Below are 144,179 nucleotides of genomic sequence, written 5' to 3' on the forward strand. Positions count from 1 at the left end.
CTTTCCTTCTTTCCTCCACGGCACCGGCATCTCAACTGTGGGCACCAGGCTGTGACAGCTTGGTGCCCACTGCGCATGCGTGAGTCACACTGCGCTTCATAATTGGTCCGGCAGTCTTCTGGGACCTGTGAAAGTCCCCAGGAGACTGCAAGAAGGAGGAGGGGGCCGAACCTCAAAACCAGGTACCCGCTCCCCCCCAAAAGGTGCCAAATATGGCAGTGGAGGGGGTTGGGGAGGCAAATAAGCAGAGCTTCCACTTTTGAGTGGAACTCCCCTTTAGGTGTAACAGGTGACTTCTTTCCCATGCAGTGCTCATGTAGATGAACGGTGTAATAGGTTGCCATCTTCTGGTGGAATAGGGACACTACAAAGTAGTGATGAAGCAAGTACTCGGCAGTAAATATAATATTAATTCCCTGCCTAGATGAATTCACTAACATATATTAAATGCCCCAATAACAAAAAGAGTTGTCACACCAATAGTGAGAGATCTGCTCATGCATATATTACACATAAATCTGACATGATATTTCTCAAACACAAATCACCTATAGATATATTATAGTACACATCTTGTAACAGAATGACTCTTAAAGTCACAAATAAAAAAGTAAAATCCTTAAGGCTAGGTTCACACCTATGCAGTTTGCATCCGTTTCTGCATTGTGTTTTGCGTTTTTGATGCATTACTGATGCGTTTTGCCCTTTTTTTTTTCAATTTTTTTTTCTTGTTGCTAGGCATATTTAAAACAAAAATGCAGCAAAAACACAATACATGCTTTTCTGCAGCGTTCTCATTGAAGTCTATAGAACCAAAAATGCAATGTTTCGCGTTAAAAAAAGTCCCTGACCCTTTCCAAAAAAACGCACTGGGTGAAAACATGGAGATGGGAACCTGTTCCATAGGAAATCATGTTAAATGAACTGTACTGCGTTTCTGTAAAACACTGCAGAAATTGCTTAGGTGTGAACCTGGGGTAAAGCAGAATTTTAGTTTAAAAAAAAGAAAAAAAAAGAAATGCTAGTGGATACATTGTTTTTTTTAGCAAACAAAACTTTGCATGTCTCTTCTGCTAAAAAAAATCCTTTCTCTTCTCTCCTAGCAAATTTTTTATTTTTTTTTTTTTAAATCAGATAATTTTTATTTGAAAACCAGTTTCCAGCTTCATAAAAAAATTTTACACATTCCATCACACTTCAAAAAAAAACAAAACGGTTTTTTAATGTACGCTACATGTGGCCGTGAACAGAGCAGTGTGCACCCTGGCTTATTTTAGGAATGCAGCTCGGTGTCAGGGACAAGAGTTACATTGGAAGTAGCCTACCAATGGTAGACGAGGAGAGCTGGGAACCCGGGAGAAGCACCAGAGAAGATCCTGGAAGACCAAGAAGCAAAGGCTAGCTTTCATCTGTCAACGCCAGAGGAGGGCAAACAGGCAGATGAGTCTACCATAATATGTCATGGAGTCATTTAGGCCTTCTAGGCATGTTAGGCTTGCTTCACAAAACTACATATCCCATGATTCTTTGGGACTGCGGCCACATCAGTGGTTGGTTGACAGATGCTGGAAGGCTGCTTGGATTTAATTTTGTGAAGGTCGGCAATAAACTGCTTAAGGTGGGCACAAGTAGGGAAGGACTGGGGGGATGATCAGACAAAACTGCCATAAGGACATCAGCATTACCCTCCAACTAAAGACTGGTAGTCAGTAGACCAGCTGATGGAGAGAACTTAGAGGCCTTCAAAAAGCAGAACTCAACCCTGATTTTTAAAATTTGTGATCGGGAAAGGTTTTAATTGCAGAAAAGCCACTGCAGAGTCTTTTATGTGATCAAGCTTTCTTACTTATCCCCTCCAAGATGTTTTAGAATATACACTGAACTGTTCATGAATGGGAGTTATATCATCCCAACCCGTTCAATCAAGATGGCTGAAGACACTAAAGCCAGGGAGAGGATTTTGGTGCCAGTGAGGAAGCTCGCCGACTTCACATCGGAGATGAGTTTTACAAAATGTAGTTCTGCTGTAAGACTTGTGAAGCTCAACTTTTATGGGAAATTAGTCAAAGCTGCTATAGTTAAAAATAATTCAGAGGGAAAGAAAAGCCAAATGCCACACACCTACAAAGCCCAAGTGTCAGATTAATAAGACCATGACTAAGCCCTGTGGGCAGGATGAAACGTGTCAAAGGCACGGCCTGGATGGAGGTGGACCGAAGCCTCTTTCATTAGTTGGACTTGGGCTTTGTTGGTTTGCGGGGATTTGGCTTTTCTTTCCTTGAGTGTGTGCATTGAGAGGACTCTCTCCATGCCAGAACACTTTTGTGTGAGCCACCGGAGTTAGGGATGGGGACCTGGAGTGTCACCCGAAGCTTTCCCAGCCTGTAGTTAAGAACAACTGTTGCAGATTCAGCTAAGGGATGCCTCGGCTCTCCGGGGACTCTCCCTCCTCATTGGGTGAGACAGCAGCAGGAGCCATTGTCAATCACAGCAAGTGAGCCAATAAGGAGAGAGCAGGGGGTGGGGCTGAGCTGCGGCTCTGTGTGTGAATGGACACATAGAGCATTAGCTCAGAGGCGAGCCTGCTCGGGTGCCCCCATAGCAAGCTAGGTAGGTGGGATGGGCCAGGAGCACCAGTGGGGGACCCGAGAAGAGGAGGATTGGGACTGACTAAGCCCTGTGGGCAGGATGATACGTGTCAGAGACACGGCCTGGATGGAGGTGGACTGAAGCCTCTTTCATTAGTTGGACTTGGGCTTTGTTGGTTTGGCTTTTCTTTCCCTCTGAGTGTGTGCATTGGGAGGACTCTCTCCATGCCAGCACACTTTTGTGTGAGCCACCGGAGTTAGGGCTGGGGACCTGGAGTGTTACCCGAAGCTTTCCCAGCCTGTAGTTAAGAACAACTGTTGCAGATTCAGCTAAGGTGAGATTACTTTTACAAATCTGAGACTGATCTGCCTAGAGATCAGCTGTAGCTGCGGATTTTAAATGACTGAAAACAACTTAGAACTGCATTTCATTATTCTCTTGCAAATGAGGCTGAAATTGGTTATGACTTAAAAATGTAGAATTGTTTACTACTCACCTCTTGCTCTCTACGGAGAGGCAGATCTTGCTAGGCGACAGACGGTAAAAAAAATCGAACTATTTCCACTGCAGTTATGGAAACACCAATGTTTAAATTGTGTCTGACACATCAACGTCCAAGATTGATACATTTTCTATAGAGATAGTGAGAGATGACTCCTGGTGGAAAATAAGTGATAATGGACATTTCCAACAGGCATCCCTAGACTACATAACTAAAGAAGTGATGTTCAGACATGTCTTATTACTTGTAAAAATCAGGCTGTGTCTGATTAGTGTGTTCTATAAATATCAATGGATTTAATGGATGAGCAAGAGCTTGGGGAGATGATATTTTACCATAGGTCAGCATTAAAGTAGAATATCTGAAAAGTTTCTTTCTAAGTTTGGACAAAGCTGGGAATGGTTGGATCTTCTATTTAATGTGGTTGTAAAGGCTTAAGGTTTTTTACCTTCATGCGTTCTATGCATGAGCGTAAAAAACCTTCTGTATGGAGCTCCCCCCAATACTTCTCTGAGCTTCATCGCATCCCAGCGGTGTACGCAAAGGCCTCGGCTCTCTGGGGACTCTCTCACCTCATTGGGTAAGACAGCAGTGGCAGCTATTGTCAATCGCAGAAAGTGAGCCAATAAGGAGAGAGTAGGGGGTGGGGCTGAGCTGTGGCTCTGTGCGTGAATGGACACATAGAGCAGCAGCTCGGAGGCGGCCCCTATAGCAAGCTAGGTAGGTGGGATGGGCCAGGAGCACCGGTGGGGAATCCGAGAAGAGGAGGATTGGGGCTGCTCTGTGCAAAACTACTGCACAGAGCAGGTAAGTATAACATGTTTATTATTTTTTTTAAATTGCCTTTGATATCAATTTAATTATTTTTTACTGACTAGCTGGATTGTGTGCTGGACAATTTGTAAGTTGTTTTGTGTATTGTCCTGCATACGTGCACTTTTCCAATCCTGTTGTAAAGTGATCTGTGCATCTGCCATATTGTTGGGTTTGATGTAGGCACACATATTGAATGGTTTTCAGCTGCCTTGAATGATGTAGGGCTTTTAATGTGTTGGTGTATCTTTAAGGAGGATGGGGCTACCTCCAAAGCATACCGGCTCTCATTGTATTCATTGCTATACTTTATATATGTCTTAAGTTCGGAGCTCAGATAAGTTGGGGAAAACACTTAGCAGGGATCTTTTGACATGGCACCAACGCTTTACAAGTATTTGCAAATAAATTCAACATGATCCTAACTTAGTTGGATCGATTGCTGGGGAAATTTTTTGTGCTGTTAAGTATACTGCCCTGTCTATATGCACTGTTGGGTAGGTGAAGCGTAGTGCAGCGGCAGAAGGTATATAGAGTCCCGATCTGCCGAATAATGATGTGTTGCAGAACTTGTCAAACAGTACAAACAGGCCGGCGGTGAAGCTCACCCAACCTGGACACTTACAACAATTCAGAGCAGAGTCGGTGGTCTATGGACCCATGCTGCAGGCAGTGACTGTCACAAGGAGCAGAGCGCGGTCTGGCTGGTCCAACCCAAAGGGGAGCTTCCTGAAGAGATAGACATAGGCCCTATTCTTTCTCTACTCCACCGGAACCTCTCCATATTGCTAGTGCTGTCCCTGACAGATGGGTATCCTGTTCCTACACTAGCCACTCCCAGCGCATCAAAACCTGGGAGCAAGAATTTAAAAGACTTTGCATGACCCAAGATGGTTACCAGGGTGACCTTAATCCAGCTCATTCAACCGGATCACTGCTCCAGGGGACTGAGGAAGCCATAGAGAAACCCAGTTTCTCCCAACTTCCTCCTCCAGTTACACTGCTGCTACGGACGAGTGACACCTTCAGTGGAGATTGTAGACTGCACCTGCCTACATGTGCCTTGGTTGTTTTAGTTATAAGCTCATCTGAACCACTGCCATTATAACACCTGGGCAATGGTCACACTGCTTGCCAGGGCTCTGTCCACAGCAGAGGTACTCGGAGACCTGGCATTCCTGCCAGTACCTTGCATGGCCGCAGAAATGCATGCTGGAAAAAATCTATGTGCATTGGCACACAGACGTGAGCCAGAATACACATGCGCACTGGTGCATAGTTACACACGCATTACCCCAGTTTGGCGCCAGATGGCCTTTATAAGGAAGCCCATCACTCCCTCAAATTGCTGGTTAATCTCTGGCTCCCCAGTACCTTTTGTCCGTGTTCCCTTGCTACTGTGATCTGCTGTTACCAATTAGGCTTGTTCCTGGACCTGTGTTCTCTGCCTGACTCCTGATCTGACCCAGGCTTGGCTAACTGATATTCTCACCTGCTCTCCTAATCTGACCCTGGCTTGGCTAATAGATATTTGCACCTGCTCTCCTGATCTGACCCCGGCTTGGCTAATATATATTCTCACCTGCTCTCCACATCTGACCCAGCTTGGCTAATAGATATTCACACTTGATCTCCTGTGTATGACCTCGGCTATCCTATTGACTACGTCTGCTCCAATCTCTACCTGGCATCTGACCTTGGCTTTGAACTGACTACTCTGTGGTCCTCTGCTACCTTGAAGGACTGTATACCTCTCACGGGCACCACCTGTCTGCAGACACCATTCCAGTGCATCAGCTGTGGTCCTGGGTGTACCTCTGACAAGCAGTCCTACAGGGGACCCGTGCTACTTTGGGCCTGACTCCTTCTGTCCCATATCCAGGAGAGTCTGGAAATTAGCTGCAAGGAAAGCCCTCTCTCCGTTGGCCTCTAACACCAGGTACGTGATACTGCTCCAATCAGATTTTGATCCCAAATTTGGCTAATTGTAATGTTTCAGTACCAAATGATATACTCTCATTTTCTATGACTTATTTTTTTTTCTACTTCTTTGTGTATTACCTTTTTTACCTTTTATTTAACTTTGAAAAATCTAATAAAAAACCTTTGTAAAACAGATTTTGATTCGACTTTCAGTGTGAATATGTAGTGCAACCTGGATGCTATTTGGATGTGGTTTGCATCTTCTACGGAGCCAAAATTGTGCTAGAATCGCACCAAATTAGTACAGAAACCTTTTCCAAAATCGCACTGTGCTGAGTTGCATTGATGTGAACCGGCACCATTGAAAACAATGTGGCTTCCGTTGTCATGTAATTCTGTGCAACTTAAGTTGCATCTGAAATCGAACTGCTCTAAGCTTTGGCAGATGATTGACCAAGAATTACAAGCAATGAAAAATCTGCCCTTCATTAAACGGTAAATAACTTTTCAGGAAAGTTTGCTCTTTTACCTCAACCCTCTAAACAGGTCTAGCCCAACTCTACCCCCAAAACTCCACAAAATTGCTATAACTCAACCTTGATCTTACTCTGTGCATGCAGAGTTCGACCCCATAGGTCTCCTTGGGGCTGGTAGATGGAGAGGTGCTGATTCATCTATCTGCCCAGTAAAAAGTCTGTAACACTGAACTGCGTAGGCATGGATGTTAGACCAAGAAGCCAGCGGAGGGATGTAAGCAATGCCATGAGATCTAGGTAAGCACAGCAATCCCTTTAAAGTATTTCTGAAGATCATACATTTTCATTTTTAACTTTGTATGGGTTAGGGAAGGGTTAGAATCTCTATAACATCCATCAGGTTTTATTGCTGTCTGTTGCTATTAGCGAGATTGGCCCTCTCTGTTTGTCCTGGTACCCACTGTCAATGAAACAGGAAGTGATGTGAAATTTCAAAATTCTACATTTTCAGCATTGGGTCACTATTCCTCCCCCTGATACAAGGCACTATTTTTCCCTTTGACACCAATGATGGGGTGCTATTTCTTACACGGACACCAACAATGGGGCACTATTCCTCCCACTAACACCAACAATAGGGCACTATTCCTCCCACTGACACCAACAATAGGGCACTATTCCTCCCACTGACACCAACAATATGGAGCTATTCAAAATAGATAGGTCCAAAAGAGAATCTACCCTCTTAAAACAAATAGTCTACCTATATGTGCAACAACAAAATTTTTCCCATATAGTTATATACATAAACTATCACCAAATCATGAAGTCCAGTGTCTCAGTGATCTAAACCAAATCATAAAAGTCCAGTGTCTCAATAAAAAAACAAAAGGTAGAACTAAAAGAGATGTATTTCTTGCAGTGTTGATTGTTGTGAAAAAACCTCAAAAATAAAGAAACTCACAATAGTGCATTACCATAACATAATCAGAGAAAAAAAAAAAATTATATATATATAAATATATACACCTATATATACGCATGCATGCACACACAGATGTGTATCATAAAATTGTGCAACATTAGGTGATATAAAATAGTGAAACACTTGTGAAAACCTTCCAAAAACGGTAGTAAAGCACTCGTGCTCAAAAGTTATAAAATCCTGAAGTGATCCACTCAGTGAGATTCCTACCCACACGTGACACTTCTAGTGAGTAAGGCCAATATACCCTTACCAACAGTAGAAAGAACCCACGCCTTAATCATATAATATGTAGAAATCCTCCAAAGGAACTTTATCCTCCTCTCCTCCTTCACTTTTTGTTAGGGTAATGTTATAATGCCATCCACATTCACAGGTCTATGAAGCATGACGTATCTCCATATATATTCAGAATAGTATCATTTTAATGAATCTGCTTGCATTTAAAATTAAAAGTTAGCGATTTGGACAAACCCCACTATGTGGGGATTACCAGGCAGTTCCCACAGTTTCCCAGGCAGTCCACACACGAGTATCCAGCGATTCCCCAACAAAGATGGCCGCTGTAACACTTCCGGTTCCTGCTCCTTGCGTATGACGTCACTTCCTCTTGACGCGTTTCGTCACATCCGGGACTTAATCATAAGAGAGAGACTCCTTTGGAGGATTTCTACATATTATATGATTAAGGCGTGGGTTCTTTCTACTGTTGGTAAGGGTATATTGGCCTTACTCACTAGAAGTGTCACGTGTGGGTAGGAATCTCACTGAGTGGATCACTTCAGGACTTTATAACTTTTGAGCACGAGTGCTTTACTACCGTTTTTGGAAGGTTTTCACAAGTGTTTCACTATTTTATATCACCTAATGTTGCACAATTTTATGATACACATCTGTGTGTGCATGCATGCGTATATATAGGTGTATATATTTATATATATATAAAAATTTTTTTTTTTTTTTTCTCTGATTATGTTATGGTAATGCACTATTGTGAGTTTCTTTATTTTTGAGGTTTTTTCACAACAATCAACACTGCAAGAAATACATCTCTTTTAGTTCTACCTTTTGTTTTTTTATCGAGACACTGGACTTTTATGATTTGGTTTAGATCACTGAGACACTGGACTTTATGATTTGGTGATAGTTTATGTATATAACTATATGGGAAAAATTTTGTTGTTGCACATATAGGTAGACTATTTGTTTTAAGAGGGTAGATTCTCTTTTGGACCTATCTATTTTGAGTTTAAGCTTTCAGGGGTTGAAAGCTTTTTTCCAATTTGGAATTAGTGTAGGTGTAAGGGTGTTTTTGGATATCATCTTCACATTGTATTTATAAATATGGAGCTATTGCTCCCAATGACACAGATGGGGCACCATTCTTCCCAATGACAACAATGATGGGGCACCATTCTTCCCAATGACGGGGCACCATTTCTCCCACTAATGACATGTTTGGGGCACTATTCTACTTCTACTGACTGCAGGCGCTATGTAATTTTTTTTCTCCCACTGACCACCAAGCCATAGGAATTGTTTAATGGACACAGTCTGGCCCCCCTAAATTCTGAAGGACAACAAACTGGCCCTTTGTTTGGAGACCCCTGGGATAGGGGGGAAATCTTCTAATGGGGACATTTGTTTTGGTGACGACTGTTGTGTCTTTTGGACAGGAAGTAAAGAGAAATCTTCCAAAAAGTGACATGTTTTAACCCTTCTTTACTCTATCCAAAACCAAAAACAACAAGTCAGATATTCTCATAATCATACTCCACAAATATTTCCATCAAACATAAACGGTATTTATTTGTACATCTCACTAAACTGTATGTCCTTTTATAATAGAGACATTCATTATAGCCGGGTAAGGGGATCAAAGGGATTTTGACAGCATCGTAAAACCATAATCTTTTCGATCCGGTGGTAAGGTTCAGTCTGTGGAGTCCTCTGTGTTCTTAAACATGAGGATGGAATTGTAAATTTTCACAGCTGGCCCTAGTTTAATGCACAAAATCTTTACAATATCCGTCTGCGTGAGCAACAAGAGGGCTTGTCCGTCTATCATCTGTAGAGTAAAAGAGAAGTTGGGGATTAGCAGGCTACTGGGACCTGTCCATGAGCAAGAAAGATTGTTCGGTAAGAATAATTCTGATCAATATCTGTGTATGTGTCTGCCAAGTTTAGATTCAATTATTATAATCGGCGTCAAGTGGTCACTCTACAGTATATTGGTATATCACTTAAAACAAAAGTCATATAATCAATGCTTAACTCATGCCATAAGTGGTTGGTCTACTGGTGAGCTGTAGGGTTTAGTCTATCACAGTGGATATTTAGCTTTTATCGGGTATGTAAACCATAGCAATGAACTTCTCATTTTTGCCTCATTTTGTCTGATAAATATACCATTGAATGTGTTTTGTTATATCCCGGGCTTTTTTTCAGCAGGAATAAGGGAGAATGCACCTCCAGTACTGAATGTATAAATGGCAAGGGGTGCTGGAGGGTCCATTGATGCTGGCTGTTGGGGATCTATTGTTTCTGGGGGGAACTCTTGTTGACAGAGGGATGTATTGTTGCTGGGGTGGTTTTATATTGCTGGGGGTCAATTGTTGTTGGGGTGGATCTACTGTTGTGGGAGGGTGTCTTTTGTTCCTGGCTGCTGGAGGATCTCTTAATGCTGGGAGATCTATTGTTTCTGGTAGGGGGTCTATTGTTACTGGTGTGCATCTGTTGTTGCTGGGGTATTTCATGTTGCTAAGGGGTTTATTGTTGTTAGGGGATCTATTGTAGTTGGGGAGGGCTGTTATTGTTGGCTGCAGGGGATCTGTTTTGCTGCTTTTCTTGTTATCTTTAGCAAATTCTATACAAAATGCTTAGCACCACAAAATGATTCCTGGTTCCATTCTCTCTAAAAAAGGCGGTACTGTGAGGTGGGTAGGGATTGGAACCAAGGAACGGTGCTTGGAGGTGGGTAGAGGTTGGAGTCAAGGGGTGACTCAGAAGAAGGGAGTACCTGCACCTATTCTCTGTGAAAAAAGCCCTGATTATATCTATTTGATAAATTAAATACCCGTTTAACAACTTATCCACGCATTGGTGATATCCTGCCTTGATTACTGCAACTCCCTTCTCACTGGTCTACCGTTGCACAGGTTATCCCCCCTTCAGTCTATTATGAATGCTGCTACTAGACTCATACACCTTACCAACCGATCAGCGACTGCTGCCTCTCTCTACCAATCCCTTCATTCAATAAAAAAGTGCAGCGCTGAATAAATAGTTATCACCAAAAAATAAATAGTATCGCTAATACAGTAGAAAATTATTATAAAGTGAATAATGCGCATCAACAGGCGAAAAGTAGGAATGTGATAAGATCAAAAAGTCTGAGATTCAAATAAGTGTTCAAAATAGTGCAGGCTTGACATGATCAGGTCAGCAGATAGGTGTTTCCTTCACATATAATCAATAGTAACTTTCGGTGAAAATCCGTGCAATCCAATCTGTGTGATATTTATATAAAATGCGCACTCACCAGATTTACATTAAGTATGCACATTAAGCAGAATATGACTCTGTAGGGAGCCCCTTTAGGTAGATCTGTCAGCCAGCCTGGAACAAACCCTTCATTGGCTTCCACTAACCCAACGTATAAAATTTCAAATACTAACCACAGCTTACAAAGCCATCCACAACACTGCCCCTGTCTACATCGCCAGCCTCATCCGCAGATAAAAATCGCCCTCTCTGCTCCTCCCAAGATATCTTCCTCTCTAGCTCCGTCATCACCTCCTCCCACGCTCACCTCCAGGACTTCTCCAGAGCTTCACCCATCCTCTGGAACTCCCTACCACTGTATGTCTGGTCAGCCCCCACCCTGTCTGCCTTTGGGCAATCTTTGAAAACTCACTTATTCAGGGAAGCCTACCCCACCTCCACACCTAAGAAGTGTACTTGAATCACCTCCACCAGATCATCCCGGCAGCTATCACCTTTTGTATCACCTCCCCCTTCCTTGTAAGCTTGTAAGCTCCATGAGCCGGGCCCTCCTATTCCTTCTGTACTGAAATGTATTGTAATTGTACTGTCTCCCTTACATTGTAAAGCACTGCGCAAACTGTTGGCGCTATATACATCTTGTATAATCCTGTATTTCAGCTTGGCAGAGTACTTAAAGAAGACAACTCAATAAAAAAAAAAATGCGGATAGCTGGACAATTTTTTTATTTTGTTTATAAACTGCACTCCAGAATACACCCACAGGCAGCCAGTGCACCTATGAATGGCTGTGATCTGGATAGCTCTGATCACAGGCACAATCTACAGAGTCAATCAGAGTGGCTCTGTACCTTCAGATTGCTGTGAACCAATCATAGTCAAATGTAAACCCTGCCATTGTTTACAAATGTTTAGCCTATTCAGGGAGGATGGGTGAGCCTTAAAATGAACCTTTAACACCTTATTCACCCTAATGCTAAACCTTTAATTTAACCCTAAAAATGTTCCACCTAACAATTATCCTTTAATGGTTATCTTAATTATAACACTTAAGCTTGTCCCTTCCCTTACCCTCAAATGTAAGTCAATATCCCTAAAACTGATTATAACTTAACCTTAACCACTTTATTATGGCATGCCTAACCTTACTGCTGCAAAAGTACTTGCACCAATGCTAACAGTTCATGGCCAATAAATACCTGAGCCAAAACAGGGGTGATGATAAAGAGTAATCCTTCAGGGCAGAGAGGTTATCTATTTGACATGCCTGACTGCAGAAAAAAAATTAGGTCACCAGCCTGGCTCTACTGTTTGGCAAGTTTGTATAAACCTCAGGAATGGATGGACAGAAATGCAAACTATTTGGTAAAAAAAAGCAGATCCCATATATACTTATGTACTGCAGGAGTTTCCCTAGGGTTGGTGTCACCTGGTGCGATAACACTTGGTGACACCCCCTCCGACGATCCCCACAGAATGGATCGGATCTGTGGATTGAGCATAATGGATCAGACTCCGATCCATTATGCTTCCCAACCCGCAGATCCGATCAATTCTGCGGGGATCGTCGGCTTTCTTTACAACTTACCTTTTCGTAGAGCGGGTCCGGTGTCACCCCGTATAGGTTGCATGCCAACGATCCCCGCAGAATGGATCGGATCTGTGGATTGAGCATAATGAATCGGAGTCCGATCCATTATGCTCCCTAATCCACAGATCGGATCCATCCTGCGGGGATCGTCGGCTTGCTTTACAACTTACCTTTTCGTGGAGTGGGTCCGGTGTCACCCCGTGTGGTAGGTGTCACCTGGTGCGGCGCACACCCCCCACACCTGCCTCGCGACGCCACTGATGTACTGTATATATACAGTGCAACATGTAATCTACCCAGGGGCCCGGGGTCAGTAGGGGGCCCCGTGAGATGCTCCTGGTACCTTTTTCATAGGCTTTTTTGAGTTTGGGCAAGGACACAGGGGCCCCATGATCCCCTATTGCCCGGGGGCCCCATGAGTTGTCAGTCTGCCCCTGAATCTACCCACAATTGTGTTGGAGCTGATTTACCTCTACAATGATCCACAGTGACTGTGTGCCCAAAAAAGTGTTAAATTGGTACTGAAATTTGTGTAGAAACTGGAATTCTTATTTAGTAATATTATTCCCCTGGGTAGACCTCCTGAACCCAGAAGAAGGCCATGAGGTGCTGCAGTTTTTTTATGCAAGCCATATACATGGCCCTGCATCCAGCACTGGTGTAAAAAGTAGTGATGGTGTACTAAAACGTATACTCTGATTGGTTACTATGGGTTATTGCACCTTGTAACCCATTATGTTGTGTGTCATTTAGCCTTGTGCAACTTACCTCATCTTTGAACAGCCTGGCCTGGTCTTCACACCCTGTCAGCGTCTGCACAAAGTTAGATACCTAAATAAAAAAAAAAGGGCACAGTTTTTGACACATTATCTCTTTTATTGAAAAGTATTGGGCTAGATTTACACCTTTGCAAGTTTTGGTTGATGCTGTTTCTATTTAAATCAATGACAACTCTTCCAAATGTATGGCAACACAAGCATTGCAATGCATGTTGATGCACGTGAATGCACCATTGATATTTATAGCAAAGTGTATTTCAACGCTTCTTTAAAACGTGTGACAAGGTACCTTCATACGTGTTGATTTGCATTTTAATGTGTTTCCATTGAATTCAGTAGAAAACACCTTAGTCAATAAGAAGACATAGTTTTAAATCCAGCCTCAAAAATAGAACTGTAACATTTCTCTATCACAGTATTTTATACTAATTATTATATTAAGACTGTAAATGTAACACGGATAATTGATGCCTCTCTTCTTTCACACATTATTTTTGTTACTGAACCAACATCTGCAATGACAGAACTGTGTGATCAAAACTAGTAATAGCACATATGGTGTTAATAGTAACATATTAAGGTGGACATCGACATTAGAGGGTGACCTGATTTGCAAAAAGGATCAAACTGCCTGAAGACTTTTTCCTCATGAATGAACATCCATGATCATATGAGTCATTGTATTTATGCCTGTGGAGGTGACTCCTCCATTTACCTTAAGGACAAACAATAGCAACCCATTAAGAATTTTTAACATGGAGTTTTTATCTAGATTTGACAGTTCCATGGATCCCTAGGGTTCCTCCAGAGGTTGCTAGGGGTTCCTTGAGCAATGTGTAATTTATACCTCTCAGATAAGTTCCAACTTCCACCACTGATGGACAACCAGATGGATGGGCATGGGGGTCTACAGAGATTTTACTTAGAGGGGACCAAGTGCTCCTCACAAAGATTGTGCTATTGATCTATCAAGAGACTGTGCCACTCTGGCTGGAGTAGAAAGTCCACGATCTTACCTTTTTGTACAGAATTAGAAAGTTTGTCCTCAGAGTTATTACTACAAGTTAAGTTGGGCATCCCATATACCCCTAAACCTTATCCAAGTTGTTTATCCCCTAATAAAACAACAAAAATAAGCTCATGGACTGGTTACTGACTCTGCGTGGGAGATGGAAAAATGCAAGTTGCCTGGCTGTACAGGGAAAAGGAGACCCAATACTCAGAGGCTCCTTTGGGGGGGTAAGCACCACAATCGTTATGGCCACCTTTAGCATAGTACTATGCTATCCTGTCTAGATATACAGTAAATCAGGAGAAGCATAGGCTCCAAGGCCCAGCAGGTCAAAGACAATATGGAGCAATCAGGTACGAGGGTTGAATCTGACCAGGCTAAGGCATCTCTACTGGCGAGCTCATGTGACCATTTATGTTTAGGCTTGTGGAGTAGGATGGGCTAGGCACACTTCAAAATCTACCAGATCAGGAAACAAATTAACCTCTTAATGACAGACCCATTAGGAATTAAGTCTACATGTAGAAAATGGGCCTAGCATGTTAAGGTATTTCTAGCAAATACTAAGTCTAAAGAATATCTAGTAGACTTGAATAGAGAAGGGAAGGCTTAAGGACTGTCAGTTTTTTTCATTCTGTCTTTGTTCCAGTAAGGAGATTTCCCTTTATTTCCCGTCCTGTAAATACAACTGGAAATAAATCTCTCCAAAGTCAGGGATATCCATTCTTAGACAGCAGTCACCGCAACAACTGTCCTCACTGGAAGACTTCCATCTATTCTTTTCCTGATGCAGTTCCAAAAGTTGGATTTTCTCTAACTTTCAGTCCTCATTTCCCTACTCTAATATGTTGTAAAAAAGCTTTATTTAAAAGTTTAGTTGCAATCTGAAATAAACCTAATCAAGACCTAGGTGGCTTTATGTATGGCACTAGCCTCACACATGATGTTGAGTCTTAATGGACATGTGTTACCTCTTCTGTGCTCCACTTAGACACAGTGCTGGCACTGATACCAGCAACACCTGGCAGTAAACGACAGTGCTGCTCCCAGCAGTGAGCGAGGGCTCGATCAGGATGTACAGACAGAGCTGACATGAAAAGTGACTGCTGAACTGTATCTGGGGACAGAAAATTGAAAGTCAAAGCATAGTGAATTCAGTCTACTGGTTATGTTATAAGCCATAGCAGTCGTACACATACCCTTGGTGCAAGAAGATTCTACCTACCTTGAAAGCTGTCTTGTTGCACTCGACGATATTTTGGAGGACGACCGATCCTGAAATTTATTTATTTATTAGTTACATGTTAGTTACATGTTTACTTCATTGCTTTTTTCTATGGGTTCTTATTTAAAGTGATGACCTATCCAAACCTTTTTTTTTTAGTTTTGTGTGGTTTGAGTTTGCCAGACCTTTATTGCCTTCATACCAAGCAAGACTAAGGCATCCAGTGTCCTGCTGTGAGCTGAACCTTCTGTTTCCACCCTTTAAAGTGCATTTTCTTTCATTTCTATGGAGAAGCCAATAGGGTAGCCATAAAAGGTAGATAATGAGGTTAGCACCCTCATCCATCAAGGAGCCCAAAGCCCATGGAGAAGACCAGAGATGGTACCCTCCCGTGTTCTTGTACATTGTAGGCTTCGCTTGCAATGACACCAGTGGATACAGATAAGATATTCAATGGGTCAGTCAAGTTTTATGTGGCATAAAAGAAAAGGTTTAATGCAAGACACTTTTTGAACTATATGAACTTTACTATAAAACTTTCCCTGGATGTACAAATTTATTTTGAGTGCCACTTTGAACTAAAACCAAGGTCTCTTCATCTTACTTAAGAAGTAAGTAAAAAAAGTAACAACTGGAAAACCAATACTTAGTTACCTTCCATGGTGTCTGGATTTCCTCCGGGGTGGAAGTGGAATAGGGTTTCTGTTTCTTGCCAGTTGCTGGTTCCGATCAGCCAAAGGACAACCAGAGAGACAGTGATGAGCAGTGAACCTTCCAGTCACATGACCAGAACCATCACATCCTGGAGTGGGGCACTTCCTTTGGGAAGGGAAGAAATAAAAGCCAAGTATGGTAAGTAAATACAGTACCTAGAAAAAATCAGATGTAATGAGTTGCTTAGTTATTAGGAATGTGATTATGAGCAAAGCCATTTTACAGTCCAGTGGTAGTGCCTGCTTCAGCCAAATGTCTGACCTGTGGTGGAAACTGTACTTGCTGCTTCTAGAGTGAGTAATCCCCTTACAGCTGAGCGACACACAAGAACCTGGTGATACATTGGATGCATCTCTGTGCCCTGTAAAAACATTGATGAGTAATGAACAGGAGCAGACTATTTCATACTATTTCATATTAATAGTTATTGTCCTTTTACCATTTTTTTTGTTAGTGAATTCACATCTGCTTTAAAGTGGTTGTAAACCCTTACATATACCCACTGAAGTATCTGGCCTCAGGTGATACAAGGAGATTACACAGAGATTTACGCAAATCCTCCTACATACGTTGTACCTGTTTATCTGCAGTATTGTCTTCTCTACATCCGTTCAAAGTCCAGAATTTATCAAGCTTACCTGAGATTTCAGAAAAAGGGGATGGGGAGCTGAAATTACATTCTGCAGAACTCAGTAGGATTGTTGATCTTTTGGAGGTCCCTCCCTTGTCACCATTTTTCTCTTGGTGTCAGGAAAACGTGTCAAAAGTGATTCATGCTGATAGCAGAGGAATGAGCCAGCAGAGAGAAATGACACTTAGCGCTCTTAATTGAGACAAGTACACACCAGGGGCGGACTGATCATTTGGAAACTCGGGCACTGCCTGAGGGCCCAGGGTCAGTAGGGGGCCCCATGAGATGCCCCTGGTACCTTTTTCATAGGCTTTTTTGAGTTTGGGCAAGGACACAGGGGCCCCATGATCCCCTATTGCCCGGGGGCCCCATGAGTTGTCAGTCCGCCCCTGGTACACATTATAGAGGGATACGCTTTGTTCATATTTCTTGTCTGAGGTTTATATCCACTTTAAATACTAATCATGTAGTGTCCTTTGATTCTGGAGCCTTTTAAAAAATGTCATTAGAATAGGGCAGCTTTATTAACCATGAGAGTGGGTTTTAAACATATCATCCTCTACCATTGCATTTGCCTGCTCTTTTGCCAGAGAGATAAGCACTCCTGCCACCACTTCAGCCCAAAATAGATCCCATTTCCAACAGTGCCTTCTAGTGGCATTCAGAAGTGGCTTCCTTACTAGCAAAATTGCCTTTATCTTCTGTAAAGGTACCCAATCCTACTGACTTTTTCTGAGAGACTGAACATATGATAATTCAGGATTATTCAGGGTGTCCAAAAGTTACCATACATAGGGGAAATTGTAGCTAAATGTTCCTTTAATACATATCTGAAATTATAAAAAAAAAAAAAATATTAAAAGAATAAAATAGAATATAATAGAAAATAGAATATGAGTTAATTTTTCCTATGTATGGACACTTTTGGGACACCCTGTATGTACAAAACACTGTGCATTCCTTTAAAAAACAATAATATTTCATTAACTGTTTATCATAGTACTCACTTAGAGGAGTCTGCAAAGGATGTCCAGTTCTGTGGCACCAACCCACAGGGTGCAAATCTGGGTGGTCAGCGTCCAGCCAAAAGTCATACATATGGCTCCAGCCGTCAAAGTGGACCTTGAGGGTTGGATGGCTCGTGAACAACCCACTTTATTAATAACCTTTCCCAAGTCCCTCCACCCATGATAGATGCACACCAACACCCACTGTGAGGATGGTTCATAACAATACACAAAGAGGTATGTGATGGATGTGGGGGGGGGGGAACATATTAAGGCATTTTTTACCTTTATCCTACACTCTTCCACATCTACCACTGATGCCACACGGATAAGAGAGGGACTTCTTCTGTCCACGGCTTCCAGCTTCATGTTTAATTTGAATCCATGCGGAGGCCGCTTAAAGAGTTACAGGCAACTTGTCACTTATAAAATATGGCTGGATATGCAGCAGTTTACTATTAGACAATGTAACATAATCTCTCAGAGTCAGGAATACAACAACAGAGAGTGCTCTGGAACAGGGGCGGACTGACAACTCATGGGGTCCCCGGGCAATAGGAAATAATGGGGCTCCTGTGTCCTCTCCCACACTCAAACCACACCCAAAAAAGCCTATGAAAGGTACCAGGGGTATCTCATGGGGCCCCCTACTGACCCTCGGGCAGTGTCCGAGAGACTAAACGGTCAGCCCGCCCCTGCTCTGGAATATGCAGAAAATCACTTTTATATAGGCAATAATAAAAGATGAACTGCACTAACAACATAGGAAGCAGTGGTGTCATTAGGGTTGGTCTCACCTGGTGCAGTAAAACATGGTGTCACCCCACACCATGTTTTAACTGTGACTCTCTCCCCCCCCAGGGCCAGATCTAGCCTGTCTGATGTGAGGGTGCAGTAAAAATGTCAGGGGGGCGGAGCATGCAAGGTCAGCAGTACAATGTATGAGATTTGGTAGGACAGTGTACAAGGGGTCAGCAGGGCAGAGGAAAGGGTCGGCAGTTTGTAGGGCAGTGTACAGGGGCCATTAGTTTGTAGGGCAGTGTACACGGGCCATTAGTTTGTAGGGAAGTATACAGAGGCCATTAGTTTGTAGGGCAGTGTACAGGGGCCATTAGTTTGTAGGGCAGTGTACAGGGGCCATTAGTTTTTAGGGCAATGTACAGAGGTCATTAGTTTGTAGGGCAGTGTACAGAGGTCATTAGTTTGTAGGGCAGTGTACAGAGGTCATTAGTTTGTAGGGCAGTGTACAGAGGTCATTAGTTTGTAGGGCAGTGTACAGGGGCCATTAGTTTGTATGGCAATGTACAGGGGCCATTAGTTTGTAGGACAGTGTACAGGGGCCATTAGTTTGTAGGGCAGTGTACATGGGCCATTAGTTTGTAGGGCAGTGTACATGGGCCATTAGTCTGTTGGGCAGTGTACAGGGGCCATTAGTCTGTCGGGCAGTGTACAGGGGCCATTAGTGTGTAGGGCAGTGTATAGGGGCCATTAGTTTGTATGGCAGTGTACAGGGGCCATTAGCTTGTAGGACAGTATACAGAGGTCATTAGTTTATAGGGCAGTGTACAGGGGCCATTCGTTTGTAGGGCAGTGTACAGGGGCCATTCGTTTGTAGGGCAGTGTACAGGGGCCATTCGTTTGTAGGGCAGTGTACAGGGGCCATTCGTTTGTAGGGCAGTGTACAGGGGCCATTCGTTTGTAGGGCAGTGTACAGAGGCCATTCGTTTGTAGGGCAGTGTACAGGGGCCATTCGTTTGTAGTGCAGTGTACAGAGGCCATTAGTGTGTAGGCAATGTACAGAAGCCATTAGTTTGTACAGCAGTGTACAGGGGCCATTCGTTTGTAGGGCAGTGTACAGAGGTTAATCAAGGCAGCTGACAGGGGTCAGCAGGGCAGTGGACAGAAGTCAACAGGGTAGCGGACATAAGGTCAACAGGACAGCAGACAAAGGTCAGCAGGGCAGTGTACAGGGGGTCAGCAGAGCAGCAGAATTCAGTAGAGCAATGTACAGTACAGTGGTCAGCAGAGAAGAGGACAGGGTCAGAGCTGACATGGCATTTAACAAATGCCTTCCTAGTACAAAGTACTAGTACTTCCTACCGCCCCCCCCCCTCTAAGCACAACCCCCGCCCCCTCAATTTCTGCCTCCTAACACATACCCTTCCCCAATTTCGTCCTTTCAACACAACCCCTTCACATACTTCTCAAAGTACAAATTATTGTGCACCCCTCAATCCCCCCCCCCCCCCAATGTATTCCCAACCCCACTTGCCCTGAATCTCACAGGTTTCCTGCATGTACAGAAGTGGCAGTGGTTCAGGCTGAGCTGTGTTCTCTCTCTCCTGTCATAACAGTGATCCTTCATCATAGAGCAGATAACACTGGATCGCTCTAACATCGGTCTGTGCACTGTATGATTACCTATCCACTTTTCCTGCTGCCAGGTGAACAACAGTCCTTGAAGGAGATGGGGGCGGACAGTCATACAGTGCACAGTCTGATGTTAGAGTGATCTAGTGTTATCTGCTCTATGATGAAGGATCACTGTTATGACAGGAGAGAGAGAACACAGCTCAGCCTGAACCACTGCCACTTCTCATGTTTGGAGTTTACTGTTTACGGCCACTCTCCCTGTCAGCAGTTGTGGGCACAATGTCCTATAGGATGGCCGGCTTGAGAAGCACGACTGAAATGTGGGGGGGTGCAACCTATCCCACCCCAGCACCCTCCTAGATCCAGCAATGCTTTCCCCCTAGCCTGCCACAGTGCTCTGTCAGTGCTGCGTTGTCACGGATAGGATGGTGTCACCCCTGCTCTAGGACAAGAACCCTTCTGTTCCAAGCTGCAGGCTATATATGCTCCCTCCCAGCCACCATCTGGGCACCTTTCCCCAAGGATTTGCCAGGGCTGCATAAATATTCAGCTGCTGATTTGATGCACCTATCCAGGAGGGTGCTACATACAGAATCCACAATTTAATCACTAATCAGGTAAATGGCTGTAGTACATGTGGGTTCTTTGTCATCGGTCATTTCAAGTCACCTCCAGTTTTGTACAGCTCCTCTCCATGCTAGTACTAAAAGGGTAGAATAAGCTGAAGGGCTTGAGAAGAAAATATGGCAAACTCTTCATAAGCTTTCTACATACTGTATGTTTGTAAGTGCAATGCATTATCATCATTGTACATATGCGTGAACGGGCATTCATTTCAAAAACAGCCTTTTCCAATCGAATGCATCTCTACTCAAATGAATGAATTGGAATGCAAAATGCAGCTTTGGCAGCAAAAGACTACATTTAACCCACTTTGCCTCCAGTTCAAACCAGGGGCGGACTGACAACTCATGGGGCCCCCGGGCAATAGGGGATCATGGGGCCCCTGTGTCCTTGCCCAAACTCAAAAAAGCCTATGAAAAAGGTACCAGGGGCATCTCATGGGGCGCCCTACTGACCACGGGCCCTCGGGCAGTGCCCGAGTTTCCAAATGGTCAGTCCGCCCCTGGTTCAAACAAACCTCAGTAGGACTTGCTGTGTCCAAAGATCAGCAATAGACAATAGAATAAACATAGCGTCTAAATCAGTGGTTCTCAACCTTTCTAATGCCGCGACCCCTTAATACAGTTCCTCATGTTGTGGTGACCCCCAACCATAAAATTATTTTCGTTGCTACTTCATAACTGTAATTTTGCAGTGGGAGGACTAGCGCCCCATCACTGATGTCAGTGGGATGAATAGTGTCCCATCGTTGGTATCAGTGGGAGGAATAGTGCCCCATCATTGGTGTCAGTGGGAGGAATAGTGTCCCATCATTGGTGTCAGTGGGAGGAATAGTGTCCCATCATTGGTGTCAGTGGGAGGAATAGTGTCCCATCATTGGTGTCAGTGGGAGGAATAGTGCCCCATCATTGGTGTCAGTGGGAGGAATAGTGTCCCATCATTGGTGTCAGTGGGAGGAATAGTGTCCCATCATTGGTGTCAGTGGGAGGAATAGTGTCCCATCATTGGTGTCAGTGGGAGGAATAGTGCCCCATCATTGGTGTCAGTGGGAGGAATAGCGCCCCATCATTGGTGTCAGTGGGAGGAATAGTGCTCCATCATTGGCGTCAGTGGGAGGAATAGTGCCCAATCATTGGCGTCAGTGGGAGGAATAGTGCCCCATCATTGGCGTCAGTGGGAGGAATAGTGCCCCATCATTGGCGTCAGTGGGAGGAATAGTGTCCCATCATTGGCGTCAGTGGGAGGAATAGTGTCCCATCATTGGTGTCAGTGGGGGGAATAGTGCCCCATCATTGGTATCAGTGGGGGGAATAGTGCCCCATCATTGGTATCAGTGAGAGGAATAGTGCCCCATCATTGGTATGAGTGGGAGGAATAGTACCCCATCATTGGTATCAGTGGGAGGAATAGTGCCCCATCATTGGTGTCAGTGGGAGGAATAGTGCCCCATCATTAGTATCAGTGGGAGGAATAGTGCCCCATCATTGGTGTCAGTGGAAGGAATAGTGCCCCATCATTGGTATGAGTGGGAGGAATAGTGCCCCATCATTGGTATCAGTGGGAGGAATAGTGCCCTATCATTGGTGTCAGTGGGAGGAATAGTGCCCCATCATTGGTGTCAGTGGGAGGAATAGTGTCCCATCATTGGCGTCAGTGGGAGGAATAGTGCCCCATCATTGGTGTCAGTGGGAGGAATAGTGCTCCATCATTGGCGTCAGTGGGAGGAATAGTGCCCAATCATTGGCGTCAGTGGGAGGAATAGTGCCTCATCATTGGCGTCAGTGGGAGGAATAGTGCCTCATCATTGGCGTCAGTGGGAGGAATAGTGCCCAATCATTGGCGTCAGTGGGAGGAATAGTGTCCCATCATTGGCGTCAGTGGGAGGAATAGTGCCCCATCATTGGCGTCAGTGGGAGGAATAGTGCTCCATCATTGGCGTCAGTGGGAGGAATAGTGCCCAATCATTGGCGTCAGTGGGAGGAATAGTGCCCAATCATTGGCGTCAGTGGGAGGAATAGTGCCTCATCATTGGCGTCAGTGGGAGGAATAGTGTCCCATCATTGGCGTCAGTGGGAGGAATAGTGCCCCATCATTGACGTCAGTGGGAGGAATAGTGCCCCATCATTGGCGTCAGTGGGAGGAATAGTGTCCCATCATTGGCGTCAGTGGGAGGAATAGTGCCCCATCATTGGCGTCAGTGGGAGGAATAGTGCCTCATCATTGGCGTCAGTGGGAGGAATAGTGCCCCATCATTGGCGTCAGTGGGAGGAATAGTGTCCCATCATTGGCGTCAGTGGGAGGAATAGTGCCCCATCATTGGCGTCAGTGGGAGGAATAGTGCCCCATCATTGGCGTCAGTGGGAGGAATAGTGCTCCATCATTGGCGTCAGTGGGAGGAATAGTGCTCCATCATTGGCGTCAGTGGGAGGAATAGTGCTCCATCATTGGCGTCAGTGGGAGGAATAGTGTCCCATCATTGGCGTCAGTGGGAGGAATAGTGTCCCATCATTGGCGTCAGTGGGAGGAATAGTGTCCCATCATTGGCGTCAGTGGGAGGAATAGTGTCCCATCATTGGCGTCAGTAGGGGGAATAGTGCCCCATCATTGGTATCAGTGGGGGGAATAGTGCCCCATCATTGGTATCAGTGGGAGGAATAGTGCCCCATCATTGGTATGAGTGGGAGGAATAGTACCCCATCATTGGTATCAGTGGGAGGAATAGTGCCCCATCATTGGTGTCAGTGGGAGGAATAGTGCCCCATCATTAGTATCAGTGGGAGGAATAGTGCCCCATCATTGGTGTCAGTGGAAGGAATAGTGCCCCATCATTGGTATGAGTGGGAGGAATAGTGCCCCATCATTGGTATCAGTGGGAGGAATAGTGCCCCATCATTGGTATGAGTGGGAGGAATAGTGCCCCATCATTGGTGTCAGTGGGAGGAATAGTGCCCCATCATTGGTGTCAGTGGGAGGAATAGTGCCCCATCATTGGTGTCAGTGGGAGGAATAGTGCACCATCATTGGTGTCAGTGGGAGGAATAGTGCCCCATCATTAGTATCAGTTGGAGGAATAGCGCCCCATCATTGGTGTCAGTGGAAGGAATAGTGCCCCATCATTGGTATGAGTGGGAGGAATAGTGCCCCATCATTGGTGTCAGTGGAAGGAATAGTGCCCCATCATTGGTATGAGTGGGAGGAATAGTGCCCCATCATTGGTATGAGTGGGAGGAATAGTGCCCCATCATTGGTGTCAGTGGGAGGAATAGTGCCCCATCGTTGGTGTCAGTGGGAGGAATAGTGCCCCATCGTTGGTATAAGTGGGAGGAATAGTGCCCCATCGTTGGCATTAGTGGGAGGAATAGTGCCCCATCGTTGGTGTCAGTGGGGGGAGGAATAGTGCCCCATCGTTGGTGTCAGTGGCGGGAGGAATAGTGCCCCATCGTTGGTGTCAGTGGGGGGAGGAATAGTGCCCCATCATTGGTGTCAGTGGGGGGAGGAATAGTGCCCCATCGTTGGTATTAGTGACACAAATGATGTGGCACTATTCCTCCCACTGACACCAATGATACTTACCTTGCTGACTCCTGCTCCAGCCTGGGCTCGCTCTCTCCCTCTCCCATCTACAGCCTGCATACCTGGCTGCAGCAGCAAAATTTGCACTTACCTGTCAGCTGTCTTCCTTCTCTGGCCTCTCTCTTCACTCGTTCCTGCAGCTCCCTCGATCTTCTTCGATCTCCGCGCGCTGCCGCTCGGCTCCTCCTCTCCAAGCTCCACCTTCTCGCCGGTGATTGGCCGCCTGTGTGCCTCTCCTGAGCTACAGTTCCGGTGGCCAATCAGCGGCAAGGAGGCGGTGACAGGGGCAGCATATCATCCCGCCCACACATCGCCGGAGACAGCAGCGGTGTCTCGGTTCCTAAGACCATCGGAAATATGTGTTTTTCGATGGTCTTAGGCGACCCCTGGGAAATGGTCGTTCGACCCCCAAAGGGGTCGCGACCCCCAGGTTGAGAACCGCTGGTCTAAATTGTCAATTACACTTCTTTATTAAAGTCATGTGGAAATGTTACATCATGTTACAAATGCTTAGTTGTTTGTTTGCCTTTAAATCATTTTGTCCTTTCCTCACGCCTTAGCTAGGGGATGCTCTATGTAGTTAGTCCCACTCTTCTTTTTCATGCATAGCCTTCATTCACCACATATGCTGTATTCTGCTGGAGCTAGACACACTATGATTTTTTATTTTTTTTTTGTAATTAACTTTTTATTGATTTTCAAACATTTACAACAAACAGGGTTATATAGAAACACGGAATGGCAAACACAAAGCAGTAGCAGACAAAAAACAGAAAAACAGGCTCATCGATGAGAGGTACATAGGTACATACAATGTCAATACAGAACAGTGAAATGACAATCAATTTCAGACAATTTGAGCAGACAGGTCAGAAGTAGAAGTATCCCATGGGCGCCAAACTACTTCAAATACGGGAAAAGAATTAGCATGTAAAGCAGTTAGGTACTCCATTTTTATAATCTCTGCTATAACCTTCATCAATTCCAATAGTGTAGGGGACGTAGTAGAAAGCCAATGCATGGGAATGGTTCTCCTGGCCGCCATTAAAACGTGAGAGGAAAGTTTCCTTGCAAATTTGGAGAGGCCTGAAAAAGGTAGGCCCAACAGAAAGTGAATGGGCTCAAATGGGATAGAAGCCCACAAATGTAGCCGTAGTAGGGCAAGGACCTCTCTCCAAAAAGGTGCAATGTACTGGCAGGCCCAGAAAATGTGGAAAAGAGTGCCAGTTTCCTCGCCCCAATGCCAGCAGACAGGAGAAACGTTCGGATTACGAGCATGGAGAACCTTAGGAGTCCTATATCAAAACATAAGGCTTTTAGAAGTATTTTCTAAATATACTACACATATAGAAGATCTGGAAGTTGCCTCCCAAATCCTGCTTCATTGATCTAAGGCAATGTCACATTGGAGGAATTTACGCATATAAAGGCAGGTATCAATAGAAAGGGGGAAGGCGTCTAAAAGCAGTTTATATGTGGAGGAAATTATGCCCCAATTTTTTTTACCTACCCCATGTTCATCTGTTATGATCTGCACATGATTTTTGAATGAGAAAGCTTTCAACGATCTGCAGGATGTCATTTGTATCAAGTCACTGTGTGCCAAGCTACTGAGACTGGTAAACTATCTCACCACAACTGGATCAGTTATAGAGATTACACTTTTAGTGCTTAGATTGCTGAAGCAGAGGGGAATTTGCTGACCTGTGTTTGAAGTGTATTTCATTTGCACATCAAACAACACCTAGGCAATTGGCAGGATTAATTTATGTTTTGCAGATCCTCTGATGTTCTCCCAGTGAGATCATTATGCTATTGGTGTGCTTTTCTTATACCTGGAATAATGCTCAGTGAGGTCACACTGAGAGTTTCCATTAGTGATAAACAAAAAAAAAAAATCTGGAACTTGCATGGGTAAAGTAAGTATCAGCAGGGGGGAAACTGGGCAGGTGTCTATCAAGTATACCTGTAACTTTGCCCATTCATGAATTCTAATGGGCTGACTTTCCAATTCAATAATGCACTGAGACTAGAATTCTGTGGAAACAGGATTTTCAGAACCCTTAATTCAGCAATGGATGGCACAAAGGTATGTGCCAACTAAACTTAAGTATAGTTTACATTTTTTTCTTTAATCTAAGCCAAGTTTATATCCCAAACTGCAAAGATAGCACACAGTTAGTTAGTGGCCAGTTGAGCATCACAGGTCAAAGTGGCAATAAGCTGTGCCACTGAAACTGTCCTTTTACTGCTTGGAACATTTAAAGGAAATGTGGATTATTTTTAATTATTTCAGTTTTTTTTTAATATCTTTTTAAAAATTCACATGATGTGAATATTGTACATGGAGGCAGCCAAAGTTGCTCATTACACATGCAGGATTTGCTTCCTACCTTGCAGTGCTACAAAATGGTAGTGCTTTACTGCTGCTTCTCACCCAGCACATCTAGGAGTTCCAAACCCCCTGAAACAATGCACTCCCTTTATGGTTATATCTTACCTCAATTGCTGGTAAACAAATAGGTTGACTGAGTCAAGTACAGAGCCTCCCCTAATTGTTAATATACACATTTTTATATTTAAAGTGTATCTAAACCCCCAAGATCAAAAATATAATATAATGCAGCTCACAAGACCTTGGATATGTCTTAAGACTTAAAAAAAACTTTGACTTTTATTAGGAAACAATTAATAATGTTTTTGTCAGGTGATGGACATACCGTGTGGAAGGCTCGGGCAGGCACTGCTGTAGTTCCGGTTTCAGCCAGGTACGATTCCCATGTGAAGTTATCTGGATCTGGAAAATCTGCAACAAGACAGTTGCTCGATGTAGAACAATGTTCTAAGAATTCTAATTTATAGATATTAACTTGTAAGGTGATTTGATCATCATCTCCCTAGACAGGATACATTTGGAATAAAAAAAAACCTGTGTGAGATCCTTTAGTGCTCAGTACAGCTATGACATGATTAAAGTTGAACTTCACCCTAAAGGGACGACTAGTACCTAGCTTTGGCAGGTACCCACTCCCACTGTCTAGGCGATTCCACGGGAAAGCAAACCCCCCACCCACCACATCCTGGGACACGTCACAGATCTCAGGAGGCTGAGAACCATTCACACAGCCAGGGGCGGACTGACCATTTGGAAAGTCGGGCACTGCCCAAGGGCCCTGGGTCAGTAGGGGGCCCCATGAGATGCACCTGGTATCTTTTTCATAGGTTTTTTTGAGTTTGGGCAAGGACACAGGGGCCCCATGATCCCCTATTGCCCGGGGGCCCCATGAGTTGTCAGTCCGCCCCTGCACACAGCACGGCTTGCGCATCCGCATTGGGAAGCTAGCTGTGAGTTACAGATGGCTTCACACAGTAAATATACCAGGGGGGACCCGAAGACTGGAGAAGAACCTGATTGTCTTTCTATTAAAAGTCAGCAGCTACAGTACTTATCATTTTTACAAACCAACTGAAGATCCTCTCTGACTTGGCTTTTCGCTCAACCTACTGTAGTCACCTCTCCAATTAATTTTTCATATATTCTCACAGCACAGGAGTGATGTGCATTAATCACATAGCTATTTGAAAATCTCAGAGGTTGTTGCCCATGCATGGGTCAAAATTCGGGTGGTCCCTGTTGAACCAGTGAATTTTGATCCATGTATGGCTGGTTTGACAAAGGTAGTTCATCTGTATAGCCAAGATTATCCATGAGTGTCAGAGTGTGGGAAAGATCTATTTATCTGGATCTAAGATAACAGTGAAGACCTAAAGATGAATCTAATCCATTCCAACCCACCTAAAATATGAAAAGGAGGTGCAGGATAGGCACTGCTGAAGGCCTAATGGTAAGTCAACATCAGTTTTTTTGTATTGAGGTTAATCTTGGAGTACAGAAAATAAATGACTATTCCAACTTTGTTAGCACATATTTGTATCACAAAAAGAATGTAAGTAAATATAGCAGTTTATCTTACCCTGAGGAGGCGTAAGAGGCTTGTCGTGCTCCTGACACCAGCCAACGGGGTGCACATAGGGACTGCTGGGGTCACACCTAGGAGGAAAGGTATATGTCTGCACAATGTGCTTATATTGTAACACTATTATAGGATATGCAAGAGAATGATGTATTCATAACATGACTATAGTGGTGCTCAACCACACAATGAACACAAATATTACCAGTAAAAATGTTTTTGAATTTCAAGATGGAAACATTAATCACAATGATGTGTGTTACAAAACTATAAAATATAAATTGGTTCATTTAATTTGAACAAAATGTTGTTGCACTGTATACTATCTTGCTGAATTCAGTTCCATAAAACAACCAATCAGATTTCACACTTTAGAGAAGGGCAAAGAAATATCATTGGTTGGTATTCAATACTGTACTTATTATGCCCTTCTTCTTAAAGTAATCTGTCACTCTGAGTTTCAGGGTTACCCTCAAATTTGATAGTTTTGCTGAGCTTCCCTGCAGTTTTGTCCACTTTCTGGAGCTCCTGGAAGTACAGGCACTTCCAATTATGGGGGAACATGTGAGCTTCTTACCTTCCTCCCACAAATCAGTGCCAATTGCCTTGGCAGCCAATCACCATGCCAGATCACTGTCATGTGAGGGCAGTGGGAAGGTCAACAGCCCTGTGTATTCTTTAACAGGCTATAGAGCTTACACAGGGCTTACTACTCATGGCTCCAGATGGACAAAAAGGTAGTGGGGGAGAAGATGAGGTTAACATCTGACAGAGGGGAGGCCTCACTTTGTCATGAATGAGTATATCAGGACCTGGGTCTGAACCTGCAACCTCTGCTGGGTCTGGCGATGTCTCTTGTTGCTGAGCCACCTGGGATGTTGGGCAGCTCCCTGGACATTTTCTTGAATGATTTTGCCTTGAACCTTATTTCTCTTGAACTTTGAACCCTTTGCTCCTTCCAGGAACTTCCTAATTTAAGTCATGTCTCTGCACTTCCTGTTGGCCAGATTATTGTGCTCTCTCCAGCCAATATCTTGCTCCTGTCACTCCTGCTGCTGTTTGTATATCCACTACCACTCGTTACTGACCTTGGGCTTGTTCCTTGACTATGCTTCTGCTTGATCCCAACCTGCAGGCACTTCTTACCAACGTTTGGCTTATTTCTCGACTGCACTTCTGCTTGATCCCTACCTGCTATATCTGCTACTGAACCCCAGATTGCTCACCTCCTGGTGGAGCGATCCTGAGGAGCGTGATCTGGTACTAACATGCAGCAAAACCCATCTCCACCATCAGGAGCTCTGGTGAAGACTGGTTAGTGCTTAAACCCCGCACCTCGGGTGAGTGCTAGTCATCTGCCAGGGTGACCTGCTTGTATACCTATCCTGCTGGTCAGTGGGAGCCTCTCTACTACTATAGCTACTGGTCTCCGAGCTTGACCCCTAACCATGACAGATTATCTTTTTAATGAACCTTTATACAAATAATAATAAAGCAAGTAAAATGGATATTACTGTTATTTACCATTGTGACCAAAAGTCATATTTGTTATAGCCACTTCCATAACAGATACATGCCCTTCCTACCAGTAGTCATAGGTGTCACCCCAGTTGTCAAAGTGCACAAGGAATCTCTCTTCTACCACATCAGTAACGCTGGCCACACAGATAAGGGAAGGGTTCATCTTGTCCACAGCCTCCAGCTTCATTCCCACCCGGAACGGTGATGGGGGAGCACCCTGTTATTTAAGAAACTAATGAGAATTGTATAATAATGAATTGAATAATGAGTATTAATTACTAATGAGAATTGTCAATAGCCCAAGACTGCTGAAATCTGCATGTCGCAAAGTTAGGTACAAGGAGGAATGACTGATGCCATCAGCCTTTGTATTGGGATCTGGGAAAGGAAATGGCTATGGTATGTATTTAGAGGGGAGATTCAGTTATATAGATTATATAACCAATAGATAGAATCAAAAAAAAAAAAAAGAGACAACTGTTACAAATAGTAAAACGTAAACTCACAATTTTGGGGGTTACAAATAAATGTTTCGGAGCCACATGGGCTTTCGTCATTCTCAGATAATGTGTCCAACTGAAGTCTTCATCTTTGTATCCTGATCGCAGAAAGCAGAGAGTAAGTGTCCCAGCAATGCATTTATATGTAAAGAACAGAATAATCTAGGAATGTGGAAACAGTTATTATTATTTATTTTACAATTTTACACAAATGTCAAATACTTTTCTTAGTTTGCTGCAAATAAAATATTGATTTCAGTTTGTTTACCAACATTAAAGGGTAACTCCACTTTTGGTACAAAATTTCCAAACCAGTATTCTTTGTATGAAAGCATCTTGTAAATTATTGGCGCACAGAAAGTTCCCATTAAAGTAATTCCCTGCTCATTTGACTGACTCCCTGCCATTGCGACAATCACAAGTTAGGGCTGGTCATGTGACTTTAGCAAAAAGCCCCTCCCATAGTGCTTTACTACTATATTAAACCTTCCTGGCAGAATGCTACAGACCTGGACTGCTAATCTCCCACAGAGTGCAGTTGTCCAGCAGTGGTCCTCCCACATGGAAGAAAAATATATTTTAAATATATTTTAAAAATATTCTTCCCAAATATATTGACATATATTTGAAATACTACAATTCTGGCTGTATTCAATATATTAAAAAAAAAAAAATATATATATATATATATATATATATACTGCATGTTGAAATGCGTTTTTTATATATTACAAAATATATGAAAAATATTTTTTTCAATATTTTGTTTTAAATGTATTCTTCAGATTTTTTTTAACATATAAAAAAAAGTCATTTTAACATATATTTTTACATATATATGTAAATGCATTCCAAAAATGTAGAATGAATGTATTTTTACAGACATACAGTATATCTGAAAATTTATTTTTAAAAATATTTTTTATATTTTGTAATAAAAATGCATTTCAACATACAGTATATTATTTCTTTATTTCTTTCTTTATTTTAAATATATTGAATACGGCCAAAATTTTAGTATTTCAAATACTGTATATGTCAATATATTTGGGAAGAATATTTTTAAAATACATTCAAAATATATTTTTCTTCCATCTCAGGCACCCAGAGCAGAACACTCAGCACAATTAACAACACCCATACTTCCTGAGTACTGTTGTTGAATGGTGCACAGTGCAGGGGGTGTGTTGGACCACTGAAGACCCAAACCACTGCACACTGTATGAGAGCAATGGTCCAAGTTACTATTTATCCACTTGAGTGAATACCCCTTTTAAAATATAAAGGATCAGTTAGACTTCAACTCATCCTTATTTTTGTGTAGGGTTGGACATGAAGCAAAAGGACTCTATTAAATATCTGCGCTGCTATCCCTTTTGGACATTTGACCCTTCTAAGTAATAGAAAACGTTCTGAAAATGAAATTTTTCAAACTAAATTCTGTTAGAGCATGGCTAGCTTTCTACTCTTCTGACAAAAAAAAACAGACGGAAAAAAGGATTTGGAGTTAGCAGACTGAATCTTGCTAAACAGCTTTAGCATTTGCTGTAATGTTGAATCAAATCCTTCTGTAATAACTGCTCAGAGAAAGTAAGCTGAAAGCCGGTGGAAGAAACCGTTTTATTTTTTTATTCTTCAGAAAATCTAAAAAAATGAAAGCCTGTTTCATGACCTTTCGGAGGTTGCAGCTTGTGTCCCGTCCTTTCACACCAGCCCGCAGGATGAATATCAGGAGAGTCAGCATTCACCCAGAAGTCATGGCAGTCAGAATACCCATCGAAGTGGAGCTTTATCCGAAATCCGCACACCTTATAAAAGAAATGATCACGTTTACCAGGTTAGTCCACCCAAAACTGATCAATTAAAGTACAACTAAAGTCTAAACTTTTCATTCTGGATGGAGTAGAAAATACTCAAGGGAATACTCAATTAAGGACAGGAGTGAAGAGATTTGGAAGGTGTGAGTATTGTAAATACATCAGAGAGGGTGATTTTGCACAATTATCCACTTGTAGAACCCTGAAATTCGGAGAAGGTGATTTTTCACAATTATCCACTTGCAGAACGCTGAAAAAACCTTTATCTCGATTAACATGGTGTGTAGGATATATCTTGACATGTGAATGTGGGTGCTTCTATGTGGCAACCTAATCAGGACTGTGAAAAAAAGGTTATACAGTCATTTTTGTGATATGAACAACAATACTAATAATATGATTCCTCATTGATAGAGACATTCAATTCAAGCATGAGGGACACCTTGTTTTTTTTTTTTCGATAAAAAAGTTATTGCAAAGAGAAACAAAATGGATATGAGAACTAGAATATGCAGTACAGGTCTTAAAGTTATATTATAGTTAATTAAAAAAAACAGTAACAAGAAGCATGTTATACTTACCTGCTCTGTGCAGTGGTTTTGCACACAGCAACCCCGATCCTCCTCTTCTGGGGTCCCCGGCCTGTGTTCCTGGCCCCAACCTCCTGCCGAGTGCCTCCAGAGCAAACAGTTTGCTATGGGGGCACCAAAACAGGCTTGCTCCACAGCCACTCCGCTGTGTGTCCATTCGCACACAGAGCCATGGTTCGGCCTCACCCCCCCCCCCCCTCCTCATTGGCTCACTGGCTGTGATTGTGGTGAGCAGGGAGCAGAGGGCCTGAGCCAGCCAGTGGTGGTATAAAGTTCCACCAAATTCCAGCTGAAAAAACCCTGACCATATAAGAAAGTGTCTATAACATTGTATGTTCAAAACTATTTTAAAGAGGATCCAGGGATCCAGGGCTGCCCTCACCTGGGCTGGTTCTTCGCCAGTCTCTGGGTTCTCAGCGCAAACTCCTTGTGGTTTCACAACTACCTTCCCACTGCACAGGTGTGAGCACTTTTCGAATGGCCCCACAGCCTTCTGAGACTTGTGGCATGTCCTAGAAGGCTGCAGTCAAAGAGTGGGGCCAAACTTCTGTTCAGATCACCTAAGTGGGAGCAGGTACCTATCAAAACTAGGTACTCGATCCCCCAAAAAATGTATTGTGCCAAATATGGTAGAGGAGGGGGGAGGAGTACATGAAGAGGAACTTCCCCTTTAGGGCGAAGTTGAGATTTAAGTTTTTGTTTGTTTTTGTTATCTAAAGAGTTGTGTACAATTTTTGATCTTGGGGTCTGTTCCCCTTAGTAGATATCTGTTATCAGAATTAGAATAGTAGGTGGCTCTACAATAAAAATGCTATTGTAAAAAGATGTAGTTATTACCACCAAAGGGGCCGTTGGAAATAAACCAGATCTCCCTTACCTGATCAGAGTCTGCCAGACCTAGATACCAGTTCCAGAACACACTGACACACACAGGCTTAGTCTAGGGTTGTCTTTTTGACTATTTATTGTAGTACTTGAAAACAGGCGGTGGATGAGAGTGCAAAATAATCCAAAACACATGCAGATATTAAAGGACAGATTCTGCAGCAAAGATCTTCAGTATTGCTGGAGGTACAGGGCACAGCCAGCAAGTCTGAGATTCTGTAAGAGAAGTCACAGTTCTTATAGCAACCTTTGGTGTCTAACTCTCAAAGCACAGGCAGACCTGAAGCTCTAGGCAAAAGGTCCTACTCACAATGTCCAGAATCAGTTCCTCAACCAGCTTGGCTGCAACACTCTTCTGTGACAGGGGTCCTTCTCCAGCCCAGCTCCCTAAGGTAATGTCCTCCAGCAAATTCTCCTTAATCCAGGCTCCTTCGTATACTCAGCCAAGCACATGTTGAGGCCTAATAACTGCAACTCATCAGTAACAAAGGTTGCCTCCCAGGGGCAGGGGCCCCAGCAGACAGAGAGCTCTGAACAGACCCCCCAAAATGTTTATCTTCTCCCCAGCCACACCTTCTGGGTCTACCTCCCAGGATTGGCTGAGATCAGAAAAATATTCATAACCCAGTGGCTGATCCTCCAACTCAATTTCTGAGAGGCAGGCAGAAGTAACTATCCACCAACCTTAGGGAGCCCTAAGAGTCAGCTGGGTACAGCAGAACCAAAAACAAAATTTATCCAACCTAGGGTATGGTGCTACATACTGTAGATAGAGGAAGACGTACTTGTGAATGTGTTGTCTCAATTGCACATCAATGGTTAAAAGTCCTTCCTATGAAGTGAGGATAGTTTATCCTAGAGTGTTGTTATAGTATAAAGTGTAATAGCCAGGCATCAGGTGTCCTGTCAAACTAGAGAACAGGGGCGGACTGACCATTTGGGAACTCGAGCACTGCCCGAGGGCCCGGGGTCAGTAGGGGGCCCCATGAGATGCCCCTGGTACCTTTCATAGGTTTTATTGGGTGTGGTTTGAGTGTGGGTGAGGATACAGGGGCCCCATGCGTTGTCAGTCCACCCCTGCTAGAGAACATCTTTAAAAGCATTGAATTTTAGGTTCCAGTGGACACCTGACATGACATAGCCATATATGTGCTCCTGGTAATTTGGATTAGATATCAAGATATTAAAGTGATTGTAAACCTGTGATTAAAAAAAAAAACCCAAACATGTCATACTTTCCTGCTCTGTGCAATGGTTTTGCACAGAGCAGCCCCAGCCCTCCTCTTCTTGGATCCCCCACAGGTATTCCGGTTGCTCCTCCCTGCTGAGTTCCCACCAGGGGCGGACTAACCATTTGGAAACTCGGGCACTGCCCGAGGGCCCGGGGTCAGTAGGGGGCTCCATGAGATGCCCCTGGTACCTTTTTCATAGGCTTTTTTGAGTTTGAACAAGGACACAGGGGCCCCATGATCTCCTAATGCCCGGGGCCCCATGAGTTGTCAGTCTGCCCCTGGTTCCCACCATAGCAAGCCACTTGCTATGGGGGCACTTGTGCAGGCTCGCTCCTGTGTTTGCCTATTGACACACACAGCATTGCTCAACCTTGCCCCCCATTTCCTCCTCACTGGCTGTGATTGACAGCATTAGGAGCTGCTGCTGCCTCTGAACCTATGATGAGGGATAGAGCAGAAGGAGCTGCTACTCTCGTGCACATTGGGCTCAGGTAAGGAATGGCTGGAGGGGGAGCTGCACTCAGAAGGCTTTAATACAGATAATGCAATAAGGTAAAAAGAAAAACCTTCAGCCTTTAGAACCACTTTAAGAGGAGATGGCTGTTGTTTATTAAAGCGGTATTAAACACAAAAGTAAACATTTATTATATTAAAGCTTATCAATTCTTAGATGTGGTGGGCGCATTAGTTTTCTTTTTTAGACATTCTTTTTTTTTCTTATTTTCATCTAGTGATCCAGCCAGTAAGTCTGTTGTTTTTCAAAAGAAGAAGCTCTCCAACAGAATGTATCAGTTTACAAGGTTGAGACAAATCAATTTTTATTTAATCACGTAAAACCTTTATCCTAACATTAAAAAAATTGTTTGCTGTAACTGATTATTGTATCAGCTGGAGTGGAGCTTTAATTTGTTAGTGTATCTACAGTAAATCTGCTAATACATTTAACATTCCCCTCCCCCCTGCTGTGCCCCCGTGCTCCTTCATCCAGAATGGAGACACTCTAATACAGGAGGTGTGTTACTGGCCAGATCACCAGATGAAAACATAGGGGAAAAAGCAAAAGAAAAGAAAACTAATGCAGCAATATACATAATACATTTTTGGTTTTGGGTTGTGAATAAGATGGGTTCTAGTGATCAGGTGTGGTGGCTGTAGTCTTGATGAAGTGGTTAGAGAAGAGGTAGCAATGCATGCCAGAAATCAGTTTGAATGCCAGGGGGTGCAATGGTATATAGGTTCAAAGACAGTTAAGGAGGGGGAGAGGTCCTTATCGCGAATGAGAGGCAGAAGCCAATGTCGGAGTTGGGTATATCAAAATAGTTCAGAGGTCAGGGCCTTGTATCATTCCCAAAGGGTGGGCAAGGATATAACCGAGGAATTCTCCAGAAGTGAGAAGGCTGAAGTGAAGCCATGTGCATTACAACAGGAAAATGTGGATAGAGAGTCAAGGACAGGTGGAAAAGGGGGATTACCCATTAGGGGGAGTAGCAGAAGGGGTACAAAAATAAGGTTGCTAGACTATTTGAGGCCATCCCAGATTCTCAAAGTGTGTTTCATCAAGGGGCTAAAAGACAGGGGCCACAAGCTTGGCGGGGTCCAGGGCAAAGATTGGGTGCACAAGAGATGGTTTCCAACTCCACCTACATGTTTTTGTTATTAAACACTTTGTATTAAAGAAAAATAAATTCAGTTAATGTGATCTTTCCTCATGGCTGAGCTCCCTATGCTCCTTATTAATTTAATTGCCTTTTTCTACACTCTTTGCAGATCTACAACATGCTTTACGTGAAACGGTTCCAAAATTGAATTACATATTCAAAATGAGGTTATATTAATGGTATGTATAGAAGTAATAGAAAGTTGTTCCCCGAGTCTATGCATCTTTCAATTCAAGAAAGTATCTGGCTCTCTTTACTTATAGCTCATTCCTCTACAGCTGGGGTCTCCAGACTTTCTAAACAAAGGGCAGTTTAATGTCCTGCAGACTTAAGGGGGGCCAGACTGTGGCCAGTGGGAGTAGAAAAGGTCCCAAGTCAGAGGGAAAAAGCAATGCACCATCTTTGGTGTCAGAGGGAGGAATTGTACCCCATTGTTGGTGTCATTGGGAGGAATTGTGCCCCATCTTTGGTGTCATTGGGAGAAATTTGGCTCCATTGTTGGTATCATTGGGAGAAATTGATCCCTATCATTTATGTAATTGGGAAGAATTGTGCACCATCATTGGTGTCATTGGGAGGAATTGTACCCCTTCATTTGTGTCATTGGGACGAATTGTGCCCCATCGTTGGTGTCATTGGGAGGAATTGTGCCCCTTCATTGGTGTCAGTGGGGGGAATTATGCCCTATTGTTGGTATCAGTGGATGAAACAGTACCCCAAGGGTCAGATAACAGCAATCAAAGGGCCACAGTTTGGAGACCACTGCTCTACAGGGATCAATGAGCTCTGTGTCCTATAGAGATTTAGGGTTCAGCAGGGAGGAACCACTGGGAACTGCAGCGCAAACACAAGAGATCGTCATTCCCAGAACTCTTGGTTCCACTTGACCTGAGTGGTAAGTGTTCACATTCCTTTTGTACCGGAAAATATTTATTAAGCTTTATTCTGACCTGAAAAAGTCACTTTAGAGCTTTTTTTTATGGAGTGCAATAGTAATCTTAACACTTATAATGGCATTACTAAAATTCCAACCCATATCACCATAGAGAGTTTAATTTATTTGGTAAAAATTTTGTAAAAGTGTCTGTTGGAAGTATACTTTTATAGAAAAATTATGCAGAAGAGCGTCCCTTCCCACTACACCACTTTAACATAGGTATTTATCCAGCAATATTGTTTGTAGGCTTTAACATTGAACCACTTTGTACATAATGATTAGAGATGAGCGAAGAAATGAAAAATTCGATTCGGCTGATTCGGCGAATTCCAGTGTGAAATTCGATTCGATGCGAATTTCTCCGCTACGAAGATGACTTATTTAAAGGGTTTCTAGGCTTCAGAGAGCCTTTAAATTAGTGCAGAACACTGTACCTTTAATTTAAATGCCCTTGGAGATGAGGAAGGAGAAGGAGAAGGAGAAGGATGAGAAGAAGGAGAAGGAGAAGGATGAGAAGAAGGAGAAGGAGAAGGATAAGGAGAAGGAGAAGGATGAGAAGAAGGAGAAGGATGAGAAGAAGGAGAAGGATGAGAAGAAGGAGAAGGAGAAGGATGAGAAGAAGGAGAAGGAGAAGGATGAGAAGAAGGAGAAGGAGAAGGATGAGAAGAAGGAGAAGGAGAAGGATGAGAAGAAGGAGAAGGATGAGAAGAAGGAGAAGGATGAGAAGGAGAAGGATGAGAAGAAGGATGAGAAGAAGAAGGCTGAGAATAAGGAGAAGGATGAGAAGAAGGAGAAGGAGAAGGATGAGAAGAAGGAGAAGGATGAGAAGAAGGAGAAGGAGAAGGATGAGAAGAAAGAGAAGGATGAGAAGGAGAAGGATGAGAAGAAGAAGGATGAGAAGAAGAAGGATGAGAAGAAGGAAAAGGATGAGAAGAAGAAGGATGAGAAGAAGGAGAAGGATGAGAAGAAGGAGAATGATGAGAAGAAGGAGAAGGATGATAAGCAGGAGAAGGAAGAGAAGAAGGAGAAGGAGAAGGATGAGAAGAAGGAGAAGGATGAGAAGAAGGAGAAGGATGAGAAGAAGGAGAAGGATGAGAAGAAGGAGAAGGATGAGAAGAAGGAGAAGGAGAAGGATGAGAAGAAGGAGAAGGATGAGAAGAAGAAGGATGAGAAGAAGGATGAGAAGAAGGAGGAGAAGGATGAGAAGAAGAAGGATGAGAAGAAGGAGAAGGATGAGAAGAAGGAGAAGGAAGAGAAGAAGGAGAAGGAGAAGGATGAGAAGAAGGAGAAGGATGAGAAGAAGGAGAAGGATGAGAAGAAGGAGAAGGAGAAGGATGAGAAGAAGGAGAAGGATGAGAAGAAGAAGGATGAGAAGAAGGATGAGAAGGATGAGAAGAAGGAGAAGGATGAGAAGAAGGAGAAGGATGAGAAGAAGGAGAATGATGAGAAGAAGGAGAAGAAGGAGAAGGATGAGAAGAAGGAGAAGGATGAGAAGAAGGAGAAGGATGAGAAGAAGGAGAAGGAGAAGGATGAGAAGAAAAAGGATGAGGAGAAGGAGAAGGATGAGAAGAAGGAGAAGGAGAAGGATGAGAAGAAGGAGAAGGATGAGAAGAAGGAGAAGGATGAGAAGAAGGAGAAGGAGAAGGATGAGAAGAAGGAGAAGGAGAAGGATGAGAAGAAGGAGAAGGATGAGAAGAAGGAGAAGGATGAGAAGGAGAAGGATGAGAAGGAGAAGGATGAGAAGAAGAAGGCTGAGAATAAGGAGAAGGATGAGAAGAAGGAGAAGGAGAAGGATGAGAAGAAGGAGAAGGATGAGAAGAAGGAGAAGGAGAAGGATGAGAAGAAAGAGAAGGATGAGAAGGAGAAGGATGAGAAGAAGAAGGATGAGAAGAAGAAGGATGAGAAGAAGGAAAAGGATGAGAAGAAGAAGGATGAGAAGAAGGAGAAGGATGAGAAGAAGGAGAATGATGAGAAGAAGGAGAAGGATGATAAGAAGGAGAAGGAAGAGAAGAAGGAGAAGGAGAAGGATGAGAAGAAGGAGAAGGATGAGAAGAAGGAGAAGGATGAGAAGAAGGAGAAGGATGAGAAGAAGGAGAAGGATGAGAAGAAGGAGAAGGATGAGAAGAAGGAGAAGGATGAGAAGAAGAAGGATGAGAAGAAGGATGAGAAGAAGGAGGAGAAGGATGAGAAGAAGGAGAAGGATGAGAAGAAGGAGAAGGATGAGAAGAAGGAGAAGGATGAGAAGAAGGAGAAGGATGAGAAGAAGAAGGATGAGAAGAAGGATGAGAAGAAGGAGGAGAAGGATGAGAAGAAGAAGGATGAGAAGAAGGAGAAGGATGAGAAGAAGGAGAAGGAAGAGAAGAAGGAGAAGGAGAAGGATGAGAAGGAGAAGGATGAGAAGAAGGAGAAGGATGAGAAGAAGGAGAAGGATGAGAAGAAGGAGAAGGAGAAGGATGAGAAGAAGGAGAAGGATGAGAAGAAGAAGGATGAGAAGAAGGATGAGAAGGATGAGAAGAAGGAGAAGGATGAGAAGAAGGAGAATGATGAGAAGAAGGAGAAGAAGGAGAAGGATGAGAAGAAGGAGAAGGATGAGAAGAAGGAGAAGGATGAGAAGAAGGAGAAGGATGAGAAGAAGGAGAAGGAGAAGGATGAGAAGAAAAAGGATGAGGAGAAGGAGAAGGATGAGAAGAAGGAGAAGGATGAGAAGGAGAAGGAGAAGGATGAGAAGAAGGAGAAGGAGAAGGATGAGAAGAAGGAGAAGGATGAGAAGAAGGAGAAGGATGAGAAGGAGAAGGAGAAGGATGAGAAGGAGAAGGATGAGAAGAAGGAGAAGGAGAAGGATGAGAAGAAGGAGAAGGAGAAGGATGAGAAGAAGGAGAAGGATGAGAAGAAGGATGAGCAGAAGGAGAAGGATGAGAAGAAGGAGAAGGATGAGAAGAAGGAGAAGGATGAGAAGAAGGATGAGAAGAAGGATGAGAAGAAGGAGAAGGATGAGAAGAAGGACAGTTCTGTGACAGTTTCTGTCTATTTCTGACAGTTCTGGGACATTCACTCCATACAGCGGTTTCAACCGCTGTATGGAGGGAATGTCATAGAACTGTCAGAAATAGACTATTAATGACAGTTCTGGGACTGTCCTTCCATGCAGCGGTTGAAACATTGTATGTATTTGTTTCCATAAATGGATCCATTTATGGAAACAAATACATACAATGTTTCAACCGCTGCATGGAAGGACAGTCCCAGAACTGTCATTAATAGTCTATTTCTGACAGTTCCATGACATTCCCTCCATACAGCGGTTAAAACAGCTGTATGCAGTGAATGTCCCAGAACTGTCATAAATAGTCTATTTCTGATAGATCTGGGACATTCACTCCATACAGCTGTTTTAACCGCTGTATGGAGGGAATGTCATGGAACTGTCAGAAATAGACTATTAATGACAGTTCTGGGACTGTCCTTCCATGCAGCGGTTGAAACATTGTATGTATTTGTTTCCATAAATGGATCCATTTATGGAAACAAATACATACAATGTTTCAACCGCTGCATTGAAGGACAGTCCCAGAACTGTCATTAATAGTCTATTTCTGACAGTTCCATGACATTCCCTCCATACAGCGGTTAAAACAGCTGTATGCAGTGAATGTCCCAGAACTGTCATAAATAGTCTATTTCTGATAGATCTGGGACATTCACTCCATACAGCTGTTTTAACCGCTGTATGGAGGGAATGTCATGGAACTGTCAGAAATAGACTATTAATGACAGTTCTGGGACTGTCCTTCCATGCAGCGGTTGAAACATTGTATGTATTTGTTTCCATAAATGGATCCATTTATGGAAACAAATACATACAATGTTTCAACCGCTGCATTGAAGGACAGTCCCAGAACTGTCATTAATAGTCTATTTCTGACAGTTCCATGACATTCCCTCCATACAGCGGTTAAAACAGCTGTATGCAGTGAATGTCCCAGAACTGTCATAAATAGTCTATTTCTGATAGATCTGGGACATTCACTCCATACAGCTGTTTTAACCGCTGTATGGAGGGAATGTCATGGAACTGTCAGAAATAGACTATTAATGACAGTTCTGGGACTGTCCTTCCATGCAGCGGTTGAAACATTGTATGTATTTGTTTCCATAAATGGATCCATTTATGGAAACAAATACATACAATGTTTCAACCGCTGCATGGAAGGACAGTCCCAGAACTGTCATTAATAGTCTATTTCTGACAGTTCCATGACATTCCCTCCATACAGCGGTTAAAACAGCTGTATGCAGTGAATGTCCCAGAACTGTCATAAATAGTCTATTTCTGATAGATCTGGGACATTCACTCCATACAGCTGTTTTAACCGCTGTATGGAGGGAATGTCATGGAACTGTCAGAAATAGACTATTAATGACAGTTCTGGGACTGTCCTTCCATGCAGCGGTTGAAACATTGTATGTATTTGTTTCCATAAATGGATCCATTTATGGAAACAAATACATACAATGTTTCAACCGCTGCATTGAAGGACAGTCCCAGAACTGTCATTAATAGTCTATTTCTGACAGTTCCATGACATTCCCTCCATACAGCGGTTAAAACAGCTGTATGCAGTGAATGTCCCAGAACTGTCATAAATAGTCTATTTCTGATAGATCTGGGACATTCACTCCATACAGCTGTTTTAACCGCTGTATGGAGGGAATGTCATGGAACTGTCAGAAATAGACTATTAATGACAGTTCTGGGACTGTCCTTCCATGCAGCGGTTGAAACATTGTATGTATTTGTTTCCATAAATGGATCCATTTATGGAAACAAATACATACAATGTTTCAACCGCTGCATTGAAGGACAGTCCCAGAACTGTCATTAATAGTCTATTTCTGACAGTTCCATGACATTCCCTCCATACAGCGGTTAAAACAGCTGTATGCAGTGAATGTCCCAGAACTGTCATAAATAGTCTATTTCTGATAGATCTGGGACATTCACTCCATACAGCTGTTTTAACCGCTGTATGGAGGGAATGTCATGGAACTGTCAGAAATAGACTATTAATGACAGTTCTGGGACTGTCCTTCCATGCAGCGGTTGAAACATTGTATGTATTTGTTTCCATAAATGGATCCATTTATGGAAACAAATACATACAATGTTTCAACCGCTGCATTGAAGGACAGTCCCAGAACTGTCATTAATAGTCTATTTCTGACAGTTCCATGACATTCCCTCCATACAGCGGTTAAAACAGCTGTATGCAGTGAATGTCCCAGAACTGTCATAAATAGTCTATTTCTGATAGATCTGGGACATTCACTCCATACAGCTGTTTTAACCGCTGTATGGAGGGAATGTCATGGAACTGTCAGAAATAGACTATTAATGACAGTTGTGGGACTGTCCTTCCATACAGCGGTTGAAACATTGTATGTATTTGTTTCCATAAATGGATCCATTTATGGAAACAAATACATACAATGTTTCAACCGCTGCATTGAAGGACAGTCCCAGAACTGTCATTAATAGTCTATTTATGACAGTTCCATGACATTCCCTCCATACAGCGGTTAAAACAGCTGTATGCAGTGAATGTCCCAGAACTGTCATAAATAGTCTATTTCTGACAGTTTTGGGACATTCACTCCATACAGCGGTTTCCGGCAAAAAGTGTATGTGCAGAGTTCCTCTATTCTGCAGATACACTTAGAGGAGCTCTGCAGATACACTTAGAGGAGCTCTGCACATACACTTTTTTCCGGTTTGGAATTATTCTTATTTTCATCCTACTTCTTCTTCTTCTTCTTCATCCTCATCCTCATCCTCTTCTTCTTCTGAGGATAAGGATGAAGAAGAAGAAGAAGAAGAAGAAGAAGTAGGATGAAAATAAGATTAATTCCAAGCCGGCAAAAAGTGTATGTGCAGAGCTCCTCTAAGTGTATCTGCAGAGCTCCTCTAAGTGTATCTGCAGAATAGAGGAACTCTGCACATACACTTTTTGCCGGCTTGGAATTATTCTTCTTTTCATCCTACTTCTTCTTCTTCTTCTTCTTCATCCTCATCCTCAGAAGAAGAGGATGAGGATGAGGATGAGGAAGAAGAAGAAGAATGAAAAGAAGAATAATTCCAAGCCGGCAAAAAGTGTATGTGCAGAGTTCCTCTATTTCTGACAGTTCTCTCACAGCTTCTTCACATGTACAGCGGTTGAAATATCTGTATCCTAAATGGAAACTAATAGATACAAATTGTATCTATTAGTTTCCATTTAGGATACAGATGTTTCAACCGCTGTACATGTGAAGAAGCTGTGAGAGAACTGTCAGAAATAGAGGAACTCTGCACATACACTTTTTGCCGGCTTGGAATTATTCTTCTTTTCATCCTACTTCTTCTTCTTCTTCTTCTTCTTCTTCTTCTTCATCCTCATCCTCATCCTCTTCTTCTGAGGATGAAGAAGAAGAAGAAGTAGGATGAAAAGAAGAATAATTCCAAGCCGGCAAAAAGTGTATGTGCAGAGTTCCTCTATTTCTGACAGTTCTCTCACAACTTCTTCACATGTACAGTGGTTGAAACATCTGTATCCTAAATGTAAACTAATAGATACAATGTTTCAACCGCTAAACATGTGTTCCTTCTGTCAGAGAACTGTCAGAAATAGCGGAGCTCACTGCAGGGACACTTTTGCCGGCTGATCGGGAAATGTTCGATTCGCGCACCCGAAGTAGGCAAAATTTCGGTTTCGACACGAATCGAATATTTCCTGAAATTCGACTCGAATTCCGGTTCGCCTAGTTCGATTCGCTCATCTCTAATAATGATTATTATTTTAGTGACTTTTTAAAAGGATGTAATGTATCTGATTGACTCTGCTATCATGTCTACATATTCTTCTTGTTTATCATTTTCTAGGAAGAAGATTATGTCCATCTCACCTCAACCACAGTCAGAATGAAGTACATGGATGGATGCTGAGGATCAATCCCCTCTAACTTCATCCCAACCTTGAAGCTGTTCTTGTGCTGTGCTCCGAGTTGCCACTGTAGGAGAGAACACCAGATATGTGACAGGTAACAAAACACATACATACCAATAGAAAATAACATGCGGTGTGTTTTCACTGAGACTAATTTGAAGTATGTAGGAATGGATGGTGGAACTTCCTCCACGTTTCCAAATTAACTCGTTGGGTGCCAAGTTTGGGTCACATCCTCTGGGCTACGCTAGGTACCTGAGACAGGGTTACTCTCCTACACAAGGCGTACTTCTATTAAATTGCCATTTCATCAATGCCCTGGAACAAGTCTGAGGCTGCTGTGGGGGGATACTCGACTTTAGGTTGGACCTCTGACTTTAGAGATACACTGTGTAAACTTGCACCATAACTGTTCTCCAGTTACTCTTAGGTCCCTGGGTAAATGTTAATCTTCCACTATGGCTTGCAATTAGGTGGGCCATGCCAAACACTGACCACAATCAGCTGTCCAGTGTTTCCCACTACTGGTCCCATTAGAAGCATGGAACCCCATCCACTGTGCATATAGTGCAGGCTCCAACACGCACTTGACTTTAACGTTTGAACTTTCCATACCTCTGTATAGGAGAGAGATGGAATGCAGCATAGGAAGTGCCGACAACATTTCCCTCAATTCCCCCTATAACAGGTACACATTTACGACAAGCTGTTTGCTAACTATACCTTTGTTGCTCATGACAACCACATGTATAACTTGCACTGAGGTGACTCTTAACTTACTGACTCTTCATACCTCATGTGCTAGTAACCCAAACTGTAGACTAAGTGTGCAATAGTGATGGCTACTTGCAGTGCACCCCATTTAAAGGACCTAAGACCAGGCAGAAGGCAAAGTTTAATGCTTTACTGGATGAAAGTGCAACAGTACAATGTCCAAAAACAGACTGAACAGTTCAACAGTCACTATCCCTAAGCCCCTAGTCCCTACTTCTAACCAACCTATAAGCTGCCCTGGCATACCTGCAAATAGCTACGGACCGCTGTCTCTTTTATATGCACAGATCCAGTGGGTCGAACCCAAAAATCCCGCCAAAACCAAAAACCCAGGAATGGAGTTAACCCTAGCCCTCCTGTCCAGGGGAGCACCTAACTACCTAAATTGCAGCCCAATGAGATGTAAACCTTTTAATCTTTTAAAATCTTCAGCTTTTTTTTAAAAATAATACCTAGTAATCCAGCCTAAAAAGTCTTTCTACACTCTTCCTATTATAGGGTGACAACTCTCTGTCCCAGCTTCCAAACTCCACTTCTGCATTGTCACACAGGCTTCCAATGGAGAATATAAGTGTGAGCTTCAACGCACATTACACAAGCAAGGTATACTTTTGTTGCTATCAGGAAATCCTCCCTTTGAAATGCTATACAGCTGTTGCTGGAGTACATGCATGTAGACATGAAGTGGCCCCAATGAGGCTGCAGAAGATCAGGAGCACTGAGATGAATTTAGTTTCCTAACGCCTTGTGAATTAGAAACAGTTGCTATATTTGTTTTTCTATGAAATACTGTTGTCACCTTCCCGTCTACAGGTACTAATTCCAGCATCGGTTACACATCATTGCTCTGGATGGATTCCTAATAGTGACAATTGTGGACAATTCCTGTACAATGTGTGGCAGCGCTGTCACTTGTAGTCTCCACCAGGACAAATGGGAGTCAATTGGCAAACTTTAAACAGTTCCGGTGGATGCGTAGTGACGTCACATCTGGTGAGTGGAGCGCACGCCGGTTTGCGGCGCTCCGGAGTGACTTCCTGCTTTCCTTCTAAAGGAATTCATATTATTCACTGCCAGTCCACTTCTGAAAATTATGGATTTGTGTCATATAATATGAGCCTCTGGGCCAATTATGAAAGCGTGAACATATCGGTGATCATGTGAGTGCATAAAGCGCAGCTTTTTTACATTAAAGAGTTTTTTTACAGTATTGCACTATTTGTGTCTTTTTATTTGTTTTTCATTGCCATCTAATCGTGGCAATCGTTTTTGGAGGATATCAAGTGCAGAGGTATCTGGGGAGGATATGCCCAGTCTATAAAGCTTGTTTGACTCCTTAGCCATACCAGCAAAGAGTCCATTCCATCTGGTGAGTGGGGATTGGAGCACTAATCACGGATGGTGTGAGCTCATTTTGTTTGAAGCACTATTTTTGGGATTAAGCACAATTTATATATTTTTTATTTATCTTTGGTACTTTATTTGGACTTTTTTACACATTAATAATTATTTTGCGCTGTGGAGTGTTTATAAACTTTAACAGGAAGTTATGAACAAGGACCTTTATGGCAGAATCAACAGGTATTATTTTAGTGAACGCTGGAAACCTAAAATGATTTTAAAACAACTTTTTATATTACATTACACATAGTAAATCCTATATGGCATTTTAGTAAGTGGGTTTAAATGTGCTTAAAATGGTAAACTAACAAAAAAAAAGTTGGTTTGCTATATGGTACCACCAAAGGAATAGCAAAGAATTGGTCCTGCAAAACATAAAATGATTTGATTGGTTGCCACTGTTTGGAATTATATTTGGTGAAGACACATACAAGGGACATTAGCTCTCACGGGTGAATCTGGACTCCACCACTAAGTATGCACTTTATTTATTGCTATTTATGCTGCAGTTTGGATGTTGCCATAGATTTGAGTAGGAAGGAACACTTTTCACAGATGCACCTTGGCCGGGCATTGTGGCTTCATGTACATTGGCAAATACATGCAACAAACCTTACTGTCTTCAAAATAAATGTTAGAAATAGTTTATCGTTAGCTGTGCTGGCTAGCTGAACTGAGTGCAGGAAAATAGTTTTTAATGTTCATTAGAAATACTCTTTCCATTTAAATCTTGCAGCCCGATAAGATTTGCTCAAACCGATCAAAATTCAGATGTCACTTTCTTGCAACCAGGTGCACCGTGGGAGTACTGTAAACTGTTGGTGTACAGAATGAATTCAGAAATCTCATTTTTCTGCTTGTATGATTGGCTGACTGCAGAAATCTGCACAGAACTTGTGTAATTACAGCCAAAAAAAAATTCACACTTCCAATGGAATTTACCATTTACACCCACCCCAGAGAAATGTTATAACTTCAGTAAAAAAAAAAGAAAATGGCAGGGGGGTAGATAACCAAGCTGCACTCTCTAAGGGCTTATTCTGATGTGCAGCCCTCCTTGCATTTTACAGGCAGAGAGGAAGCAATATGTTGACATCCTACCACCTGTTTTAACCCTTTAAAAGGCTGAACCATATGCAGCAACTGCATGCCCTGTGGCACAGAACAGTACACTTAGGGCATGTTCACAATGCATGCAGTTCTGGTACAGTGGATCTGCCTTTTTTGACAGTTAAAATCAGTAGTGAGGAGGTGACATATTACCTCCTTACCATCTGTCAAGAACCCTCTGACATGCGATCCACTGTGGATTCCTTTTCAGTAGGGTGGCTAGAGCTATTGCCCTTAAATGGGCCTCATTCAGCAGCAGTACTGCCCACTGAATACAACATGCAGTTTAATGTTTGCCATGGCATGTAAAAAGCCCTGAGTAGCAACATGCATGGCCGTGGATAAGGGGGTACCACCAGTCCTTCTGTACGGGGCCCAGGCCAGCAGGGGGGGCCCAGGCAGCTATGTGAATCGGATGTGGACAGGGAGGGTGATCAGCACAGCGCGGGGGGCAATTACTGTAACAAATCCCCTGTATGGCTCTCTCTGCAGCAGCTGAAAGCTGGCTTCTTCTCCTCTCCATACAAGGGATCGGTTCCAGTAATTGCTCCCTGCTGCACCCATGACCATCCCTGTACACCACACATTTCCAACCTGCTGCTCAGGCCCCCCAGTGTGCCCCCAACCACCAGGGCTGGCGGCTTCCCTCCTCTGTTTCCCCCTGACAGCAGCAAGCACACAATAGGATGCTTCAGGATGAAGAGTGGGCAAAGGATCTGGTAAAGATGTCATATTTACCAGCCCCTTCCTTTCCTGAATGAACACAATGAGTGATCGGAACCAATCACTCACTGTTGATTCATAACTGAAGCATAGTAAACTTTCCTTTTTTTGGGGGGGGGGGCTTTCAGGTTGGCTGTATGGGGCCCCATGGTTTCTAACAGAAGCCCTGGCAACATGCCTTGTTTTAGGTGGGTGGTTGGGAGGGGACAGCGTGAAACTGCAGCTCAGCTATTTGTTTTTACTGCCCCCTAACCACCCATGTGATCAGGCCCTAACTGTAGTGGAGAAAATGTGAGGTCACCATTCTGTATACCATTGCTTTCTAGATCAGCCTTTCTCAACCAGGGTGCCTTGAGGTTTTTTTAGGGGTGCCATGCTAAAAATTGCCCAGAAATTGTATACAAGCCAGCGGGTGGAACAAGCCTGCCTTTTAGTTTTACAAAGCCACAGGTTTTCAATGTGCATCATTATGACCTTCTAGCCGCCACCATCCTGACAACCAATGACATCATCAGTTGATAAGGAGGATGTCAGCTGCCTGCACAGCATCCTAGTTTGACCCTCCCCCGTCCCTCTCCATCAGTGCTGGGGTCACATTAGCTCAGTGATGGAAAAAAACTGAGGGAGAAGAGAAACATTGGAATACTAGTCAGTACCGGTGTGCAAAAGTGTATTTTCTTTGGAAGAATAAATCACCTCTAATGTTGGGTGCACTACATGTGTGGATGTTGCTGCGTTATATAAAACTATTAGAATAGTTTTTCACATTTTAGAATGGGGTACCTCAAGACTTTCCATATTTTTAAAGGGTGCCTCTGGACTGTCCATAATTTTTTAGGGTGCCTTGGGATTGTCCATAATTTTTTAGGGTGCCTTGACTGAAAAAAGGTTTAGAAACACTGATCTAGATTACAAGGCTATACATTCAAAAGATGAATAATTGAACCGCGCATACCACTCTCTATTAATTATTACAAGAAAAGTGACCAAAATAAAGTGCTATAATATGCAACTAAATAAAAGTCCCCAGTCTATGTGGGGCACCTCGAGCACTGACAAGTGGAGCACATTAATTAAAGTTGGTGCACGAGCACCCTCACAGTTTATAAATTGGGGACTTTTATTTAGTTGCATACCATAGGACTTTATTCTGGTCACTTTTCTTGCAATTAATAATAGAGTGGCATGAGCGGGTCAATTAACCACCTTTTGAATATATAGCCTTGTAATCTAGACAGCAGCAGAATACAGAATGGTGACCTCACTTTTTCTCCGCTTCAATTAGGGCCTGTTCACATGGGCAGCCAGGGTCACTTTTCTTGTAATTAATAATAGAGAGTGGCATGCGTGGTTCATTATCCATCTTTTGAATGTAGAGTGTTACTACAGCACCTTATAGAACTGCTGCGGTCATTGGTGTGTTTTCGGTTTGTTTGGTTTGCTTTGCTTGAAAATATTTTGAATTGGGTGGTAAGGCCTATTTGCATGTCCTAAGCGCGCAGCAACACAAAGTACAAATTTGAGCCTAGATTACAAGGCTGGCTGAACTGAGCTGCAAGGCATTTGGCAGGTTGGATATTTTTTCTGTGTATCTGCTTACCTAAACTTCTGCTTTAATAGTACTGATTTCAGAATTAGTGAAATGTATTATCTATCTGAGCAGAAAGACAGAAACCATCTCTGCATGGAGTGGGTTAGCATTGCTGGTAATCTGATGTGTAAAACTGTTTGCTCAATTTTGGGTATACACAGTGTAGGCTATGTAGTCATTAGAGGCAGCTTCTGTTTTCCATAGATATGGGAGTTTGGTACATTGATGTCAGATGTGCGTTGCGTTGCTAACGTGGGCGAATGCCCAAAAACTGTATAAGAGTAACTGAACAAAAAGAACTAAAAAGAAAATGATAATCCGGCTACAGGGCTGATTTGCTGGTACAGTGAAGTGAATCCAGTACATCTGGTACAATGGCCTGTTACTTCTTTGTTTCTATTGCCAAGAATTCTTCATATCACAACCCAGTTAGTTCACCGCAATGCACCATGCTACAGCTACTGCCAATTGGTGGATTATGTGATAATAATAATAATGAAAACATCTGTGCTCAGACTTGAATACAATACACAAATCTATGCAGGGGTGGACAAACCATGGGAGCAGGCAAGTGTTGAAGCCTGTAGGACTTGGGGCTTCTTTGTACTAGAGGTGGGCAGAGTGGATTCTTACTCTTCCTATTCTCACACAGATCGATTCTAGGGTGGGTGATAAACAGGAACCTTTTTATGAGGCCCTAACAGTGAATATTTCAGCAAAGTGAGAAATACTTCAAAAAGCTTATCACACAGGTTCATTAATTTGCACCCCCCCCCCTATCTGCACATAGTCACCCTCTATTTGCACTCCCATTGCTCTGCTCAACTGCTGGAGTGAAGTTAAATGCATGGTACTTCTGGGTATAGGGAAACGTGAATATTTTACTTTAATCCCATGATTCTGCATGGGATTCCTGACCATCTAGTAACTAGGCCCAAGTGCTGTCCAATGGACTGGGGCTTTTAGGCCTAAGGTCTACTTACTAGGCCAGTGGTGGGCAACCTTTTTTTTCAACGGAGCCAAATCTCGCCAAATCTCGCCAAAACCACGATTGAAATTTATTTTGAGAGCCACATTTTTAAAACTGAAAATACATCCCCCATATAGTAATTCATCCCCCATAGTAATTCATCCCCCATATAGTAATTAATCCCCCATAGTAATTCATCCCCCATAGTAATTCATCCCCCATATAGTAATTCATCCCCCATATAGTAATTCATCCCTCATAGTAATTCATCCCCCATAGTAATTCATCCCCCATAGTAATTAATCCCCCATAGTAATTCATCCCCCATATAGTAATTCATCCCCCATATAGTAATTCATCCCTCATAGTAATTCATCCCCCATAGTAATTCATCCCCCATAGTAATTAATCCCCCATAGTAATTCATCCCCCATATAGTAATTCATCCCTCATAGTAATTCATCCCCCATATAGTAATTCATCCCCCATAGTAATTCATCCCCCATAGTAATTCATCCCCCATATAGTAATTCATCCCCCATAGTAATTAATCCCCCATATAGTAATTCATCCCCCATAGTAATTCATCCCCCATATAGTAATTCATCCCCCCTATAGTAATTCATCCCCCCTATAGTAATTCATTCCCCATATTGTGTCAATTCACTTACCTTTGCTCCGCGCCTTCCTCTCGCCGTGTTCCCGCGCCGTTCCGGTCTTCAGGGCGGACTGTGAGAGGAGAGGAGTTCGTCACGCTGCCCCGCCTACATCCTGACAGCCAATGTTTGCCACGCTCCGGATTAAAAGGTCCGCCAGGCCGTAGTTTGCCCATTGCTGGGCTAGCTGCAGAGTCCTGACTTTTGAGGCGGCCGCCCGAGAGGAGGGAGGGGAGCGGGCGCCCGGCACACAGAAGAGCCGCATTAAAGTTTGTAAAGAGCCGCATGTGGCTCGCGAGCCGCGGCTTGCCGACCACTGTACTAGGCCTTAGTTAGTCAGATCTACTTCATTCACACTTGTACAACTCCAAAGTCCTGCTGACTTTGGAGAGCAACTTTGGTGCAATTTTGATGCAACTTTGGATGGGTGTGACTTGGATGTGACTTGTCCCTCTGCAAAGTCAGACCCACTGTTGCATGTAATGCATTCAGGTATGACTATCATGCAACTTTTGAGGGTTAACATTGAAGTCTATGGCCCTCAAGTTGCATGAAAGTCAGACCAAAGTAGTGCATTAACTACTTGAAGTCTCTGCAACTTTAAGTCGCACATATATGAATGGCTATCGCTGGAAAACATGGGGTACGACTTTTCATGCAACTTTAAAGTCCAAAGGCTTTTTTTTAAACTTCACCCCCACAAATGAACGGAGTAGTAGCAGCAGACCAAATGGAAGGTAAAAAAAAGGAGTATGAGGGTAATAGGCCATTAAGTGAAACATTTTGTCTTGACCTGCATTTGCAAACCACAGGTCCAATTTTAATCAACATTTCTATTTGGGGGCTTGGTGCTAGTAGCTAAAGTATACATCGCTAACACATCATGGATCTTTATAATACTGTCTGAACGTTTATGGAGGTGATAGCATCACAATGGTAAAGACCAATGTTTCAGGGCCACACAGGACTTCTTTTTCAAGTATGCCTGATGAAGGGGTCCTACGTAGTCATTAAACGTTGCACTTAAGCACTGTGATGTGATCACCTGAAAAACCTTTGGACAGTACTTCAAAGATCTGTGGTGTGCTGGCGATATACACTTACTGGTCACTTTTTTAGGTACACCTTGCTAGTGCAAGAAATATCCCCCACACCATTACACCACCACCACCACCAGCCTGAACCGTTGATACAAGGCAGGATGGATCCATGCTTTCATGTTGTTTACGCCAAATTCTGACCCTACCATCTGAATGTCGCAGCAACCAGTCTGCCCATTCTCCTTTGACCTCTGACATCAACAAGGCATTTTCGTCTACACAACTGCCATTCACTGGATATTTCAGACCATTCTCTGTAAACCCTAGAGATGGTTGTGCATGAAAATCCCAGTAGATAGGTAGTTTTTGAAATACTCAGAACAGTCCATCTAGCACCAACAACCATGCCATGCTCAAAGTCATTTAAATCCCCTTTCTTCCCCATCCTGATGGTCGGTTTGAGCTTCAGCAAGTCGTCTTCACCATGTCAACATGCCATGTGATTGGCAGATTAGCAATTTGTGCTACCAAGCAATTGAACAGGTGTACCTAACAAAGTGGCCGGTGAGTGTATACTTTGGCTTCTGTTACCAGTTTCCAACTGGCAATTACTACAGCAGCTGCTTACATCTTGCCGTTTCCAGGAACGTGAGCTATGGGAATATTACACCTGGTGCTAGTAGCTGACACCAGATTAAGTATATTCCTCAAGATGTCTGTACTGCACGTACATCTGAGCCATGTACTACCTACAGTGAAGATTTATATTACTGGTTAAAACTGTCACTTAGCAGAAATATATATGTATACATTTCTAGTAACTGTTTGTAGCTGAGTATGAATCTCAGGTTTTCATGCATCTATCCTTGCCCAGACTCACCTCCCGAAAGAGATTGAGGGGAGCCGCGTCACAATTCTGCTCTTCCAGGTAAGCAGACCAAGACCAAGAGTCTCCCAGTTCATCACCTGAAGCTATAGATAAAAAAACATGGAAAACAATATAAATGAGTCTATAATGAGGAGAAATAAAAACTGGAAGAAAAAAGAATGGAGGTGTTGTTTTTGCCAATCAAATGTTTCAAATGGGATGTTTGGTCAGGTCTTCCAGCTTACACACTGGATTAATTGGTATGGACAACACTTCCATTTTGTCTCCAATTAGAGAAACACTCAAGAAGGTATTGATGATTTGAGGTTCACAGAGAGGGATATTACAGTGGACCTGGCATAGAGAGGGGGCAATAATGGACACTTCATGTATGCATTGGGAGACCAGAGAACAAAAGCATACTTTGTGTGTCTTTTTGGCTCCATGTTTCCTGCTCCGAGCTCCTCTCACATGGCCCCTCTGTATCTTCGGAGGTCTTCTGCTCTTTCTGCTTCTCCTAAATGATAACACCTCTCAGATATAGAGACAACTCCATTCATAACACTATACACAGACATACATCCCACACTCTTCTGTCATTTTTCTCATCACCTTAATTGTGCTTTTTTACAAAATCTGGGCCAAAGAAAATTACATGTGTTGACCAGAGGATCCAATCAGATTTCAGATGACATATTTCCTGCATTGGCTGGGACAGACTATACAAATTTGGATCATTATAGGCTCCCTGGTTCAACAATTTCAGGCTATAGGGAATTCTTACTAAAGATATTGATGTCATTGTAAATAGAAATGGGAATAGTGCTGCAACCCCAACAGCCCACAGCAATCATTCAGGATGGGATAGAGCGCAACGTGCCTGGATAACCGCAGTACTATAGCGTAGTAACATCAGCATGAAAGTGTAGATCCGGCACCGCAGCATCTTAAAAAATAGAAAAATGCTATTTTATTTCATCCATCACATAAAAGAGGAATCAATACCAGTACACATTGCCGCGTTTCAGCCTCCTACAGAGGCCTTAGTCATAAGTATTGATTGCTCTTTTATGTGATGGATGAAATAAAATTGCATTTTTCTATTTTTTGAGATGCTGGATCTACACTTTCACAATTGAGGCCATTCTAACTTAATTTACACTGAAGCATAGAAATATAATAGAAGCAATCGTTATGATTAAAATAAGTTTTGGAGTACAAAGTCTTTTGCTGGACCCTGTACCCGTCATATGGTTTACAACCACTGTCTTGAAGTTAAAAGATGATACAGCAAACACACAGTTGGCATTTACAGATGACATAGTCACCAAAAATTTGCCTCACTATTTCCAGTTCACATTTAGGCATCTTCAGGATCTGGTAGTCAGAGCTCAGGTTGTACAACCTTAGTGGCTGCTTGAATGCAATAACCAACAGGGGAGATTCCTCTATCTATGCTTTTTAATATGGAGAGGGGAACCACTGGCTGAACAAGAATCAATGACAGAATGAGAGAAATCTAGCTAGCTTAGGATTCCGTGAGCTTCACAGAGACACAAGTATGGATCTGAAGAAGACTAACAATGGTATCAACAAAAAGGTGCCCTCACCCAGCATTTCAGTTACCTTCAAGGCTACTTTAGGTTTGCTTTAATGCACACAGTGAAAATATGGCTGATGCCTAAAGCTACCCAGCAAGAGATATGTTCTGTTTACTAGACCCCACCCTGGCCCACTGACATTCAGAATCTGATTGGTTGCTGTGGACAATACATCACTTTTTGGTAGTTTTTAAAAACATGCTCCAAAATTATTTCTCAAAGATACACTATTGTTTAAGAGTGGAATTACCACTGATGTATTCTATAATCCTTTAATATACACACGAAAGTTACGACATGCAAACAGTTAAACTGATAAGTCCCTGCATAAGACCTGCTCCATTATAGTGTATTGCGGCACTCTCCTCCAATCACAACACAGTGAAGCACTGACAACACTCAGGTGACATGAGTGCAATGATGGCTCTGTCCTCACCATTAGATCGGCCTCTGACTCAGCTGGGCTCTGATACTCTTTTGGCCTCCTTTTCTTGACCGGTTTTGGGGTCTCGCTGCCCACCCCAAAGCCTCGTGATGGCTCCAGGACCAGGGACCTGCTGTGGACACCCCAGAAGCCAGGTAACACTAACCCGCTCCCCATTCACCCCCATCATAGTGATCAGCAGGTCTCAGTCTCACCTCTCTTTGAAGTGACATATTGCACCACATGCCTCACATTTTCCACTGGCCACATGCTGGCAGCCACAGGTATCACAGAGACACAGAGTAGGATCGGAATGAGGGCTCTCCTTCACTTCAGGAACTGCACAGACACAAATGAGTCATAAACACAACTGTACAGTCCCCAGACAAACACATGCATTCATGCTGTGGAGAAAGAAAAATACAACCATTGTAAAAACTATTGCAAAGGGATTGACAACAGTGGAGTCAAAGATTATGGCTGAACCCTTATTTGCTACCATTGAGGAGAATTTGATTGACTAAGAGAAGAAAGCTAAAGCATGCAAAACTGGAGCCAAGACAGCCAATCAGGATTTAACTTTCAGATAAATTAGGCATTTGATTGGTTGTTATAGACATTTTTTATTCCAGTTTTTGTGTATATGTGCTTACATAAGCCTACTAGAGGATAGGTGTTGAGGATTTCCATATACATTTTAGTATAGAGTAGTGCATTATCTTTCAAAGTACGGAAACTGGTGCTTTCAGATATTAGTGCAGAGATCCCAAAGCAGACAGTATTACTCTACCTGTGCTCAACCTGTGGCCTTCCAGCTGTCGCAGAACTATAAGTCCCATCAGGCCTCTGCCTTTGGGAGCCATGCTTGTAACTGTCAGCCTTGCAATGCCTCATGAGGCTTGTAGTTCTACAACACCTGGAGGGCCACAGGTTGAGAACTCATGCTCTACCCTAACCTTTTTACTTCCTTTACCCTAACCTTACGTCTCCCTGTAAGTCAACCCTCACACCAACCCTCTCTAACTCCAGCCCTCATCCCCCTCTGTATCCAAACCTTAACTTTAACCCTTCCTGTATCCCAATCCTAACACTAACACTAACCCTTCCTTCAAGCAGATGTAAACCCACAATATATAACTAAAAAACATTGGGCAATGAAATGCTGCTAAGTATAAAATAACAAAATGTAGGTTTCCATATGAGCCTGTAATTCTGCTGTTGGAGAGCTCATGCAATAGCAACAACACCACTACTGCATTAAGCGGGTCAGTGAGCATTGCTACCCTGCTAAAGCAAGTGCCACTGGCTCAATAGAAGAGCTAGGATTAAATATTTTTTCTTTAACTTCCATGAAAAGATACAAAGGGTTTAAAGATAAAAGAGTAGCTATAATTTTTTTTCTATTTTTGAGATTATATACATTTTAAGTAAATGTAACCCTTGTTTACACACTCTCCTCCCCAGCACTAAAGACTAACTTTTCCTGTGCTGAATTATACTGACTCCTACTTCCCAGAACTTGGCACTTCTGCTTAGAGCAAGGGTCTCCAAACTTTCTAAACAGATGGCCAGTTTACTGTCCTTCAAACTTAAGGGGAGGGCGGCCTGTGGTTATTGGGAGAAGAAAAGGTCTTGACATCAGTGGGAATAAACATTGCCCCATCTTTGGTGTCAGTGGGAGGAAGTGTGCCCCATCGGTGGTGTCATTGGGCTCCATGGTTTGTATCATTGGGAGGAATTAGGCCTCATTGTTCACTATCATTGGGAGGAATTCTAACCCTTAATTGGTTTCAGTGGGGGGAATTATGAGCCATTGTTGGTATCAGTTGTTGGTATCAGTGGATGAAAGGGCCGGATAAAAGCAAGCAAAGGGGCGCATCTGGCCCCCAGGTCACAGTTTGGATAAAACTGGCTTAGAGTATAGTTTCCTATATCTCTGTAATTTCTCTCCACTTTGTGCAGAAACATTAAGAGTTGCACTATACCCACCCTACCTGTATAGTTTGAACATCATAAAAGGTAGAATAGTAGTAATGATAATAATAATGATGGTTCAAATACATCGTTAACTAAAACCCACTTCAGAACTTCAAAAAGGAGGCCACCTTTAGAGATGGTATTGTTGTTCCCTTCTGTGGTTATCGCAATGTCTTCCTCTTTGGGTTGGCTTGGGTTCCCATCCTGGCAATGCAGATGTCCTAAATGAACCTGTCAAAGAACAAGCAAATTGTTTAACCATTTCAAGACTGGACTGTTTCACCCCCTGCCTTCCCAGGCCATTTTTCAGTTTTAGTGCTGTTACACTTTGAATGACAACTACTCAAAAGAGTGAAATAAAAAAAAAAACAGTTTTTCATAGTTTTTGTTCTAAAATTTTGGAAATAAATAATCTTTCTTCATAATTTTAGGCCAAAATGTATTCTGCTAAATTTTTTGGTAAAATAACCAAAATCAATACATATTATATGTGAAAGTTATAAAATCTACAAACTATGGTATATACAGTATATTTGAAAATTGAACATTTTGATGTCCTAAATTGCAGAGAAAGTACAAATACCCCCAAACGACCCTGTTTTGGAAATGAGATAGTCGAAGGTATTTAGTAGGAAGTTGTAATTTTTTTGTCACAATTTTTTGGAAAATTAAGACATTTTTTGTTTTCGCAAAGTTGTCATTTTAACAAATTATTTCTCACACACAGCATGGGCATGCTTAGAATTACAACCAAAAACACATTCTACTACTCCTCACAAGTATGGCGATACCACGAGTGAGACTTTTTCACTGTTTCGATTGATTATGTACCAGACATTGTATCTTGTGTATCATACAGATCAACCAATTGTGCCAAAACCAATGAAATGTAATGGTCACCTCTGTATGAGTAGCTAGGGAATTTAGCTTAGCGTAGCATCCCCTATAGCATTCTCCATTCCTAAAAGTCAAGCAGGCCTTGACTGTAGTCGGACGAACTGATGGGTCAGTTCAGGCGGCAGGTAGAGACATGGTCAGTAAACAGGGAAAAAATCAGTCAAGACAGCAGGCAGCAACAGGCAAGGGTCAGTACATGTGCCTAGCAGAGGCAATGCTGCACTGGTGTGGTGGTTATCAGGAACACTGTTGCTGGCTGCACTGGTCTGGTGACAGTGGGACTTTTGTAGCTGCAATCAGGAACACTGTTGCTGACTTACCATGGTCTGGTGACACTATGACTGGTGTGGCAACAATCAGGGACACCATTGCTGGCTTACACCAGTGTGGTGACACTGCAACTGATGTGGTAGTGATCAGGAAAACTTCCTGGCTGCACTGATCTAGTATGGTGGCAATCAGGAACACTGATTCTAGATACACAGGTCTGGTGACACTGTGACTGGTGTGGTTGTGATTGGAGACACTGGCTACTTGCACTATTAGAGCTCATTCACACATGAGGTTGGGGTATGGTCAGGGGCGGACTGACCATTCGAGCACTCGGGCACTGCCCGAGGGCCCGGGGTCAGTAGGGGGCCCCATGAAATGCCCTTGGTACCTTTTTTATAGGCTTTTTTTAATGTGGGCAAGGACACAGGGGCCCCATGATCCCCTATTGCCCAGGGGCCCCATGAGTTGTCAGTCCGCCCCTGGGTATGGTAAAACCTTAGGCTGAGCCATGGTTTTACCACCCCTCAACCACTACCCCTCTTTAGCTGCAGAGGCAGTGGCAGGGGGTGTACAAATGCTTCTCACTTTGCTTCACAGCTGTGGCAGGAATTATACCCCCTGTACATCTGCCAGTAGTGACCCATGAACGTGAATGGTGGTGCTCATGAAGTGTCCAAGGGGTGATCACAGACACTGGGACTGGTGTGGCAGTTAGATCAGAGACACTCGGACTGGTGTGGCAGTAATCAGGGACACTGGGGCTGTTTTTTTGTGTGTTGGTATATGCCCCCAATGGCAGTGCCCAGCTACCCATGCCCAATTTTAAACAAAAGTTTGCAACTAGGTCTTGTAAAATAAACAGTTTTGGCTTTCTTAGACTTCAGTATGGTTTGGGATTGAGTTTGGGTTTAGCAAATTTTTTGCTGAGTTCTTCGACCCTCCTGCAAAAAATGGTTTGCTCATCCCTTCTCATAGTAGGAGGGGTTCAGCTACAGAGGCAGTGGTGTCAATGCAGAAAGTAGTGGGCAGAACTAGGTGTGGCCAGGGGCTGCTGACAGGCTACATGCATATGAAGCAGTAGTATCAATGCTAATAGCCATTCTCCATGCAACATTTTCTCATCCCACTGTAGCAAGCAGGCACAGTCTGTAGGGGAGTGTCAACTCTGCTCTGACTTCAAAAGCAGTGCAGAATTGTTGCCACACTATCACAGGAAGCTTCATTAGGTGGACTTAAAGACAAATTCCAGGCATGGTATATTATTAAATAGTTACATTGATCCAGTTTGGATCTATGTAACTGTAAATACCATACCTGGCTGATGCCCTTGGAAGTCTGCTACTTCAGGGATCTCGACTTTCTTCCAGGTCCTGTGCTGATGCACTGATAATACAGGAGGTCAGATGCTTGGGATAGCCACCATTGAGAGAATGTTCTCTGACTGGACAGGGTGGAAATTGTGATATCACCATCCCACCTCTCCACCTCATCCAATAAGAGAATGATTTACATTCATTAAGAAAATGCAAAGCATTCTTTGAATGTTGCCATTGCTGAGCAGCCGACTTCCTGTATTCACAATGCATCAGGCCGGCCGCTCAACATGGGACCTGGAACCAAGTGGAGATCACTGGAGTAGCGGTGTGTTCTTCAATGATTTCCAGTTTCCAAGGGCATAGGCCAGGTATGGAAGATACATAGTTACATTGGTCCATGCTGGATTTAACTATGTAAAAAAATACCATGCCTGGAATTCTTCTTTAATTGGTAACTGGGTCAACAGGCATTTATTACACTTTTGCCAGGGGACCAGGAGAAAATAAAAAGGACAGATGGACATATAATTAACTTTAACAGAAATACTGTAATTTTTTTGAACTGAAAAGCCTTATGTCATGTTCCTAAATTTCACTTTCATCTAACCTGTGGATTCACAGTGGCGGTGACTGGCTCCAATCCTCTCCTCTCTCGCTGCTCCTGCAGAATGGGGCGCTGAGTATCTGAGCAGGTGGATAGGTGCAACCTAACAACTGTTGGCAAAAAGGCAATATTTTATGAGACATAAGGATTCGTTTGTCTTTTTTTTTAATTTTCTGGTATATCTGTGCCATAATCTGTCCTTAATTCACATCCTAAAAGCCAAGCCATATATACTGCTTCAATCAATCAACCAAAATTCTCCCATTCATTTTTCTAGTGATATGTGAAAGAGAGCATCTAAGAAGCTATGGGAAAACAGAAATGCATGATTCCCTGTAGGTCCTGTTCATCAAAGTATCAAAAACGAATTGTTTGTATTGTCTTGTATCAACCAGTTTCTTTATTTCATTCTACAACATGTATTTTATTGTACAGTTGGAATCAGATTTTAGAATAGAAGACACCCAGACAGAAACTGGTAAATCAAGCCTACTACATTTATCACCAGGTTCCAAATTTAAAGTGTATCTTCAGGCAAACGTAGGGTTAAGGTTACAGTACAGATCAGTACACAGTGGTAAGTATGGACTGTTTTACTGACCAAAGAATTTGCCATGGAGCAGGCAATGACACTGGAGGCTGTGAATCTGAAAAAATATTAAGAGAGTCCCAAGTTTGTAGTACCATTGTTCAACTTATTAATGTGTTAAGGTTTCAAATGAGATCCTTTTTGTTAATCACTTGCCTACCGGACCCAGGCCAAGATTCAGCTTTCAGTGCTGACGCACTTTGAATGACAACTGCGCCGTCATGCAACACTGTACCTAAATTAAATTTTTATCTTTTCTTTTGGTGGTATTTATTCACCACTGGGTTTTTATTATTTGCAAAATAAATGAAAAAAGACCATAAATCTTGAAAAAAAAATTATTCTTAGTTTCTGTTTTATTTTTTAATTTTCTCCTGCACTGATGGGGCTGCACTTGTGATCAGTGCAAATGCCCCCTATGTAAATTGCTTGAGAACTGTGACAGCATGTGAGGAAAGAACTGCCGATACCCAGCAAGTCTGTTTGCAATGTGATCAGCTGTGATTGGACACAGCTGATCACATGGTAAAAGGCCACTGCGATTGGCCCTTTACTGAGATCTGTGATCAGCTGTGTCTGAAGCAGGGGCAGACTGACAACTCATGGGGTCCCCGGGCAATAGGGGATCATGGGGCCCCTGTGCCCTTGCCCAAACTCAAAAAAGCCTATGAAAAAGGTACCAGGGGAATCTCATGGGGCCCCCTACTGACCCGGGGCCCTCGGGCAGTGCCCCAGTTTCCAAATGGTCAGTCCGCCCCTGGTCTGAAGGATACAATGCATGCCCTGGGGCCGTGCAGAGGGGCGCGGTTCTGGGAGGATATCACTAGAAGCCCTCCCAGAACTAGCCAACCGTGCTGTAGCCATCTTTTGGCTATAGTGCGGTCGGCAAGTGGTTAACTGGCAAAAATAAGTAATGGGAATTGTGCATTGTATGGTGCACATCCATGAGGGTTCTATAACTATTCCTAAATGAGTCTGGTATTCTAGAGGGTTACACTACCATCATGGAGACTGGGGAAACCTCTAGTAAGCTCCACTGGGCATTTCTATATGAGTGTCTAAGGGTTGATACTCTCATTTATTATTTATTTATTTCAGGTACTTATATAGCACTGTCAATTTACGAAGTGCTTTACATATATATATTGTACATTCTCATCAGTCCCTAACCCTCAAGGGGCGTACAATCTAATGTCCCTAACTCACATTCATACATACACATACTAGGGACAATTTAGACAGGATCCAATTAACCTACCAGCATGTCTTTGGTGATGGAGAAGAACACCTACATGGGACACCTCAACTATGGTATGTGGTTTTCACACTTATATTTAAATGTATGGAACCAGGACCCCTGTTTTAAATCTCCATTCATATGTTGGTATAATAGTGCAGCATTATTACTCAGGGATAGATGTATTTGTTGGTGTTCCTTTGTATTCTCTCTGTCGGGCCAGAAATGCCAGGGATTAAGTACCCCCATGGAAGATGACCTGTCTTTAACCTGAGCTCAGGGCTGACCATCTGTTTGGGCCTTTGGAGGAGCGTAAAACTTTCAAATACCAAATCTGACTGCACCTTAAATACATATCAGTTTTGTGAGTGCCTGTTATCAAGACTGAGCTCAGCGAGATCACCATTCAGCCTAACACTTCTGCTGGAAGAAAATACAAGTAAAAACTGAAAAACTGAGCTCTCTCTGAGAGGTGATGCTGAACCATTAAGCCAACGCCAGGATTTATTCAGAGCATTATAAATGTCTACAAATTAATGGTTCCATTTACAGGAGGTCCTTTTTGCTAGCTTGATATGAGTTGTGGGTGTTGTGCTTGGTTTGTTACCTGAGACAGCTGGAGAAGGTAGAAGCACACTGCTTTCGCGGGTCACCAAATGCACACCACCACCCTCTTCACATTTTATATTTTCTACCAAGGGATCCATAGCATCACAGCAGACCTTGTAAAAAAGACTAGAAACCATAAAGAGCACAAGAAAAAGAAAGGTTAAATACTGAAATATGTGATAACAAACATAACATAAATGTACAGTACAGACTATGACAGTCATGTAAAGGTTAGGTAAGGTATGGGGTGAGTGTCAGATGTACACAAGGAATATATTTTTCAAAGCAGTGATATGAAAAAACACAAGATGGGCTACACATACAATGTTAATGGTTGAGTGTTTTCGAAAACCTCCTTGTAGCTTTAAATGGATTCTTCAATTTCACCCATATTGCCTTTTCTGTCAGCTTAATAGCAAATGGAATAATATTTTACAAGGCTGCTGAGATCCCTTCCATCACCGTGATGTTGGTCCGTTTTTAGAAACAGCTGAAGAGAAGAAGCGATGGAGGAACAGATAACGGTCTTCCTGAGGGTGATGGAGCCCCACATGGCAATGAAGAGGTTAAACACCAGAGAATCTTACCTAACGTGACAGCAGTGCTATTCTAGCCGCAATCTGCAGGGTGCTTGTGCGCTTGCGCTCTCCCTATTGTATGTGTGTGTAGCACAGGGAGAGGGAAGGCAGCATTCCGAGAAGGCGGGGGGTGTCTGCTCTGCCTTTATTAAATTGTAATAGAAGAACAAACGTAAGGTGGATCTCAACATACAATTTACAGCAATGGATTTCTTATCCTATACAGAAATAGGTGAAAAAATATGGATATGAGCTTGTATGGAGGAGTTCTGTATGAATGCACAAAGCTACATACCAAGTGCATTTGTAAAGGTCAAAAAACAATGCGCTAAATCCTAATTGCAATTGGTACTTAATTCCTTATGCAGAGTGATGAGCAATGGATGGCAAACGCTGATGGATAGACAGTGATGTTGGCATAGACTGCCAGACTTTGGGTAACATATCTCAATAAATTTTTCAGTAAAATCAGGCTTCGTATTTAACATAACAAGCCACACTCCCCTTAAAGTGGAGGTCAGAGCTTGCTTCAAAGTCAAAAGCCCACAGTAAAATATATACTTACCACCTTACATTCCCCCATGGAACCCAGGCAAGGGTCACATCTAATCCTCCTGGTGAGGTCCCAGGAAATCATATGAGGCATCAACAAACAGATGTCAGATTATAAATTAAATTTGGTTTTTAACATTCTCTTCTAATTTTTTTAAAGTTTCTTTGTAATGAAGGTTTTACATGGGGCGGGGGATTGAATAATTAGTGTATATATATATATATATATATATATATATATATATATATATATGGCTTTATATAGGTGCAGGAACTCAACCACGACTCCCCAAAACCCCCCTCCCCACACACTCCCTCCAAACCTCATCAAATAGTGAGCGTGGTCAAATTTCACTAGCAGAGAGAGGGTCTTAAAGGGGCATTAAATACTAAGGGTGCATTACCTACAGAGTGCACAGTTTGGGGGGGGGGGTGTTACAAGCAGAGTTCAGAGGTGCACTACATACAGAGTTTGGGGGTGTGCTAAGTGCATAGTAGAGAGTTCAGGGACGTGCTGCATAGGGTGCAGAGTTCAGGGGTACGCTAAACACAAAGTGCAGAGTTCAGGGGTGCACTACATCCAGAGTTTGTGGGTGTGCTAAGTACATAGTAGAGAGTTCAGGGGTAAGCTACACACAGAGTGCAGAGTTCAGGGGTAAGCTACATGCAGAGATTGGGGGGTGCTAAGTACATATTGCAGAGTTCAGGGGCAGTAGAGAGGTCAGGGGTATGCTACACACAGAGTACAGTGTTCAGGGGTGCACTACATCCAGAGTTCAGGAGTGTGCTAAGTACATAGTAGAGAGTTCAGGGGTAAGATACAGACAGAGTGCAGAGTTCAGGGGTGCACTACATGCAGAGATTGGGAGGGGGGGTGCTAAGTACATACTGCAGAGTTCAGGGGCAGTAGAGAGTTCAGGGGTAAGCTACACACAGAGTACAGTGTTCAGGGGTGCACTACGAGAGGTCGGGAGTGTGCTAAGGACATAGTAGAGAGTTCAGGGGTAAGCTACACACAGAGTGCAGAGTTCAGGGGTGCACTACATGCAGAGTTTGGGGGTGTGCTAAGTACATAGTAGAGTTCAGGGGTAAGCTACACACAGAGTGCAGAGTTCAGGGGTGCACTACATGCAGAGTTTGGGGGTGTGCTACATACATACTGCAGAGTTCAGGGGTGCACTACAGAGTGCAGAGTTCAGCCTTTTTGCACAGCTGCTTACCTCTGCATCCCCCATCCATATCTCATTTTTACTCCTCTTCGGCTCTGACCTCTGCATGCAACCGTCCCTTCCACTGCACCCATCTTCTTCCCCCTCCTTAAAAGCTCCGCCATCTTCCACATGTATTACTTTTGTTGCTGTATTTATGCTGAAGCCCCCAGCTGGCTTTAGTACCTCCCCGTACACTGTAGGAGGCTCCACTTCACTCACTTGCAGGGAGATCATCTAGTGGGGATTTCGGCATCTGCACTGCACCCCAAGCACCTGCATCTCCCTGGTCCCCATTCTGCACTCAGTGGGAGCCATTGGGAAAACACTGAAGTCGGATTTCTGTATTTACAAGTGATAGTGGTCAGCAGGGAGCAGATGGCCTGATCCAGAGGTGGTGGAACTGAGTTCCACCAAGTTCCAGCTGAAAAAAATGCCCTGTATATATACAGAGGTTAGACAAAAAAATTAAAACACTAAATGATTTGGAGGTGTGAAAGTGACGACATGTTTCGCATTGAAAGTGATGTAACATACTTTTGCTTCTGCTGTGTGATGAGACACCTAGCTAACAGGTGGGCAGTCTCACTTTTGTCATTCATTCATGTGCTATTAGTAATACAGAGTTGTGTCAGAGCTTACTGAGGTTCAAGAAGGGCAGATTGCTGGTGCCCGCTTAGCTGGCTCCTCTGTGACTGAAGTTGCCAATCTTTTGGTGTGTCGCGAGGTACAGTATCAGAAGTTATGACGGCATATACAATTTCTGGGAAAATGTTGTCTGATAAGCATAAGTGTGGTCAACTGACCGAAAGAGACAAAAGGACACTGTACAGGATTGCGACCTGGAATAAGAAAACAAATGCTTCAAAAGTGACTGCAGAGCTCAATCTCAGTCTCCACAGGATCGGCTCAGCGAATGACAGAAGAGAGCCCTGTGTTTGTAAACAACACAGGGCTCTCTAAAGATAGGAGAGATGTGTCGGCACTTTGCTTAGTAAAACAGCACAGAATACACACAGTAAACATTGGTAGGTGCACAGTTAACCCTTTGATTGCCCCTAAAAGTTAACCCCTTCCCAGCCAGTGTCGTTAACACTCAAGGGGTGTACAATCTAAGGTCCCTAACTTACATCCATACATACATGGGCCAATTTCAACAGGATCCAATTAACCTGCCAGCATATCTTTGGAGTGTGGGAGGAAACCGGAGTACCTAAAGGAAACCCACGCAGGCACAGGGAGAACATGCAAACTCCAGGTAGGTGGTGCCGTGGTTGGGACTCGAACCAGCGACCCTAGTACTGCCAGGAAGAAGTGCTAACCATTTAGCCACTGTGCCACCAATCATTAGATGTGTTGGCTGCATCAGATTGTTTGTTTTTTACCTCTGTTTTCACCTGGTGATCTAGCCAGTGACCAGGGCCAGGACAAGAGGGGAAGCTACCCTGGGAGCAGCAGAGCAAGGGGGGCAGAGAGTGAACGTAAGGGAGTACACCCATTCTACAACATGTATTAGTAGTCGGGGGAGGGTGCAGTTCTGCATCCTTGCCCTGGGAGCAGCAGAGCAAGGGGGGCATAGAGTGTACGTAGGGGAGTACACCCATTCTACAACATGTATTAGTAGTGGGGGGAGGGCGCGGTTCTGCATCCTTGCCCTGGGAGCAGCAGAGCAAGGGGGGCTTAGAGTGTACGTAGGGGAGTACACCCATTCTACAACATGTATTAGTAGTGGGGGGAGTGCGCAGTTCTGCATCCTAGCAAGGGGGGCAGAGAGTGAACGTAGGGGAGTACACCCATTCTACAACATGTATTAGTAGTGGGGGGAGGGCGCGGTTCTGCATCCTTGCACTGGGAGCAGCAGAGCAAGGGGGGCTTAGAGTATACGTAGGGGAGTACACCCATTCTACAACATGTATTAGTAGTGGGGGGAGGGCGCGGTTCTGCATCCTTGCACTGGGAGCAGCAGAGCAAGGGGGGCTTAGAGTATACGTAGGGGAGTACACCCATTCTACAACATGTATTAGTAGTGGGGGAGGGCGCGGTTCTGCATCCTTGCATTTGGAGCAGCAGAGCAAGGGGGCTTAGAGTGTACGTAGGGGAGAACACCCATTCTACAACATGTAATAGTAGTGGGGGGAGGGCGCGGTTCTGCATCCTTGCATTGGGAGCAGCAGAGCAAGGGGGGCTTAGAGTGTACGTAGGGGAGTACACCCATTCTACAACATTTATTAGTGGTGGGGGGAGGGCGCAGTTCTGCATCCTTGCACTGGGAGCAGCAGAGCAAGGGGGGCTTAGATTGTACGTAGGGGAGTACACCCATTCTACAACATGCATTAGTAGTGGGGGGAGGGCGCAGTTCTGCATCCTTGCCCTGGGCGCTGGATGCACTTGTGCTGTTACTGCCAGTAACATACCTCCAGTATTAGTGAGACACAACTCGAAGCAGGAGCACAGGGCACAGCAGCATTGTCAATCTTGGGGAGGAGGGGGGTATTAAAGGTATTAGCAGATTTATTATTATTATACAGGATTTATATAGCGCCAACAGTTTGCGCAGCGCTTTACAAAATGAAGATAGACATTACAGTTACAATACAATTTGGTACAAGAGGAAACAGAGGGCCCTGCTCGTTAGAGCTTACAATCTAAGATTTGAATACAATAACAAATTGAAGCCAAACTCCAGCTCACTCTTTATAATCAGTTACAGCAACAGTTTTTTCCTTTTGGGATAAAGGTTTTACATGATTTAATAAAAGCTGATTATTTTAATCACCCCGTCAGTGGTAAATGGATTGTCTCATCCACATAATCTGATACATTCTGCTGGAGAGCTTGAGCTTCTGAAAAACAGCACACATGCTGGCTGAATGAAAATAAAAGAAAGTTTCAAAAAGAAAACTAATACAGCCATCACATCTAAGATTCGGTAAGCTGCAGTATACTGTTTTCTTTTGGGCTTAATACTGCTTTAAGCTTCTACTGGCTGATATAATCGTAGTTGCATGAATATAGAGTAAAGCTTATTTTTACTGTTGGGTAATGGAAGATTTTGGAAGAATTTTCCACGCCCTGGTTCCTTGTAGGATGAGAACCAGTGTCCTAGGGGACCAAGCAGAGCCAGCCAGCGATAGCCTCTACCACAGCAGTCTCCTGACATCCTCTGAATCGGTAACGGTCACACGATTAATGTCTCTCTGTGCTTATCCTGGATTCTTCTTGACAGATGGAGTAATGATAAACTCATTTAGGAATTTGCAATCTTTAATTATAAATGTCAAATATCACTATCATAAAAAGTTCCCATATGACTATGCCCTATGGGTCTACATTTGTATAATACAAGTGTTTAATTGCACACCTTTGACAGCATGTTAATGTATTGCTAGACAACTGTCTACTAATAGGGGTCCCCTTACTTCAGTAATGCGGAAAACACAAGAGCATAGATCAGAGGAAAGGGAATGAGCGTTGCCCAGAGCAAACAAGGTGACAGCTGCTGTTCCTACTGCTACTTAGGAAATGAAAGGGCAAGTCTTAGTGATTGCTATGGGCAACATACTTAAAACAACCAAGAAAACAGGTCACTGGGGTATCCCTGAGCTTCATGGGAGCAGGTCTTCATTTACTTTATCCACAGTGGCTGAATAATCAGCAAGAAATGACATTACAGGATCTAAAGTACTTCTTCCTTCAACAGAAATGTAGATTGTCATAGCATGTACAGACGTTCATTCCACAGATGAAACATATGCAGTACATCTTTGCAACATGCGCATATTTCCCCTTCCATGCTGCATGTAGGGTCTGGGATTAAAAATCCCATTTCAGTCTTTGCAGATGACACCAAGCTGTGCAGTGGAATAACGTCCTTACAGGATGTCTTCAATTTACAAGCCGACCTCAATGCACTGTTTAATTGGGCAACTATGTGTCAAATGAGGTTTAATGTTGATAAATGTAAGGTTCTGCACTTGGGGGCTAAGAATATGCATGCTTCATACATACTGGGGGGGGAGTACAACTGGGGGAATCAATGGTGGAGAAGGATCTGGGAGTTCTGGTAGATCACAAGCTTAATAATGGCATGCAATGCCAAGCTGCGGTTTCTAAAGCGAGCAAAATCCTCTCTTGTATTAAAAGAGGTATAGACTCCAGAGAGAGAGATATCATATTACCCCGCTACAAATCATTAGTAAGACCTCATCTGGAATATGCAGTTCAGTTTTGGGCACCAATTCACAAAAAGAACATTGGGGAACTGGAGAAAGTACAGAGAAGGGCAACCAAACTGATACGAGGCATGGAGGAGCTCAGCTATGAGGAAAGATTAGAGGAACTGAAGTTATTCTCTTGAGAAGAGGAAATTAAGGGGGGATATGATCTCCATGTATAAATACATCAGTGGTGCATATAGTGAACTCGGTGTAGAGTTATTCACCCTGAGGTCATCACAGAGGACAAGGGGGCACTCTGTACATCTGGAGGAAAAGAAATTTAATCTCCAAACACCTAAATGTTTTTTCACAGTGAGAGCTGTGAAAATGTGGAATAGACTCCCTCAAGAGTTGGTCCTGGCCAGCTCAGTGAATTGCTTCATAAAAGTCCTGGATTCTTTCTTACATACACAGAATATAACGGGATACTAACATTTATAGGTAAAGTTGATTCAGGGAACGTCTGACTGCCTCTTGGGGGATCATGAAGGAATATTTTTCCCTGCAGCAGCAAATTGGATCGTGCCTTACTGGGGTTTTTTTCCTTCCTCTGGATCAACTGTGGGTATAGAATTATAACTTTTAATTTTTTTTTAATGGTTGAACTTGATGGTCTTTTGTCTTTTTTCAGTCAGACTAACTATGTACAGAACAATAACATGATCTGCCAGAAATCCAAAGTGTTCCATGAATGTGTGTTCCCACATTCCATACTTCCTTTACTGCACTGAAATCCCAAGCATGTTGGTTAGTTTTGCTCAGTTCTTCCCTGCTGGAGTATAGAACATCTCCCATCGCCTCATCTCTATAGCATAGATGGACGGTGTTTTGTAGTTCTGAATAGAACTGGCTGATAACCCAGCTTGGGATTTCAGTGGAGCACATGGGAGTTAGGATCTCACTAGATTTCTGGCAGGATTGGCAGGCGTGTTTTCTGTGCTTGCAGCATTTTTAAAAGGATAAAACCGGGACTAATGTGCGTGTATTACAGAGGCGTATTGATTTTTTTTTTTTTTTTGTCCAGACTTTCAAGTACCCTTTTTGTAGGAAATTAAATGTTTGCACCTACCTTTCAATATGTTCTTGAGCATGCCAGCAACTTGAGCACTGTCACACCCTGCTTCTGTCCTTCACCAGTGGTCCTTTAGCCTAGGTTCACACTGATGCGGTGCGGAATTTGCAGCAGTTTCTGTGCGAATTCCGCATCACATCACAATCGCACCTCGTTCATGCGAACAGATGCGGGTGTATATGTTAACGACACCCTGAAATTGTTCCACAAAACGCGGTGTGATGTGCAGTATCGGATCGCATGGGTTTGAATATCCACACGATCTGATTCTAGTGTGGAGCAAAAAAAGGGTCCTACATCTTTTTGGTGCGAATGAGGTGCGATTTGAGTCATACAAAAATGTATGGCTCAAATCGCACCGCACAGAATTGGCATGTGATTTGCACAGGAATGCGAAGCGGTTCCTGTGCAAATCACATGCGGTATGCCACACTGCACAAGTGTGAACCCAGGCTTAGTGAAAGGATAGATTAACAACCAGTAGTTACTTGTGGTCAGTGGGAGAGTGTGGGCTGACTCTTGTTTTATTCATAACTGAGAACAACAGATATTTAAAGATGTTATTTTGTCACCTTCATTTGAAACATGTTGCTAGTTTAGTTTTAGTTTTAGCAAACCTACACCTAGCAAACTTGCAACATGCTACAAGCTATGAGTGCCTATTAGATCCATTTTTTTAAGATCAGCACAAGTTTTTGAGAAGAAACCTATAAAGAAAAAATATCAACATTAATCGTATCAGTTCTGTATGTTTACAATCATTTGTCACTTACCTTGAAAAGGTACAGGAGCAACTACTTCCAAAAACTATCTATACATACATGAATCGCTTTGGTTACATAGTTAGTCTGGCTGAAAAAAGACAAAAGTCCATCCAGTTCAACCATTAAAAAAAAAAAGTTATAATCCTATACCCACAGTTGATCTAGAGGAAGGCAAAAAACCCAGCAAAGCATGATCCAATTTGCTCCTGTAAGGAAAAAAAAAAATTCCTTCCTGATCCTCCGAGAGGCTATCGGATATTCCTTGGATCAACTTTACCTATAAATGTTAGTATCCAGTTATATTCTGTGTATTCAAGAAATAATCCAGGACTTTTTTAAAGAAATCTACTGAGCTGGCCAGAACCAACTCTTGAGGAAGTCTATTCCACATTTTCACAGCTCTCACTGTGAAGAAACCTTTCCGTGTTTGGAGATTACATTTCTTTCCCTCCAGACATAAAGCGTGCCCCCTTGTCCTCTGTGATGACCTCAGGGTGAATAACTCTACACCGAGTTCACTATATGAACCACTGATGTATTATACATGGAGATCATATCCCCCCTTATGTATTATACATGGAGATCATATCCCCCTTATGTATTATACATGGAGATCACATCCCCCCTTATGTATTATACATGGTAATCATATCCCCCCTTATGTATTATACATGGAGATCATATCCCCCCTTATGTATTATACATGGAGATCATATCCCCCCTTATGTATTATACATGGAGATCATATCCCCCCTTATGTATTATACATGTTGATCATATCCCCCCGTATGTATTATACATGGAGATCATATCCCCCCTTATGTATTATACATGGTGATCATATCCCCCCTCCATGTATTATACATGGAGATCATATCCCCCCTTAATCTCCACTTCTCAAGAAAGAATACATTCATTTCCTCTAATCTTTCCGCATAGCTGAGCTCCTCCATGCCTCGTATCAGTTTAGTTGCCCTTCTCTGTACTTTCTCCAGTTCCCCAATATTCTTTTTTGTAAATCGGTGCCCAAAACTGAACTGCATATTCCAGATGAGGTTTTACTAATAATTTGTACCGGGGTAATATGATATCTCTCTCTCTGGAGTCTATTCCTCTTTTAAAGTGCGTAGTACAAATATCCAGAGATAATAAAAAAAAATAACATGCAAAAAACATATATATTACATATAATTATTGATTAAATTCAATTAAAGTGAAGGAAATTATATTAAAACAAAAAGTCCAAAAACAGTTCCAGCAAGAATGTGCACAGTGGTATAGCCACACCTCTTCCAAACTTCTTGTATCTGTAGTGCCACCAGCAACCAATGAACATCCAAAGTGATGATACAGTGGTCTCTTGCCGACTCCCCATGACCTCCTTATGTTTTAGAGCGGTCAAAACGTGCTTAAGTAATCTCTCAGAGCATCTGGATCACCTTCCAAGCCGTCTCAATCACACTCAGGAGCACCGTCAATATTGTATATTTGACCCTGTTTCAAACATAACAATCATGTAAGGTAAAAAAAGAGAGAATCTCTCCATAGCGTAAAAGCTCAAACAGCTTATTGAAGCCAAAAACTGCACTCACATATATTAAAAACACATGCACATGTAATATATATTCACCGGACCAGAATCAGCAAATACTTCCTGGAATGTAGTAGAGTGCGATGACATCAGCAGGGGCCCAATGCATTTTGTCATCAAAAGACATCTTCCTGGTCAAAGAGAGGTTACCCAGAATAAGCACAAACCAGAAATCACCCCAAAATGCCTAGCATATCCTGTAACGAGATCTAACAGGCACAGGCCTGGGATATTGAGCAATTTTAAGATTTATCCAAATTTATTTGGGCATCCCCTATGTTGATAAATAGGACATTCCAGCCAAAGAGTGTCACCAATCCGCTTAATCCACTCACCTCAAGTGGGTGGGGTGTCAGACTTCCAATGAGTTAAAATCAGCTTTTAGGGGCCGAAATAGGGCCCTTAAGATAACTTCATTATTAAATTCTTGCAATTCCAAGGAATCTAGTTGGCAGGGATTGTGCATATCTATGTGCAGGCAGTGAACCCTTCTAAGCCTTGCTGATGGCCGATTAGCAAATGCGCAATCACACACACAAGTGTGCATGCGCGATGTCACATTAGCACCAGGCAGGCTATTTAAGCTGGGCTAGTGCCTTGCATTAATTAGTGCCATTTGGTCTATTACGTTTAAGCACCTGTGCATCCTGTTACCTGTGATTGTGTTGCCGATCTGATCTGTTATTGACCCTGCCCGAACGCTGCCTGTACCGACCCCTGGCCTGCCCTTTCACTAGTCTTCTGCCTACTGTTTATGCTTGCTCTGCCTGCTAGTTGCCGACCCAGACTGTCTGACTTTGCCTTACTCTGCCCCCTGCACCTGAACCAGCTTATCCTTGCGGGTATCCTGCTCCTGCACCTCTGCCAGCATGCCACCTGCCAGTCTGCTCCTGCACCTCTGCCAGCATGCCACCTGCCAGTCTGCTCCTGCACCTCTGCCAGCATGCCACCTGCCAGTCTGCTCCTGCACCTCTGCCAGCATGCCAGTCTGCTCCTGCACCTCTGCCAGTGTGCCACCTGCCAGTCTGCTCCTGCACCTCTGCCAGTCTGCTCCTGCACCTCTGCCAGCATGCCACCTGCCAGTCTGCTCCTGCACCTCTGCCAGCATGCCACCTGCCAGTCTGCTCCTGCACTTCTGCTAGCGTGCCACCTGCCAGTCTGCTCCTGCACTTCTGCTAGCGTGCCACCTGCCAGTCTGCTCCTGCACTTCTGCTAGCGTGCCACCTGCCAGTCTGCTCCTGCATCTCTGCCAGCATGCCACCTGCCAGTCTGCTCCTGCATCTCTGCCAGCATGCCACCTGCCAGTCTGCTCCTGCACCTCTGCCAGCATGCCACCTGCCAGTCTGCTCCTGCACCTCTGCCAGCATGCCACCTGCCAGTCTGCTCCTGCACCTCTGCCAGTCTGCTCCTGCACCTCTGCCAGCATGCCACCTGCCAGTCTGCTCCTGCACCTCTGCCAGTGTGCCACCTGCCAGTCTGCTCCTGCACTTCTGCTAGCGTGCCACCTTCCAGTCTGCTCCTGTATCTCTGCCAGCATGCCACCTGCCAGTCTGCTCCTGCACCTCTGCCAGCATGCCACCTGCCAGTCTGCTCCTGCACCTCTGCCAGCATGCCACCTGCCAGTCTGCTCCTGCACCTCTGCCAGTGTGCCACCTGCCAGTCTACTCCTGCACTTCTGCTAGCGTGCCACCTGCCAGTCTGCTCCTGCATCTCTGCCAGCATGCCACCTGCCAGTCTGCTCCAGCACTTCTGCTAGCGTGCCACCTGCCAGTCTGCTCCTGCATCTCTGCCAGCATGCCACCTTCCAGTCTGCTCCTGTATCTCTGCCAGCATGCCACCTTCCAGTCTGCTCCTGCATCTCTGCCAGCATGCCACCCGCCAGTCTGCTCCTGCATCTATGCCAATGTGCCACCTGCCAGTCTGCTCCTGCATTTCTGTCAGTCTGCTCCTGCACCTCTGCTAGCATGCCACCTGCCAGTCTGCTCCTGCATCTCTGCTAGCATGCCACCTGCCAGTCTGCTCCTGCACCTCTACCAGCATGCCACCTGCCAGTCTGCTCCTGCACTTCTACCAGCATGCCACCTGCCAGTCTGCTCCTGCACCTCTGCCAGCATGCCACCTGCCAGTCTGCTCCTGCACCTCTGCCAGCATGCCACCTGCCAGTCTGCTCCTGCACCTCAGCCAGCATGCCACCTGCCAGTCTGCTCCTGCATCTATGCCAATGTGCCACCTGCCAGTCTGCTCCTGCATTTCTGCCAGTCTGGCTCCTGCACCTCTGCTAGCATGCCACCTGCCAGTCTGCTCCTGCATCTCTGCTAGCATGCCACCTGCCAGTCTGCTCCTGCACCTCTACCAGCATGCCACCTGCCAGTCTGCTCCTGCACCTCTGCCAGCGTGCCACCTGCCAGTCTGCTCCTGCACCTCTACCAGCATGTCACCTGCCAGTCTGCTCCTGCACCTCTGCCAGCGTGCCACCTGCCAGTCTGCTCCTGCACCTCTGCCAGCATGCCACCTGGCAGTCTGCTCCTGCACCTCTGCCAGCGTGCCATCTGCCAGTCTGCTCCTACATCTCTGCTAGAAAGCCACCTGCCAGTCTGCTCCTCTACCAGCATGCCACCTGCCAGTCTGCTCCTGCACCTCTGCCAGCGTGCCACCTGCCAGTCTGCTCCTGCACCTCTGCCAGCGTGCCACCTGCCAGTCTGCTCCTGCATCTCTGCCAGCGTGCCACCTGTCAGTCTGCTCCTGCATCTCTGCTAGCATGCCACCTGCCAGTCTGCTCCTGCACCTCTGCCAGTGTGCCACCTGCCAGTCTGCTCCTGCACCTCTGCCAGTCTGCTCCTGCACCTCTGCTAGCATGCCACCTGCCAGTCTGCTCCTGCACCTCTGCCAGCGTGCCACCTGCCAGTCTGCTCCTGCACCTCTGCCAGCATGCCACCTTCCAGTCTGCTCCTGTATCTCTGCCAGCATGCCACCTTCCAGTCTGCTCCTGTATCTCTGCCAGCATGCCACCTGCCAGTCTGCTTCTGCATCTCTGCCAGCATGCCACCCGCCAGTCTGCTCCTGCATCTATGCCAATGTGCCACCTGCCAGTCTGCTCCTGCATTTCTGTCAGTCTGCTCCTGCACCTCTGCTAGCATGCCACCTGCCAGTCTGCTCCTGCATCTCTGCTAGCATGCCACCTGCCAGTCTGCTCCTGCACCTCTACCAGCATGCCACCTGCCAGTCTGCTCCTGCACTTCTACCAGCATGCCACCTGCAAGTCTGCTCCTGCACCTCTGCCAGCATGCCACCTGCCAGTCTGCTCCTGCATCTATGCCAATGTGCCACCTGCCAGTCTGCTCCTGCATTTCTGCCAGTCTGGCTCCTGCACCTCTGCTAGCATGCCACCTGCCAGTCTGCTCCTGCATCTCTGCTAGCATGCCACCTGCCAGTCTGCTCCTGCACCTCTACCAGCATGCCACCTGCCAGTCTGCTCCTGCACCTCTGCCAGCGTGCCACCTGCCAGTCTGCTCCTGCACCTCTACCAGCATGTCACCTGCCAGTCTGCTCCTGCACCTCTGCCAGCGTGCCACCTGCCAGTCTGCTCCTGCACCTCTGCCAGCATGCCACCTGCCAGTCTGCTCCTGCACCTCTGCCAGCGTGCCATCTGCCAGTCTGCTCCTACATCTCTGCTAGAAAGCCACCTGCCAGTCTGCTCCTCTACCAGCATGCCACCTGCCAGTCTGCTCCTGCACCTCTGCCAGTGTGCCACCTGCCAGTCTGCTCCTGCACCTCTGCCAGCGTGCCACCTGCCAGTCTGCTCCTGCATCTCTGCCAGCGTGCCACCTGTCAGTCTGCTCCTGCATCTCTGCTAGCATGCCACCTGCCAGTCTGCTCCTGCACCTCTGCCAGTGTGCCACCTGCCAGTCTGCTCCTGCACCTCTGCCAGCATCCCACCTGCCAGTCTGCTCCTGCACCTCTGCCAGTCTGCTCCTGCACCTCTGCTAGCATGCCACCTGCCAGTCTGCTCCTGCACCTCTGCCAGCGTGCCACCTGCCAGTCTGCTCCTGCACCTCTGCTAGCATGCCACCTGCCAGTCTGCTCCTGCATCTCTGCTAGCAAGCCACCTGCCAGGCTGCTCCTGCACCTCTACCATCATGCCACCTGCCAGTCTGCTCCTGCACCTTTGCCGGCGTGCCACCTGCCAGTCTGCTCCTGCACCTCTGCCAGCGTGCCACATGCCAGTCTGCTACTGCACCTCAGCCATCGTGCCACCTTCCAGTCTGCTCCTGCATCTCTGCCAGCATGCCACCTGCCAGTCTGCTCCTGCATCTCTGCCAGCATGCCACCTGCCAGTCTGCTCCTGCACCTCTGCCAGTGTGCCACCTGCCAGTCTGCTCCTGCACCTCTGCCAGTCTGCTCCTGCACCTCTGCTAGCATGCCACCTGCCAGTCTGCTCCTGCACCTCTGCCAGCGTGCCACCTGCCAGTCTGCTCCTGCACCTCTGCTAGCATGCCACCTGCCAGTCTGCTCCTGCACCTCTACCAGCATGCCACCTGCCAGTCTGCTCCTGCACTTCTACCAGCATGCCACCTGCCAGTCTGCTCCTGCACCTCTGCCAGCATGCCACCTGCCAGTCTGCTCCTGCACCTCTGCCAGCATGCCACCTGCCAGTCTGCTCCTGCACCTCAGCCAGCATGCCACCTGCCAGTCTGCTCCTGCATCTATGCCAATGTGCCACCTGCCAGTCTGCTCCTGCATTTCTGCCAGTCTGGCTCCTGCACCTCTGCTAGCATGCCACCTGCCAGTCTGCTCCTGCATCTCTGCTAGCATGCCACCTGCCAGTCTGCTCCTGCACCTCTACCAGCATGCCACCTGCCAGTCTGCTCCTGCACCTCTGCCAGCGTGCCACCTGCCAGTCTGCTCCTGCACCTCTACCAGCATGTCACCTGCCAGTCTGCTCCTGCACCTCTGCCAGCGTGCCACCTGCCAGTCTGCTCCTGCACCTCTGCCAGCATGCCACCTGCCAGTCTGCTCCTGCACCTCTGCCAGCGTGCCATCTGCCAGTCTGCTCCTACATCTCTGCTAGAAAGCCACCTGCCAGTCTGCTCCTCTACCAGCATGCCACCTGCCAGTCTGCTCCTGCACCTCTGCCAGCGTGCCACCTGCCAGTCTGCTCCTGCACCTCTGCCAGCGTGCCACCTGCCAGTCTGCTCCTGCATCTCTGCCAGCGTGCCACCTGTCAGTCTGCTCCTGCATCTCTGCTAGCATGCCACCTGCCAGTCTGCTCCTGCACCTCTGCCAGTGTGCCACCTGCCAGTCTGCTCCTGCACCTCTGCCAGCATCCCACCTGCCAGTCTGCTCCTGCACCTCTGCCAGTCTGCTCCTGCACCTCTGCTAGCATGCCACCTGCCAGTCTGCTCCTGCACCTCTGCCAGCGTGCCACCTGCCAGTCTGCTCCTGCACCTCTGCTAGCATGCCACCTGCCAGTCTGCTCCTGCATCTCTGCTAGCAAGCCACCTGCCAGGCTGCTCCTGCACCTCTACCATCATGCCACCTGCCAGTCTGCTCCTGCACCTTTGCCGGCGTGCCACCTGCCAGTCTGCTCCTGCACCTTTGTCAGCGTGCCACCTGCCAGTCTGCTCCAGCACCTCAGCCATCGTGCCACCTTCCAGTCTGCTCCTGCATCTCTGCCAGCATGCCAGCTGCCAGTCTGCTCCTGCATCTCTGCCAGCATGCCACCTGCCAGTCTGCTCCTGCACCTCTGCCAGTGTGCCACCTGCCAGTCTGCTCCTGCACCTCTGCCAGCATCCCACCTGCCAGTCTGCTCCTGCACCTCTGCCAGTCTGCTCCTGCACCTCTGCTAGCATGCCACCTGCCAGTCTGCTCCTCTGCCAGCGTGCCACCTGCCAGTCTGCTCCTGCACCTCTGCTAGCATGCCACCTGCCAGTCTGCTCCTGCATCTCTGCTAGCAAGCCACCTGCCAGTCTGCTCCTGCACCTCTACCATCATGCCACCTGCCAGTCTGCTCCTGCACCTTTGCCGGCGTGCCACCTGCCAGTCTGCTCCTGCACCTTTGCCAGAGTGCCACCTGCCAGTCTGCTCCTGCACCTCTGCCAGCGTGCCACCTGCCAGTCTGCTACTGCACCTCAGCCAGCATGCCACCTGCCAGTCTGCTCCTGCATCTATGCCAATGTGCCACCTGCCAGTCTGCTCCTGCATTTCTGCCAGTCTGCTCCTGCACCTCTGCTAGCATGCCACCTGCCAGTCTGCTCCTGCATCTCTGCTAGCATGCCACCTGCCAGTCTGCTCCTGCACCTCTACCAGCATGCCACCTGCCAGTCTGCTCCTGCACCTCTGCCAGCGTGCCACCTGCCAGTCTGCTCCTGCACCTCTACCAGCATGCCACCTGCCAGTCTGCTCCTGCACCTCTACCAGCATGTCACCTGCCAGTCTGCTCCTGCACCTCTGCCAGCGTGCCACCTGCCAGTCTGCTCCTGCACCTCTGCCAGCATGCCACCTGCCAGTCTGCTCCTGCACCTCTGCTAGCATGCCATCTGCCAGTCTGCTCCTGCACCTCTGCCAGCGTGCCATCCGCAAGCTGCTCCTGCACCTCTGCCAGCGTGCAACCTGCCAGTCTGCTCCTGCATTCAAGATGCATGTCAACATCCATCTGCAGAAGTCCTACCAGGCACTCATGCACTTCTGTAGCAGGACTCCCAAGCCAGAGCTGTAAGGGAGGCCTTCCTCTGCACTCCAGGTTCTACCACCAGGTACGTTGCACTAGTATACCCAAAATGCAATATTTTGAGTGTTTCGGTATGTTAACTGTAAACAATCTATTCAGGGCATTTACCACTTCCAGGCCTATTAGATCCCTAATGCGTCCCCTGCCCTCTGCTCCAGCCAATTGTGCTTGATCCATGTTTTACGCAGCCTTGAAGCTGGGTATTTAACAGTTCTGAACCATGAAGTGCTCAGAGCTGAGTGCTTAAAGGTTCACTTTCCTAAGAGGATGTCGGGGGGCAGATGGTTCTTGATGTCCCCCCAGTCACCATTTTGACAATATTTACTGCAGTCCCAGGCGGATAGCCTAGGAACCAAAGGGGATAACAATTGGGAGGACTCGGGATAACAGAGGAATTGTGTACAGGACAGCTTAGACTTTCTGACACAATCAACAGTTTTTCTTTCATTTGAAAAGATATAACAAAACGCTTTAATGCTTTCAATGGAAAATATAGCACACCAAAAGGGAGAAAAGAAGAGTAGTTCATTGTTAAGGTTTGATTAACACGCTTCATCCAACAAACCAACCGCTAATGTACTCCCAAGACCTCTCCACCACCCGACAAGAGATGACACTGTGGACAGCACTTGTCAAGTTGCAAATGCCTTATTCTTTTATTTCCGCAACATTTCTGCCTCTTAAATTTTAGGTCAATCCCTACATTTTCTGACGTAGGATCTGAGACCCAGCTTTCATGGGGAGACCAGTAAAGGGAATGGGGGAGGCTCTCCTAATAGGGAACTAGCAGACGACTGATCTACTGAAAGCAGTGTGGGAGGATAACTGCTTTAATTACCTCTCTTTTGATTTTCCTTTATATCCAATATGTATGGGTGTTGTCCTCTGTTAAAGATTTCAAATTTGCAATTTTATATTTCTGCCATATCTAAAGACATGTTGATAACATACATATTCCAACCTTGCGCCTCCGTATTATAGGCCTGGAATACTTAACACAGCACAGAAATTAAAATTCACGTTACCAAAGCAACAACCTAGCCTTAGTTTGTGCATAAATGAGCCACACAGACTATAATTAATTCATCTCCAGAGCATATGTTAGTGAGTATTTGACAAGGCTGATTATGGCAAACTGTTCACTATATGAGTGCTGCCTGGAAAAAAAAAATGACATCTTTATGAAGATGTATAAAATTCAAACCACTAACCACAGCTTACAAAGCCATCCACAAAACTTCCCCTACCTGCATCACCAACCTCATCCACAGATACCGCCCACTCCACTTCTCCCATGATATCCTCCTCTCTAGCTCATCACCTCCTCCCACGCTCGCCTCCATGACTTCTCCAGAGCCTCTCCCATCCTCTGGAACTCCCTACCACAGCATGTCCGGCTGCCTTTAGGCAATCTTTGAAAACTCACTTCTTCAGGGAAGCCTACCCCACCTCCACCTAAGAACTGTACTTGAATCACCTCCGCCAGATCATCCCCCACAGCTATCACCTTTTGTATCACCTCCCCCTTCCTTTAGATTGTAAGCTCCACGGGCAGGGCCCTCCTATTCCTTCTGTACTGAAATGTATTGTAATTGTACTGTCTCCCTTATATTGTAAAGTGCTGCACAAACTGTTGGAGCTATATAAATCCTGTATAATAATAATCTTTATTGGTTCTGTAAAGTAGCCTTTTTCAACTAGGCTCCCCAGGCATCCTGGGGTGCCTACAGTTTTCTTTAGGAGGGCAAAAGGCCTAAAAATTGCCTACAAGCCAGCAGGTGGATCGAGAATGCCTTTAGTTACACAAAGTCACAGGTTTTCATTGTGCACCGTTACAACCTTCCAGCCGCCGGCGTCCTAACAACCAATTACGTCATTAGTTGCTAAGGAGGACGATGGGTGCCTCCTTTTGGTCAGTGAGGACATCAATTACATTAATTTCCTTTCAATAGATTTTTTTATTGAAAAATTTTGCATTTAGAAGATACAGTTGCAACCGCAGTCGTGTATGCAGGTAGAAGTATAGAATCAACGGCAGACAAATCAAACAGTTGCATTTATTTCCAAAGGCACAGACAGGCAAGTATTGGCAGTGGTCTGTAATAACATATTAGAGTACCTTAGTTTGGGAAATTTATTTATTATTATTATACAGGATTTAGACTGCAAGCTCCAAGGATCAGGCCCTCCTATCCCTCTTGTATTGAACTGTATTGTTGCTGTATTGTCCCCCTATATATTGTAAAGCGCTGAGCAAACTGTTTGCACTATATAAATCCTGTATAATAATAATATAGCGCCAACAGTTTGCGCAGCTCTTTACAAAATGAAGGTGGACATTGCAGAATAAACACAAACTTAAGACAACAGCTAAACACTTGCTTGAAGTACACGTATGTGAACTGTTTTGGTTGAACTGGATGGACTTCTGTTTTTTTTTTCAGCCAGACTAACTATGTAACTATATTTTACCTACTAATTAATTCTGTCCATCCACTCCTGAAATGTGCAAAGTCCTGCCAAAAAGCACAGACATTCTGATGACCTGACATTTCTCCAGCGCAGTTAAACAGCTCAGCTACTCATCCCCGGCTTATGAATGGACACAGTAACAGACTGATGAAGTAATCTCTCTGCTTTCACCTCTTTTTAACATGTCCATTGTCAGCAGATGTGAGTGGAGTATACCTGAGTATCCTTCCCTCCCCCAGTGTTGATGGACAAGGGATTACAAGAGGCTGAAATGAAATCAATTTCAGGTATTTTGCAGCACATTATTGCAAGCATGTTAACGTGCATTCTTTCATGCTCCAGGCACCACCAAAGACCTGTGAACCATCTATCCATTGTGGTGTACTATAATTGTTGGGGATTTGCACTGCCTTACCTGGAGTTCAGCACCTCGAAGTGCTTTTTATATGGACTAGGGCTACCTTAGAAAGTAAGGGGAAACTAGTCTTTCAGGCTCCATGCACACTTAACTGCTTTCCCGCTGCCCTATAGCAGAAATACTGCTACAGGGTGGCAGGGGTGCACAAAATCACACACATATATATATATATATATATATATATATACACACACGTGATTTTGCATTTCCAGGTAGGGGGCGCTCAAGGAACCCCTGCAACTTCTGGAGGAACCCTAGTTGAGAAACCCTGATCTAGGCTGTGAAAAAGTTTAAAACGTGGTATCCCCATACTTGGGAGACTGAGCAGAATGTGTTTTTGGCGTGTAGTTACAAATATGTACCTCCACTCCTAACTCAAACTCGCTTTCACTCCTGTTATATTCAGAACAAATGGTGTACTTATATTTGTGTGTATGTTGAGCAGTCCTCACCTTCAGTTGCACCCAGTTTACGACTGTAGCCTGGTTCCTATGAGACATCCCCCAACATTCATGTGAGCCTTATCAGCTTCTAATTGGGGTGGAGTTGAATGCTCATTTGAGCATCTCCCTATAAATTCAGATCAGCTCATGGGGGAGATCTCTGATGGGGGGCACAGTCTCTGATGGGGGTGCTGCTTCTGACGGAGTGCGGCTTCGAAAGAGTGCGAAGCAGTTAAACACAGCAATTGAACTAAAGCAGGAGAAAGACACAACAACAGCAAGAAACTCTACTGCATGCTGGACAGACTGCAAGCAAACACCCTGGGAAACATCTCTTACATGCCTGAGTCCCACTCTGTGTACCTTTATATAATACACTCCTCTTCATACGACTATCCTCTGTTCCCAAGATCTCACTTCTTTACCCCTCTGCTCCACCCCAAAACTTGCACATCTCCCCCTCATTGCTTTCATCTCCCTACTACTGCCCTCATCACCCCCAAAATGCCTCTTCTACTCCTCATTTTCCTCTCCTCCATTCCCAAAATCCATTCACTATATCCCTCTGCTCCTCCTAAACATTTGTATATTGTGTCCTCACTGCTTCCTTCGCCCCTCTATGGCACCCACCACCTCCTCCTATTATTCCACTCTCCCACTGACCCACTGACCCGAACACCTCCACTAGGAGTTTCTCACGCTCCTGCACATCCCGCTCCCATGCCACCTTTCTCACCCTTCTCCTCCTCCTAGCCGCGGGAGACATCTCCCCAAATCCTGGCCCTCCACCACCTCCCTCACCCACACAACACCCTCCCGCCTCCATGTCCTACCGCAACCTAGTATCTGTCCCCCTGCTCCCTAAAACCTCCCCCCCGTTTTCATGTGCACTCCTGAACGCCCGATCGGTGTGCAACAAGCTTACCGCCATCCACGACCTCTTTGTTTCCCGCTCCCTCAACCTCCTGGCGATCACGGAAACCTGGATCCAGCCCACTGACTCTACCTCCCCTGCTGCACTCTCCTATGGAGGTCTCACCTGGACCCACTCACCCAGACCTAACGGTCGTAAAGGTGGTGGGGTTGGTCTGCTCCTGTCACCGCAGAGCACCTTCCGAGTCCTCCCAAACCCCCCCTCCCTATCCTTCTCCTCCTTCGAGGCCCACTGCGTCCGACTATTCTCCCCAACCCCCCTGAAGATTGCTGTGATATACCGGCCTCCTGGATCCATACCCCGCTTCCTGGAAGACTTCTCCTCCTGGCTACCCTTCTTCCTCTCCTCTGAGCTACCCACCATCATTCTTGGGGATTTCAACATCCCTGTCAACCTTGACAACCCGGACACAGCCCGTCTCCTCCACTTAACCTCCTCCTTTGCACTTGCACAGTGCATACAATCCACCACCCACTCCGACGGTAATATCCTTGATCTTGTCTTCTCCAACCGCTGCGCTCCCCACAACCTCACTAACACCCCCTTCCCTCTCTCTGACCACAACCTGATCACCTTCTCTATCTCCTCGTCCTCCAACACCTACCCCTCCAAATGTCACACTACTACCAGCCGTAACCTCCGCAACCTTAACCCTGCCCCCCTCCACTCTGCAGCTGATCAACTCCACGACCGCATCCTCCCCCTGTCCTGCCCCGACTTGGCTATGATTGCCTACAACAACGCGCTGTCAGCAGCCCTTGACTCACTAGCGCCTTTAACCACACGCAACATCAGACTCCGACCGCTCCAGCCCTGGCAGACTGATCACACCAAAACCCTCAAACGACGCAGTCGTGCCCTGGAGCGACTATGGCGCAAAACAAAATCCCAACAAGCTTTCACCTGCTACAAATCTGCCTTCCGCACCTACACCTCCTCCCTCCACGCAGCCAAACAAGCCTACTTCCTGACCCTCATCAAGGCCCTCTCCTCCAATCCTCGCCGACTCTTCTCCACCTTCAACTCTCTACTCTCTCCACCCCCACCTCCACCCAGCACCTCACTCACCGCCCTTGATATTGCCAATCACTTCAAAAACAAGATTGACACAATTCGCAAGGACATTGCCGCAACTCACACGCCCTCTCAACCCGTCCCCTCTCACACAGCTACCCCATCATCCCCCCTCCCCCTCGACATTACCCGCAGGGACTTCGTCGCTGCTCAAACTCCCTCCAACCCCCTTCCCCCTCACTTAGCTACCCCCTCTTCACCCCTCTCCCACGGCCTCACCACTGCTCTGACCTCCTCTCCCACCCCACCCTACATTCCTCATACTGAAGCTCCCCCAACACTCCGCACCTTTGACCTTACTACCATCGAGGAAGTCTCCAAGATCCTCTCTGATGCCCGCCTCACCACCTGCCCCCTCGACCCTATCCCCTCACAATTCCTACGACCTCCCTCCCCCTCCATCCTACGCTCCCTCACCCACATCTTTAATCTCTCCCTCTCCTCCGGCACTTTCCCCTCCCCACTGAAGCATGCACACATCACCCCCATACTTAAAAAGCCCTCCCTGGACCCCAATGACCCGAACAACCTCAGACCCATCTCCCTGCTCCCACTTACATCTAAACTCCTCGAGCGCCTCGTCTACACCCGCCTATGCTCTCACCTCAACGACAACAACCTCCTCGATCCCCTACAGTCTGGCTTCCGCCCCCTACACTCCACCGAAACCGCCTTACTCAAACTCTCCAACGACCTTCTAACCGCCAAAGCTAATGGCCACTATTCAGTGCTCCTACTCCTTGACCTCTCTGCAGCCTTCGACACAGTTGACCACCCCCTCCTCCTCAAAATACTACACTCCCTCGGCCTCAGAGATTCTGCTCTCTCCTGGCTCTCATCCTACCTGTCACAACGCTCTTTCAGCGTTAACTATAATGCTACCACCTCCCCCTCACTCCCCCTCTCTGTTGGGGTCCCTCAAGGCTCTGTCCTTGGGCCCCTTCTCTTCTCCATCTACACCTCCTCCCTTGGCCAACTCATACACTCTCACGGCTTCAACTACCACCTCTATGCCGACGACACACAAATCTATCTCTCAACCCCCCACCTCACCCCCTCGGTCTCTGCCCAAATCACACACCTACTGAGCGACATATCAGAATGGATGTCGCTCCACTTCCTTAAACTGAATCTCTCCAAAACCGAGCTCCTTGTCTTCCCCCCAGCCCGAACCCCACCCCCCATTGACTTCTACATCACATCCAACAACGCCAATATCAAACCCGCTCTGCAGGCCAGAGTATTTGGTGTCATTCTGGACTCCAACCTATCCTTCCAGCCCCAAGTCCAATCTTTAACAAACTCGTGCAGACTCCACCTCCGCAACATCGCCAAAATCCGCACGTTCCTAACCCCAGAAACCACTAAACAGCTCATCCACTCCCTCATATCACGACTCGACTACTGCAACTCCCTCCTCACTGGCCTGCCTCGCCGCTGGCTATCCCCGCTTCAGTCGATCCTGAATACGGCTGCCAGACTCATTCACCTTTCCAAACGCTCCGTTTCCGCCACCCCCCTCTGCCAATCCCTCCACTGGCTTCCGATTGCGCAACGGATCAAATTTAAAATCCTAACACTGACGTACAAAGCTGTCCACCATACTGCCCCGAACTACATCACTGACCTAATATCCAAGTACCACCCAGCACGCACACTCCGCTCCTCACAAGACCTCCTTCTCTCTAGCTCCCTGGTCTCCTCCTCCCATGCCCGCCTCCAGGACTTCTCCAGGGTGTCACCCATCCTCTGGAACTCCCTGCCCCAACCCATCAGATTATCACCTACTCTCCTCTCCTTTAGGCGCACCCTGAAAACCCATCTCTTCAGGGAAGCCTACCTCACCCCCTGCTAACTTGCTGACCTCCTCCACTCTTCCTACCACTCCATCCCCCACAGCTATCTCCTCCTGTACCACTATCCCATCCCTTCTAGATTGTAAGCTCTAAAGAGCAGGGCCCTCGATCCCCTCATGTTTTGCATTGTATTGGTATTGTTCTGTCACATGTTCTGTCCCCCTTTGTAATGTACAGCGCTGAGTGAACTATTGGCGCTTTATAAATACTGTATAATAATAATAATAATAATGTTATATGTGAGAAATCGCTTGTTAACCACTTCCCATCTGCCCTATAGCAGAAATACTGCTAACTCTAGTGGGCCCTGTGCTCACTGCCCGGCACCACACAACTCGACTGGCATTTGCCATTGAACACCAGAATTGGCAGGTCCGCCACTGGCGCCCTGTGCTTTTCACAGATGAGAGCAGGTTCACCCTGAGCACATGTGAGACATGAAAGGGTCTGGAGAAGCCGTGGAGAATGTTATGCTGCCCGTAACATCATTCAACATGACTGGGTGGTGGGTCAGTGATGGTCTAGGGAAGCATATCCATGGAGGGATGCACAGACCTCTACAGGCTAGACAATGGCACCCTGACTGCCATTAGGTATCAGGATGAAATCCTTGGATCCATTGTCAGACCCTCTGCTGGTGCAGTGGGTTCTGGGTTGCTCCTAGTGCGCGACAATGCCCGGCCTCATGTGGCAAGAGTATGCAGGCAGTTCCTGGAGGATGAAGAAATTGATACCATTGAATGGCCCCCCTGCTCACCTGACCTAAATGCAATAAAACACCTCTGGGATATCATTTTTCAGTCCATCTGACACTGCCAGACTGTTCAGGAGCTCATTGAGGCCCTGCTCCAGATCTGGGAGGAAATACCCAAGGACACCATCTGTCGTCTCCTTAGGACCATGCCCCGACATTGTCCGGCATGCATACAAGCACATGGGGGCCATACAAACTACTGAGTACCATTTTGAGTTGCTGCAATGAAATTTCAGCAAAATGGACTAGCCTACTGCATCATTTTTTCACTTTGATTTTTGGGGTGTCTTTGAATTCAGTCCTCTGTAGGTTGATAATTTTAATTTCCATCAAACGATGGGGCATCCTTACGTTCCTAACACATTACCCAGTCCATATCAGTATAGAGATCCAGCATATCTTTCCCCATTGAGATCTGATGTGTTTTCAAAGTATTCCTTTCCTTTTTTTGAGCAGTGTACATGGCTGCCATTGCTGACCTCTACTAAAAATGCAGTTCCTTTGCCTGTTTACTGCTTCAATTTGAGTAATTGACAAAAAAAATACAATTTGACAATTAATCATTATCTGCAAACTTGTCCCAGGTCAATGAATTAGAGTGCAGTGAATGCACTGTGCTAGTTTGAAAGTCAGGCCACTAGCCTACATATTTCTCTCAGCACAGGTTTCCTTAAGATATTTTTGCCCACATACAGACATGGCCAAAAATCTTGGCACCCCGGCATTGCTGTCAGATAACGCAGCACTTCACCCAGAAAATCGTTGCAATTACAAATGTTTCGGCATTCTCATGTTTATTTCTTTTGTTTGTATTGGTACGACACAAAAAAGTGAAGAAACAAAAAGTCAAATCTGACACATTCCACTCAAAACCTCAAAAAAAGAATGGACAAAATTATTAGCACCCTCAATTTAATATTTGGTAGCACACCCCTTGCAATAAAATTACTGAAATATATCACTTCCTGTAACCATTAATGAGTTTCTTCCACCTCTCTACTGGAATTTTGGAGCACTCTTCTTTCACCAACTTCTCCAGGTCTCTCAGATTGGAAGTGTTCCTTTTCCCAACTGCTGTTTTGAGATCGCTGCACAGGTGCTCTATGGGATTGAGATCTGGACTCATTGCTGGCCAGTTCAGTACACTCCAATGCTTTGTCCTAAACTAATTCTGGGTGCTTTTTGACATGTGCTTTGGGTCATTGTCCTGCTGTAAGACCCATGACCTCGGACAAAGACCCATTTTTCTGACACTGGGCCTGGCACTGCACCCCAGAATTCTTTGGTAGTCTTTAGATTTCATAATGCCATGCACATGATCAAGACATCCAGTGCCTGAAGCAGTAAAGCAACCCCAAAACATCAGTGAACCTCCACCATGTGTGACTGTATTCTTTTCTTTAAAGACCTCATTTCTTTTTCCGACAACAGTAGAATGATGGGTTTTACCAAAAAGGCTGTAATTTTGTTTCATCAGTCCACAGCATATTCTCCCAAACGGATTTTGTCTTCCTCAGGTAAATTTTGGCAAACTCCAATATGGCTTTTTTATGTTTCCGTGTCAGCAGTGGGGTCCTCCTAGCTCTCCTACCATAGCGTCCCTCTTCATTCAGATGGCGAAGTATAGTTCGAGCTGACACAGTTGTACCCTGTGCCTGAAGGTCAGCTTGAAGTTGATCGAGGTTCTTTATCCACCAAACAATCCTTCCTTGCAATCTTCAATCAATTTTTCTCTTTCGTCCCCATCCAAAGAAATTAGGTACAGTGCCATGGGCTGTCAACTTCTTCACAATGTTGCGCACAGTGGATACAGAAACATTAAAATCTCTGGAGATGGACTTGTAACCTTGAGATTGTCCATGCTTTTCTACAATTTATGTTTTCAAGTCCTCAGACTATTGTTTGCTGCTCTCTCTTCTCCATGTGACACATACAACAGAAAGGTTGGGTAAATGTTTCACCATTTTAACTGGTTGCCAGTGTGATTTCTATATTGTCAGCACCTGTTAATTGATACAGGCGAGTTTAATTACAAATTACAGGAGCATTACAAACTTGGAATGCAATTATTTTTTACAATTTTGAGAAGGTGCCAATTTTGTCCAGTCCATTATGGGGGTTTTACGTGGAATGAGTCAGATTTGGCTTTTTGTTTCTCCACTTTTTTTGTGTCATACCAATACAAACAAAATAAACTTGAGAATACCTAATCACTTGTAACAATTTCCTGGGTGAATTGGTGCGCCAGCTGACTAAAATGCAGGGGTGCCAATAGTTTTGGCCATGACTGCAAATGCCAAATCATTGCATGATTTTTGCTCTAGGGAAATCTCCAGAAAAAAAATTAATGTTTTAATCACCACAAAGTCTCTCCAGTAGTTCATTGGAGGTACAGTGTCTTCAAATATCTGAGTAATAGCATCTACCTCTAGGAAGACAGTATTTCACCTCTTTCAGATCTTTGCGCACCTGTTTTATAGGACAGTACTTCACATTGCGTAGGAAACAGGGAGGACTTTGCCAATTTATCAGCAACTCAAAACGAACATTCAGATCGTCAAGCAGGTAGGTGATCACTGATCTGCCCTTGGTTCTCAGTTCCACAAAAACCTCACCAGTATTATGAAAAAACTATTTTTGCCAAACTGAAAAGTAGTGCCACAAAAGGTTGGATGCACAGAGATAATCCGACTCTCGTGTTCCTGTAATATCAGCCTAAAACGCCTTCATATGACCTTAAATGAGCCAGAAAATAAAAACAGCACTTCCTTGATTGATTAGACAAGGTCTTGACAGCAATCTATATGAAAAAACAGACAAAAGGGAAGCATATCCCTAGCAATATAAAACCTTTTATTCATGTGTAAAGAAAAAATCATAGCATGCATTCACATGCTACAAGGTGTGAATAGCATAACACAGGGTTAATAGTGCATTTTATGTATTTTTACTTCACACTTGAGTAAAAGGTTTTATTGCACTAAGAACACGCTTCCCTTTTTTTTTTTCCCTCCACAAAAGGTTGATGCACAAGGAAGGTGGGGACATGAAGTCTTAACCAACTGATCGAGTAGATTCTATCCAAAATGTTTGAAGATGGACGTTATTGAGAGCCATGAGATCTAGAAAGGAACTTCAAAATGTTTCCAAGCAGAAACAGGAACTACTACTTCCTGGGCAATGACCCCTTGTATTACTTCAAAGATAACATATACTCTAGGGCACAAGCAAGATTTGAAGTGAGGTACACTAGGGTTCAGGGGTATAGGCTAGAGGTTAGGTATGTTTATTGTAAACTTGTTTTCTGAACAAAAACTACTGCACCCAAATTATCATGTAGACCATGCTATCCCAAAACTGGTCATTTCAATATAGGCATATACGATTCTCTATTTTTAATGAATGTATCATTCATGCAGCCAGAATTTTGAGTTACAATGTTCTGGAGCGGAACTGGGCAAATAGGACACCTTCAAAGGAGTCCACTATCAAGTCTAGAACTCTCAAGCAATAGTGGAGAGTGGGATGGTTCCTGTGGAATGATGGACTGTAGAGTCCGAACCTGTTAGCAAGTCAATAGCTTGTCCGTGGAAGTAAAACTTTGGACAAGCAGTATCTAGAAGCCCTATATACTCCAAGCAACTATTGCGTCATAAAACACTGTATACATCTATATTTTGTACCGCATTATTTTGATTTTGGGGTTTGATATTCATGGAGGTTGCGTTTTACTATGTAGGGGAAAAAAAAAAACAGAGAAAAAAAGTATGGATGTATGTTGTGGCACTACCACCCACTACACTGCAGCCACCTCGAGACGCACATGACAAAATTTAAAAAGTGTTGTGGCACATTAAATGTGTCGTAACTCACAAAGGGCAGTAACCCTCAAGGAAATAGCTGGGACACACAAAATGTCCCTGGCTCCATAAGAAGGAACAAGCCCTGATACTTGCTAAGTAGTGGTGCTGTTCTGGATGCTATCACTTACCGACCACAGCTATTGTGATCTACCAGTGAGCCTAATTAATGTGAGAATACGTGCACGTGGAAGTAAGACACTGGCACAGAATGCAATTTGCCAACTTCCTAATTTCTACTTTATTGAGGAAATAACAGTAACATTTATAAATCTCATGATGCAGGCGAAGCATATACGATGATTGGGTGAAAAGTCCCCTAGGTTTCCTGCGTGTTCTTCCATCCGTGTTGATATCTTCCAATCATTGTCACCAAAACGACTCATTCCCTTTTATGGGGGTTGTTTACATTAAAAGATACTTTTCTTCTAATGAGTCACCTAGGGTGAGACTCCGGATGAAGGCGCCATCTTAATTATTGTTCCGTTGCCCTATATCTGATTGGTTTCTTGAGAGTAAGGAATTTAGAGAGCAAGAAGCAGAGAGTAGCAAGACTATAAAATTGTCATTTTACTGATCTAATAGAACATGGACTGTCTATCACAATCCACTACAGTGCCTTACGAGAGGCGTATCAAAGTCATTGTGCCTGCTTAGGCACCTGAATCCCTCCCCTCGCCCCACGACTGAATGTTCATCCCAGTGGTTGTGCGGCACTGGAGCCAGCATAGCAAGATTAAGACACCATCTCCTCCATGTACAGGCAGATGCCACAAGCCCTAGACCAGTCTCCCTTTAGGGAACCCTGCAGCCACACCTATGCTCCATACAATGTCTTTACCTGAAGAGCATACTGGCTAGTAAGTCCTAAAATCTTTAACAGGGAAACCCTGTAACACCTCAAGGAGGCCAGAAACAAATAAAAACCATGGTCTGACATTATGATAATCTTCTCACGTCCTATCATGACAGAACAGTAAAAACAAGGTGTTGAGGGTGGGGTGAGGTTAATTTCTGTCTCTATTAGGTAGCAGTCTCTTGGCTGGCTGTTGTGAAAAAGTGATATCCATATATCCATTGGTTGCCACTGTCAAGATGGCAACAATCACTGTTCCTCCCCCTAATATTTAAGGACAAGTTCACCTTTCATGACATGCTACACCAATATTTAGGGTGTAACATGCTATGAATGCACCAGAATCCACATGTTCCAGTAAGTCATCTAAACCTTTGGTGGTAGTGCACTCTGGTGTTGGAGATGTGTGGACGAACTAGGATCTCTACATTATATTGCTCATGATTTTGAATATCACTGGGACTTTTTCAGTGCACATTTTTTTTGGACACAAGATTTGTGTTTAGGATTTAATACTTATCACTTGATTTAGCACGACAATTTATCTTTACAAGGTTCTACTCAATCTAATTGTCTTTGCCAGCTGCTTTTCCTAAGATTCCTAAGTCCTCCCAGTCAGAGATCTTTGGAAATCACCAGGCGCCGGAGAGTAATGACCAGCCAGGACCCAGTAATTGACAGCCGTGGCCGCAAATGGCAGCGTACACACCCTACCCGTAAATGCAAAATCACATATATATACCTGATTTTGCATACCCGTGCTGCACTGTAGCAGTATTTTTGCTATAGGGCGGACGGGAAGCGGTTAAGCAATTTCTCACACATAGCACAGACATACGTATAACTACACACCAAAAACACATTCTGCCAAGTCTCCAAGTATGGGGATACCACGTTTTAAACTTTTTCACAGACTAGACCAGGGTTTCTCAACTAGGGTTCCTCCAGAGGCTGCCGGGTTCCTTGAGCAATAAGCAATTTCTGCCTCTCAGGCAAGTTCTCACTCACAGACCTTTTTAGGAATCTGTAAAGGGGAAATTCTTCCCAATGACCATAAGTGTAAGGAGCATTCTTACCTATGACTATCAACACTAATGTATCATGAGTCATGATAAAGCAATTTTGAGCACAGGTTCCCCCGAGACCAGAAAGTTATGTCAAGGGTTCCTCTTTGTTGAAAAATGTTTAGGATGCATAGAGGGCCCCAAAATCCAATGTGCCATCCAATCCGCCCAGGCGGAGGGAAACAGATCCACATTCCTTTGTTTTTAGTAGATCTGATTGGATGTAGATGGGTGTAAATGGACACATGTCCGTTTACACCCATCACACCAAAGGAGAATGGAGGCTCCAATTGGGTCCACCCAAAAAACGGACAGGCGGACAATCTGACTGCCTGTATGAAAGGAGCCAAGAAAAAAATAAACAAAATATATACAGGTGAAACGCGAAAAATTAGAATATGGTGCAAAAGTTCATTTATTTCAGTAATGCAACTTAAAGGGTGAAACTAATATATGAGATAGACTCATTACATGCAAAGCAAGATAGTTCAAGCTGTGATTTGTCATAATTGTGATGATTATGGATTACAGCTCATGAAAATTCCAAATCCACAATCTCAGAAAATTAGAATATTACATGCAATCAATAAAACAAGGATTGTACATAGAACAATATCGGACCTTTGAAAAGTATAAGCATGCATATGTACTCAGTACTTGGTTTGGGCCCCTTTTGCAGCAATTACTGCCTCAATGTGGCGTGCATTGGAAGCTATCAGCCTGTTGCACTGCTGAGGTGTTATGGAAGACCAGGATGCATCAATAGCGGCCTTCAGCTCTTCTGCATTGTTCGGTCTCATGTCTCATCTATTTCTTGGCAATGTCCCATAGATTCTCTATGAGGTTCAGGTCAGACAAGTTTGTTGGCCAATCAAGCACAGTAATCCCATGGTCATTGAACCAGGTTTTGGTGCTTTAGGCAGTGTGGGCAGGTGCCAAGTCCTGCTGGAAAATGAAGTCAGCATCCCCATAAAGCTCGTCTGCGGAAGGAAGCATGAAGTGCTCCAAAATCTCCTGGTAGACGGCTGCGTTGACCCTGAACTTAATGAAGCACAGTGGACCAACACCAGCAGATGACATGGCTCCCCAAATCAACACACACTGTGGAAACTTCACACTGGACTTCAAGCATCTTGCAGTGTGTGCCTCTCCATTCTTCCTTCATACTCTGGGTCCTTGGTTTCCAAATGAGATGCAAAAGTTGCTCTCATCAGAAAAGAGGACTTTGGACCACTGAGCAACAGACCAGGTCTGTTTTTCTTTAGCCCAGGTAAGACGCTTTTGACGTTGTTTGTTGTTCAGGAGCGGCTTGACAAGAGGAATACGACATTTGAAGCCCATGTCCAGGATCCGTCTGTGTGTGGTGGCTCTTGATGCACTGACTCCAGCCTCAGTTCACTCCTTGTGAAAGTCCAAACACTTTTGAATGGCCTTTTCCTGACAATCCTCTCCAGGCTGCGGTCATCCCTGCTGCTTGTGCACCTTTTTCTTCCACACTTTTCCCTTCCACATAACTTTCTATTAATGTGCTTTGATACAGCACTTTGGGAACATCCAACTTCTTTTGCAATTACCCTTTGAGGCTTTCCCTCCTTATGGAGGGTGTCAATGATGGTTTTCTGCACAATTGTCAGGTCAGCAGTCTTTCCCATGATTGTGATTCCTACTGAACCAGATTGAGAGACCATTTAAAGGCTCAGGAACCCTTTGCAGGTGTTATGGCTTAATTAGCTGATTAGAGTGGGACACTTTGAGCCGAGAATATTGCACCTTTTCACAATATTCTAATTTTCTGAGATTGTGAATATGGGGTTTTCATGAGCTGTAAGCCATAATCACAATTATGACAAATCACGGCTTGAACTATCTTGCTTTGCATGTAATGAGTCTCTCTCATGTATTAGTTTCACCTTTTAAGTTGCATTACTGAAATAAATGAACTTTTGCACCATATTCTAATTTTTCGAGGTGTGTGTATACACACACTGTATATACATACATATATACACATACACACAGCTCCAAAAAATTAAAGGAACTCCTGAGATATTGTTCTGGTCAGTTAAGTAGCAGAGTGAGTGTTAATCAGTTTCAGCTGCTTTGGTGTTAATGAAATTAACAACAGGTGCACTAGATGGGCAACAAGGCGATGACCCCCAAAACAGGAATGGTTTTACAGGTGGAGGCCACTGACATTTTTTCCCCAACTCATCTTTTATGACTGTTTTTCACTAGCTTTGCATTTGGCTAGGGTCAGTGTCACTACTGGTAGCATGAGGCAATACATGTACCCTACAGAGGTTGCACAGGCAGTCCAACTCCTCCAGGATGGCACAGTCTCAAGAGCATGGAGGAGATTCCAGGAGACAGGCAGTTACGCTAGGAGAGCTGGACAGGACCATAAAAGGTCCTTAAGCCATCAGGTCAGGTATCTGCTCCTTTGTGCAAGGAGAAACAGGATGAGCACTGCCAGAGCCCTACAAACTGACCTCTAGCAGGCCACTGGTGTGAATGACTCTGTCCAAACAATCAAAAACAGACTTCGTGAGGGTGGTCTGAAGGCCCAATGATCTCTAGTGCGCCCTGTACCACTGCCCAGCACCATAGAGCTCTGTTGGCATTTGCCACTGAACACCAAAATTAACAAGTCCTTTTCACAGATGAGCAGGTTCACTCTGAGCACGTGACAGACGTGAAAGGGTCTGGAGAAGCCGTGGAGAACTTATTGCTGCCTGTAATATCATTCAGCATGACCGTTTTGGTGGTGGGTCAGTGATGATCTGGGGAGGCATATCAAATGAGGGTCGCACAGACCTCTACAGGCTAGACCAGGGGTGGGCAAACTTTTTGACTTGAGGGCCGGACCAAGAGTAGATGAATGATGTGTATGTGTCATCCATAGTAAGTATAGTAATTAATCCCCCATAGTAATTCATCCCCCATAGTAATTCATCCCCCATAGTAATTCATCCCCCACAGTACTATTCCCCCCCAAGTAGTAAGCCAAGTCCCCCCTGTGTCAATTCACTTACCTTTGCTCCGCGCGTTCCTCTCGCCGTGTTCCCGCGCCGTTCCGGTCTTCAGGGCAGACTGTGAGAGGAGCCTAGCTCCCCTCACGTTCATCACGCTGCCCCGCCTACACACATCCTGACAGCCAATGTATCACGCTCCGCGGGCTGGATAAAAAGGGCCGCGGGCCGTAGTTTGCCCATTGCTGGGCTAGACAATAGCACCCTAACTGCCATTAGCTATCAGGATACCCCAAGCAGCTAGAGCTATTTTCAAACATGGAAACTATTCCTTATAGGACAATGACCACCCTCTTTCTGAATCAGAAATATGAAAAATATCTTATATTTATTGTATAAAACTTGACAACTGCAAAATGGGTTTGAAAGTTCAGCTTTATTATCTTCACCATGAAAAAGTTAACCACAACACTACATGTTTACATTCTAGGACAGAGTGTGGTCAATCTCTATGCTAGAGACCAATAGAGTACAACCAGAAAAAAAACGAAAAAAAAAAAAACGCTTCATTTGCGCTGCAAAAAATGCACATGTAGAACATCCTAAAAACGTAAACTCTGTCCCAAAACAATACAAACTATTATTTACAATATGAGAGGCTTGAGACTGCAATTTGATAACTGATTTCTATCGAGTAGTTCATGAATATTTTAAACCAATCTCCTATATAATACAAGAGTTTAAGTGGTAGAAAACCTAAAACCAAAAATGTAACCTATTGCAGTTTACTAACCATTAGACGTGATAGCTGCATCAGTGTTTTTTTTACGCTTTCCCCCCCTCTGTGATTTGACCAGTAACACACCTACTGTTAGAGTGCCCCAAATCTGGAGAAATGAGAACAAGGGCACAGCAGCATTGACAGACTGAGGGGAGTGTTTGATGCAGAATAAACACACTAACAAGCTGAATCCAAACTCCAGCTAATGCTTTAGAATCAGTTATAGCAAACACTTCTTTCCTTTTGGAATAAAAGGTTTTACATGAATAAATGAAAGCTGATCATTGTGATCTCTCCTGCCAGTGTTAAATGGTTTGTGTCATCCCTGTAAACAGATACTGGAAGAGAGCTTGTTCTTTTGAAAAAGACTGTCTGGATCAACAGATGAAAAGGGAAGGAAATTAGAAAGACTTATACAGGGTCCACTTAAGTCTTTTTTCGTTCAACCCAGCGGGCTGAAGGGGGGGGGGGAAATAATACCTGGGAGACCACTGTACTAACATAAGTGATAGTGTGGTGATCTACCCTGCTGTGCTATTATATTCTGACAAGAAGGGGGACTCCCCCCACACTGATCAGCGCTGGCAGCCATTGGTTGCCAGTGCTGAATGGATGCCAGTTTTCCAGCATGGCCATGTGACAGAAGATGGTCATAAGACCTGCTTCTGTCAGACAGAGCTGTACACATGGGCCAAACGTCAGCCAATTCCCACTGAAATGCCCATTTTTGGCCCGTGTACCCAGCTTTATAAAGAAAACAAATGCAGCCACATCTAAGAATCAATAAGCTGCTATATAACAAAATGTAGCTTTCGCGTTTAATACCGCTCTAAATCACTGTACTAGGAAACAGCGGAAGGAAGAGCTTCTTGAAGCACCAAAGTTCTCTGGTGCTAGAAGAAACATGCAAGAAAAAAAAATGATATACTTTTTGTATTTACATAGCTTATACTCTTCCTTACCAAACTAACTGGTACAGAACAGTAAGAAGGAACTCCTTCAAATGAACCATCAAATTGTATGCCTATGGTTATAGACTTAAGAGGCTCAGTCCTAAAACAAAAGTATATCAAACTTTTTTCACACTATAGGCTATTATGGGGAGGTAGAACGAGATCTGGAACTGGAAGCAGAGGCTGGGCGTGGAGGAGGAGAAGCAGAGCCCTCTCTGCTGGCAGAGGCTCCCATTGGTGATTGGGACCTGGATCTGGCATCTTCCTTTCCATTTTCTTGTGGAGAAGGAGATCTGGAACGGCTGTGGGAAGACCTTTCCCGCTTAGTAGCTGAATGGCTTCGGGAACGATCCCTTCTGCTTCTGGAACGACTACGGGAACGTTCATGGTCCCCTTTGGACTGACTTCTGGATCTCTCTCTAGACCCCTCCCTGTCTCCCTTTGACTGACTGCGGGATCTGTCTCTGGATCTTTTTTCCTTGGACTGACTACGTGACCTCTCTCTAGACACATCCCTTCTTCCTTTAGACTGCTCCCTCCTTCCTTTAGAACGACTACGAGACCGCTTGCTCTTTGATCGGCTGCTGGAGCGATCACGCTGTCCTTTACTGCGGCTGCTAGACCTCTCACGTTTTGCTTTGGGTCGGCTGCCGGAGCGATCACGTTTCCCTTTAGATCGGCTTCTGGACCTCTTACGCTTTCCTTTGGACCTGCTTCGAGATCGGGATCCGTGCTCTGACTTGGGTTTACTCTTTGAACGAGACTCTCTCTGCTTTGATGGTGATCTTGAGTGTTCTTTGCTCCTGGACCTGGACCTATAATAAAGCACAGCATAGTAATATATATAAGGGGGAGGGGGGGGGACCTACATCAGAAGACAGTCATCCTGCCACATATACTTAAAGCATGCCAGGGAGAGATTTATTCATCTACAGCCACGAAAGGGGCTAGAGGTTTAGTTACGCCAGTTTTCTCAGTAGACAAGTTAAACTTTAGTTCTTAGTCTGTACATGTCCAAATATTGTGTTCATAGTGCTACCATTACTTGCCTGGCTATAATACTTTTGTAGCACAGACGCAAACATGCATGCTGTAAAACAAGGATTAGGACTATACCTGCTTCTTGTTAATGACTGAAGTCTGAGCTTCAATAAGACGGGCAGGGTTAATTACATTTCCCAAAATTGAAAAGAGCGGAAATTTGGTTTGCAATATAAAAAGAACCTTACCTTGACTGACTCTTGGCAGGTGAGTGGGAACGACTGCGTTTTTCTGGAGAACGAGAACGACTTTCTTTAGCTGGGGAACGGGATTGACTATTCTTAGCAGGAGATCTGGAATGGCTCTTGGCTGGTGAATGAGACCTGCTCCGCTTTTCTGGTGAACGGGAACGAGTCTTTTTAGCAGGTGAATGAGAATGACTTCTGGATCGGCTGTGGCTACTGCGTCTACTCCTACTACGAGATCTTCGCCTGCTCCTGGATCGAGACCTAAGGAGAGCAATGCATTTCATAATCATGCACATTTGTATCAAGCTAATAAACAGTCTCTAATAAACTGGATCTGAAATCAAAGTGACTTGCAATTTTAGAGGGCACATCTACAAATCAAAATTGTACCTAGGCTGCACTTTGAAAAAAAAAAAAAAAAAAAGTCTCTCATATGGACTCCTATTAAAGCAAATAACAGTGAACTTTCTGCATCTCAGTGCTCCTGTGCATGGAGTCACATAGCTGCACTTCTACAGTATGAGATCACACAAGGCACTGCTGCCTCTGACTGCTAGTGTCTCAAGATTTACAGTGAAATTTGATTATGTCACTACTATGCTGCTCACCTCTGCTTCCTGGAGGGGAAGCTATACCTGAGGACCTGCAGTGCAAGAATATCCCTACTTTTGCTCTGTTCATTCTGTGAAACTCTTCTCAATTACCATGGTTTCTTGAATATTTCCCTATCAGTCACCACATTACTAGTCATCAGGTGAGGCAGCTGAAATGAAGAAAGCCGGTTTCTACCGAGACTAACACCAAACAGTGCAGAATAGGGCAAGGTAAGTCAGTAGAGGGGGGGAAACAGCTGTAGGGAGATCACAGGTAATATTGGCGACTAGTCCTTTCTTCGACAACTTGCACAGTACAGGTCCTCTAAACCAAATCTGTTAACCTAAAAACAAAAGCGGACAGATTTTTATGACAGAAGAGGCCCCTTTTGTTTCTTCTAATCTCTCTCTTAGCCTGTCAGCATTTAAACTGCCCCCGCATGGCACGTTCAGCATAAATTCACGACAAGGCTATGTGCCAACACTTCTGAACTCCTGTACACATTTTCAGAAGTTACACCATCCAGGCTCAACCAATTAAGTGACTGAACAGCCAGAATCCGGAATGAAGACCAGGAGAAGATGGAAGCACCTGCACCGGACACCACAGAACTAAAACTGAATCGCTTGCAGGGCAAGTCCGCAATGGTGTGTTAATACACTGCACTTATTAGCACATTTTGACTAAAAACTCCTGAGGTGCCAATTTTTCTTTGCAGAGGTTTAATGCTGCTTTAAATATCAGTTTATCACCAGTTACTAAATTAATTTGCAAGAAAATATTTTCAGTTACAAAGGCTAAGGTTAGCAGCAGGGAGATGCTTGCTTTGCTTGAAGAAAATACTGGTGTCCTAAGGTAGAAAGAAACATTTCAAAATCTGAACGAATTCTGATAGATAACAGCACCCTTACATCAAAGTGACAGGATATCTGATCGCAATGAATAAGATCCCAGCATGCAATTTTAGCAGACACAAACACAACTCCGTTCTCCAAAAAAAAAACAATCTGATTTAAAAAGTATCATGTGTACTATACAATCTCTATTGAATCTTGTTCTTGCACTTACCTTGACCTGCTGCCAGAGTAAGACCTCCTGTGACGAGCTTTGCTTTCCACTAGACGAATCTTCCGGCCATTAATTTCAGTGCCATCAAGTTTGTCCAAAGCTCTCTTCATGTCAGAATAGGACCTGAACTCTATGACTCCCTCATTGGTACGTTCCTTGTGTGCATCAGCATATGTAACCTCACCTGCTTGCCTCATAAAATCCTAAAAAGAAGTAAGGAAACTTTGAAATACCAATTTGAAAAATTCAGATATTTTAAAAGCAAAATTTAGGCCACAACTTGCTTCCAACTTTAGGTAGATTGGGTTAGATTTTCTGCTAGATTTTCATTACTGTCAGGGTTGGAGATCTCCCTTCACTGCCTAGGTGACCTCTGAAGTTACATGATTTGCAATACAAGGGATCACAGAACCGGCAGAGAAAGCAAATGTTCATAAGTGATACCTTTCAACGGCCGGGTAAAAACAAGAAAATGGCAAACATTGATCCAATCAGAACACCAGTAAACATAAGTCACTTCCCACAACCATGCTGTACATCTGCTCAGATAGTATGAAATTCATATGAACTGCTTTATACTGCATCTGACAAGATTTTCCCTCCTCCTCTAACTGCATATATTGTTGTACCTGACAAATACAATTATTTCCTTTTAACTAAGCTATACATTAAATGGTGCAATTCCTTAGCATTCTCGGAAATAAATCCTGCAATATATGACCATTTCTCAAGAATCCCTGCAAAAATGATTATGACTGAAATAGTTAAAAATCGGACATTTATACAAATAGAAAGGTTAAACACTTATGAGATGTGACAAATGCTTCAATTAGTCCACTTTAGTGTGGAATCCATTCATTTGTACCCACCAGATACTACTGTTAGTGCCAGAACAACTTGCATTCTCTGAACAAAATTTAACAAATAAATTCACCTTTGGAACATGTTACAGGTTTAGTGTGCAACATACAAGTTCCAGTACCGGCCCCTCTTACCCCCCCTCCCCCGTGGTAGCGGGCAGGAGTTACTCTCCCCCCCAGTCACTCACATTTAAAAAGTATAGCTCTGTGAATGAAGAAACTACATGTCCTGTCTGCCACGTAGTCCTTTGAAAACTACAAGTAGTCTGCTGCAGTGGTAGACAGAACATGTAGTTTCATTTACAGATTGCAGAGCTATACTCCTTTCGAATGTGACAGTGGCTGTGGGGGAGAGCAACTCCTGCCCGCTGTTGAGCACCCTCGTAGTCCACAGACACATCCTCCAGCTTTCAAACTGAAAGCCTGTACAGAGATAAGGGCAGAAGAACTGGAAGATTGCACCGCAATTCACTGATGACGAGTACAATAGTTTGCAGGCTCCTGTAGGAAAAATGGATAGAGAGAAAACAGGTGGCGCACACACCTAGTGCATTATCCAAGGTTTATTGTAGGAATGAAATAATAAAAACATACTCACAGGCGAAGCATGTATCTAAAAAGCATAGAAAAATGACAATGGCCACAACGGCGGGCAAGGTGTTCTCACTGTCAGTGCGGTCAAATGGCTGACAGTGAGAACACCTTGCCCGCCGTTGTGGCCATTGTCATTTTTCTATGCTTTTTAGATACATGCTTCGTCTGAGTATGTTTTTATTATTCTCTCTCTCCTTACAATAAACCTTGGATAATGCACTAGGTGTGTGCGCCACCTGTCTTCTCTCTATCCAGTGGCTGATTTCCCCATCTGAGGGCTGCACCCCTGGAACATTTCCTTTGGTTGTCGCTGTCCTGGTACCCTTGGCTTCCCTTTTGGCTGTGCATATCCTGAGGCGCTGGAGAGTACATACTATATCCTGTAGGAAAAATAACTGCACATTTATTTTCCTGCAAAAAATATGTGCAACAATTTTTTCTGAAAGTTGAACTTCTACTTTACGGCATTTCAAAATAGACAAAGTGAGATACTGTCAATTACCTGCCCCTCTCCTCCCTTGCCCATTCATTGAACTTGCATTCTCTAAACAGAATTCAAGGCAATTTGTGAATGGACAAGGACAGAGTGCACAGACAGTAGTATCTGGTGAGTGCAAGTCAATGAATTCTAGACTGAACTGGACCAAGTGTAGCATTCAACACCTCACAAGACGTAGCTTATTTGTCCCTTATTAAAATGGTTCTAAAGGCTCACGTTTTTTTTTTTCCTTTAACTGCACGCATTCTACAGATGAAGGTAAAAACCCTTGTGTGTAGCAACCCCCCCAGCCTCCCCTGCACTTATCCGTGGTGTACACGAGAATCGATTCTCCGGGGACTCTTGCTCCTGGTTGGCTGAGTCAATCAGTAGAGGAAGGGGGCCGGGCCAAGCCACAGCTGTGTGTGTGACTGGACATGCAGAGCTGCAGCTTGGGAGGCCCCATAGCAAACGGTTTGCTGTGGGGGCACCCAACAGGAGGCGGATCCGGGCTGCCCTGTGCAAAACCACACACAGCAGGTAAGTATAGACAAGTTTTGTTTAAAAAAAACAAAACAAAGCGTTAAGTATCACTTAATTTGTGTAAATGCTTGTGGCTGTTGCTCAGCTTTAACTTAAAAGTTCAACTAAAGGACAAACTTATTTTATTATTTTTAGTTTTGGACAGAGTGGAGATGGATTAGAACACCTATCAACTTTTATTGCTATCTGCACCCTTGTTAGGGAGCCTAAACCTCTTGATTTATCCTGTTTACCATTATCGAAAGTGAAGGTAAAATAAAATCCCACATTTTGGGTTGTGCCCAGAAAAGCAACAGAGGGGAAAACTTCTAATGGAGACACTAGGTCTGGTGTCCCCCAAAGGATTCCCCAATTTGAAGGGATTTACTCATTTCCTGTTTCAGCTGTGGGACAGGAAGTGAAAGTAAATCTCCCCAATGGGACACCGAGGGCTAAAAAAACTGACAGGGGTTATGACCCTCCCATATGCAATCAAAAATGAAAAGTTTTGCCTATAGTTTAACTTTAAGAATGTAACAATTTAGCTAATGAAATAAACTTGGCCAATCAGGGATCACATGAATCGAAACCTCACACAGAGGTCCCGTACAGCGATCGGTGTTCTGCTGTGTCCTCCAGACACAGCGAGCACGGATCGCGTTGCCGCACGCTCCCAGGCAGTGAATGCGGGGGACAGTTTATAAACGGCCACCTGCTTCGGCATTGCTCCCGTCCGGCCGTTTATCTACATGGGCCGGATGGGAAGTGATTAACCTCCCTAGCAGTATGATTATTTCATATTTTTGGTGCTGAAAGCGGTACCACTATTTTGCATGGAAATATGTAGTTTTTTTATTGTAGGCTGTAATTTTTAGGAATAACTCACTGAAATCTGTCCGAACAAGAGTCTAAATCATACATTTAATTCAATAATATAATCAAACCAAAAACACTGAAATTTGAAATATAGCGCCAAGTTCGCACATTGCTGAGCAAAGTCGCAAAATCGTTTTCAGTGTCTGATGACGAATTTCTCCACGAATCATCACTCAATTCTGCAAGTGGTTCTGATTTACTATCGCTGTTCTCTAGCTGGTCTAAACCCGCTTTTGACGTAAAGGTACGCTTTTTGGACGCCATGGACTTTTCTAAGTTTCCAGGCAGAAAGAACAATCAAAATGCAGACAGGGGACAGGACAGAGCAGTAGGGACAAAATATATGTGAAATGGGTTGAAACAGCAATGTTTTACTATGTAAAATCATTTTGAAAAAAAATGACATTTTTTTTAAATTTTCAAATTTCCCGCCGGCGGCGGCGCCCGTACGTCCCGACATCACGGGGACCGGAACACAGGAGGCGGATGCCGGCATCAGATGGAGGAGATGGTCGGGGACGCTGCAGGGGACACATCGCGGGAGCCAAGGACAAGTTAAGTGCTGCAGGGACTCCCTATGCAGCGCCGCATGGTAAGCCCGAGTGTAGCTCGGGGTTACCACTTTTGGTATAGACATTTTACCCCGAGCTACACTCGGGAATACCGCTAGGGAGGTTAAGGAACAAACTAAAAATCTATCCACAGCAGTCTAAATGTGTAACTATAAATGAAGCGTGCTTTGTGTGCTAATTTTCCTCTTGAAGAGGACAGCAATACCAACCTTAAGATCTTGCCAACTGCAGCGACTGGAGAGGTTCTCCACGATAAGTCTAAACTCTGTGCGCACTGGAGGTCCATATTTATCCCTGCCGGATCTCTGACTCCTGTAACCACCTTTGTTGCACATGGAAAGCAAAGTCAGGTCTTCATTGAATATTTACAGTTCAACAACTAAATCTTTTTGGGAGGGCTTTAAATAAAACTAGGTAGGATAGGATATATTTTACATAAAAACCTCCTTTGAAGCCGTGACTTTGGCCAATAATAAGCAGAAGAAACATTTACTCCTTTGCTCTGCTGTTTTAAGAAGGAGCCTGTTTAGTGAGTGCCCTCAACCAAACTTATCAACAGGACATAAATTATGACATAACAAAGTTTAACTTATGTACATGCATGTTCTACAAAGAATTTACAAGTTTTGCCAGTCACATTATTTATATTAAGGCAGGAGGTATAAGAAAAGTGGTACTTGGAAGCACACGCAAGGGAGTCACCTAATCCAGTTTAAAGCCGTTTCATCTAACCCTTTTAATCCTCACCATCACCCTGCGTCTAATGGCAATAGGCTGCTGTCGTCATGGCTTCCGGTAAGGTCAGCCAAAGGGTCATAGGGCAAGGGTCACACAATGTTTGGAAAGGCCAACCAGGAAAGGCAGTCATCTTAAGCCTCAATGGTCTCAGCCCCCACTGGTCTCTTTCAAATTGAAACATCAAGGACGGTTAAAAAAGGATTTTGGAATTCGACATGCAAAAAGGTTAAGAATATACAAGTTAAACATAACAATCATAATACAAGCAGTTTGCATAAAACTCTACTTCACCATAAAAACCAAATCATAACCGCTGTGTTTTTCCACCCACCCCCCACTTTCTAATGCTTTTCTTTGAAAAAAGAAACCTGTGCTGCCAGAGGTGTAAAACCACCGCCAACACCACAGGATCAATCACTGCATCATTTCACATGTTTTTAAAGACACTTTGGCTAAAACTGAAAAAGACCGTGTCTGCAGGTAGCCCCAGCCCCCTCCAGTATAAAGGCTACTTTCACACTGATCCGCAGCAAAAACACATCTGTGGTTTTGCCCCGTTTTACCACGTTTGCGGTGCGTTTTTTTCTTACAGGACATCGGCTAAAAAAACCGCACCAAACACGCAATGCAGGTGCGTTTTTGACATATTTTTCATGGACTTCAATGGGGAGGTGCGTTTTTTTTCCTCTGCACCAAGCAGGATTAAAAAAAAAAAAACCGGACCCTCAGCAGATCAGTGTGAAGTTTCATAAAAATACATGGTCACATTTTTCTTTCACGCAAAAGTGGAACAAAAACGGATCAGTGTGAAAGCAGCCTTAAGACTCCAGCACCACCGGATTTCATGTTCATTAGACTTCTGGGAAGTCGTGCTCGGATTGAGCTTCCAACTACCAGACTCAAATGCAGTCACATGGGGTGAAGGTAGGTGCAATAATATCCCCCTATCGAAACTCCGACACCCAGCTGTCAGAGGTTGAACAGGCAGGGATGCTGTAGCAGGAGGTAGAAAGGGAGCACAACTACGTGTAAAAGATGGATGGGATGCTATCCGCAAACACCGTCACTTTGCCATTATTTGGCAAGTTATGGTTTATCATTAAAATGTATCTAAAGCCAATTTATTTTGAATAGTATTCGATTGTTTGGAACCAGGTTTTGCAGACTGTACCTGCTTAGAAAATGCAGTTCCAGTTCCCCTGGACACTAACGTCACCAGGCGTGAAAGGAGCCAAAACATAAAAATTGAGCCGTCAATAGGCAAGGAGAAATCTTTTAATTAGGGTACCAGTTCCATGACACCTATCCAAATATATGGAGAGATTTCCTCTCACTTTCTGCTCTTTTTACAAGACAGACCAGCAAGCAGTGAAGGGAAATTTCCCCAATGGGACAGACTGGGGAAAAAAAACAAAACAAAAAAAAAAAAAAACACAAAAGGATCCAACACTACTCTATTCAAAATGTGAAAAGTTTTGGCTTTAGATATACCGAAAAGTTCAAAAAGCATATATACTACTTTGAAAAGCATGTAATGAAAAGCAGCACACAGTAAACATTTGGACAGAAACTTTGCCTGTCAAACCAGCTACCACTGAAGCAGTATTGTGATATTCTGCATCTTAAATGCAAAAGAACCTACAGATTATGAAGTATATTGGACTGGAGTTCATTTGCATTGCAGAATGCCAAATCTGGGTAGCAGCACACACAGTGCAGATTAACATAGGTTTCACTCAAAGTGGGAGTGCACTTTACCCAGCTAATCTGCAGCAATGACAAAATAAAAAAGCATAAGCCAACAAGGTGAAGCAAACTGCATTTTATTCTTCACAGCATATGAAAAGCACAACAATGTTTACTTTGATCTACAATACTTTAAAAACAAAAAAAATATTCCAAATATTATCTGGTAAACTCCAAACTAGTTCAATTATTTGGAACTGTATTAAAATATATCTAAAAGCAAACTTTTTTTTGTTTGTTTGGATAGAGAGGGATTAGAACACCTTTTTATGGTGGCTGTGCCCATGTTAGTTCGATTCATCCTCCATTTGTCCTGGTGACCATTCTCACTGAACGTGAAAGAAAATCAACTTTGGGTTGTCACCAGAACCGGAATAGAGGGAAACCTTCAAATGGGAACCAAAAGTTCTGGTGACCCTGGTCACAAAAAGGGATTCCCTCCACTTGAGGGATATCCACACTTCCTGTTTTGGCTACCAGACAGCAAGTGAAGGGAAATCTCCACAATGGGACACAAATGTCCAGAAATATTAAAGGGGGTATTAAACAGGCCCCCTACTCTATCCAAAATGAAAAAAAAAAGTTTTGCCTTTAGTTCTACTTTAAATGTTGTATCAAAGGTTTAAAAGCACAAATTATACGAGATACAGCCCTTTACAGATTACAGAATTAGAAAGACCTGTTTATCAGTTTTTTATGTGCGGTTAGCAAGTATCTGCTAGTTGAGTATTTCAAAAAAAGTAGATTAGTAGCCAACCTTTAATTTAAAGATTACTTCAACTGCTATGGTAAGCTAAAGATTCCTTTATGCTGGATGATCTGACTATTTACAGCCTCTCTAGCTTGGATATCTGGCAAAGCAACAGCTCAACCTGATCATTACTCAATAGTTCAATCCCCAAACGCTGCCGCCAAAATAGGTAATGCTTACTGCGATTTCCAAAACTGTATCCTTCCCTGTCCCGTCGAGGTCCTCGGGCATGTTCAACAATCACACGCTCCCCACACAGGTCTTTCCCATTTAACTCGTACACGGCATCGTCAGCATCACGCGAGTCTTCAAACTCTACAAACCCATACCTGAAAAAAATAAATAAAAAAAGGATCAATTTTAGGCTTAACCTGTTAAATCTCAAACTGATGACAATGACTACTAATAAAGTACTGCCAATGGCATGTCAAAGCCCAACTACAGTGAGGTAAAAAGTCTACATTGACCACCCGCCTCTAACAAGCCTCAATCTCAGTTTATGTTTCTAACATCCAATACCTTAATTCACAGTCCCAGGATCTTTCTCCCCACTGATGATTCTGGAAACCGTTCCTTGGCTACTCGTTACCCACTAATCAAAATCATCCTTAGTGAAGGACCAGCATCCTTGTAATCAGGATAAACTGTGGTCACGGTTAGACGTGCCTGCCCGGACTGCAGTGCTCAAGAGTGGAAGACTGGTGTGGCAGATGAGGGTGAACACCGGATGTTCGAACCCTTATAAAAAGCAAAACATAAGGAGAGGCAATCTTGATTTTTATCATTCGTACCTGACCATTGTCCAGCTGTAAATCCCACTGTTTATAGCCAGTTCAGCTGCAGCCATTTTCATCTATTTGTACAGTTACAAGTGACAAACTGCCTGTCTGATTTTAGTATAAACTTATTAGTGGGAAAATGTTGTTTCTCATGGGGAAATCTCTGCAGCCAATAGTGTTTACAGACAGCAGCAGGAGGTAAAGCACGCCGTCAGTTTGTACAATGCAGCTGCGCCATCTTATCAAATCTTTCCTCCAGTGACAGCCAAGTATTCTTACTTGCTACTTTACATGCAGATGAATAAAGCTGGGCTCACATGTACAGTTGTCTCATTCAACCAGTGGATTGAAGGAAAAATACTGACAGATCCACGAATCAACACAAGCAATGTAGATGCAAGGGTCTCTTCTGTTCTATTGTATTCTCACAAGGAAGACATCTGCCCCCCTTCCCCATCAGAATACACAGACCAGCGCTTGCAGCCACTAGGTTTATTGCAGCCACTGGGTGTTCTGGGTGTGATTGTTCTGCAGACAGGTCTAAAGATGGCTTTAGGCAGAAAATGTAATAGCAATAAGGTATGAACAAAGTTTTTAAAAACAGAAGTGACCAAAAATTTTTAAAGCGCCCTCCACCCAATAAATGTAAACACATAAATCAAGTGCAGTTATGTATGAAAATTAAGATCGTGTCACACCGCCCACACTGCCAGGCCACACCGCCCACACTGCCAGGCCACACCGCCCACACTGCCAGGCCACACCGCCAGGCCACACCGCCCACACTGCCAGGCCACACCGCCCACACTGCCAGGCCACACCGCCAGGCCACACCGCCCACACTGCCAGGCCACACCGCCCACACTGCCAGGCCACACCGCCAGGCCACACCGCCAGGCCACACCGCCAGGCCACACCGCCAGGCCACACCGTCCACACCGCCAGGCCACACCGTCCACACCGCCATGCCACACCGTCCACACCGCCATGCCACACCGTCCACACCGCCATGCCACACCGTCCACACCGCCATGCCACACCGTCCACACCGCCATGCCACACCGTCCACACCGCCATGCCACACCGTCCACACCGCCATGCCACACCGTCCACACCGCCATGCCACACCGTCCACACCGCCATGCCACACCGTCCACACCGCCATGCCACACCGTCCACACCGCCATGCCACACCGTCCACACTGCCATGCCACACCGTCCACACTGCCATGCCACACCGTCCACACTGCCATGCCACACCGTCCACACTGCCATGCCACACCGTCCACACTGCCATGCCACACCGTCTACACTGCCATGCCACACCGTCTACACTGCCATGCCACACCGTCTACACTGCCATGCTACACCGTCTATACTGCCATGCCACACCGTCTATACTGCCATGCACGGCTGCCGTCAATAATTCTATGGCAATTTTTCCATGGATAAAGCTAAATTTATGCCCTGTTAAGGGTGACCTATGGATAACTTTGCACATTGAGGTTTGTTGCCGTTTTAAAGGTCCGAGCAATTTTAAGTCTTGAGCTGTTGGACAGACATTTATTCAATGCAATCTCATCTCTTAGATCTTACTAAAAAATGGAAAGCATTATATTTGCATATACTAAAATTAAACTGTGTATTTTCTTAATTTCATAAAATAGGTACTTGATAAACTGATGTACTAATATGTGAATATACTCAATATAGGTTTACTTTAAAGTGTATTTCCACTTTTGCAGCAAAATTTGAGAAAACCCCACTATGTTATTTCCGCCAACACAGCTCCACGTTCTGTGAATGAACGCCTACAATTACCAACAGCCACTGCGACTGACAGGCTGTAGTTCTCAATGAACTGCGAGGGCGCTGGTGAGGATTCTCGTAATCCATTGAACTTCCTTGACTTGAGTAACTGCTTGCCCATATCGGAGGTACAGCCAGACAGTATACTGAGACTGCAAGAGCCTGACATTGCACCCATGATCTGCTGATCATGGGTGCAATGTTTTACAGTCTCAAGAAAAAAATGCTAATTTTTACCTGCAAAAAAGTGCTTTTTTTTTTACAGGTGAACTTGTTACCAGGGAGTGGGGGGAGTTCTTTTGTTGGTATATCACATCCAGTGTGCACATATTTAAAGGGCTAAACCCAACGGCAACAAAATATCCTAGAAGCACTGTACCAGTGTGCATGTTTACCTATCTTGTGGAGCCTCCCCAAACCCAAAGCATCCCAAGCACCATCACCTAAACCTGCACCTTACAACCAACCCGTAACTCTGAAATATAGTCTCAGCCAATGCGGAGGTAGAGGAGACAAAAGGGACAAACTGTAGTTGCTGTTCAGGAATTGAATGGTGGTGGATCCCAGTAATGTGTGCTTCAAGGAAACTACATTGCATGAAATCCCACGAACAGCATTCAAAGAGGACCTAAAACTATTTCATTGGTGCAATCTGCATGGTGCTGCACAGGTCATTGTACTGGACATGTGAACAGATAGGACAAAAGCCATTTGAGGGCTTGAAGAAGACAATGCAAATCGACCACCTCTGAATCCCATATAAAGAAAGACTTTTGCGCATAAGCCCAGAGTCACTGTAGGCCACATACATAAAAGTCCAAAACAGAAAGCCGGCAACCCGGTAAACGCCACAATTAAATATCCATTTATTACAACACAGATAGAATGCAACCAAAAGACCTGTGTGTTTCAGTCCAAAATGGCCTTAGAGGAGAAGTATGCGCAAAGCTCTTTAAGCCATACCTCTCTCATGGATCAAAGGAGTGTCAGCTGATAAAGCCTGCTGTCAGCTGATGTCAGAGCTGGTCCAGGCACCGCAAGGATTCCGACAATGTCGGGATTCTGCCCAGATGCCTGGCCGGCAGCAGAAAGCAAAGAACTTGAGCCAGCTGTTCCTGCCCTCTCACACCGGAGTAGAGCACTAAATGTCACTCTGTGCTCAAGAGTGGACCTGAGAGATCAGCTGTCTTTGATCACTCACTTCTCATCATAGAACTGTCAGGGGACAGCTCTAGGAGAGTACGTATGTTTTTTGGATTTCCATTCTTCTTTCAATCATGGCTGACATCTAAACTCATACAGTTAGGTCCATATATATTTGGACATAGGCACAATTTTAGTTTTTTTCAGGTATTTACCAAAACATATTCAAGCTATAGTTCCATAATGGATATGGGCTGAAAGTGCACACTCAGGTTTAATTTGAGGGTATGTACATCCAAATTGGAGGAAGGGTTAAGGAATGTCTTTGCTAAAAGAAAAATCCCAATACGTGAATGTTATAGCATTTATAAATGGCGGTAGATACTGGAATTTTTTTTTTAACTAGTAATAGCACCAATCAGCGACTTATAGCAGGACTGTGGCGGCTATTCTGACACTGGAGGGAACCGACTTGGTGTCACGGACATCCCCAGTGACACCAATACAGTGATCAGTGCTTAAAAAAAACACTGACACTAAGGGCACTGCGCAGGAAGGGGTTAACATGAGGGACAATCAAAGGGTTAACTGTGTGCTGTTTCACAGTAAGCTATGTGTGCGCTTCACTATAATCACACTGCTTTGCATGGCTGTGCACAGCCATCCAATGCAGAATGCACGAGATGACAGGGAGGAGAACTGTATTGTTTACATACTGTTCTCCCTCCCTGTCGAAGATACTTGGCAATCACTGGGCGCCAGCGAGTAATCACCGGCGGGGACCCAGCGATTGACAGCCGTGGCCGCAAATGGTGGTGTGGGTATATATATACACGTGACTTTGCACAACCAATTTGTCCATTCAACCCCTGCAAAGAAAACCTGCACCACCATTCGAAAATATAGACTGGATTCTCCTTTTTTTCTGGCAGGCCCACCGATGTTGACTGTACCTGATCCCACAACTTTAACAAATAACCAAGAAACAAGCCTGAAATATGTAAGGAAAAAAAGTCCAATGGGGCAATTACAAATGACTTAACAGGGGTGCGTGCCCCTCTGCACCAAAGGCTACTTGACTAAAATAGAACTTAATTACATCATTTAAAAAGTATATCTGAAGAAAAGCCATTGTACATACCTACAAGGTGAGGAAACAAAACAGTTTACACACCTAGAGAGCAATCCATATCTATATGGGCATGTCTTGTACCTAAGGTATATGTTGTGTTTAGGATAGCATACTATTCTCTCACTGAAGCAATACACTACTAGAAATCATCTATAACGGGGGTAGGCCAACCTTAGAGAGGTGATCTACCTGAACATGGAAGAAGTCCAAGATTACTGGGCACGGTGTCGCCTCCTCACACTTGATTCAAACCACTAATTGTCGTACTACCATGTTGCAATTGCTTGCATTGCACGCAGGGTGGATTTGATTTAAATCACTAGTGAAAAGGCTCGATTTAAATACATTTTTAAAAGAGCAATTATCACCTCTGTCCCGCAGCGGCGCCTCCTCTGACCCGCAGTTGACTCACCGACAGTCCCATTCACTTTAATGGGACAGCTGGTGATGTGGCAGCTACACAAGGTGACGGACGTGGCGGCAAGCCCACACTGCGATCTACCAGTCACCTGGCCGCGATCTACTAGTTGCAGGCCCCGAATCTGGGATATGTAATGCAGGTATGCATTACATATCCCAGATTGTATGCATCATCGCAGATATGTATGCATCATCGCACATGCGTCCTTCTACAACATTCGGAACCAGCTGAGGATCGCCATCTAGTGAATAGAGCATTGTTTGCCCACTAGATGGCGATCCTCAGCTGGTTCTAAATGGTATAGAAGTGTGCATGCGTGGTGATGCAGCATGCGTCATGGCGCACGCAATGATGTCATGTGCTTGGCAGACCAGTCTATAAACAGGAGAATTGGACGCCATTTCCATTTGCCATGCGACTACACATCTTTCTTTAGCTCACCATTTGAATTCACTTTACTTACCTCTGACCTAGGTCCATTGAAGGAGTGAAACACGTTAGGTTCCTGCAAATTTCAGTGCACGTTTTCTTTTTGGATCACATGTAATGTTTTCTTTACCATGACATTTTGGGGTGGAAGAATACCCCACATTTAAGGGGATACAGATGTGATCATTCCTAGAGATGTATTTTGTGGATATGTGGCCTGCTTTGTATCCACATGGATAGTGTAGTGGTGTTTTGTATCCACATGGATGGGTGTACCCGCATTACATATCAGATGATTCCTAGTAAGGTAGTGTATTGCTTCAGTGAGAGAGACTAGTATACCATCATAAAATCAACATATACCTTAGGTACAAGACATGCCCATATGGATAAAGATTTCATAGAAACCCAGGGACCAAATTCTGGCTCTGAGCCATGCATGTTTTACACACACAATTTGTGACGCAACAATTGTGCCAATGGTACAGGATGTCCCTGAAGACACTAGTAACACTGCCTTCCCAGGGAGCATCTGTGCAGCAAGGACTACGTCACATGTGACTGCAGGGGAACCAAGTAGATGTAAAAAGATAAACCTTTTTTTTTAATCCGCATTGGACGATTTCACACCTGGAATGCATGTGATGTGAATTTGGAAACAGAGGGAAAGGTCTGCTTCATGTAAGCACCCCACCCACCGTCCTCTGCTCAACTTATGCATGCAAATGTATTAAAGGGATAAGCAAGCCATACATGATATAATCTTCTCTTTCCACCATGGGTGGATGATATTGATGGGGGAATCCCTCTCGCAAAGCAAAACAAAATGATCACAGCTAGCTGCTACAGCCACTGGCAGTAACCTGGTTGTACTGAGGTCGATCGATGCCTTTCCAAAGATGGATCGAATCTTGGCTGAACCAGCTGAGATTCCATCTATGGCTGGCTTAAGTTCACCTGTACAAAAAAACTGCCCATGCAGATAAAGTGTCTGTAGAGAAAAACAAACCATATAGTGGAATAATGCCCTCGCTATAGGTGTAGGCCTTTTATGCACCTCCCGAGGCCTGACTGCAATACTCCCAGGATGTTGCTAAGTGAGGCCCGGTCATTACTGCTCAGAGCTACTGCATCAGGAGAGAGAGCATGTGAGGGGATGGAATCAGACGCAGCTCAGTCCTGTGATGGAGGAGGAGAGCAGTAATGAGTAGGCCTCATTTAGCCATGTCCTGGGAGTATTCAAGTCAGGCTTTGGGAGGTCAGTGGCTTACACCTATAGCAAGGGCAACTTTAGTCCTAGCTGAACAGTTTGTTATCTACAGGAACCCCTTATCTGCATAGGCAGGTTTTAGAAAGGTGAACTAACCCTATAAAGCAAACCTCGTCCCTCCCTATCTACTCTCCAGCATTTACACCTTTCACCCAACTGGACTTTTTTTGTCAGGGGGGTCCAAGGATACAGACTTATGGAATACTGATATCATGAATTCCAGTAGACTGCAAGACACTGCACAGCGCAAGTGCTGGGACTGGCAGCAAGAACATGGAAAAGAACCCCCCCCCCCTCCAGGCAGCAAAGCAGGGATAGGGTGTGCTAATACATATCTCTAGAGATCCTAACTTACATCAGGGTCCCCCCAATCACAATCCCCCCCTCACACCATGGTCCCCTTAGTGGTTCTTCCCTTACACCGGGGTCCCCATCACAATCCCCCCTTACACCAGGGTCTCCATCAGAGACCCCCGCCATGGTCTCCATCAGAGACCTGCCCCCCCATCGCAATCACCCCTCACTCCAGGGTCCCCTCAGAGAGACCCCCCCCCATCACACCAGGGTCCCTTCAGAGAGACCCCCCCCATCACACCAGGGTCCCCTTAGAGAGACCCCCCATCACACCCCCCTCACACCATGGTCCCCATCAGAGACCTGCCCCCATCGCAATCACCCCTCACACCAGGGTCCCCTCAGAGAGGCCCCCATCACAATCCCCTCTAACACCAGGGTCCCCATCAAAGAACACCCCCATCACAATCCCCCCTTACACCAGGGTCTCCATCAGAGACCTGCCCCCCCCCCCCCCCATCACAATCACCCCTCACACCAGGGTCCCCAAAAATCCCCCCCCTCACAATCCCCCTAACACCATGGTCCCCATCAAAGAACACCCCCATCACAATCCCCCCTTACACCAGGGTCTCCATCAGAGACCTGCCCCCCCATCGCAATCACCCCTCACATCAGGGTCCCCAAAGACTCCCCCATCACACCAGGGTCCCCATCAAAGAACACCCCCATCACAATTCCCTCTTACACCAGTGTTCCCATCAGAGTTGTACCCCCCCCACCCCATGGGATTTTATTTCAGGTACTTCTATAGAGCCGTCAATTTACGCAGCACTCTACATATATATATAGTACATTCACATCAGTCCCTAACCCTCAAGGGGCGTACAATCTAAGGTCCCTAACTCACATTCATACATACACATACTAGGGACAATTTAGACAGGATCCAATTAATCTACCAGCATGTCTTTGGAGTGTGGGAGGAAACCGGAGTACCCGGAGGAAACCCACGCAGGCACAGGGAGAACATGCAAACTCCAGGCAGGTGGTGCCATGGTTGGGATTCGAACCGACGACCCTAGTACTGCCAGGCAGAAGTGCTAACCATTCAGCCACTGTGCTGTCCTCAACCTCCACGGTGCAGGTGTGTTTCCAGCACACAGTCCAGCCGCTCAGGGATGATGGATGAATGGAGGACATTCCTCCTGTGTAGGCAGCCTGCCCCGGATGTACACAATCCCCAACAACGTGCTCTTCGTGGATTCTTGGCCTGGAGGCCAGTAGTGCCCGGCGCGGTGCATTGTGGGAGGATCCCCGGGAGTCCGCACGTGCCTGCAACGAGTGGGCGGTGATGTCACGACCAACACAATGGCTTCCATTTTGAGTCAGAAGCCCACCACAGATCATAGCTCCCCTCATCCCACACCGACCACCTCGGAATATTCAATCACCCCGTTATCCCTTCCCCACCACAAAATGGCGGAAACCGTGCATTCCGGCGGGAGAGGCCGCGCGCCTCCAGACCCCACAACCCTCTGGCCTCGCAGCGTTCACTACGGCCAGCGCCATCTTACCCGTTCTTCAGATCCACTTCCAGCAGCTTCCCGTAGCCTCCGAAGAACCTCTGGATGTCTTTCTCCCGGACGTGGTAGCTGAGTCTCCCGATGTACACACGCGGCATGGCGAAGCAAGAAGAAGATGGCGGCCTCAGCTCCGCAGCAGAGTGACGCGACAAAGGCGGGAGGGAGGCTTTATAAACTACGGGGGCGTGTCCCCGGAGGGGGCGGAGAATGTGCTGCCCGGAGAATGGAAGCGAGATCTGCCATCCCCGCCCCCCTCCTCTGTGTGTGTGTGTGGACACGTGGACGGAGAGAGTGGGGGGTGGGGGAGTCTGTGCTCCCGGGACGAGGTGTAGGAGGGCAGCTCTGGATATGTGGATCGGGGTCATGGCCGTCACTGCACCCCCCAAAGAGGCGCTGACTCGTAATCCCTCCTTCTCTGTATATTCACAACTTCCATTTTTATCAATGCTTTCACACAACATTCACCCAGGAGAATGACATTTGTATAACTGGGGGTCCCCGAACAATTCAGTAACGAAAATAAACTTTCATCAAATAAGCCGCCCTAACATAAGGGTCCTTATCAGAGTCCATCTTAGATCAGAGCCCCCCCCCTTTATGTCAGAATTTATAACAGGGTCCCCATTTATATAACTGTCCCTATTTACATTATGATCACCATCAAAGCCCCCCTACATCAGGGCCCACATTACATCAGTGGCCCATCAAAGCCCCCTACACCAGGGCCCCCCATTTACATCAGAATTTACAACAGGGTCCCCATTTATATCACTGTCCCCATTTACATTATGATCACCATCAAAGCCCCCTACATCAGGGCCCCTTTAGATCAGTGGCCTCATCAAAGCCCCCTACATCAGGGCCCCCTTTACATCAGTGGCTCCATCAAAGCCCCCTACATCAGGGCCCCCTTTACATCAGTGGCTCCATCAAAGCCCCCCTACATCAGGGCCCCCTTTACATCAGTGGCCCATCAAAGCCCCCCTACATCAGGGCCCTCCTTTACATCAGAATTTACAACAGGGTCCCCATTTATATCACTGTCCCCATTTAGATTGTGAGCACCATCAGGGCCCCCTTTACATCAGTGGCTCCATCAAAGCCCCCCTACATCAGGGCCCCCTTTATATCAGTAGCCCCATCAAAGCCCCCTACATCAGGGCCCCCTTTACATCAATTGCCCCATCAAAGCCCCCTACATCAGGGCCCCTTTACTTCAGTGGCCCAATCAAAGCCCCCCTACATCAGGGCCCCCCTTTACATCAGCATTTACAACAGGGTCCCCATTTATATCTTGTATGACTTGGCCTGCGCCTGTGGCTGGTCTGTCTTTGACCAACCTCCCCCAAAATTCATGTGATCCTTATCAGTTCCTAATTGGGGTGGAGAAGAGTTGCTCATTTGATCAACTCTTTATAAATTTAGACTGGCTAATGGGGGAGGTCACAGACAGGGGTGCAGGTTTCTGTGTGAGTGGTTTATGCTGGAGTGTGAAGTAACAGGTGAACACAGCGTCTGATCATGTACTCTCTGCTTTTTTTTTTTACAGGTAAATTCTGTGGTTCCATCTCCACCTTAGACTGGCTATCTGCACTGTACTGACTTTCTGCAAAACTCAGGATAATGAGTCTATATCTTTTTGTCTGTTTGTGGTGATTGATTCTCACCTCCTTTGCCATTCTGTGATCAGAGAATCTTTCATGCCTCATCAGGCGTATGATGAAGTCACGTCAAGTGACGTAACACGTAGGGTATGCCGATACTCTCAGGCTGCAATACAGAAGTGCATATGCTGCCATTTTGGAAAAGGGATTTCTGCATATTGCTTGCAGAATACACTGTATAGTGAGTTTTCCTCCTGTAGTGTCCCAGGAGGACACTTTTAAATGTGAGTTTACTTGATTATTTTAATAAAGGCTGTTTTTATTGGCAATACTATATTGAGCGTTCTTTTCACATGGATGTGGAGCAAGCTGGAGATCTTTAAAAGTGCTGGCTAACAGTGGTGAAGATCTGTGTACCAGTATACCCTCCCGGGTTAAAGGGAAAAGAGCGGTTTGACCTGTCATTATGGGTTGGAGGTGAGTGCAATAGAATGTTAGCGGTGGATGAGCACTAAGGAGTGACACCGGAGCACCGCATACGTTTATGCAGTAGTGTGTTTACACTGATCTACTTGAAGTACAGTGGATTTAAAGGGACGGTTCACCATTTTTTTGAGACCATATTAACGTCCTTGGCGGTATGATTCTTTCCGTTTTTTTTTTTTTTTTTTTGTTTTTTTTGTGTGTGCTGAAAGCGGTACCATTTTTTTTGCATGGAAATATGTAGTTTTCTATTGTAGGCCTGTAATTTTTAGGAATAACTCCCTGAAATCTGTCTGAACAAGAGTCTAGTAAACATCCCGGGTAGGATAAAATTTGAAACACGAAATCATAAATTATAATTTAATAAATAATCATAAAAAATATTAATATAATAATTTTAATTCAATAATATAATCAAACCAAAAACACTGAAATTTGAAATACAGAGGCAAATTCGCACATCGCTGAGCAAAGTCGCAAAATCGGTTTCAGTGTCTGATGACAAATTTCCCCCATGAATCATCACTCAGTTCTGCAAGTGGTTCTGATTTACTATCGCTGTTCTAAAACCACTTTTGATGTAAAGGGACGCTTTTTGGACGCCATGGACTTTTCTGTTTCCAGGCAGAAAGAACAGTCAAAATGCAGGCAGGGCACAGGACAAAGCAGTAGGGACAAAATGTATGTGAAATGCATTGAAATAGCAATGACAGAAAAAATGACATTTTTAAAAATTCAAATTTCCCGCCGTACGTCTTGACGTCACAGGGACCGGAACACAGAAGCCGGATGCCGGCATCGGCTGGAGGAGATGGCCGGGGACGCTGCAGGGGACACATTGTGGGAGCGAAGGACAAGGTAAGTGCTGCAGGGACCCCCAGAGCAATGGCGCATGGTAAGCCCGAGTGTAGCTCGGGGTTACCGCTTTTGGTATAGCGGCTACACTCGGGATTACCGCTAAGGAGGTTAATAAGACTCGCTGCTGGTTAATTTGGATTACGATCTATAGGGGGTATACCACACAAGTTCACGTGAAGATATTTAAGATTTAAAGGGACAGTCCATTATGAAGGACATTTTATTTGGTATTTGTGTGCACAATTCATTTTTGGCACTGGTTATGTGCAGTCCTATGGGTACCTATGTGTATGCATTGGTAAGACATTTGGTGTAGCACACATTGTCACAAGCACAGTTTCTGTTTTCACTATTTATATATGCACATTTAATATTTTTAGTACTATATTTGTTTATTGCTGTGCTGCATTTTTTTTTTTTTTGTTGATTTATGATTAAATTCTCCCCTCTCTGCCCGCAGCACAAATCCTCTCCCAGCACAAATCATATTCACTCCAACCAAAAATAAATGCAAAACATGTCACTCTTTACCAATATGAAATATGCTCAGACTTATTCTTAAACACTATAAAATTAAAAAAATTTTAAAGTTGATATATATCTCTCATATGTGAGTCCAACTTTGGTGTGCAGTCCTTCAAAAACTGCGTGCTTATTTTAAGACACAATCCGTGCTCATTTATGTGTCTTCCTTTAGTGAAACCTAAAAAAAAGTCCACAAACTTTTTTTTTTTTTTTTTAATGTAATGCACTTCTTCACCAGTTTGCGCTCACCTGATATATATGGCCAAACCGATAAGTGAGGTCATAAACGGCTTGTGTCCCTTTAAATGGATTTATATATCCCTATCCCGGATGGATGGAGTTATTTCCTTTTTCGAACAGGGGGTTTCACTGATTCCTATGGACCTTTCCTCCTGGAGTTGGATGGAGTTATCCCTCTCTCCTCTAGGGGGTCTCTTCACTCCTTTTTGGCTTGTTGCTCCATGAATGCAGATGTCATGCAATCAAAGAATATAATATAGTGCCTTATCTCCTTTAAAATGTATTTATTCAAACAATTTATAGTGCACTCACATGGTAAAAATGATAAAACCACTTTCTGGTACAATTTTAACTGATCCTCTGTGTGTTATCCACACTGCTTATACTTGCCCCTCCCCTTCTCCCACTCCAAATCTCCCCATTTAGCAATCCTCCCTCCAAATTATACTCTCAGTACATATCCTACCCCCAATCCACTTCCTAGCGCTAATCCTCTTCTCCCCCCCCCCCCCCAGCATAATCCCCCAGCAAAAATCTTCTCCTTCCAATCCCCCCTCCCAGCACAAATCACATTCACTCCAAATCTCCCCACTTAACACCCCCCCAATTCTACCTTCTCAGTACAAATCCTACCACCAATCCCCTTTCTAGCACTAATTCTCTCCTCCCCTCTCCCCCTCCCAGCACAAATCCTCTTTCCTCAGATTCCTCCTCTCAGCACAAATCCCCTCCCCCAATCCCCCCTACTAGCACAAAGTCTCTCATCCCCAGCACCGATCTTGGTTACCCCCCTCCCCAGGATCAGTCTGTCAAACTGCCACAAAGCACATCTAAATCATGGCCGGATCTAGGGGGGTGCTGAGGTGGGCTGCACCCCACCAGATTTTAATTCTCTGCTATGGAAGCTAGAAATGACTTGCCTGTCCCACTGGCTGTGGTGCTATCTCTGCTTTTGCTGAACAATCTTCAATATCTGACATACATTCTGGTCAGAGAAGTCAGTTGCCTGTCCCCCCTGCTGCGCTCTGTGGGTCTTTCCCCAGCCACTCTGCCCTGAAGTGGTGTAGGGGCCAGCAGAGGAAACCACATAGTCCAACAGGGGATGTCGGCATTCAAAATATGAATCTTCAGAAAAGTGGAGTTTGGCAGCACAGTTAGTGGAGCAGGTAAGTATTGCCTTATTTTGGGTGATGCTTCATGTTTTTAAAATAGCAACAGAGTAGCTTTGAATAAATAATATCTGGCGTATCAGCAATGGCGGCCGTTAAGCAGGTGCTTTCTGTTATAAGGGTTGCAGCACTTGGTTTCCTGCTTTCTAATTATCTCCTGCATTGTCGCATGGGCTTCAGGTGCAGAATATAGGTGGCGGTTTTTAACACACATTACACAGGCATGGTTTACTGTTGTCACCATCAGGTAACTCTCCCTGAGAAAAGCCATGCAGCCCTCACTGGAAAGCATGGTGGAAGGATGAGATTGCAAAGAGGCCATAGAACAGTTGAAGTTAAAAATGTGTTTTAATTAAATAGTGGCATTTGTTTATATCCCCTGAAGATATCCCTTACATAGCCGAAACACGTAGGGAGGGCCTAGCAGCCTATGATGTCATCACACCTGGTGGTGTACTGCAGCGTGGTGTTTTTGAGCTTTTGTTAACCTGAGCTGCTTGTGAGTATATTTGCATTAAATTGGTGTTTTTAGCCATATTACCCTATGGTCCTTTGTATTCTCCTCTGAATCTTACTGCGGAAAATTCTGCTTTCCAGATAGCCAGTGGAGGATCTGGTGGGTGTGGAGGTTACTATACCCTGGTGGGATTTGGTGTATCCTGCGCTAGTGATCTCTTATAATCTGGAGATCCTGGTTATCCAGTAAGGGAAATCGTATGTCTATGTCCGAGGTGATTGGTGTGATGGAATGCGGCTCCCAACCCCTGCCCTTCTCACTAACTTGTGACCGAAGGACCGCGCTGTCACTTTCGTAACAATGCCACTCAGCTGCACAAAGATTTTCCAGCTCACGGGATTACAATCTATGTGCCAGAAGCCTGTTAATTGTGCAATTAACCCTTCACACTGCCACCACCACCTTTTTTACAGAGAAGGAGGAAACTCACAAATCCTAGCAATAACACTATATTAGCATAAGTGTCTATAATACACACTGTCACCACAGACAGGGATATTCAGAGGATTATTACATACAGTAGCACTCTTCAAGAGACAGGGATTCTTTAATATGCATTAGAAGCTTTAGAGATCATTTTAACACTTTTCAAAATAGGATTTATTACTAAAAAGGTCAAAATGGTGAAATTAAAATATTTACAGAAAAAGATGTAACAAAGATATAAAGAGAACAATAAACCGGAGAAATAAAAGAGGAGTTCAGAAGGCAGAATATTTGCAATGTCCTTGGTTTTACTGTCCGAACAAAAAAGATTGCCTTGGCTCTCAAGTCCGTTAGATGTTTCCTGTTTGATGTTAAATGGACTGTATATTCTTCTGGGTTTTTTTTTTTTTAACATATTAGTCATAACATATATTTTTACATATTTGTAAATGCATTCCAAAAATGTAGATTTGTATTTTTAAAGACCTACAGTAGATTTGAAATGTATTTTGAAAAATGTTCATATTTTGTAAAATGCATTTCAACATACAGTGTGTGTATATATTTATTGAAATAGATTTTTAAATATATTGAATATGGCCAAAATTGTATTATTTCAAATATATGTCAATATATTTGGGAAGAATATTTTTAAATATATTCTTCCATGTGGGTTACCACTGAACCACTAGCATCTCACCAACGTTTTGCTGACTCTGGATATATTTGAAGATCCCCTTATTACAACCCTGCACAAATGCTATATAAAGTTTTTTAATTTGTAAATGCAGTGCAGAATAACACTGCTATGGACTTCCATGGTGGTCCTGGCATTTTGTTATGTGAGTCCTGCTAAAGGTGAGGGTTATGGAAGAACCAATGATTAGTCAGATTTACCCTGACATTGTTCCCTAAACCCTGATGGCTGAGATCATGTAACTAGATGTCTGGTTGCCTGATTATGAATACAACAAGCAGGGGTAAGGGAGGTCACAAGCACAGGTTAGGACCTACAGTATCAAAGGCCCATTCTCACTGTTGCATTTGGGGTAAAATGCAGGTTTTAGTATGTATTATGGGACCATGTACTGTGATCTGATTCCGTTGACTTTGAATGGCACCCCAAAGCACTAGTACAATACATCCCTAAGCACCCACACTGTTGGGTGCATGTCCATTTTTGCCTGCTTTGTGAGGCCTTGCTAGGCTGTTAAAATTAAATAGGCTACCTACCCAACCTTCTACTAACTTCCCAACCTATTACTGCTACAGGGTGGCAGGGCTGTGCAAAATTGTGTACGTGATTTTGCATTTCCAGGTAGGGGTGCATGGCTACAGTTGTCGATGACTGGGTCCCAGCCAGAGATTCCCCACTGGTACCTGGCGATCGCCGAGTTATCACTGACAGAGGAGAGACCTCTGTGTAAACACAGGTCTCTCTCCTGCCAACAGTAACATGCTGCTGTGTATTTGTCTGCACAGCAGAGAAATACACAGCAGTATGTTTCCCTAGTAAAGCACACAGTTAACCCTTTTATCACCCCAGATGTTAACCCCTTCCAGTGTCATTAGCACAGTGTTGGTGCTTTTTATTAGCACTGATCACTGTATGAGTGTCATTGGGATGTCAATGGCAGTTAGTCAGTCCCCCCCATCCTGCAGTGTCAGAATGCCCATCGCAGTTCTGCTATAAGTCGCCGATTGCTGTCCTTACTAGTATAAAAAAATTTTTCAATATATAACTGCCATTTGTAAACGTGGGAACTTTCACGTAAACCAATTAATTTACACATTGGGATTTTTTTTTTTTTTTTAGCAAAGACGTAGCAGAATACATTTTGGCTTAAACTTACAGCAAAATTAGATTTTTATTTTTTTTTCTGGATATGTTTTATAGCAAAACTTCAAAAATTTTTTTTTTTTTTTCTCAAAATTGTTGGGTCTTTTTTTTTTATAGCGCAAAAAAAACCGCACAGGTGATCAAATACCACTGAAAGAAAGCTCTATGGGTGGGGAAAAAAGGACATAAATTTCATTTTGGCTGCAGCATTGCATGACCGCACAATTGTCAGTCAAAGTAACAGCGCTGTATTGCATAAAATGGCCTGGTCAGGAAGGGGGTAAATCCTCTGCAGGGCAAGTGGTTACACCACATGTCGACATGAGTTGCCCACATGACATTGGTTTTACAGAGAACTATGGGGGTTTCTTTTTTTTTTAATTTAAATATTTATTAATTTTTCAGATAAACAAGTTATACAAACATACTCATTAAAACCTTAGCATATTCTCAAAACTTTTATAGTTTCATCCCTTCCCCCCCCTTTCAACCTATGGGGTTTCTAATAGGAGCACAGCAGTACATTTTTTCCTTTGAGACTCTGTAATTGAAGTTTTATATGAAACTGTACAGAGCAGGGAGTGAGGAGGGATGTGTCATTCCTCCTGATCATTTATAATTTTTTTCAAAGTTTTAGACCCCATCCATACTGCATTAACACACCTGGCAGCGGACCTCAAGGCAAACAACATAGGCATGCATGATATACATATATGCAATGCACTACAGTACAAGTGCATTGGGGTAGCCTTCAAAATAATACATGACAGAACACACCCTTAATCCTTAATTTATAATACAGAAAATATGTACAAAAAGAGTACACATTGGTTTAAATTGGCATAGACAATCCTTGGTACTCGGGAATTACAGGTAGTTAAAGCGTTACTAAACCCAGGACCCTGTATTCACTATATCTGCTCTCCCACAGTAAACACAACATGGAAGTTTCAGTAAATATAAACTGCTAAATACATTTTCCGATCAGCAGTCTTGTGATTTCTATCACTGTCCAGCATTGCACTAGTTAAAGCTTGTAGGAATAGTTTTCAATCTCCTCTCACTGTCCTATGAGGCTGCAGGACCTCTGACCCTCTTTCTGGACAGTGCTGATTGGCCCTATGCTGATCATATTGGATTAAAATTACCATTTCAGTCTTTGCAGATGACACCAAGCTGTGCAGTGGAATAGCGTCCTTACAGGATGTCTCCAATTTACAAGCCGACCTCAAGGCTCTGTGTAATTGGGCAACTATATGGCAAATGAGGTTAATGTTGATAAATGTAAGGTTATGCACTTGGGGGCTAAGAATATGCATGCATCATACATACTAGGGGGGGTACAACTGGGGGAATCAATGGTGGAGAAGAATCTGGGAGTTCTGGTAGATCACAAGCTTAATAGTGTCATGCAATGCCAAGCTGCGGCTTCTAAAGCGACCAAAATCCTCTCTTGTATTAAGAGGTATAGACTCCAGAGAGAGAGATATCATATTACCCCGGTACAAATCATTAGTAACACCTCATCTGGAATATGCAGTTCAGTTTTGGGCACCAATTCACAAAACGAACATTGGGGAACTGGAGAAAGTACAGAGAAGGGCAACCAAACTGATACGAGGCATGGAGGAGATCAGCAATGAGGAACGATTAGAGGAGATTAAGGGGGGATATGATCTCCATGTATAATACATAAGGGGGGATATGATCAACATGTGTAAATACATCAGTGGTTCATATAGTGAACTCGGTGTAGAGCTATTCACCCTGAGGTCATCACAGAGGACAAGGGGGCACTCTTTACATCTGGAGGAAAATGAATTTAATCTCCAAACACAGAAAGGTTTCTTTACAGTAAGAGCTGTGAACATGTGGAATAGACTCCCTCAAGAGTTGGTTCTGGCCAGCTCAGTGGATTGCTTTAAAGTCCTGGATTCTTTCTTAGATACACAGAATATAACTGGATACTAACATTTATAGGTGAAGTTGATCCAGGGAATATCCGATTGCCTCTCGGGGATGAGGAAGGAATTTTTTCCCCTGCAGGAGCAAATTGGATCATGCTTTGCTGGTTTTTTTTTGTCTTCCTCTGGATCAACTGTGTTTTTTTTTTTTATGGTTGAACTGGATGGACTTTTGTCTTTTTTCAGCCAGAATATGTCACTCCCCCCCCCCCCCAAAAAAAAAAAACTAGCAATACACACCAAACTGAGAACTGCCTCAAAGGCTCTGTTCTATCAGCAGATGGATTGGGGACAGTAGGAGGATCAGAGCAGATGGGATCATCCTTTTTATACAATGCAGAGGATTACCCCCTTAGGTTGCACAGTGAGTATAACAAGTATGCTTTACTACATATAAAGACTGATTTTACAGCTGTGGGTTTAGTAACACTTTAAATTACAGCAGTCCATTTATAATGTGCTAACTAACCAACCATTGAGAATGGGACCAGATCAAATGTTTCCAAGATATTTTCTCTTCTGGTCAAATGTTCTTCAAATATATGCAGGAGTAAGGATAGGTTCATTCATATTGGGCATAGAATTAATTGGGAAAATACCACACTCTGTCCTCTGACTGGAGATGAGGATTATATGAAATAAATATATCTCAGTAAGAGGTACAGTACAATGTAACAATTCTGGAAAGCACTGGCAGGAATTGGCAATTGAACAGAGATCCAGTAGTATCAATGCTTACATTTACAGTATTTGCTAATTCCCTTCGGTGTTCTTTAGCATTGTTTCATTGTATCTTACTAAGATGTTTCTTTTTTCATGTGTCCCAGCTATTGGCCGTAATGCAGTATTTTCCAGATTCCCTCTATGTTCACTATGAACCCATGTTTACTACTGCTCAGGACTGGTGCTAGACTATTTGGTGCCCTAGGCAAGATCAGCTACATGCACCCCCTGAAAATATTAAATCAACAAAACATGAAACTGCTAAATTTCTTTTAATGTACAAAAATAAGTGCCATAAATTAGCTCTGACCCCAGGCTGGAATTCCCCAGGCAATGGGGGGGAGATAAAACACTGTGACGCCCCCCCCACACACACACACCCCGATCCCACACAGTGACAAATCTCACACAACACACTGACACAGATCAGCAGGCACTAAAAGAGCAGGCTGTAGGATGTCATCACTCACTGACACATTGCACATGTGATGGATGGCCAACCAGGTCACACTCACACAGACATGAGACCTCAGAGCCAGACATTCCCTTCCTCCTCAGGTGCAGCTCCACCTCCACTGAGGAAGGGAAGAGAAGGGCTGGAACTCAGTGATCAGCAGCCGCCAGCCGTCTTGCAGTAAGGGACTGAGTCTGAGAGTAACACTGGAAGGAGTGGCAGCTCAGCTGCTACGCTGGCCCCAGACATCCAGCATCTTCCTCTGTCCTTTCTTCCTCCCCTGCTCTTGGCTGATGGATCATTCATGATGCGGTGGTGTCCCACACAGTGTCGGCCTGTGCTGCACCCAGGTGTCCCTTGGTGGCAGTGCACCCTAGGCAGCTCCCTAGTTTGCCTAGGAAGCAACGGCCCTGCTACTGCTCATAACATCTGAAGAACATTCAACCAGAAGAGAAAATAGTCTAACAATATTTGATTTTAGCCTACTCTCACAGCTGGTAGGTTTGCACAGAACAAATGCAGTTTTGCTGGATGAATAGCTATTCTAGTTATTATAAATACAACCCTAACTGTATGTTGGGTAAATGGATGTTCCTCTTTTATATTGTGGGAACTCGCATCAAAATGGTAGAGCTTTTCTTTTTAAAGCACACAGCAACTCGCTTCTTTTTAAGGGCCTTTTTGCCCAATTTTATTTTATAAGAAAAAATTCCATAAATGCTTCCCATGCAGGGGTATCCACCAAACAAATGAAACAATATTCCGCCTTCTGGCTCTCATTTCAGGTATATCGCTTTATGTCTGTCTCCTACAGACTCCTTCCAAAAGGTTGTTTTTGCACACAGCAAACCTCTAGCACACAACTAGTCTGGCTTCCACCTCTCCTTGGTGGAGCCCTCCTGACTCCAAGGCAGAGACCTCCCGTCTGCCGGGGTGGATCCCTCCTGACTCCCGTCTGCCGGGGTGGAGCCCTCCTGACTCCAAGGCAGAGACCTCCTATCTGATGGGGTGGAGCCCTCCTGACTCCAAGGCAGAGACCTCCTGTCTGATGGGGTGGAGCCCTCCTGACTCCAAGGCAGAGACCTCCTGTCTGCCGGGGTGGAGCCCTCCTGACTCCTGTCTGCCGGGGTGGAGCCCTCCTGACTCCTGTCTGCCGGGGTGGAGCCCAGAATCATGGCCTGGCCTCCACAAAAAGGCCTGCACACACCTGTGCAATCAGCCCGCTGGCTGCTCTCAAAACATGGACCCAGAATTGGAGATTTCATCCCTACCAAATCTCTTAGAAATCTCCAGGCTACAGGTCCCAAAACAGGCTTTACAAACCAAAGAGGAAACTGATAAACCAGTTTCCTCTGCAATATGAGAACTGCCTGGAGCCCCTCAACCTGTATGGTTGAGGATCCTGGGTCAACACAGTAATTTCCACCGTGGCAGGATACCGCACTGCCACAATATGCAGGAACAATTATCACAACGTTTTTGAGGTGTGGGAATCGTGTACAAGTACTCTACTTGAAGTGATATTATATGCTCAGTTTTTTTGAGCACTTTCAGCAGCTGATTAAACCAGTTACTGAATATGCAGCTTCTTTTTTTATCTTTTATCCCTTGCCTATGTTTCAGTTTAAGCTGGCGCAATGAGCCAGGTTTCTTGCTTCAGGGTGGCTCTTTTTCTCTTGCAGCATCCCATGGAGTTCCCCTTTTATGCAGGGGATAGAATTGTCTCCCTACACTGTGTGCATCCATAGACACACAGATAATATAATACTGGCGCATAGAGCTGTGTTATCCAGAATGTAAAAAGTCAATCATAATAAGGACACTGCCGTAGGAGCGCTATAGAGCCATGAACCAGAGGGTCCATAAAGGATGATTGGTGTCCTTGGAATGCTGAAGGTAGTGGCTGCCTTCCTATAGAGCAGAGGTCTCCACACTTTCTAAACAAAGGGCTAGTTTACTGTCCTTTAGACTTTAGGAGGACCAGACTGGCCATTGGGAGTAGAAAACGTCCTGATGTCAGTGGCAGGAAGGGCACACAATCAGTGGTGTCATTGGGAGGAATTCTGCCTAATCATTGGTGTCATTGGGAAGAATTGTGCCCCTTCATTGGTGTCCTTGAAGGAAATTATACCCCTAATCATTGGTGTTAATTGGCCCCATTGTTGGTGTCATTGGGAATAATTATGCCCCTTCATTGGTGTCCTTGAAGGAAATTATGCCCCTAATCATTGGTGTCAATTGGCCCCATTGTTGGTGTCACTGGGAAAAATTGTGCCCCTTCATTGGTGTCCTTGAAGGAAACTATGCCCCTAATCATTGGTGTCAAATGGCCCCATTGTTGGAGTCATTGGTAAGAATTGTGCCCCTTCACTGGTGTCCATGGAGGAAATTATGCCCATAATCATTGGTGTCATTTTGGCCCCATTGTTGGTGTCATTGGGAAGAATTGTACCCCTTTATTGGTGTCTTTGGAGGAAATTATACCTATTGTTGGGGATGAAATGGTCCCCCAAGGGCTGAATAAAAGCAAGCAAAGGGCCACATCTGGCTCCTGGGCCAAAGTTTGGAGACCCCTGCTATAGAGTGTTGCCAACTCTAAATGACAGTAGAAAAGAGAAGGAGGCGCCAACTGTCCCTCAATCCCATGGTGTCATCACTGCAGCCAGTTTTCTGTCTTCTCTCCCTGGCACCAGCATCTTAAATGTAGGCACCAGGCTGTGACAGCTTGCAGCTTCACAGCTGGGTGCCCACTGCGCATGCGCAATCAGCTCTGCACCTTGTGAATGAGCCCACAGTCCTAGAAGACTACGGGGAGGGAGGGGCATAGGACAACTTCCGCTTCCGATCACCTAGGTCAGGGGTAGGCAACCAGTGGCTCTCTAGCTGTTGTGGAACTACATTTCCCATGAGACATTGCAAAATTGACAGTTACAGCTATGACTTGCAGAGGCATGATGGAACTGTTACAGCTATGACTTGCAGAGGCATGATGGAACTTGTAGTCCTGCAACAGCTGGAGAGCCGTAGGTTGCCTACCCCTGACCTAGGTGAATGCAGCGGGTACCTCTCAAAATCAGTTACCGCTCCCCAAAGGTGCCAATTCTTAAGGGAGAGTGGGGAATGAGGCCTTAAAGTGGAATTCCCCCTTTTGGGTGGAGCTCTGTGTTAAAACTCCAGGAGTTTAATACTGCTGTAAACCAAGGAAAAAAAATAATACAAAGCTTTGCATTGATTTCTTAATCCATCATTGCAACAACTTTCACTTCCTCTTGAGGTATCTTTTTAGCAACTTCTTCAGGAATTCATGGTATTGGCTGGATGTTGCTGAGCCATCTTTTTGTAGTTGCTTTTATATAATTGGTCCTAACGTATTTTGATTGTTGCATCATTTTAAACGAATTGTGACACTAGAATTGACTTTCTACACAGAATAAAAAATATTTTGATATGAAACAAAAATAGTGGACTTTCTGATTAGATAGCCTTACCAATTGACTAGATGATTTCACTTGTTCCCTGGAACTTCTCTTTAAAGCTGCATTTCTCAGAATATGACACACCAAGTTCCAGACGTAATATGTACTTATAGCTCTCTACATCTCCCTGGGGACTGGTAATGTACTTGTTCATGGTAAATGGATTTTTCATATGACTCTACAACAGCTACTCCTAATACCGCAGATTACTGTTAATGTTGTTTAAAAAGACAAGGTTTAGGATTGTAGATGAATTTCCCTCAGCACAGATACATCAGGATTCCATATTCTAAAAAAACCCAGGACCCTGCATTCATTATATCTGGTCTCCCACAGTACACAGAACATGGAAGTGCAATTATTTTAGTAAATATAAACTGCTAAATACCTTTTCTCATCAGCAGTTAGAGCAGTCTTGTGACTTCTATCAATGTCCAGCAAAGCACTGGTTAATTTTTGTAGGAGGAGTTTTCATTCTCCTCTGACTGTCCTATGAGGCTGCATAACCCCTGACCTTCTGGCTGGAAAGTGCTGATTGGCCCTGTGATGATCACAAGCACCCTCCCAAGAAAAAGAAAAAAACTCTCTAGCAGTACACACCAAACTGAACATGCACAGTGTCCCCAAAGTTGTGTTCTATCAGGAGATTAAATGGGAAATGTGGAAGAAGAGGAGGATCAGAGAAAACAGGATCAAACATCCTTTTTACACACTGCCAACCTATCACGTTCCACAGTGAGTATAACAAGCATGCTTTCCTGGGTATACAGACTGATTTTACTGTTCTGGGTTTAGTAGCACTTTAAAGTAATGGACAATGTGGAATGCTTGCCTTTTATAATGTCTTTTAGGTGGCCATACACATATTGATATGATTATTCAACTAAAATGATCAAAATGAAAGAATAACCCCATCTATTTGACCGATTTATAAAGCTTGCGATTTTGACTTTGGTAAGTCGATCGGCTGTGGCAGAATTTTATCAAACGCTTCTGATCAATCGAGTGTCAGATAACCGTTTGTAATAGAGTGAAGTGGACCTAAACTCAAGAAGTAAAAATTAGCCATCTTAAAGGAAACATTTAGAAATGATAGTTGTGCCTCAGCAGTGGCCTGCAAACTCTACTCTTTGCCATGAATTCCTCCTGCACAAGTGCAGTGCCTGTTCTGGTATGAGACTGTGCCTGCACACCAGTTCTGCAGACTCATACCTGTATACATGCAGTGTGAGATTATCAGAGGGACTGATATCTCGGCACTGCCAGTCTCACAAGATTTGGGGTGAAATTTGGTGATGTTCTCCTTGCTGAAGAGGAAGTTGTATCTGACAATCTACAGTGCAAAATTCTCCCTGCTTCTATGTTGTTCAATTAGTAGATCCACACTTTCCCCATCTGTCTTCCTTGATTATTACTCCACTATTTGTCAGATCACCAGTCATCAGGAGTTAATGAGCCCTGCTTTTACCAAGATGGTCACCTCCACCTAGTGGGGAACACGGCATGGCAAGTCAGTAACAAGAAAGAAACCAGCAGCAAGGGGACATAACTGGGCACTAGTTCTTAACCCTTTCCCAGCCTTTTTGGCACATCTTTCAGAATTCAGGTCCTCTTTAACGAGGTATTTCACCCTACCTAGCTAAAATGTTTAACTTGTCCCTGATATTTGTTCCTTTATATAAAATAAACTTTACTTCCAAGTCCATGGAGTCTAGCGTTGTCCTCCTTCCAGCTTAAAGTTCTTTGTTGCTCTGCTCCAGCATAGCCATTTTGAAACCATAACTGGTGCATGCTCAAGTACACCACGAGTCCAACAGACCTGACAGACACCCACGGCAAGTCTGCACATGCTTAGACTGCTGCACTCCTCTTCCAGTACCTAGAAACTGGCAATGACCTGCAGCAATCTCAGCTTGCATAGGGAAGCTCTGGGGTTGATCTGCTAAAACGGGAGAGTGCACAATCTGGTGCAACTGTGCATGGTAGCCAATCAGCTTCTAACTTCAGCTTTTTCAATTAAGGCTGGCCATACACTATACAATTTTTAGCTGGAAGCTCCAAAAACGCTCAAACTTAAAAAAATCAATTGTTCTCTATGGTGCCTGTTCACAGGATCAGGTGTGAACAGGCACCATAGAGAACAATTGATTTTTTAAAGACTGAGCTTTTTTGGAGCATCCAGCTACAAAACACTCAAGTGTGAATGCAGCCTAAGGCTGGCCATACACTATACAATTTTCTGCTAATTTCCTTTAGATTTACTTGCCACTATGTAGTGCAAGGGCCTGCCTAATTGTATACAATTGAAAATTGTTTAGATTTGACCTCCTATTATATGGTTTTTGGCAAATCTAAAACAAAAATCTCAAGAAAATTGTATAATGTATGGCCAGCCTTAGAGCATGTGCAGACACATAGGGGTTGAATTACTAAAACTTGTCAAAGCTTAGGCTGGCCATACATTATACAATTTTCTTGAGAATTTTGCTTTAGATTTGCCAAAAACCATATAATAGGACATTAAACCTAACACTTTCAATTGTATCCAATTAGGCAGGCCCTTGCACTACATAGTTGAAGGTAAATCTAAAGGAAATTGGACAGAAAATTGTATAGTCTTTAAGGCTGCATTCCACACTTGAGTGTTTTGTAGCTGGATGCTCCAAAAAAGCTCAGTCTTAAAAAAATCAATTGTTCTCTATGGTGTCTGTTCACACCTGATCCTGTGAACAGGCACCATAGAGAACAATCGATTTTTTTTAAGTTTGAGCATTTTTGGAGCTTCCAGCTACAAATCACTCAAGTGTGGAATGCAGCCTTACAGTGTTGCTAAACCCAGGACCCTGCATCCACTATATCTGGTCTCCCACAGAACATGGAAATGCAATTATTTTAGTAAATATAAACTGCTAAATACCTTTTCCCATCAGCAAGTAGAGCAGTCTTGTGACTTCTATCAGTGTTCAGCAGAGAACTGGTTAAAGCTTGTAGAAGGAGTTTTCTTTCTGCTGTAGGAGGATGCAGAACCCCTGACCTCTGTCTGGACAGTGCTGCTTGGCCCTGTTCTGATCATATGCACTCCCCCAAGAAAAAAAAAAACCTCTTTAGCAATACACACCAAACTGAGCATGTGCAGAGTGTCACACGATACGTCTTATCAGCAGATAAGAAGGGGAGGATCAGAGAACACAGGCTCAAACAGCGGTTTTACACATTGCAGAGGATTAACCCCTTAAGTTCCATAGTGAGTATAACAAGCATGCTTTACTGCATATACAGACTGATTTTACTGTTGAGGGTTTAGTAACACTCTTAGTCCCCGGTCACGCCAGTGCCACTTGCCATGTGATTCGATAGTTGCATAAGTCGCATCCTATTATCCGCAATGGAAGCGGTCAGATCGGTGCGATTCTGACTTCATCTGATTCGCACCGATTTTGACAGTACTTCATGCACTACTTTTTGTAAGTTCGGGTGCGACTTGCATAGCCATCTGTGCATGAAGTCACACAGATGTCTTCTAAGTCACACCTGAAGTCGGACTGACATCCGACTTTGAAATCGTGCAACTTCACTTGAATTCGCACGATTTCAAAGTCAGATTCAGTGTGACCAAAGACTAAACCCCAAAATCATGCCTCCTGGGATGTGACAGAAACATCACAGGAGGAAACGGGTTGGATGATTTGTCATCCTCATCTAGGCAAGGATTCAGGGAGTGCTTCCATATTATAAGTACTTATATAGAGCCATCACGTTATGCAGCAATTTACGTGTGTGTGTATATGTATTTTGTACGTTCACATCAGTCCCTAATCCTCAAGGGGCATACAATCTAAGGTCCCTAACTCACATTCATACATACACATACTCGGAATAATTTAGACAGCAGCCTATTACCTTACCAGCATGTCTTTGGATTGTGGGAGGAAACCAGAGTACCTGGAGGAAACCCATACAGGCACAGGGAGAACATGCAAACTCCAGGCAGTTGGTGCCGTGGTTGGCATTCAAACCAACAACCCTAGTACTGCCAGGCAGAAGTGCTAACCACTTATCCCCTGTGCTACCCATATATAAATATAATAATAATAATTAAAAAAGGTATTTCATGTTAAACATTTTTTTTTTCTTTCCAATTGTGTATGAGGGACAGGGAATGAGATAGAAATGAGGAATTAATAAACAAAGAATCACCAGTGCCAAAATAAATTGTGAAATAATCCCCCCCCAAAAAAATAAATAAATAAAAATATATATATATATACATTGCTGCTCCTTTATTGATAAATAAAACACTAATAAAATACAGAAAAAAACATAAAAAACAGTGCAAATAATATTATATGTGCAACTCATAAAATTCCAATTAATACAGAGAAAACATTTTCTGAGTCTGTGAAAACGCCCTGGAGGAGGGGCAAAACGCGTTGACGCACTTCTGGCTTCGCCATCCAACGTACCATGTCACTTCCAGTGAGTGGAGCGCACGCCGGTGTGCGGCGCTCTCAGGGGCCATCTTTGCTAGAGGGAGGAATCAACCATGTTTACACAGGTTATCTATCGCTGACTGTGAGATCTTTATGTGGCGATTTGGCTCCAGATATAATAAATGCTGATTACATTCTTTTAAGATGTGAGTGGTTTGGTATTTGAATTCATCCTGTTGGAGTCTTACAGTATTACGCTATATATATATATATTATTATTTTTTTTTTTTTTTCTCTGCACAAATTATCTTCCTATGGTGAGTGATCTCTAGTGTTCCTGGAGGTTGGAGGTTGATTCAAAGTACAGTTTGGAGTCCTGAGGCATTTTGTCTTACCTACAATTGGGGGATTTCTATCTATACCTGGAGATTGGAGGCTGATTCGAGGGGATCTAGGATTCCTGAGTCCAAATTTAACCACTTGACCTCCAGAGGATTTACCCCCCTTAATGACCAGGCCTCTCTTTGCTACTCGGCGCTGCACTAATTCAACTGATAATTGCGCGGTCATGCAATGCTGCACCCAAACGAAATTTACGTCCTTTTTTTCACACAAATAGAGCTTTCTTTCGGGGGTATTTGATCACCTGTGCGCTTTTTATTTTTCACGCTATAAACAAAAAAAGGCCAAAAATTTTGAAGAAAAATAATATTTTTTACTTTCAGCTATAAAAAATATATAGTAAACTCAAAGTTGGTTATAAATTTAGGCCAAAATGTATTCTGCTCCATGTTTTTGGTAAAAAAAAATCCCAATGAGTGTATATTGATTGCTTTGTGTGGAAGTTATAGCGTCTACAAACTATGGTATAGATACTGCAATTTACGCCATTTTTTTGCTATACAGCTCTGCACCAGTTTAACAGACAATTGCACGGTCCTGCAATACGGTACATAAATGAAATTTACATCCTTTTTTTTCCCACAAATTGAGCTTTCTTTTCGTGGTATTTGATCACCTGTGCGGTTTTTATTTTTTGCGCTATAAAAAAAAAGGCTGACAATTATGAGGAAAAAAAAAAATATTTTGGACTTTTTTTGCTATAAAACATGTCCAGTAAAAAAAAAATTAAAAAATCAAATTTAGTCATAAATTTCTGCCAAAATGCATTCTGCGACATGTCTCTGCTAAAAAAAACCCAATACGTGTAAATTAATTGGTTTACGTGAAAGTTATAGCGTTTACAAATGGCGGGAAAGATACTGGGATTTTTAATTTTTTTTATACTAATAATGGCGGCGATCAGCGACTTATGGCGGGACTACGGCGGACATTCTGACGTTGGGGGGTACTGACATCCCCATTGAAACCAATAAAGTGATCAGTGCAAAAAAAAAAAAACACTGACACTGTACTAATGGCACTGGGGAGGAAGGGGTTAAGTTTATTTTTCAGGGAAAGGGTTAACTGTGTGAGGGGAGTGTTTTACTAGGGGGCGGGGGTGTGTACTGCAGGGGACACCGCTGATCGGGAGAGAGAAACTCTTCTGTCCTGATCAGCTTGTCCTGGAGCTGTCAGGGAACTGACAGAAAGCACAGCTACTGCAGCTGTGCTCTCTGTCAGCGATTGCCGCTGATCGCCAGGACATAGCTGGTAACAACCGGCTGTGACCCGGCGATTGACATTCGCGGCTGTGATCAGCGGGACAGGTAGGGCAGCGGCGCGCCTCGCGCGCACCCCCTACCTGTTTACAAAACGCACGTTTTAAAACGTGCTTTTGCCCAGCCGTGCCGCCCTGCCGCCGTATTTATACAGTGGCTGGGCTGCATGTGGTTAAGGAGTTTTTACTGGTCAAGGGTCTTGGAACAAGGACTTTATTCTATTCACCATATTTTCTATTATATTTTTTTGGAGTGGGACTATTTCATTAATATAATTTTTTCTCTGTAGTAATTGGAATTTTATGAGTTGCACATATAATGTTATTTGCGCTGTTTTTTATGTTTTTTCAGAAATGAGGAATTGCTATTTTAGGGTGAAGGTTCACTTAAAGCAGCATCAGCATTGTCAGAGGACAGCACCTTAGCAAAGCACCTCCTGTACATTTCTCAGCAATGTAATAAAGGCTTCTCGCCACCTTGTGTTTATTGCACAGAATGTTGGAAGTTGTAAAAGTGTATATGACTCAAACTCAGGAGCTCATACACCTACACACTCAGGAAAAAAAAACCCAGCATGAAACAAGAGCAAAAAATGAGATGGCATTCATATACACTGTGACTCTTTATCGAATATATGCTGTTTGTACAGTAATCAGACTTGCTTTGAAATTCAGTATTCATTGTAAGTACATGGTCCTGCTACCTTTTGCTCATATAAACACCTCCATCTAAGTCCGGTTTTACATGAGTGGCCAGGAAATATTAAAACAAGCAGTTGAGGTGTGGTTTTACTGACTGCTTGACTTGCGGTTGTAAAATGTAAGTTATTTTTTGAAATCACCATAATGACAATAAAAAAAAAAAAAAATGCAGCTGAGCAAAAGCACTACTTCTACTAAGGTGGCACACTTAGGGGTGTATTAAAAACATTTGCATACGTATTTGTCATGTGCAACTGCATATACATTTGTTCTGTTAGAATGGGGAAAAAACAAATGTTATTATGCCATTTTTTTCTCCATAACGAATGTTATTCTTCATAAAATATAGAATGAAGCAGGTTAATACTGCATTATGGCCACTAGAAGGAGCTGATGATACTTATTTATTATGATCATCAGCTCCATCTGCTGGCCATAATGCAGTATTTTCTTAAAGTGGAACAGCACCCTAAAGATGAAGTTCCACTTTATGTCCTACCCCCACCAGCACAACATTTGGCACAATACATTTTTCTTTTTTGTGGGGAAGCAGGCTCCTAGTTTTGATAGATAACCCCCCTTCCCCCTTTGCCCACAGCCTTCAGGGATACATCACAGGTTCCAGAAGATTGCAGGACCATACACAAAGCACAGCTCAGCATACGCAGTGGGAAGCTGGCTGTGAAGCCACAAGGAGTCACAGCCAGCTTACCTTGGTAAACCTACCAGTGCCGGGCAGAGGCGTCCCTAGGGTTGGTGTCACCCGGTGCGGTAACACTTGGTGACACCCCCTCCGACGATCCCCGCAGAATGGATCGGACTCCTATCCAGGGGCGGACTGACAACTCATGGGGTCCCCGGGCAATAGGGGATCATGGGGCCCCTGCGTCCTTGCCCAAACTCAAAAAAGCCTATGAAAAAGGTACCAGGGGCATCTTATGAGGCCCCCTAATGACTCTGGGCCCTCAGGCAGTGCCCGAGTTTCTAAATGGTCAGTCCGCCCCTGCTCCTATCCATTATGCTCAATTCGCAGATCCGATCCATCCTGCGGGGATCGTCAGCTTTCTTTACAACTTACCTTTTCCTGGAGCGGGTCCGGTGTCACCCTGTATAGACTGCATGCCGACGATCCCCGCACGATCATCGGCATGCAACCTATACGGGGTGACACCGAACCCGCTCCAAGAAAAGGTAAGTTGTAAAGAAAGCCGACGATCCTCGCCGGATGGATCGGATCCATCCTGTGGGGATCGTCGGCTTGCTTTACAACTTACCTTTTTGTGGAGCGGGTCCGGTGTCACCCCGTGCGGTCGGTGTCACCCGGTGCGGACCGCACCCCTCCCACCCGCCTCGGGATGCCACTGGTGTCGGGTACATGTAAACCTAAACTATTTGTAGCTGGTGATTTTTTTTTCTTTGATGGTGATGATCCTCTTTAATTCATTCCATTCTGTATAAAAAATGACATTCCACCTGGAGAGATAATAAGCCTGGTAACATTTTTTTTTTTTTTTACCATTTGCACAAAACAAATGTACAAACAATTTCACAGGATAAGTAGCTTTGCAAATATGTTAGAAATACATCCCTTTAAACGATTTGTGTGCGATTTCAGCATGATTTCTGAAGACTTTATTGTGACTTGTGAAGATTTTCAACGATTTCCATTATATTCTATGTATGCAGAAAAAGTAATGCAAGAACTACTGCAGAGATTGCGCTGCAGCAAATCGCAGATGTTAACACACTGACACTCACATTATTATTTTATTTATTTATTTCAGGTACTTATATAGAGCCGTCAATTTACGCAGCGCTTTACATATATATTGTACATTCACATCAGTCCCTAACCCTCAAGGGGTGTACAATCTAAGGTGCCTAACTCACATTCATATACAAGGGCCAATTTAGACAGGATCCAATTAACCTACCAGCATGTCTTTGGAGTGTGGGAGGAAACCGGAGTACCCGGAGGAAACCAACACAGGCACAGGGAGAACATGTAAACTCCAGGCAGGAGGTGCCGTGGCTGGGATTTGAACCAACGACCCAGGCGGAAGTGCTAACCATTTAGCCACTGTGCTGCCCATTATTATTATACAGGATCTATAAAGCGCCAACAGTTTGCGCAGCACTTTACAATATAATGGGAGGCAATACAATTACAATACATTTCAGTACAGAAGGAATTTAAGGGCCCTGCTCGTGGAGCTTACAGTCTAAAGGAAGATTCATTAGATGTGATTTCAGGTGTGATTTCAATTCGCAAATTGCACCTGAAATTGCATCGGTATGACCGGCCCATAAAGTAAATCTAAATCCAATCATTAAAATCTCATACATTTTTTTAACATGATATTTTAGTAATAATTTTCAATAATTTTAAATCTACATGTTTCATTAAAATAATCCTTGTCTATGGAATCGATCTATAGAAGGCACACATACAGGCAAGAAGTGGCTGTAGAGAGTCTGCAGGAGATCAGCAACACTTAGATGCTACAAAAGGATTAAAAAAAGGGATACTTTCTAAAAGAATAAGACGTCAGCTGTTTATAATACACAGGGGAAGATTAAGCCCTGGTTCACACTGATGCGGTGCGGAATTCACAACGTTTTCACTGCGAATTCCGCACCGCATCAGAATCGCACCCTGTTCATGTGAACCGCTGTGGGTGTGAATACCTATGGGATCCGATTCTAGTGCAGACCCAAGAAAGGGTCCTGCGCTTTTTGGTGCGGGTGCAGTGCAAATAGAACCATACAAAATGTATGGCTCCAATTGCACCGCATACAAATCACATGTGATTTACACAGGAATGCAGTGCGGTTCCTGTGCAAATCACATGCGATATACCGAACCGCATATATGTGAACACGGGCTTACTGAAGCTGGTACACTCAGAATCTGGTGCAGCCGTGCATGGTAGTCAGAATCTGGTGCAGCCGTGCATGGTAGTCAGAATCTGGTGCAGCCGTGCATGGTAGTCAGAATCTGGTGCAGCCGTGCATGGTAGTCAGAATCTGGTGCAGCCGTGCATGGTAGTCAGAATCTGGCGCAGCAGTGCATGGTAGTCAGAATCTGGCGCAGCAGTGCATGGTAGTCAGAATCTGATGCCGCTGTGCATGGTAATCAGAATCTGGTGCAGCCTTGCATATTAATCAGAATCTGGTGCAGCCGTGCATGGTAGTCAGAATCTGGTGCAGCCGTGCATGGTAGTCAGAATCTGGTGCAGCCGTGCATGTTAATCAGAATCTGGTGCAGCCGTGCATGGTAGTCAGAATCTGGCGCAGCCATGCATGGTAGTCAGAATCTGATGCCGCTGTGCATGGTAGTCAGAATCTGGTGCCGCTGTGCATGGTAATCAGAATCTGGTGCAGCCGTGCATGGTAGTCAGAATCTGGTGCAGCTGTGCATGTTAATCAGAATCTGGTGCAGCCGTGCATGGTAATCAGAATCTGGTGCAACCTTGCATGGTAGTCAGAAGATGGTGCGGCTTTGCATGGTAGTCAGAATATGGTGCGGCCTTGCATGGTAGTCAGAATCTGGTGCAGCAATGCATGGTAGTCAGAATCCGGTGCAGCCGTGCATGGTAGTCAGAATCCGGTGCAGCCGTGCATGGTAGTCAGAATACGGTGCCGCCGTGCACGGTAGTCAGAATCTGGTGCAGCAATGCATGGTAGTCAGAATCTGGTGCAGCCGTGCATGGTAGTCAGAATCTGGTGCAGCCGTGCATGGTAGTCAGAATACGGTGCCGCCTTGCATGGTAGTCAGAATACGGTGCTGCCGTGCATGGTAATCAGAATCCGGTGCAGCCGTGCACGGTAGTCAGAATCTGGTGCAGCCTTACATGGTAGTCAGAATCTGGTGCAGCCGTGCATGGTAGTCAGAATACGGTGCCGCCGTGCATGGTAATCAGAATCCGGTGCAGCCGTGCATGGTAGTCAGAATCTGGTGCAGCTGTGCATGGTAGTCAGAATATGGTGCAGCCGTGCATGTTAATCAGAATCTGGTGCAGCCGTGCATGGTAATCAGAATCTGGTGCAGCCTTGCATGGTAGTCAGAATATGGTGCGGCCTTGCATGGTAGTCAGAATATGGTGCGGCCTTGCATGGTAGTCAGAATATGGTGCGCCCTTGCATGGTAGTCAGAATCTGGTGTGGCCGTGCATGGTAGTGAGAATCTGGTGCGGCCTTGCATGGTAGTCAGAATCTGGTGCAGCAATGCATGGTAGTCAGAATCCGGTGCAGCCTTGCATGGTAGTCAGAATCCGGTGCAGCCGTGCATGGTAGTCAGAATACGGTGCCGCCATGCACGGTAGTCAGAATCTGGTGCAGCAATGCATGGTAGTCAGAATCTGGTGCAGCCGTGCATGGTAGTCAGAATACGGTGCCGCCGTGCATGGTAGTCAGAATACGGTGCTGCCGTGCATGGTAATCAGAATCCGGTGCAGCCGTGCATGGTAGTCAGAATCTGGTGCAGCCTTACATGGTAGTCAGAATATGGTGCAGCCGTGCATGGTAATCAGAATCTGGTGCAGCCGTGCATGGTAGTCAGAATACGGTGCCGCCGTGCACGGTAGTCAGAATCTGGTGCAGCCGTGCATGGTAGTCAGAATACGGTGCCGCCGTGCATGGTAATCAGAATCCGGTGCAGCCATGCATGGTAGTTAGAATCTGGTGCAGCCGTGCATGGTAGTCAGAATCCGGTACAGTTGTGCATGGTAGTCAGAATCTGGTGCAGTTGTGCATGGTAGTCAGAATCTGGTGCAGCCGTGCATGGTAGCCAATCAGCTTCTAACGTCAGCTTGTTCAGTGAAGTTTTGACAATAAAACCTGGAAGCTGATTGGTTTCTATGCAGAGCTGCACCAGATTTTACACTCTCCGGTATTAGTAAATCTCCCCTACAGTGCTCTAGACATGTGTCATGATATGAAGGTTCGGATCTCTTCTATTTGTGGTCCCGCAGTTCAGTTTTTATATGTCATTTCGCTACCTCTGTCTTGCTTACTGCACAGTAATTCAATATCATGGCCTCAGTTCAATTAGCAGGGAGATGATTCAGGGTGCAGTAAAGCAGAACCAGAAAAAACAGAGCGATCTTCCTGGTTGTGTAAATCATAGGATTGGATGCACGGAAAATACCATTTTTTTTCTCTCGCATTTTTCTGTTTGCTTGGAGTCCCAGTTTGATATAATGTGTTTAATAAAGTAAAGATTTAAACACTGATATAGCCAAGGAGCAGAAAAAAATTCTTCGTTTTTCTGAAGTAAAAGGCCTCTGTTACATTTGCTATGTAGAGGTAGTAACAATATTCAGTTGAACTGTGTTTTTACTGCCCCCCATCCCCCTTAAGCTGCAAGAGCATGCAAGCATGCATACATGCTGTGACCACAATGCTTTGCATCATGGTACAGCTAAAATAATACTTAGTGTTACTAAACCCACAACAGTAAAATCAGTCTGTATATGCAGTAAAGCATTCTTGGTATACTCACTGTGGAACCTAAGGGGTTAATCCTCTGTATTGTGTACAAATCCTGTGTTGATCAAGTCTTCTCTGATCCTCCACTTCTACTGCCCCCAATCCATCTGCTGATAGAACAGAGACTTGTAGACAAGTTGCACATGCTCAGTTTAGTGTGTATTGCGAGAGGTTTTTTTTTCTTGTGAGAGTGCATGTGATCAGCACAGGGCCAATCAGCACTGTCCAGACAGAGGGTCAGGGGTCCTGCAGTCTCATAGGACAATGGGAAGAATGAAAACTCTTACTACAAGCTTTACCAAGTGCACACCAATAGAAGTCACAGGTCTGCTCTAACTGCTGATGAGAAAAGGTATTTAGAAGTTTATATTTGCTAAAATAATTGCATTTCCATGTTCTGTGTACTGTGGGAGACCAGATATAGTGAATGCAGGGCCCTGGGTTTAGGAACACTTTCATTGCATCAAACAAAATTCAGGTCTTTTGCCAGAAAGGGCTTTTGTGTGTGG

At 44.4% G+C, this 144,179-nt stretch overlaps 2 protein-coding genes across 8 annotated transcripts; both read right to left on the minus strand.

The window, feature by feature from the left end:
* Positions 1-9,071: 9,071 nt before the first annotated feature.
* L3MBTL1 (L3MBTL histone methyl-lysine binding protein 1) lies at positions 9,072-72,904 on the minus strand. 7 transcript variants are annotated; one of them, XM_089673327.1, is made up of 23 exons: positions 63,663-63,767; positions 63,399-63,565; positions 63,074-63,201; positions 60,644-60,750; positions 57,679-57,781; positions 55,789-55,912; positions 55,586-55,706; positions 53,972-54,065; positions 53,561-53,652; positions 44,375-44,479; positions 31,989-32,124; positions 30,323-30,414; positions 29,882-30,033; positions 28,296-28,372; positions 27,042-27,127; positions 18,037-18,147; positions 17,752-17,866; positions 16,375-16,474; positions 16,054-16,218; positions 15,400-15,449; positions 15,146-15,291; positions 13,152-13,214; positions 9,072-9,356 (listed from the first exon to the last, which is right to left on the minus strand). In XM_089673327.1, the coding sequence occupies exons 3-23, from the start codon at positions 63,171-63,173 to the stop codon at positions 9,222-9,224; spliced, it is 2,274 nt and encodes a 757-aa protein (XP_089529453.1). In that variant the 5' UTR covers positions 63,174-63,201; positions 63,399-63,565; positions 63,663-63,767; the 3' UTR covers positions 9,072-9,221. The 7 variants fall into 7 exon arrangements, with proteins under 7 accessions (XP_089529453.1, XP_089529456.1, XP_089529455.1 ...); XM_089673330.1 differs by lacking the exons at positions 63,399-63,565; positions 63,663-63,767 and adding an exon at positions 72,754-72,904; XM_089673329.1 differs by lacking the exon at positions 63,399-63,565 and having other exon boundaries at positions 63,663-63,801.
* A 23,997-nt stretch (positions 72,905-96,901) lies between these two features.
* SRSF6 (serine and arginine rich splicing factor 6) lies at positions 96,902-117,259 on the minus strand. The gene is made up of 6 exons (XM_089673333.1): positions 117,101-117,259; positions 108,427-108,575; positions 105,221-105,333; positions 101,110-101,312; positions 99,448-99,708; positions 96,902-99,033 (listed from the first exon to the last, which is right to left on the minus strand). Exons 1-6 carry the CDS (start codon positions 117,205-117,207, stop codon positions 98,361-98,363), a joined length of 1,506 nt encoding a protein of 501 aa, XP_089529459.1. The 5' UTR covers positions 117,208-117,259; the 3' UTR covers positions 96,902-98,360.
* Between the last annotated feature and the right edge of the window lie 26,920 nt (positions 117,260-144,179).

The sequence above is a fragment of the Staurois parvus genome, unplaced genomic scaffold (genome assembly GCF_062004578.1).
Source record: "Staurois parvus isolate SC_StPar_1 unplaced genomic scaffold, SC_StPar_1.0 ptg000137l, whole genome shotgun sequence".
NCBI lineage: Eukaryota > Metazoa > Chordata > Amphibia > Anura > Ranidae > Staurois > Staurois parvus.

Coding starts and splice junctions, on each gene's coding strand:
- SRSF6 (XM_089673333.1), bottom strand. CDS start 117,207: ATGCCGCGTGTGTACATCGGGAGACTCAGCTACCACGTCCGGGAGAAA. Junction 105,334..108,426: donor ATACAGTTTTGGAAATCGCA/GTAAGCATTACC, acceptor TGTGCAACAAAG/GTGGTTACAGGAGTCAGAGA. Junction 99,034..99,447: donor CCTGCCAAGAGTCAGTCAAG/GTAAGGTTCTTT, acceptor GCTTTATTATAG/GTCCAGGTCCAGGAGCAAAG.
- L3MBTL1 (XM_089673330.1), bottom strand. CDS start 63,173: ATGGATCCCTTGGTAGAAAATATAAAATGTGAAGAGGGTGGTGGTGTG. Junction 57,782..60,643: donor CCGCCACTGTGAATCCACAG/GTTAGATGAAAG, acceptor GTTCTTTGACAG/GTTCATTTAGGACATCTGCA. Junction 28,373..29,881: donor GGTGACACCTATGACTACTG/GTAGGAAGGGCA, acceptor CTTTCCTCCTAG/GTGTGACCCCAGCAGTCCCT.